This window comes from Cornus florida, unplaced genomic scaffold (genome assembly GCF_030987335.1).
Source record: "Cornus florida cultivar Cherokee Brave unplaced genomic scaffold, ASM3098733v1 CherokeeBrave_3.0.0_Hap2_Chr02, whole genome shotgun sequence".
NCBI classification, from domain to species: domain Eukaryota; kingdom Viridiplantae; phylum Streptophyta; class Magnoliopsida; order Cornales; family Cornaceae; genus Cornus; species Cornus florida.
The window spans coordinates 4,537,867-4,682,045 of NW_026775572.1; the positions used below are offsets into that span (position 1 = coordinate 4,537,867).

The 144,179-nt window shown below is 34.0% G+C and overlaps 10 protein-coding genes, 2 long non-coding RNA genes and 1 pseudogene across 16 annotated transcripts; 9 read left to right on the top strand and 4 right to left on the bottom strand.

The window, feature by feature from the left end:
• Positions 1-10,848: 10,848 nt before the first annotated feature.
• On the top strand, positions 10,849-14,024 carry LOC132293221 (BTB/POZ domain-containing protein At3g05675). Its single transcript, XM_059790599.1, has 3 exons — positions 10,849-11,012; positions 12,019-12,076; positions 12,397-14,024. The coding sequence occupies exons 2-3, from the start codon at positions 12,065-12,067 to the stop codon at positions 13,690-13,692; spliced, it is 1,308 nt and encodes a 435-aa protein (XP_059646582.1). The 5' UTR covers positions 10,849-11,012; positions 12,019-12,064; the 3' UTR covers positions 13,693-14,024.
• A 1,081-nt stretch (positions 14,025-15,105) lies between these two features.
• On the bottom strand, positions 15,106-19,605 carry LOC132293220 (BEL1-like homeodomain protein 1). 3 transcript variants are annotated; one of them, XM_059790597.1, is made up of 7 exons: positions 19,345-19,605; positions 18,806-18,865; positions 18,428-18,527; positions 17,427-18,318; positions 16,459-16,835; positions 16,277-16,337; positions 15,106-16,188 (listed from the first exon to the last, which is right to left on the bottom strand). In XM_059790597.1, the coding sequence occupies exons 4-7, from the start codon at positions 18,252-18,254 to the stop codon at positions 15,373-15,375; spliced, it is 2,082 nt and encodes a 693-aa protein (XP_059646580.1). In that variant the 5' UTR covers positions 18,255-18,318; positions 18,428-18,527; positions 18,806-18,865; positions 19,345-19,605; the 3' UTR covers positions 15,106-15,372. The 3 variants fall into 3 exon arrangements, with proteins under 3 accessions (XP_059646580.1, XP_059646581.1, XP_059646579.1); XM_059790598.1 differs by lacking the exon at positions 19,345-19,605 and adding an exon at positions 18,975-19,233; XM_059790596.1 differs by lacking the exon at positions 19,345-19,605 and having other exon boundaries at positions 18,806-18,966.
• An 18,464-nt stretch (positions 19,606-38,069) lies between these two features.
• On the top strand, positions 38,070-41,131 carry LOC132289487 (aluminum-activated malate transporter 8-like). The gene is made up of 6 exons (XM_059789988.1): positions 38,070-38,358; positions 38,512-38,652; positions 38,917-39,189; positions 39,363-39,466; positions 39,614-39,760; positions 40,616-41,131. The coding sequence occupies exons 1-6, from the start codon at positions 38,070-38,072 to the stop codon at positions 41,129-41,131; spliced, it is 1,470 nt and encodes a 489-aa protein (XP_059645971.1).
• Positions 41,132-44,080: 2,949 nt separating this feature from the next.
• LOC132293222 (digalactosyldiacylglycerol synthase 1, chloroplastic) lies at positions 44,081-51,679 on the bottom strand. The gene is made up of 7 exons (XM_059790600.1): positions 50,848-51,679; positions 49,071-49,103; positions 47,933-48,020; positions 45,971-46,455; positions 45,618-45,884; positions 45,090-45,439; positions 44,081-44,805 (listed from the first exon to the last, which is right to left on the bottom strand). Exons 1-7 carry the CDS (start codon positions 51,514-51,516, stop codon positions 44,271-44,273), a joined length of 2,427 nt encoding a protein of 808 aa, XP_059646583.1. The 5' UTR covers positions 51,517-51,679; the 3' UTR covers positions 44,081-44,270.
• Positions 51,680-57,760: 6,081 nt separating this feature from the next.
• LOC132293223 (protein LEAD-SENSITIVE 1-like) lies at positions 57,761-63,686 on the top strand. The gene is made up of 3 exons (XM_059790601.1): positions 57,761-57,979; positions 58,085-58,158; positions 62,701-63,686. Exons 1-3 carry the CDS (start codon positions 57,960-57,962, stop codon positions 63,381-63,383), a joined length of 777 nt encoding a protein of 258 aa, XP_059646584.1. The 5' UTR covers positions 57,761-57,959; the 3' UTR covers positions 63,384-63,686.
• A 5,308-nt stretch (positions 63,687-68,994) lies between these two features.
• On the top strand, positions 68,995-73,288 carry LOC132293224 (receptor protein kinase TMK1-like). 2 transcript variants are annotated; one of them, XM_059790604.1, is made up of 3 exons: positions 68,996-70,107; positions 71,005-71,700; positions 72,458-73,288. In XM_059790604.1, the coding sequence occupies exons 1-3, from the start codon at positions 69,351-69,353 to the stop codon at positions 72,964-72,966; spliced, it is 1,962 nt and encodes a 653-aa protein (XP_059646587.1). In that variant the 5' UTR covers positions 68,996-69,350; the 3' UTR covers positions 72,967-73,288. The 2 variants fall into 2 exon arrangements, with proteins under 2 accessions (XP_059646586.1, XP_059646587.1); XM_059790603.1 differs by having other exon boundaries at positions 68,995-71,700.
• An 11,629-nt stretch (positions 73,289-84,917) lies between these two features.
• Positions 84,918-87,176, top strand: LOC132285030 (uncharacterized). Its single transcript, XM_059787191.1, has 4 exons — positions 84,918-85,234; positions 85,343-85,522; positions 85,664-85,859; positions 86,720-87,176. Exons 1-4 carry the CDS (start codon positions 85,019-85,021, stop codon positions 86,866-86,868), a joined length of 741 nt encoding a protein of 246 aa, XP_059643174.1. The 5' UTR covers positions 84,918-85,018; the 3' UTR covers positions 86,869-87,176.
• A 583-nt stretch (positions 87,177-87,759) lies between these two features.
• On the top strand, positions 87,760-88,644 carry LOC132289503 (uncharacterized). The gene has a single exon (XM_059789989.1). The coding sequence runs from the start codon at positions 87,760-87,762 to the stop codon at positions 88,519-88,521; it is 762 nt and encodes a 253-aa protein (XP_059645972.1). The 3' UTR covers positions 88,522-88,644.
• A 1,594-nt stretch (positions 88,645-90,238) lies between these two features.
• On the bottom strand, positions 90,239-92,610 carry LOC132293227 (uncharacterized). Its single transcript, XR_009477801.1, has 3 exons — positions 92,408-92,610; positions 92,192-92,231; positions 90,239-91,831 (listed from the first exon to the last, which is right to left on the bottom strand). It is a non-coding gene; the product is annotated as an uncharacterized LOC132293227 (long non-coding RNA).
• A 306-nt stretch (positions 92,611-92,916) lies between these two features.
• LOC132293225 (WAT1-related protein At1g68170-like) lies at positions 92,917-98,546 on the top strand. Of its 2 annotated transcripts, none has more exons than XM_059790606.1 (6): positions 92,917-93,221; positions 93,496-93,596; positions 93,814-93,871; positions 96,994-97,152; positions 98,047-98,198; positions 98,345-98,546. In XM_059790606.1, the coding sequence occupies exons 4-6, from the start codon at positions 97,000-97,002 to the stop codon at positions 98,493-98,495; spliced, it is 456 nt and encodes a 151-aa protein (XP_059646589.1). In that variant the 5' UTR covers positions 92,917-93,221; positions 93,496-93,596; positions 93,814-93,871; positions 96,994-96,999; the 3' UTR covers positions 98,496-98,546. The 2 variants fall into 2 exon arrangements, with proteins under 2 accessions (XP_059646589.1, XP_059646588.1); XM_059790605.1 differs by having other exon boundaries at positions 93,509-93,596.
• On the bottom strand, positions 94,805-96,420 carry LOC132289519 (WAT1-related protein At1g25270-like; annotated as a pseudogene).
• A 4,204-nt stretch (positions 98,547-102,750) lies between the features above and the next one.
• Positions 102,751-104,723, top strand: LOC132293226 (uncharacterized). Its single transcript, XR_009477800.1, has 2 exons — positions 102,751-104,279; positions 104,490-104,723. It is a non-coding gene; the product is annotated as an uncharacterized LOC132293226 (long non-coding RNA).
• A 32,319-nt stretch (positions 104,724-137,042) lies between these two features.
• LOC132293228 (NDR1/HIN1-like protein 1) lies at positions 137,043-138,087 on the top strand. The gene has a single exon (XM_059790607.1). The coding sequence runs from the start codon at positions 137,176-137,178 to the stop codon at positions 137,800-137,802; it is 627 nt and encodes a 208-aa protein (XP_059646590.1). The 5' UTR covers positions 137,043-137,175; the 3' UTR covers positions 137,803-138,087.
• Positions 138,088-144,179: the final 6,092 nt, after the last annotated feature.

Sequence of the window (144,179 nt, forward strand, 5' to 3'; positions counted from 1 at the left end):
TTTCATTTAAATTTGGTAATGGATGTTTCAGTTTGTTCAAAAAATCCCAATTTGTTGATTCTGGTATTCTTATTGATGGTTTATACAAGATAAAGCTTGATGATTTATTTTCTGAAACACTTTTGACCTTGCATCATAATGTTGGAACCAAACGTTGCTCAATTAATGAAAATTCATCTTTCTTGTGGCATAAAAGATTAGGTCATATATCCAGTGAAAGGTTAAAAAGATTAGTAAAAGATGAAATTATTTGGAATCTAGATTTTACTGATTTATTGTATGTGTTGATTGTATTAAAGGTAACCAAACCAAACACAGAATGAAGAAGTATAAAGCTTCTTGAAATTATTCATACAGACATTTGTGGACCTTTTGATATTCCATCTTTTGGTGGGAAAAAATATTTTATCACCTTTATAGATGATTTTTCACTTTATGGATATATCTATTTGTTGCATGAAAAATCTCAAGGAGTGAATATTCTTAAAGTATACATAAATAAGGTTGAAAGATAACTAGATAAAAAAGTAAAAATAGTAAGGTCAATGGTGAATATTATGAAAAGTATAATGAAATGAGTCAATGCCCTGGACCGTTTGCTAAACTCCTTGAAAAGCGTGGCATTTGTGCTTAATACACTATGCCAGGCACGCCACGGCAGAATGGTGTAGCTAAAAGGTGTAATCGTACTCTTATGGAAATGGTTAGGAGTATATTAAGTAATTCCTCATTACCCAAATCATTATGGATGTATGCTCTTAGAACTGCTATGTATGTATTAAACAGGGTTCCTAGTAAGACAGTTTCAAAAACTCCATTTGAACTGTGAACAGGAAAGAAACCTAGTTTAAGGCACCTGCATATTTGGGGTTGCCCAGCGGAAGTTAGGATTTATAATCCATATGAAAAAATATTAGATTTTAGAACAGTTAGTGGGTACCTTATTGGTTACCCAGAAAAATCCAAAGGGTACAGGTTTTACTGTCCTATACGTAGTACCAAAATTGTTGAAACCAATAATGCTAGATTCATCGAGGGTGGTGAAATCAGTGGGAATGATAGAAATGAGGATGTGATCATTCAAGAAGTTAGGGAACTGTAATACCCCTAATTTTAAAAGGATAGTCCTGGTAATTATTTAATTGTTTAATTACGATTTAATTTATTTAATTGTGAATTTGGTGATTTAATTGTGAATTAGTTATGAATTATTTAATGACTTGTTTTATTTAATTGTTTTGTTTTAATTGGATTTATTTTATTCTATTTGACTTAATTATATTTTTCGTTAGTTAATTTCTGGTAATGGGTTAAATATGTTTTTGTTAAATTAGGTTTTTAGACGTCACGTATGTAGCCGACATAGTTAAACATTAATTAGGTTTTCTATGGGCCGACTAAGGATTAGTGTAGGGTTTGAATTAAATTAGGGTTTTGTGTAAACTTGTAAACCTATAAATATATGTAATGAGCGTCTGCCTAGGGTTGTAGAACCCTATTCACGGCATACTGGAAGCAAGAAACGTATAGAGAAGTCTGGTACAAAACTAAAGGATTTCCGAAAAAATTTAGGAGAAAGACGCTGAGATTTTTGAACCGAATCTCACAGGCAAGTTTTATAACTAACTCTATCTCTTTGGCCTGTGTTCTTTGCATTCCTAATACAGTCCCAGGAAGAAATCAAGATAAATTAATTTGGTTTACCCCGTAATTTGTTTCAAAATAGTGTGTCTTCCTTTATGTGTATGCTAATCGTTTTTTAAACTGTTTTGCTTAATTCTTGTTTCAATTGAATTTGATTAATGATCAATGAATTTAATTAACTCTGGAACACCCTAGGACTTAGTTTTAATTAGTCATAGACTTGGTTTGGAGGAACACAGTTGCCGGACACCACCGGAATGGGAGAAGATGACGCATAGGGGAAGAACCTACTTTATTTTAAGAAGAGCAGGCTCACCAAAGTGTAGAGCTGTAATACCCCTAATTTTAAAAAAGGATATTCCTGATATTTAATGGTATTTAATTTATTATTTAAGTGCATTTTATTTGATTATGTGCCATTATTTTTATTTTTTTATTAGGTGCTTAATTGTTTTCTTTTGTGGTGATTTAATTTATTTAAATGATATTTATTTTTAGTTATTTAATTGGAATTACTTGTTAGTGTTTTAATTATTTAAGTGGCATTAATGATTTAAGTGTAATTGGTTTAGTTATTTGATTGGAATTACTTGTTAGTGTTTTAATTATTTAATTGGTATTAATGGTTTAAGTGTAATTGGTTTAATTATTCTATGTGTGTCTTATTTTATGTGTGTCTTATTTGGTTTAATTGGGTCTACTAATTATTATTTTGTTCAATTAGATTATTTGTTAAGTATTTAATGGTGAATAGAGTAATTAGATAAATACATCTAATTAGGGTTTTAATTAAAGTATAAATTAGGGTTTTGTATTATAGCCGTCGTAGGTTTCTACGTTAATTGGATGGGCTGGTTAGGATTGTGAGTTGGACTTAAATGAACCTAGGGTTTAGGAAAACTCTATAAGTATAAGGTAGACGTCTGTGTAGGGTTTTTTTGTAAACAAAGCACACGTTTTGTGGAAGTGGAGAAGGAAAAACGCAGTTTTTCACATTCTGCCAAGGTTTGATCAAAGCTCCGATTCCGCTTCGTCCGTGATCCGATTGAGCTGAATTTTGGAGGAGAGGTTCACGACTCAGTGATGCACAATCTGAACGGTGGAGATCAGAGTTTAACCTCGGGAAAAGTGATTCGTACTCATGAACAGTAACCGGGTCGCACATATTTTTTCCATTTTGCCCAGATTTCATCAAACATCCGATACCTCTTCGTCCATGGTCCGATCGAGCTGAAATTTGGAGGAGAGGTTTACGACTCAGTGACATACAATCTGAACGGTGAAGATCAGAGTTTGACCTGGGGAACGGTGATTCGTACTCATAAACAGTAACCGGGTCGCACAGGTTTTTTTTCCATTCTGCCCAGATTTCATTAAACATCCAATCCCGCTTCGTCCGTGGTCCAATCGAGCTGAAATTTGAAGGATAGGTTCATGACTCAGTGTCGCACAATCTGAACGGTGGAGATCAGATTTTGAGTTCGGGAATAGTGTTTCGTACCCGTGAACAGTAACTGGGTTTTGGAACTCACCGGGATTTTTTTAAGAAGATGACGTTGAAACTTTGAACAAAAGTTTCTGAGGCAAGATTCTATCCTTACTCTTTCCCTTAGGCTTCATACTCTTTGCACTCTTAAATGATTCCAGGATTAATGAAGATTAAACCAAACTAAAATGATATCTGTTTTGCTATGAAACTGGTAGTTACAGTAGTGTTGTATGCTTGTTCAACCTAGACTAAGCATGTTTGTGGATGCATTGTGGTTCTGTGGTTTACGTTTTTCTTTACCACTGCTAGTATAAATTATTGGAAGGATGGGTCTAGATGATAGCTATCTTAACTTCTGTAATAGCAACTGTTGGAACTTAAATACTAGGAGGATTTGAGTTTAACACTAGATCGGTTTTGTGGAACACTATAATTTGAGCATGTCTACATACATACTGTGAATATTGTTTTGATGCTTACATTATCACAGTTAGTATCAACTGTGGAGGTTAGGATTTTATGATACATACCCTACATATCTGTATGTCATTTGTAAGGTGTTAAATGGAAGTTTTAATTAATTCTGTTTTTATATCAGACTAAAGGGAACAACTTAAATTGGGCATGTATATGTTGTTGTTATGACCCTGTTTATTAATGCTTATTTTATCACTGCTAACATTGAATATTGGATGTTGGAATTTAGTTAATATATACTTGATTTATTGGTATTATTGACTACTGGAGGATTGGAAAGTAGGCACCGGTATGGGACGGTGGTATACTAAGGATGGGTTTGGTTTTTAAAACAATACCATTACCCACCTACTTGGAATAAGGATGGGATTAACTAAAAGTTAAGTCCCGTGGATTTGTATTGTCATGGTAACTATTTGTTGAGCGGCAATACCAGGGATTTTGGATGGATTTTATATATGTACTGTTATGGTGCCTCGGTATGAGCTTGAGCCTCAGGACCGATGGCTAGGGAGCGTATATGCATCGGGATGTGTAGCTGGCTACGATGGTTGGAGGTGTACCCTGTTTAGGTATAGGTACATATGCCCACTTTGTGTGCGTTTTAGCATGTTACCTCTATTCAGGTTGAGACCGGCCTGTAGTCCAGTGAGAGTCCTTTAGTGTGACTATATATATATTTACGGACTATTAGCTATTGTTGAATTGTTTAGGATGTACATGCATATCGGGCCTCTGTTTGGATTGTAGTAGTATAGAACTTGCGCGTGGGCCTGACCCACTTCTATTTTTCAGGTACACGACAGTTTCAGGCTTAGCCGTGTTCGTGCTGAGCAGAGGTCTCTATTCACTCTTCCGACGATGTAGGGCTCTCTCTATAGTTTTATTTCTGGACGTCTATTACAGTTGTTCTATCTTCCGTTTGGATGTTTAATAGGGGTCCACTAGAGATGGATTCACAAGTTGTAAACTGATGGAGTTTTAGAGTTTGGGTTTGATGGATTTTAATAATTATAATATTTTGCGGATTCTATTTTTAGTTCTTTTCAGCTTTAATTTCATTTCTTAATTCATTTTGTATTCCGTGTTCCTTCTAGTTTTAATTTCATTTCTTAATTTATTTTGTATTCTGTGTTCATTATAAAATATTAATTGTTTGATATTCCCTCGGGTTTGTGTCTGGGCCTGATCAACCCGTGTCTCGGATCCGAGGGGTATCTCAAGAGCAGGCTCTACCTTAGGTAGAGCCGACTCTTTAGGCTCTAGAGGCTGCTCCACCATGTGTGGAGCCGGCTCCATCGACGTTTTCCAATTTTCTTGATTTTTCTGCGAACCTAGGCTACTGTGATTGAATTTTTAAGGTTCCAGGCTGATTCAAGAGCTGTTTTAGGGATATCCAGTAATGTATAAACCTTTGTTAAATGTCCAGAAGACATAGTGATACATAAAGCACCATAAGAAACTAAGCTAGGAACGGTCGGGAATACTTAAGAAAGTTTGTGTGACGATTTTGTTACAGACAATTCAAGTTGCTTATTTTTAAATTTAACAATTGAATTAGGAATTTCATATTTAAATCATATAACAGTGGTATGGGATTAAACATGTCAACTAATATAAATTCAGTTAATGCTTAAAAGAAACTAAGTTACAAAGCATTATTTGTATTAACTTATGGGATGTTGTGGAGTAATTACAAGTAAGCATGTTAATTCTGTTATTGATATTATTATGCTTATTGTGGGTTACAGAATGGTTGTAGTTATATCTCTGCGTTTTAAATTGTAGATAATCATATACTGGTAGTATTGAACAAACATGCTATTTATACATTCTTGTTATACTTATATCGGATATGTTGATATTAAAATGTTTACTGTCATTTATATTATCAACACTGGATGGATGAATTGTATGCACCGGTATGGGACGATGACATACTAGGGGGATTAGCTCAAAAATGCTAAATCCTACCTACTCTGGATTAAGGGATGGATTAACTACAAAAGTTAAGTCTTACCTGTATTTTGTGTCAGATCACTAAATAGTTGAGTGACACCTTGGTTTGGAATGAAATTTAAATATATTTTTATGGTGCCACGATATGAGTTTTAGTCTCAAAGTCGTTGGTTAGGGAGCGTATATGCATTAGGATGCATAGTTGGCTACGATGGTTAGATGTGTACCTTGCTAGGTCTAGGTAGTCATGCCCATCTCAGGTGCGTTTTGCATGGTGCCTACTAGTCAGGTTGAGACGGGCCTATAGTCCAGTGAGAGTTCTGTAGTGTGAATATATATATATATATATATATATATATATATATATATATATATATCTCCGGACTATTTAGTTACTGTTGAATTGGTTAGGATGTACATGCATATCGGGTCTCTACTTAGATTGCAGTAGTATAAAACTTGTTTGTGGGTCTGACCCACTTATCATTTTTCAGGTATCGGATGTTTCCAGTCTTAGGGTTTGTTCGGGCTGAGTAGAGACGATCTTCCATTCTACCGACGACGTAGGATTTCATTCCATATGTTAGATTTGGATTTTATCTTCAGTTATTTATTTACATTCAGTTTGGGATTGTTATTAGGGGTCCACTAGAGATGGATTCCCGAGTTGTAAAACTTTTGGAGGATTCTTTTTAAGAAGGTTTTGGATTATTGGATCTTAAGTATTTTAATTTCAAGGATTATGTTTTAGTATTCTTTTCAGCTTTTAAACTTTTATTTATTAAATTCATTTTGTATTCTGTATTCGGTTAAATATTAATTGTCTGACATCCCTCGGGTTTGGGCCTGGGCCTGATCAACCCATGTCTCGGATTCGAAGGGTATCACAAGAATAAATCCCTTTACCCACAACTTCTAAAGAAATAATTGTTTCTCCAGTTGTTGAACTGCATAACTACGAAGAACAATTAAATGATCAACAACTCCATAATGAAACTATCATCAATGAAGTTATAGAAGAATCACGAGGAATAACATTAAGACGGTCTCAAAGAGAAAAGAGACCTGTTATTCCGAATGATTATGTGATATATCTACATGAATCTGATTTTGATATAGGGATATGTAAAGATCCGGTTACATATTCACAAGCCATTATTAGTAATAATTCTAGTAATTGGATTAATGCCATGGATGAAGAGTTGTAGTTAATGGAGCAAAATAAAGTTTGGGAACTCATTGAATTGCCAGAAGGATTTAAACAAGTCGAGTGTAAATGGGTCTTTAAGACTAAACGCGACTTTAATGGTAATATTGAACGATATAAAACCAGATTTGTAGCCAAGAGCTTCATTCAGATGGGAGGTATTGATTATAAAGAAACCTTATCTCCTATATCTAAGAAGGATTCCTTTAGAATTATCATGGCGTTTGTAACTCATTATGATTTAGAGTTGCATTAAATGGATGTGAAAACAGTTTTGCTAAATGGGAGTTTAGAAAAAGAAGTCTATATGGATCAACCTGAAGGCTTCACATTAGAGGGTAAAGAACACATGGTCTGTAAACTTAAGAAGTCAATATATGGACTTAAACAAGCTTCCTGACAATGGTATATTAAGTTTAATGATACTATTATTTCTTTTCGTTTAACGAAAATATTGTTGATCGGTGTATATACCAGAAGGTCAGTGGGAGTAAGTTTATATTTCTGATTCTATATGTTGATGATATTTTGCTTGCTATTAGTGATCTTGGTTTATTGCATAAAACTAAAAATTATCTCTCTAAGAATTTTGAGTTGAAAGATATGAGTGAGGCATTCTACGTGATAGGAATAGAAATATTACGTGACAGGTCACGTGGATTGTTAGGACTGTCCCAGAAAACATATATTGAGAGAATTTTAGAGAGATTTGATATGGAATATTATTCAGCTAGTATTGTTCCAATACATAAAGGGGATAAATTTAGTTTGATGTAATGCCCAAATAATGAATTAGAATATAAAGAAATACAAAATATTCCTCATGCGTCTATTGTGGGAAGTTTGATATACGCACAAGTTTGCACTCGTCTAGATATTGATTTTGCAGTTGGAATGCTAGGCAGATGCCAAATCAATTCAAGAATGTATCACTGGAAAGCTGCAAAGAAAGTCATGAGATATTTACAAGGGACAAAGAATTATATACTCACATTTAGAAGGACTGGTGATTTAGAGGTTATTGGTTACCCAGACTCAGATTTTACTGGATGTGTGGATAGTAGAAGATCCACTTTTGGTTATTTGTTCCTTTTAGCTGGAGGGCAATATCATGGAAAAGCGCAAAACAGTCTATTATTGCTTCATCTACTATGAATGCTGAATTTATAGCATGCTTTGAGGCTACAAATCATGGTTTGTGGTTGCAGAACTTTATTTCGAGATTTGGTGTTATGGATTCAATTTCCAAACCGCTGAAAATTTATTGTGATAACACCGCAGCTGTCTTCTTTACTAAAAACGATAAGTATTCCAATGACGTTAAGCATATGGAGCTGAAATATTTTACCGTTAAAAAAGAAGTTCAGAAACAACAAGTGTCTTTTGAAAATATAAGCACACAACTTATGGCTGCAAATTCATTAACAAAAGGATTACCACCCAAGAAATTTATAAGGCGTGTTGAAAGAATGGGTCTTGAATGTAATCAAAGTTAATTATTATTTCTGTTATGGATTGCTTAACAATACTTATATATATTTGACATTTTGAGCTCATTAAAATGTGTTTATGATATTTCCTGTTAATTTATGTATGTATATGCATGTATTACTTTAAATGATGAAAATAGGAATAGTCTTAGAAAAAACATTATTGCTAGACCTTTATTGATGTTTCTCACTTATATACCTTTATTGATGCTTCTCACTTATAAACTATGTTAAATGGGTTATTAGTGTTGTGGTACATGGAAGAGACCTTGTCATTTAGTGACATACAACTGCCATGACTTACATTGGTAGTTTGTTTGCCATGGTATTTATGATGACCAACTTAATACCTTAATTTGATTTTTGGTGCACATTAATAACTATTTTACTAAACTACTACAGAAGTTATCATATGTACCAAGTGGGAGAATGATAGATTATTTATTTCATTGTAGCCCACATGATTTGGACATATGACACATTACTTGGTGGCTAAATAAAGGGAACGGATCCTCTCTAAGAATAGTTCTCTCTAGGCATTTACAGGAATTAATCCTACGACTCTTAAGGTGCCACATCAACAACTTATTTTTGACTCGTTCAAAACACTAGAAGTTACTACACTTTCTTAAAATATCTAACTATATTAAATTAGAGTTTACCCACATTAAAAAAAAAACTTTTTTTCTCTTTCTCCTCTCTTCCTTCTCTCTCCTATATATAACATATATATATATATATATATACACACACACACACATGGCTAGATATATATATATATATATATATATATATATATATATATGCAGATTATATACATATACGTCAGAGTCTCAGGAATGTTGTCTTTGGCATCAATGCGATCGGAGAAGGTGGCCATGGGTTTTGTGATCCAGCTTCCATGTCTACAAGAGGATCCGTTCTCCAATAATATATATTTAAGAGTTTGAACAGTTTTGTTGATTGCCATCACCAAGCATTGGAATTATTAATTGATTCGAAGGCTTCAAGCTTGAACAGTTTTGTTGATTGAAGGTTTGAAGCATTTGTTCGTCACTTTTCAACGGATTCTTATGAACCCAATTCGATGCGACATCTGGAACGACATGGAAAGAAAGAAATAGTAGGTTTGAGAGAGAGTTGTCAATGGTGGATCAAGAAATACTTCGTATATAATCTATATATATATATATATATATATATATATATATATATATATATATATATATATATCTACCAATCTGGATATATATAGGAGAGAGAAGGAAGAGAGGAGAAAGAGAAAAAAAGTTTTTTTTTGAATGTGGGTAAACTTGTAATTTAATATAGTTATATATTTTAAGAAAACGTAGTAACTTTTAATCTTTTGAACGAGTCAAAAATAAGTTGTTGATGTGGCGCCTTAAGAGTCGTAGGATTAATACATGTAGATGTCTTGAGAAAACTATTCTTGGAGAGGATCCATTCCCCTAAGTAAATAGATATCAATGAATATTATTTATTCTTGGTTAACTTATAATTACGTTTTTGGTAATTACTTATTGGAGAAGTGTTTTACTTTCTTATTCCTTACTTTGATAGAAAGTGGAATTAGGATACTAATAAGGAAAATTGGTCCTCTCTTTGCCTTTATAAAAGTGCATATATCTCATCAATTATGTACAATTAATGATAGAACACGTAAAAGTTTTTTTGTGTGCAAAAGGCCAAGAGAGAGAAACCAGTTTTCACTTTTGCCTGTTTATCATAGTTGCAGCTTCGTTCATGGTTAAAGGATCTAGACGTTGGATTTAATCTCAACAAGATTTGATATCATGAATCGAAGTATGTATATCTAACTATATATATTTATGCGTTATAAGAATGTGAAATTAATTGGAGTTCTAAAATCTAGGGATTTGTTATGATTATTTGTGATTAAAATCTAACACAAATTAATTAGAATTTACATGCTAAGTATCTAACCCGTTACAGTTGATATCAGAGTTAGACGCAATCCTTGATCCGATGTAATGACAAGCGTTCAGTCCGGGTATACCACCCCGGGTGGACTGGGTAACCCGACTGCAATGAGGGCATTGCAAGAGCCTAAACAAAGGGATTCATTATAAAATATTTTTCACGGAAAATATTTTTCTTTTTCAGGTAAAATATATTTTTTGTTTTTATATTTTTGATATTTGACAAAGATCTAGATCGAAATTCGGATCGAATCCATTAAATGAGTCATACTTTCTAAAAATTATTTTACATCCAAAACAAACCTAAATTAAAGTTTTTCTTATTATTGTTCACTGTGTAAAATTTTACAAAGTTTTCAATATTAACGGTATTAAAAAAAGCATCTACATAATCAACGGCATCTACACATTTTTCACATTTACAATTATTCAATTGTGTAAATTTAGGAGATATAAATATAATTTAAATTATCTTGTTATAAATTTTGTATGATATAAATATAATTTAAATTAACGGCATCTTGTTTTATATATATATTGTTATTTTTAAGAAATTGTTTCATCAAATTCAATCCTCAGTTATGCTGAACAGCTAATTCCTCTTATTCTTATTTCCACGTGTTAACTAATCTTTATAGATCGGAGAGAAAAGAAAAAAACTTCTCTTTATAGATGAAAAAAATTACTAATAATTATATGAGCACACAGGCCGTTCGGTTGATTCTTCTTCGAATCCACTGGACTAGAGAGAGAAAATCTACAGAGAGAAGAAATGGGAACGAAAGGTAATTACCGTCGTTCCTTCTTATTCATTTATTAGCTACTACCCTTTATATCTTCACATATTTGCTTAATTTGTTAGAGAACTTCCGATTAGCTGTTATATATTTGTTCTTCACAAAACTGTAATCTTTTGCTTTTCTAAAACATAAACTATTCGCTAAAGTTAGAATTATATAATATCACTTATCAAAATCACTGTTACCAGTTCGAATTCACCAACTAAATCTTCTTTTTCAAAGAAACCCAGCTCTGATCTCTTTTGTTCTTACATATAAACTGCAACACAAGACACACACAAATACGAGTGTGTGTGTATACACACACATTGGAAAAGTAGGTATCCGTTTGGTGTTGCCCCTTCAGATTTGAATCTCATTTTCCCTATCCCACCTGCTTAATCATTGCCAAATCTGCTGGAAAATGTGGACTTGTTGATGTACTCAATGTGCTTGTTAATTGTCCTGGAAGAGACCACCTGATTAGTAAAAGAAGTTAGATTACGGTTTCATCTTATTTATCAATATTATTTTATAGTTTTGCTTAGATAGAACTTAATTGTGTGATATGCTGTGGGAAATTTAAATTATACGAAGTAGGAAGTTGTTGCTCTCTTATATTAGTCATAATTGATTATTTTGCTTGGGAGTTTAAACTCTTATGCCCTTGGAACCCTTTTTATTCTTTATAATTAATTGGAACATATGGTTTCTCAATTATTTCGTTGCATATAATAAATATATACCAAGTTTATCACCAGATCTAGCACATTGTATATAAGTTTTTGACCAGGTTAGAAATATCTTTGCAGTTCTTTCGGTCTCTCATTTTATTGTTGTGCGGGCATTATTTATGAAATTTTGTTACCATATGATCAAATCAGTTCTAAATCTTTATAGATGCAGTGTCAAGCTATTCAACCAATCTAGAAACTATTTATTTATAATCTCATGTATATTAAATAGTATACTCAATACTCATTTATTTGTACAATTCTTATTCATTTTACAGGCGGCATAATGCATAAAAGAGATACTTAATAGTGTTCATTTCTTCAATGAAGTCAACTGTGAGTTTTTCCCCTTGCTTAGTATTTTCTTTGGTTTCTGACAATCAAACCATTGTCGTTGTCATTAATTTTAAAAATATAGCCACGGACGAATTTGCTTCAGCAAGAAAGACAATTCATTTGTTTCTGGCAAGTAATCCTGCATCATCTTTGATTTTGGTTTAGTGTTGCAGTTCTTTTGTTATGGGAATGGAACTGCAAAGAACTATATATAATATAAATTTATATATTATATCCCTGATCCGGCGCTCCCTTTTTCTCTGCTGAAGTGTAGAAAATGCTTAGCGGTGTATTTTCCTGTTATTTTCCCAACATTTCAGGGCAGTGGAACGGGGGCTCCGAGCAGGATTGGTGACCGATCGACCAGTGATGTTGTTGTTAGGCTACGAACACAGGATGGCCGAGATGATTGGGTATATTGTCATTCGCACATCCTTGCAGAGAAGAGCAAATACTTTGCTGATCGTTTATCTGAGAGCTGGCCCACGTGTCAGATCCTAGACTCACGCAACTGTGTTGAGGTTTACTGTCAGGAATCTGACTTTGACTACCATGTCACTGTCCTACGCTTCTTCTATGTTAGTGTGGATGCTTCAGCAACAGAAATGTGGCATGGTGTCAAAAATGCTCTTGGCATTCTTCGTGTAGCTGTCGACCTTGGTTGCCCACAAATCATCACTGCCTGTGTAGATTACTTGGAAGCCGCTCCTTGGGAAGAGGCTGAGGAGGAGGAGATTCTACGTATCATTCCAGGCATGGGCTCGCAAATGGAACCAATTATTGCCCGTCTTCAACCTGTCAATTCAACAGCTATAGTGAGGATTTTTCTCTCAGCCATCCAATTTGTTACATCATCACCCCCTCCTCTCATGAATGAACTAAAAACCTCAGCCCAAGAGCAGATTGAGTACATGCTTACAGAAGATGATGATGCCCCTTTACTTGTAGCTGATGATGAGATAAAATTGGAGGTTAGAGAATGTGTTAGGGGACTACTAGCGAGATTCAACGATCTAGTGGAATCTTTGTTATGTGATCCTGAACAATCAGTCCCTGAGGCCGAGAAATATCAGTTGTTTCAGTTTTATTTAATAGATTTGTCATGGAGTTGTCAGATAATGGCTAAGTTGGAAACAATGAGGGAAGTTGTTAACAGTTGGACTGAGGCATCAGAAAATATAGTGAAGGTGGTTGAGCAAGCTAGTCCCAAAGCTGAAATGCTGGAGATGAAATTGAAGATAATTGAGGTGACAACAAAGATTTTAGAGGCAATAGGTTATGGCAATGTCATTTTGCCAACAGCAAAACGGCTTCACATGGTTAAGGTTTGGCTTCCATTTGCTAGGGTAATGAAGCATTTGATTGATTCCATACCAACTGACGGTGAAGATGTTTTGGCACCTAAAATGGATGGTGAGCTGTGGCAATCCTTAGAGTCGGCATTTGTTTCAATAATTCTTGCATTGCCATCAGTGGACCAGGCGGATATTTTGACTGAATGGTTAGGAAGTGAACATATTCGGTACCCAGACCTTACTGAGGCATTTGAGGTATGGTGTTACAGGTCTAAGGTTGCCAAGAGAAGACTAACATCTATAGGTGCATCAATGGTATGACAACACATTATGACTCTTATTACATTATTTTTCACTTCATTTTTTTCTCCACACTGGTACAAAGTACAAATACCTCATTCTTAATCAAATATTGAGAAGTCAAAAGGGTCTTTTACTTCCTAAACTAGAGCATGGCTTAGAAGGGGAAATATTATAAGAAACGTGGGGTGTCCCATGGTTTGATCTTCTTGTTACGGTATGACACTACAGTTCTCTGGGGCCTGTAAATTATGTGAATACCTGTAAGCTTTTGACTGTTAATGTGAGATGATGCTTTGTAACTGTATAATCTTCTGGATCAGGATATGAAACATTAAATTCTTTTGACCCAACTTTGATGGTTAAGTATGCCCATAATTTTGATACGAAGGATTGGAGGTCAGAGCAATGACCTTTTTGCTTTCTGTTTTTACTCCGTTCTTTCTTTTCTTTTCCTTTGGGACAGAAAACACTTACTAGTGTACGTGTAGGCTTCCTCCCCGCGTCACCTATAAGCAACGCAAGCACAAATTTGAGGCTTTTCAAGGAGGTTGTGGGTTGGTGTAGGAAATCAGAAATGGTGCAGTGGGAACCTTTACCGACGCAGAGTTGCCATGAGATACGTGGATCCATTTTCTTCACATCCGCCTATTGCCCACTTCTAGCTAGCAGGATGTAGGATAGAGTAGGAGGGGAGACATCTGATACAAGTCCCCATCTTACTGATTGTCCTTCACATGTGTATGTATATGCCTTACATATATGACTTTCCATCTAATGACAAGTTACATTTAGATTTAGGGTTTGTCTCTTCATCCATAAAAGATGGCAATTATAGGCAGGAATTAATGCACTTCCCACTAGTTTGATTAAGGCTATAGGCAGAAGTTAGCAAATAAAATTTCATTAGTAAACAGACTTGACAACAAGGTTTGGTTTGTCAGACATGAAGTGTCGATACAAATTTGTGGACATTCATATGTATGCCCTTCTTCTTAACATTGTATATTTATATTAACTTTGAACTTTGAAATATTAAAGCTTGGTGATGGAGAGTATTTGCAGACCTCAACAAAGATCATTAGAAATTATAAACCTCTGATAAAAAAAAATCCGTCGAAGCATTGCATCAAACCTGTTAAATGCAGCAAAAATGCAACACGCAGTGATGCAGATGACGAAGGGGACCTTCTCAAAAGAGTATTATTTGTTAGTATCATACCCTGTTTGCTTATTGAGAAGACAGGTAAAAGGGAGACAATTGCAAACTCTCTTCCAACAATCTAGGTTGAAATTGCTCTTGAACAATCCCTAAATTTCTTTTTATTGCTCGTCTTCTCAGCATAAGAAGCATTACCATTCCTCACCCCTTAATATGTTTAAATGCACCTTAACCCACTGAAATGTAATTATGCTTTCCCTAGAGACAACGGGTTTACACAAATTCAGTTAAAACCAATATTCATTTCTATACCCCCACCCAAGTAACTAATGTTTCACAATCATTACAACAATCCATCTATCAGAAACAAAAATAATATACAATCCTGAAACATATGTTTTAAAATCCTAAACTGCTAATAAGAACTCAATGGTTCTAAGCAAAGTATAGACCTATACTACGTAAATCTGCTTCTTTCGTTGCAGTACAATGCAGTTTCCCTTTCTGCCTCTTTCTTCACCATTACCTGGTTTTACTCATCAGGCCACAAAGTCTGGCAACAACTGCGCTGCAAAACTTTTCCGATTCTGCATGTCATAAATGGTTGTTGAGTGAGAAGATGTTGGAGTGTTTAGGGTCCCAAACTCATTTGGTTCGCCCATTTCGAGTCTCCTTCCCAGTTGGATGTTTTGGTTAGGGAGAAAAGTTTGATGGGCTCCTGAAATAGAGAGATTTTCGCAGTGTGGGAGACCAAGGGTAAGAGAAACACCATTGCCGGAGTATGTTCCTGGGAATCGCTCAGCGTTAAATCTTCCAATTTCCCCCATAGGGTATGACTCAAATCCTCCAATGAAGTTTGTTGGGGTTCCCATTAAAGTAAAACCATCTCTGCTCTGCATCTCATTGCTAAAATTCATCGACATCTGTTCATTGTTAGCCTCACTGGCTTTGATATCCATGCCCATTGACGGAACACTGTTTGGGGACTGCAACATTTCGGCGTTCCTTGGTTTCTTGGGACTCCCTTGTGCCATGCCTTCTGTTTCTGGTGACCTGATAAGAGTGAAACCAGACTGGTTTCGAAAATTTACACCTGTGGGAGATGTTGAAACTGGAGAAGTATTCTGGTTTGTGGGATCGTTTTGTTTGGACTTGAAACTATTGTTTCGATTTTCCATCACAGCAATTTTCTCTTGCGGAGCAATGGACTTTGATGACGAATCTTCCTTATGTTCGCTTTTGCTCCTTTTTTCCTCAGATCCATTCTGTTCTTGATCCTTCATCTCCTCGGAGTACATTTCTTCAACCATTGGCTTCCAAAGCCGAACTCGAGCATTTATGAACCAATTAGACACCTGCATTATAGCAAAAGCATTTTAAACTACAGAATACCACAATTAAGGCAAGAAATTGTTGAAGAATCCAAAGAAATTTATTGGGTACCTGACTCCTGGTAAGTCCTGTTTGTTTTGCGAGCAGGTGTTTGTCCGAGTCCTTGGGATAACTGAATACAAATTGTAAGAAGTTAGGCAAAAAAGAAGACCAGAAACTATAGAATTTTGAAGTTGAAAGAGGAGAGATTTCAACTGGGTTAACTTATGAGAAGAGATTTTAGTAGTGCTTACGGATGGAGGAAGTGCTCGAAAAGCCAAGCACGAAGGACAGAAACAGCTCGCTCAGGCAATCCTCTCTGGGGTCTCCATGCATTGTGCTGGATCATTCCCAGCTGTTGTAGAGCTCTTTGCTGCCGAAGCTGATGATCGACAAACTTGAGCCTAGAACCTTCAAGCTTCCCACCTCCCAAGCAATCTTCTTCCCCTAAACTCTTGCTTGCAGCTCGAATTTGGCCTGTTATTGCGTCTTTTAGGCACCGAAACTGCTTTGAAATTGTCTGTAATGCTAGAGCCGTGTATGTTTTTGCAGAGCCAGTTCCAGCCACTTGTTCGAACCAGGAGATTACAATCTGCATCTGGTGATGGTATTGTCTGTACCTCTGCTCCACCTTCCAATCCAGAAATCCATCAAAAAGATTATAATTAGATGCCATAAGCAAATAGTATTCAGATATATATATATATAACATCTAAATCAAACTGTCCATGGAAAAGGACTACAAGTATTTAGAGATGTGAAGGTGTGTACTAAAACTGAACTTTTGATAGAGACTTTTTCAAATTGAAAAAACAAAACAAATTCAGCTTTTCTCTTCAAGAAATATAAACAAAATAATGTTTGACAGAAACTTGTTCTTTTAATTTAAACTTCAAATGAAAATTGACCTTATTAGAAAGGAAAAAAAAAAATTGTTAAAACTTTATTTTCAATCAATTACAGAAGAGGACTCAATGATTAGAACAAATTGACTAAAAGTTTTTACCCAATATCGTCTGATGGGTACTCTTCTAAAGATCTGATCTAACTTCATTGATAGAGACCCAAATCATAATCTATATTCATCTTAAAACACAAAACTTTCTTGGAAACAGAACAACTTTCACTTTCAAAATGAGAACGTCACTTTATTATGAGTTAAGAAAACAAATTGATCAAAAACTCAATTGGGTAAAAACAGTGTCGGTATAAATATTGGTACCTCATCAAGCATGTTGAGAAGTTTTGCTTTCTTCATCTGAATTTCCTGTCTCTCCGCCGTTGTAAGCTCAGACTTTGTCTCTCCACCACTCAGTCCTTCTCCTGTCACGGCCACCGACGACGCAGAAGCCAAGGATTCTCCGATTGTCTTGGCAGTCTGGCCATTAGTCCCCTTGCCGGATTCAAACTTCACACTCTTGCCGACATTAACAACTTCATCAAGAAGTTCTTGTGCGGCCTTCAAGTACTTAGAACTCAACAGTACACTCTGCATGCCACTACCACCGTTGGAAATAGCCGAAGCCGAAGAAGGCGATCCGCCGGAAACCCGCATATCATCACCTCTAGTAGGTGAAATTGCGGGGACGGTGGATTGAGATGGTACTTCACGTTCGGCCCTGTACGACCCCTGCTGCGAGGAGAGGCTCAGAGACAGTCCTTGCGGAGCGCGTGTTGCATCACGCTCCGCCGTGGGGTCAATTGCGTTGTATATGTTGTACTGGAAGCGCGGGTTGAAACCGTGGAGTGCGGAGGAGATGTTTTGGTGGTGGGAATGGACGGATGTAGGGTGATGATCCTGGGACGAGGCAGGACCAGTGGACGGAAGTGGTATGCCAATCAATTGTTGGGTGTGATGGGGCGGCGCGTGAGGTAAGTTTGTTGGGTTGAGAGAGTTCCCGGATGTGGCGGAATTTAGGAAAACGAAGTTTCCTGGTGGCGGCTGCGGTGGTTCAGTGTCAGAGTATCCAACGTAGCCAGGATTCATGAGAATCAGCGTCTGTAACCCATCACCTTGGATTTCTGAATTTCCATAAAAGTAGGTCGCCATCGATCTTTGAATGAATAAGACTCCGTATATATACAAAACAGAGTGACAGACACACCTTATATCACTGAAAAGGGACGAAGTTAGGTTTCACATCCAATTCAACAAAACTCTCTCTCTCTCTCTCTCTCTCTCTACAGGTAATATATATGTATTAGTACAATTAAAATTAGTACCTGTTTGACTGGGAGGGTATTCAACCCATTTGCTAAGACAACTGTAAAAAGTGTAGGGGTTTTTTACAGTAACAACAGTAGAGTGGTGAGACAATAAATCCTGGAAAAATGAAGGGAAAGTGATGAGGCAATATTTATGAATATGAAAAGCAAAATCCCAGTAGTAGGACACAATATTCCCATGATTCAGATCAATTCCAAGACAATAGAAGGAAAGGAAAAGGGTATAGAAGAGATGGGTATGTTGATTATATATATAGATAGAGAAAGGAAGAAGAGACAGAGACAGTGAGATGGCCCAACTGTGTGTGAGAGAGAGAGCAATTGGTTATAGTATTAGTTTATATATATATATATATATATATATATCATTGGTACCTGGTGTGATGGAAATCTGAGTGTGCACGTGGTCTATGACTCTATCATCACCATCATCATCTGCAGAGGAGAGGGAATTTTAGTTGGGATTACACAAAAGCCATATAAGAATTTCCAGACCGAGTTCATGACCATGCAGTTTTGGCTAAATAATACATGCCATACTAACCTCCCTTTCTATGTCATGATGAGGTAGCTATACAATAACACAAACACACACACATATATATAGATTTATAAGTAGTCTCTTCACTAAAAGGAAAAATCCTTTGTCTGCCTCAATTCATCTCTGCAACTCTCTCATTTGAGAGAGAGAGAGACAGAGACAGAGACAGAGACAGAGATGGGGCTAAAAGGTTTGAACAAAAAGATGCCGTCTTTATTCACTCATTTATCCATATAATTTATTTAGGAAAAAAAAAAAAAAAAAAGTAGATGAAATTGTAAAGTAGGATTCATAATATATATTTATATATGTACATGGTTCTTGGTGAACTCTTTCTTTCATTCTCATTCATGGGGGCTTTTGTGTGAAGTACCTGGGTATAGATAAAAACAGGGAAGTTCAGTGATTTGACCCTCCAGCTTTAAAAATCATATGATTTTGATGCTGGCAGGCTGCTTTGATGAGCTACAAAGAAAGAGAGAGATGTAGATGTGTTTGTGTGTGTTTCAAAGTGTGTCAGAAGATACAAACAGCTGAAAAACGAGGAAACGTCTTCTTCCACTAAGGGGGCTTAGATACACCAATTAGTTAATTAAAGAAGGAAGATGACGATGACGACGATAATGAACAAGTGTTGATTACAGGTGGGGGTCCTATTGTTCACTTGCTAAATATCTCCTCGTCTTTTTCTTTCTTTTCTTTTTAAAAATTTTATTATTATTTTATTTTTTGTGGTTGGACTTTGATGCAAGAAATTTGAAGATAAAGCAATTAAATTGGTGAGGAACACAGGGCCAACCACCGTGACGCCTGCTTTAATGCTCCATTTTTTTTTTTATTTAATGCTGCTCACACTTGGGTAACCTCTCAATTCATACCACGCAACTATAGTCAGCATTCATTTCCCAAAAAAAAAAAACTACTGTAGTCAGCAGCCCTCTTATTAAACCACATATATATATATATATATATATATATTGTAGTAATTATTATTATTTTTTAAATGACTTACAAAAATTAAAAAGGTAATTTTAATAGGTAAATAGGTTAACTAATTAGTCAAAGGGTAATAATGTCATTGAGGTGTTTTTGTTAATTTTATTAAATTTGAGGAATGTTATTGTACAAAAAGAGATCAGGTTGCATCTATTTATAATAAATTCAAACCTCAACTCAAAACATGTCACTATAAATCACCCTTATTTTTATTAGGAATTATAAGCATTGAATTTAATAACAATAAGGAGGTGAGGTGCCTAGATATAAAGCATGAAAATCATCCCCAAAAGCCAAAAATGGTACAAGAAACTCAGTAATATCAGTTCACACACATATACGTGTGTATACGCGCATATGAAATATGGTTAAAATAATACTTCGACAGGGAGAGGATATTCTCACTTGTAATATAGTTTTATTCACTTCATGTCTTATATACATTATATGTTAGGTATTATTATAACATTTACTCCGGAAATGACAGGGCAAGTTTTGCAATATAAATATTACCTAGCTCTCTTTCAATGTCACGACTTTGTTTTTGACTGGTTTTTTGGGCGTCACCAATCAACAACCAACGAGCGAGTAACTAGTGAGTGTGAATCTTGGCTCTCTTTTTGATGGCTACTTTCTTTCCAGCAAAACATTCGTCGTGTTCATTATCATGCTAACAATACACTTGTTTCCGCTATTTATTACAGTATGTACTATATATATATATATATATATATATATAGGTTGTGTAATGGTCATTGTGAGAATGATCGAGATCAACTGTCATTTTCTCAAAGCTTTTTATCAATACAACAGTACCATTTGATTTTCTGATGCAACCATGACATTAACTAGAAGATTCACACCTAAACTTTTCCTAGCATAAATTAATATAACTGCAGCCTCAGGTGTGCTTGTCCATCGCAACTACCCAATGGTCAATTTATACCACTTAGAATAACCATAACCAGTATCATTAATTTTTTGTACAACAATTTATTTTAAGCACAGATAAAACTAATGTCGTTATTGTGCCGCACACAAATATCATAATACTAACACGGCCGTGTCATAAAATATACATTTTATTTTATTTTTTTATTTTTTTATTTTTTTTGTGGTACACCTGACAAGCAAATCTGGGACACTTTTTGAATACATTATTATATAAAATATATAAAATTAACAAAAATTATTATTTTTTATTTATAAAATTAAATATATATATTTTCTTTTCCGTACACATGCCCTGTTTATGTTTAATTTCTAAAATTTGTCTTATCATCTTATTCTTACATTTGAAAAAAAAACAAAAAAAAAAAAAAAAACACTTAATTCTTACATTGTTGTACCCGTGCTCGTTAAGCAAAAAGATCAAGTGTGTGATGGAAGTGATGAAACTTCATCACATAGTTTTGACGTCATAACATTGTGAAGTGACGATATGCACTTACCTAAAAAGGACAACCTAGGTCAGTTTGTCACTCACCTGAGAGTCAAAAGTGAGGACAAATTGTTGTAACTTTTTTGTTTTTTTAAACATTTATCCTTAAGATACACAATTTGCAAATTATATTAAATTTTAGTATCACATAACACTTTTCTTTTTTCTTTTTTTTTCATGAAAATATTTTGGTGACAAGAAGATAAGGCTAGTTACCTAATACTGGTCCTATTTATGTGGGGGTAAGGATAGGAAAAGACTGGTCATAAATGTAACTTTTGAAATTATTTTGCACTACTTTCTCAAACATTTTAAACATGATATTTTATCATTATATCAAATAATGATATTTTTTAAGTAATGGACAACTCCCATTATACACTTACATATGTAATTAATCACATCTTTCAATCTTTTACCCTTTTAAAAAGGGTTAAGGCAAAAATATTAGAGTTTTATTTATTACTTCAGCTTCGTTTGTTTCAACGTATTTTTTTTAAGTAAAATATTCGTTTATTTTTTACTTTGTCAGTTTTTAGTAAAGATCTACGTTGAATATGAGTTGAATCCATCGGGCGGAGCATGTAAAATAACTTGTCCAAAATTAATAAATAAGTTATTTTTGTTAAATTTTAATATATTTTTTTTGTAAAATTTCGTAAATATTTTTTAACAATCAAATACTAAAAAATAAAAAAATATTTTTAAAAAAATATTCATTCAAACAAACGGAGCCTACATGGCTAAGATGTCTATGGTCTAAAATAGCTGTTGTACATTCATATTGTATAAAGGAAGTGTGAATTTTTTTTTATCTCGAGAATAAGTAAGATTTTTTTACCAATATATATAGTTGCAAAAACAAAAATATAACAATAGGTTACATCTACATGCAGCCAAAATTACACATGGCACATAATGCATCAAAGTACGTAAACATCCTTGTCATCTTAATTAGGTGTGCGTGGATCACTCACTTCTTTGACATTGGAGGATACATCAGTTTTCAAAATAAAAGGCAAGTAAGAATTTGGATACATCAGTTTTCAAATCGATGTAGGGTGTGCGAGTGAATTATTTTAATTATTTTTAAAAATAAAATCTGGATGCAATGTGGTAATAGGTGTTATATATTTGAGGTAAATATGTTGCATAACTTCTATCAGATAACATGTGGTGGAAATTCCTCTCATTTAATACTCACTAAGAAATGAACGGTGCACTTTAACAAAATCTAAAATGCTGATGGTGATTACAGAGGGGCAGTGGTTTGGGGAGAAGGAGGTGAGAAGGGTATTTTAGGGAATAAAATTCAATGGTCCCCAGTAAAAATCTAGATTTGGGGATTATTTCTCTCTTTTTTATGGTCATTTAAAAATAATTTTGTTTAAAATGGGTCACTAAAATATAATTTTCTTATAATAATTTATGGGCGAAATTCTAATTTTGTGTGTGGGATGGTGAATTCCACCGCATGACATTCACTCCACTCATATAAATAATATTGGATAGCTTCCAAATTCAGTTCATAAATTACTACTATTATAAATTATACTCTTACTGTACAATTCTATAAACAGCACGCCGAGACCCATATTGTCATGAAAAATGATAAAGTGTCGAGTTCTGGCACTCTCTCACAATCCATAAATGGGCCCAATATATTATCATTTGGGTAAAGTGCGAAATTTTTTTTTCTAAATTATGTTCGAATTTATAAATAAACTCCCTTGAAGTATATTTTATACATAATACTCCATGAATTAATACATTTTATTGCAAAATACTTCAACGCCTGTTAATGTTATTTCTTATTGAATTACACTTAATCTATTTATTTTATTGAATTACACTTAATCTATTTTTCTTATTGAAATAAATTAAGAATTTAAAAAATCATACTAATTAGATGACAAAGTCTCTATTAAATTTGCTTAAATTTACCTTTAATTTTTTTAATTAATTATTTAAATAAAAATCTTAAGTAGAAAATTTTAAAATAATTTAATTAATTTCTTAAATTTTCATGAATATATTAGATGAAAAATAAGGCATTTTTCATTTAAGTAATTTATCATATTTTTTCAATATATTGTATGGAAAAAAAAAAAAAGTATTTTTCTACGGTAAAAAAGTTTTAACTGGGTATAATAAATTTTATTATAAATAATAAAATTTTAATAATAAGTTAATCATTTTATAAAATGGTAGGTACAAATCTATTTTTTTTTTTACCATTTTAAAGATAAATTGATACTAATAATAAAATTAAATTGATACTAATAATAAAATTAAGGTAAATAGTATAATTAATTTTTAGACATGAGAAAATATAATAAAAATAATTTAATAAAAAATGATACATTTAATGAGGCAGAAAATAGTCTTTTGCCCTTAGACAATTTGTAGTTCAAAAAATTATTTACAAAAGAACAATAATTCAACGATTTTTTTTTGCACTTTACCCTTTTCTTTTATAAGTATTAGAAAAGGTAAAAGAATTTTGATTCACCATTTGATAGATGTATAATAAAAGTAAAATTTGATGATGTAAATCACTAAATTTCAAAAGAATTTTGTTCACATTTTTATTTTTGGCTGATGCAAAATAAATGTCCCAATTAAAAAGTCAAAGTATTATTATTATTATTATTATTATTATTTGTAACATTTCTAATTTAATCTTATTACATTAAACTTATAAAAAGTAAACCATCGCATATACGTGAATTAACTATAAATAAATTTTATAATATATTCACTACCAATATAATAAAAAATATTAAAATTCATCTTAATTTTTTTAATAAAAAATGACATTTATTTTAGAACGTCGGATTAATAATTATTGTTCTACATTGATTTAAACATCTCTATTTAAACATCTCATTGGACCAAAATTAGCAGGTTGGTATTTCCTTATTATTTCTCCGATCTTAATTTTATTGCTTTTGTTTATTTGTTTGGATTATTGCCTCACATATGATATCACGGTGAAGAGAGGGGGGAGAAGGAGAGTGTTTCTCACAGGTGGGCCCATGTCCTTAATAGCCATAACACAACAAGGGCTGTTTCTTTATATCGGTCGTGTGATTCTTTTCTTCGGTAGAAAACCCATCCACAGACGCAACAATTATTGGGCTTTTCTAACACAATGCTTATAAACCCAACCAATACCCACTAACCATTTTATTTTATTTTTCTGACAAACGACACATAATTGACCATTTCGTTTCTCTGATTTTACAATTTTTTTCGTTTTAAATAGAAAAAATTATATATAAATGGAGTCAAAGTTCCATATTTACTTAGAGGCTGAATCAAAGTTTCATATTTCTCTAAAATGGATTGCTGAGGTGGCACATGGTCTTTTACTGTTTAGAAATTGTGGTGCCTAAAATACCCTTCCGCGAAGGTATTACTTTTTCTTCGAAAGTACTACTTTTTTGAACTGAAGGTACTACTTTTTGGTGTCCAGGTACCATGTTTTTTAAACACCCGCGAAGGTACTACTTTTTCTCCGAAGGTACTACTTTTTTGAAGTGAAGGTACTACTTTTTTAAACTGAAGGTACTACTTTTTTGTTAGGGAAGGGCATTTTAGGCACCACAATTTTCTAAACAGTAAAAACCATGTGCCACCTCAGCAATCCATTTTAGAGAAATATGAAACTTTGACTCAGTCTCTAAGTAAATATGGAACTTTAACTCCATTTATATGTAATTTTCCCTTTTAAATACTTGTAAAAAAATTTCTTCTACAACAGTTATCAATTTTCCTTTGTCTCCTTTGTTATCTTATGCGATCTTTTCAAAAAATATATATATAAATAAAATAGATGATAAAATTACAAATATGTTATACTTTTTATTTTAAAAAATTATTAAGTCCAATCAATGAACAGACATACTACTCCGTCTTTTTATTCATTAATAGGATTTAATGGTCATAAAATAAATAGTAGAATTATTTATAACTTTCTTATAAATAATACATAGACATAAATATAAATCTGATATATATACATATATATATATATATATATATATATATTTTATCTTGTCAAATTAGGGAGATGGAACTCACACACAACACTCAGGTGCCCTCTCTACCAATTAAGCCACTATAAGGAAAATGCACATCCCACATTGAAGGTATAATTATAGTTATTGAATAGTGTTGTATACTTACTCATTTATACTTCAATCACTTTTCCATTCGAATCCAATGTGGGACAAATTTTCCTTTAAAACATACTCCCCCACCCGAATTAACAACGCCCTCGTTACGGTTCAGCTACCCTGCCTACCTGGTAGTTCAATCGGACGCCTTCCAGACTGGACGCTTGATGTGGCATCGAATTAAGGATTAGGTATTCCTCTGATACCAACTGTAACAGATTGATGCTTACCCATTTATTCAAAAGTTTAAGATGTTGGGTAGTGCTGCATACTCACCCATTTATACCCCATCACTTTTTTATATACCCCATCACTTTTTTATCTAGATTCGATGTGAGATAAATCTCCCCTTATAACAATTAGTCTCTAACGTAAAGAGAAGAACCCTCATAAAACTACATGTGGTGTATATCATACCTAACATCTCATAATAACTTTTGCAAGCTTTATCAGAAAAATAAGACAATTTATAATTAAAAAAAAAATCATGTAGCATATTCTTGAAACTCAAGGAGTAATTGAAATGAACTTTTTAACAAAAATATATTCCCTCTTAGAATTACAAATGGAAAATTGAATTGTGCCATATGCAATTGTGAGTGTCGCAATTACACGACAAGTAACTAGATGTTATGAGTCCTCTAGCAGGATCCACAAATTCAATGATTGATATTTTGAGGATTGCTCTTAGCATTTTTGTGAAAAAATTTAAACTATTAACTTTAAATTTTTTAAAATATTTTTCAAACATATCTCTATCCATGACCCCAATATTCCAAAGCTCAAGTTTTATACCCTCAATTTTCACCTCTTTGGAATAGAGGTTTCTAGCATTGCAATCTTGCAGTCGTATATGACTTTAACTTGTATTCTTTGAGGATGGATTGTTTTGATGAAATCTGATGGTAAAAAAACGAAAGTGAAATAAAGTGAAGTGGAAGGATGAAAAATTAATATCTTAATATGTATTTGGTTAGTAAGAAAAGTTTTCAAGCATATTGTGCCAAATACTATTTCACAGTTTGGATGGCATGGAAATTAAAAGAAAATATAGTGTTTTACCTAAATTGTCCTTATTACAATTAAATAATATAAAAAGTCTAAATAAATTTGTATTAAGTAAATATTGCCTTCTTTTTTAAAAAATAATAATAAAAGCAATATTTAAAACTAAATAAATAATTTATATGAAATTTAGAGAGAGATATAGATTATTATACAATTATTATAAAATGTTAGGCTAGGCATAAGGCACATTTTATTTAAGATAGATAAAAGGGGGCATAATTGCAAGTTCACACAACTTTCTCAAGAAAATCAAAAAAAATTCTTGTGTTTGTTTGTAGGAAAAATTTGGTTGTTATGAAAAGTTACTTTCCTAAAAAATTAATTTCCATTTCTTTTCCTTCTTGGTAGTTGCATCTAACCCAAATTAAACCTGAAGGAATTTTGAAATTTATAATTTTCAAACAAAGATGAAATTAGCTTCCCTCAAACCAACTTCAAAAAATCAATTTATAAGTAAGTAACTTGAATGGAAAATGAAAATAATCCAAAACTTTATTTCAATTGCAAGAAAGTTTAAATTGAAGGATATATTTGAACAGCTGTAATTCATATGTGTTTTTATTTAAAGAATATTAAAACTTTCCTATGACAAAATTACCCTTTAAATTCTTAACTCTTTATTTCTTTTCACTCTTGCATGTGTACATATATCATATATATCATTTTTAATTTTAACTTCCGGGGAAAAAAAAAAAAAAACAATTTATTCTTTCCTTTATGCTTTTCCATTTGTCTTTTAATGATTTATAATATATATCTATACACACACTTTAAATGTGAGTTTTATGATTGTAAGTTTTAATTAAAGTTAAATTATAGAACTGAGTTTTTAATTAAAAAAAAATTGTTGAATTTGAGTTTTTTTTTTTTGTTAATTTGTGGAAGAGAAACGGGATGATTTCGTAATTCATTCACAAATACATCATTGGAGATACATGGATTAGGATTAGGATTAGAACGATTAGGCATGGTGGATGGTCCCACTCCAAATCCAAACGCGTCCGGACCACGTGCCACCTAACGTAACGCAGTTTTCAACTCTCGCTCGACTTTTCGAATTCGAGTTTGGTCAGGACTTTTGCGTCCGGTTCGCATTTCTGGTCCCCACCTCTCAACTGTACACGCGTCAATCGTACAGCCCCACTTCTCTTTTTCAAGCCCAACGAAGATTCGCCGGCCTAGTTGGGTCCCACCCCAATAATCAAACAAAAAACCTTTCCACAAGTTGATGGGCCCCATGTGTGCACCAAGTCAAGAAAGCAACCAATGAGAATTGAGCCGTGTGAGCAACTTACTTTTCTCTCAATTAACGGATATATCTTCAAGTCAGTCGCTGTCGGTACATACGTGTCGAGCGTCCATAGAGGATTATGGATTGTCTTTTGTTCCCTGTTTCGCCCTATTAAGGTGTTGACACGTCGTCATATAAGGCCTTTTTGTAAAATGACTTTTTTACCCCTCCTTTTGTTTTTAGCTTTTCGGAATTATTAAAGCCACATATGTCCCTCTTTTGGAGCATTTGTTTTTCCTGAAAACCTAAAATGCTTTTATGAACACTTGTGAAGATCCAAATCCAATAGCAAACGAAACTCAGGATGTGATGATTTTGGTTTTTGTGAAATAAATTAGTTTTGATGGTGATGGGAGACCATTATTTGTGTTAAATCATCTAATATCATATCATTTAATAAATGAGATTAGACAATTATTTATCTATAGCAGTACAAAGCATTCTCAATTCATTGAATTCATTTGTCATAGTTCAAACATTATCAATCAATTGAATCTATTATATATAGGTTAAATGTATAAGAACCTAATTAAATACAAATGATGCAATTACGGTTTTAAAGTATAAAAGTATAAATGGTTCTAATTTTCAGCTTAGTTCAATTCACTAATCCTATTTAGATTAATTGAGTTGAAAGGAATAGGAGAAAAGCAAATGAATGGATGTTATATCTCTTGTTTTAATTAAATTTGTGAGAATGGAAAGGAAGAATTGGATGGGTAGTTTAACCCTTCAAACAAAAGATTATGTGTTCTCCAAAAGTGAGAGGTAATGAAAAGAAATGAGAAAATGTTTAATTAAACTTTCATATTACTAAAGGAGTAAAAATTAAATATGTTTGGAAGTATCAAATTTAAAATTGGAGGAAGTTTAGTTTAAAAAAGAAAATTCAATATCAAATCTAAAGCATCGATATTGCTACCAAACATAAGCTTAATAAAAAAATTCCTTGTAGTAAAACTCTAATAAATGTTACTTAAATATAAGTATTCAATTTATTAAAATACTTTTCATTCTTTTCCCTCCCTGAACATGAGGATGAAATAATTCTATTTTTTTTTTTTATTTCCCTCAATTAACTCTACACATGATAAAGGGACTACATATTTTTTCTTTCCTAACTTTTCATCTTTTCTTTTCGCTTTTAGTTATCGAAACCGGCTTAACTCGAATATTGTTTCAAGAGATCAATAGGGTTCAATTGTTTAAGTACCGTGCTATAATTCTCACAAGTTTACGATGGATCCTATGCGGATAGATGCCTCGATAGTTTAGTGGGTTAGTGCCTTCGGTAAATTTTAAAATGCCAAGTTTTGACTCTCTGCATCTATTAATCTAATTTCTAAAAAAAAACAAAACAATGGATTCTATATATTATTAAAGTAATGATACAGATTCCGAGAGTAAATACATCCGTTTAAATTTATGTGAGTAAGAGATGATGCCATCATATTTAATACTGTCGTGAATTAGAAATGTCGTCATCATGATCTCATCATATTTAATAATTTCAGTATGACGTAATCCCCACACTCATATAAAATAATCAAATACACTGAACTTTGGAACTACTTTTATATATATATATATATATATATATATATATATATATATTATCAGTTTCAAAACATAATTTCTCATGCAAATAAAATAGTGGGATGCATTTAACTTTTGACTACTTATTATTATTTATTTTATTTATATATTCAGTGTGAAAACGAAATTGCAGTTGCAATATATTGAACCGTTTGATAACATATGTTCCAACTCAATTATGTCCCTCTCATTTGGTGCAAGATGATGGGGGCCGGGTGAATGGTTTCCGGAGTGCCAGTTTAACCACTTGAAGTCCCATGCATATCTCTACATATATATATACAATACACACATATATAATACACACACTGACACACACATAATCCCGAATACATCATTAACTTGTGCTGCCAATATATACAATTAAGGACACACACTCAAGGTTGTGGAGTGGACCACGAAGACTAATTAGTACGGTGGAGCCAGGCCACCGGCCACACACAGAAAGTCATAGCTAGGTTCTGTGTATGGCCCTCCCTGTACATTTCAACAGATTTAAAAGTTGTTACAGAGGCTGCTCGACATCCCATCCTTGGCTCTTCACAGTACTGTTTATAGCCTACTATATATATACTGTATATATATCTCTTCAAGAACAAAGAATAAATATGAAATTATAGTACCTATGTTCTTACGTCATTCGTGAGTTAATTATTAGCTTATCACTCAACTATATATATATTCTTAAAAGTTGACTAATGAATTTGGAAAAATATGCATCATAATGTGTATGCACTATGCACAAACATAGCTTTATAGTATTGAAATTGATAATTTAATTGATAGATGGTTTACTATACACAAATTGTTGAGTTGAATTTGAACAGTACTACTTTTGGCCAAATCATATATAGATATCTTAAGAAATGAGTTACTTCTCAACAGGTCAAATACTTGTGCTTCGCAAGTTGCTATTAGGGAGGGAAAAGGAGAGAAAATTCAACCAAAAACAGTTTCTTTGCAATAATACAATTAGGTTGAGCTGGAAAACTTTTTCTTTTGTCTTTCTTGGAAACCAAACGTGGCATTGTGTTACTTGATTTACATACCAAACAAGAAGTGGTATATCAATTTTCTAAAGTAGCTTGACTGGTAGGTTTTGAAATCTTCTACTTCTAAAGTAGTAAACGTGGCATTTTCTGCACCCATAGCCTATCAACAATTAATTGGTTTATTTGTTAGGCATTGTAGGTGTAAGCAGGTGTCACCCGTAATAATTCTTTGCCCAGCTCTTACTTTAATAATTAACATATATATATATATAGACCATGAAACTGTGAAATGGTCTATAAAATAAAACAATGTTCAAGGGACTAGACCCGTCAATTGTAGGACACCTCGACTTAAGTAAATAACATGTATATTGTCAAAAAAAAAAAAAAAAAAACATGTATATGTGTGTGTGTGTATATATATATATATATCTACCTAACTTTCTACCATTGTTGTTGGTATCCAAACTACTTGTTGTCAGGATCTTTCTCCTGTTTTTTATTTACACTTTTGTGTTTGCCCTAAAAGTAATTTTGTAAGGCCTGCCACTATCTATCTATTTCTAAAAGGAACGGATTGTGACCCTATAGATCTTATCCTAAGACCACACTATGTAAGGAAAATTGTTATATATTGAAAAGATTGACAGCACTAACACCTTCTTTTTAAGAAAAAAGGAAAAATAATAAAAAGAAACGGATAATAACTAAAGAGGAAATTAAACACTACTCCCACAGAGGTATTGATGGAACTCTCTCAAACAAATTTAAATAATCACAATTCGATATTCAGTAAATATTTTAATTTTGTTCAATATTTTAATTACACGATAAATTATAATTGATCGAATCATATATAGTAATTCCAAATCATATAATAATTTTTCAAAGATTTGCAACGAGTATCTCGAGAGGCATATCAAAGTCAAGAGAGTTGGTTTGAATCCCAGCACAACTTTAATCTAAAGGCTTAAAAAAGGGGTTCTTAGAATAACCCTTATTCATTAGTATAGTGTACGTTGGCACTCACTTTTGATTTTTGATTTTTTCTAATTGAGATTCTTACCTATTGTTTTCTCATATTATATATAATTATGAGGATATTGATTCATGTGTAGTTTTCTTTTTGAGTGGGATGGCGTGCTAGGGTTTTGGAGGATTTATGCCTCGGAAAGTATAGACAGTTTTGAATCCTATAATATCAAATCCTACAAAAGAGGTAATATATCCTTCACTATCAAGATCATGCATGCATGTATCTTTCAGTCACTATTGTATTTGTTTTGTCACACTAATCACGTTATTCTTATTTAAATCCAACTACATAGTATGTCAGTAACAAACATTTATAAAAAATTCACAACATCAATTCACTTACAATGATAGAATATAAAATTGTAATAGAGTGCCAAATGTCATATAGATCAATATCATCTCTTACTTTGCAAAAGAAATAAAAGAGAGAAAACGTGAACACAATTTGGTGTGTATGAAGCATTTAAGTATCTGTTTTAGATATATATATATATATATATATATATATCATAGTTGAAAGAAGGCAATCTGAGTTGTAGTTGACGAGTGAGTGAACTTGGTGAGTTTAGGAAACATTGATAGATACATATATGGATGAGTGGTTACATTACCATATTCATCGATCACTGTGGAAGTGGTATCCTACATGCTTTAGATCAGAACTACTTTTCCAAGCCCATTACATCAATTGGGACTCTGCCCTTTTCTGCTGACTCTTTGAACTGTTCATATATGTCCTACATGTACTAGTAGTGTATCCTAAAACAAGACCACCTATTTTACTCATTAATTAATCACTTTCTCTAATCAAGATTAATGATGGGGTTAATCTTATGCCAATCTAGATATTTGCATAGCATGGTTGGTTAAGTTGTGGAGGATGATTGTACCCCTTTTTTTTTTGGCAGGTAGGATGATTGTACTTATGCTTTTATTTAACCAATAAATATAAGTATTGCTAGGAGGGAAAAAATACGAGCAGATTTTAGTTCTTTATTTATATATCTAGCGAGAAACTCCCACATGCATGTTGTTCATGGGTGAACTTTTCATTTACTGTATATTGTTTAAACACATTTGAGTAAATAGTGTAAAATTTGTCCAAGAATTGGAGTGTATGGGCCGGCTCCAGCCCACCACACTTTGTTTCTTTTTCTTTCTCAACATTAAAAAAAATTAAAAATTGGTTATGTTGCTAGGTACCTGTCTATTGTAATTTAAGTACAAATATATATATATATATATATATATATATATATTAGAATTTAGAAGAGTATCTCCAATGCAAAATGCTATTTTTTTCATGATACAGTTATATTTTAGGAGGAGTTACAGTATCAAAATACTATATTTTAATAATTCTACTCCAATTGATGTATTTCATCCAAAATGTTATATTTTAGCAATTGTGCTGAGACTTTGACCATTACTTTTCTTATTATTCTTACTTTTTCATGTGACTTTCCAGCCCATATTTACACAAAAATCCAAAAAAAAAAAAGCCTAAGTTTTTAACTTTATAACAACCTGCCATATGTGAGAAAAGTTTTAAGAATCTCATATTTTGATAGATTGTACAATACACTATTGAAGTGTATCATAAAATTTAATCTCTTATATCTTGAGTTTGAAAGGACATTTGAGAGAGATGCTCTAACACGTGGGAAAATAGTCATTTTAATAAAGGACTGGGTCACAGGAGTAGATTAGCCTCTTGTCGGCAGTTGAATTTTGCAATTGGGCCACAAACCTTGCAAAGGCCAATATTTCCAAAAAATCTGAAAACCCTGGGCATTTGAATTATGAATAAGTCGGTGTTGTCCTCATTTTCTCGTAGGATCAATTCCGTTATTTTATTTAGATACCAAGCTGTTTAATCTCATTCGGATGGTGATAGTCCAAGTTATTTTACTTTACCAAAACAATAGACGCAGATTTTCTCTAAAACTAAATTATATAGAATTGTTAAAATCTCAATTTTTGGGCCTATGATAAGGCCCAGACGTCCTTTACTGTATGTTTTCCAACATCCAGGCCTGGTCTCAAGTAGGCCCATCCTATTGAACCTACAAACTTCACCATCTGAAGAGATGTGTGTGTTGGTAGAGATCCAAAAGCCCAAATCATAGGTTGAGCCCAACTTCGCAACCGCATTACTGGATGTTTACCGGTTCGTATTGAAAGTCCAGAACCTGAATTTTCTGGTAGGACCCATAATGTCTGGAGCATAAGGTGTGGCAGTCACCAAGTTTATGCATTAGCCATTATGGGGCTGGTTTGTTCGGGCCAGGAATATATCTGGGTCTGGGTTGGGAATGCCTGGGCTGTTAGGCTTCTTCTATCTAGGCAGGGTTTGCCTGTTGTTGGGGGTTTGTTTTTGCCAATTTATTGGGCTTTTGTTTTGCCTATTTATTGGGCTGTATTGAAGTTTATCTTCAGTCTCTTCCTTGTAAATCACTCCGCTATTTATTTATTTATACAAATTGCTTGAATTTTTGGGAAAAAAAAGAAGTTTTATACTTGATTTGAAAATTAACCAAATTTCTTAATAGACAATATGTATATATATGTAAGTGTGTGTACACACACATATAAGAAGAACTGGGCAAATTGATGCTGCCTAATAAGTAACATTATCATATTGATATGCAATAGACGTTATAGGAAAAATGGCAATTTGTGTCCAGAAGAAAATTAGTTGGTTTATCTCATTAATCCTCATAAGAATTTCACATCATCTTACTTAAAAATTTATTTACGATGTCTCTTTGACCTATTAAAATTGTTGTGTTTGTGTTTTACAAGACCATTTGCATATGTACACGATGACTAAATGAGAGTAATCAGAGAAATCAGGATACATACCACTTACCAGAAATAATAGAAAAAAAGTAGACACTAGATTAGAGGCAACAACAAAGTTATTTGGTCAAATTTATATAAACGGGTCTGGTTCATGGATTGGCAGCTGTAATCCATTGGTTACTGCTCGAAAAAGATGAAGGGAAAGAAAAGTAATTTGGGGACATCATAAAGCTGTGAGAGTTTAGATGTAGACATGTATATAATTGGAATTTATATGTATGCACTTCCTCTTCCATGAGTTCACCTTTGGATATATAGTTGAAGCCCACTGGACTCCACCATTTGCCTTTACTTACTCACCACCAATCCCCAAGAGCACTTTTTATGTGCCCCTTGTCTCCCTTTGCTCATTCCATGAAGGACTTCCAAATATATATATGTGTGTGTGTGTGTGTGGTTGTTCACAACTTGTTGCACAACCCCATCGGAATTAGTTCATGGAAGTTATCTTTTTCCCTATTTTTGGTGGTCTAAAGTTAAAAGCTTCTCACAACTTGTTATCAACCCTACACACCACTAACTACTTCTTGATGTGTATCTTTTACCTTTTGTTTTTTTGGATTAGCGTTTGAAATTTTAGAAAAGATTCTTTTTCGTGTTAAGACTGTGTAATTATTTTTTTCTGAATTTCGTAGTGATTAGAGTCTCGTGCACCTACCACTGACCTAATCTTTAATCTCAATTGCTTAGCACAAGACTTGATTAATGTTATACTGTGATTATATAACCAAATTAATGAGAATTGAAGCAAAGATTACTGAAAATTGGTCTAAATAAGGGATTGGATGATTAAAGTTGACTGTTATAAGAGTAACTACAAATTAAATGAAATGTGCAGAGCTCTTCATTCCCAAAATTGAAAGAGCAACAATCAATAATGGAGTTCAATTTTTAGGTGGAAGTTGTGTACAATTTGTATTACAAAACATCAAAGAGTTACCAATGGAGTAGAGGAGTCATATACAGAGTACAACATTAATTGCCTATGTTTATTTAAAGTATTGATATATTTATTTATTCGAGCAAGTCATCTCATTCTTATCTTACTCTCTCATATAAATGGAATAGGCCACATAAAATTTTTATTTATTACATGCTCCCATATTCAAGCAAGTATAGAATGAAATAACGATAACAAAATATATATATGTATATGATCGTGTCAGATCCTTGGTGCATCGCATGCATAGACTATATGTAGAAAGTAAATATGATCAATGTGATCAGATGTAGTCAAGCAAATGAATGACGTGGATAAATCATACTAAAATTTAATCAAGAATATGAGCATAAGGATAATATTTAGATTTAAGAGAATATATAAAAATATATAAAAGAAAAATTATATAAAAATATATACGTACGCACCAAGAGAAAAAAAAAATGGAGAACATAGCATGGAAATCGAGTTGTTGGTAACGATATAAAATGTGCTAGAGTGTGAATCGTCTTTTCATTATTTTTTTTTTCTCTTTCCCTAGGGCAGCCTTTTATCACTATGATCCAATGCGATGTTCATTTTTACACTTGCAAAATAGTGCATTTACAAGTGGTGACTTTGTTCTTACCTGTTTTTTACTTGCGTAGTATGATGGGTATTTTTTCTTTTCTTTTTTATTTTTAGTTTTTCCTTGTTAGCTTGTTCACAAATATCTCATTAATTTAAGCCAAGTATTTAATACGCACCAACTTGATTAGTCAACAGGAGAGAATAGTTCAATTTATTGAATGATAAACTACCAAATTTGTAGTACACCTGCCGGATTAGTCAACGCGAGGAGAGAGTGTAGATCAATTTATTGAACCATAAACTACCAATTTTATAGTTCCAAATCAGTGAAATTTATCAGTTACTTCTTGTAGTTAGTAGTATGAGACTATGAGCATGGTAATAAACAAGGGATCGATCGAGTTAGCTAAGGGTTGAAAACATTCGACAAGGACTAATTTGATTAATAATAGTGCTCAAAGCTAATTAATATTTGGGTAGGAGGTTGAAACAACTCATGGCGAAATGGTTTATTGGGATTCAATTAAATTAAAATTTTATCTCTAAAATTCAATAAGAACAAAAAAGATATGTGGGCTCTATCACTGGTTGCGGTTGTTACCATCTAATTATAGGGATATAGAAAGTAAGTTTATGAGGTCTTACTTTTAAATCGTACTCCTGATTTGAATGGTGCATGTGTTGTGTGGCCGATACATGTATTCTATATATATATATATATATATATATATATATATATATATTGATTTTTATTGTTACCGTTTAAGGTTGGTAAAGTTTGACACAACTCGTCAACACGATTCGAACATAACACGAGTTTGAGTTAACTTTAAACGGGTTCGGTTGTAAACGGATTGACATGATTAACCCGTTTATTTAATCATGTCATATTTGGGTTGAGGGATTCAACCCGTGTAACCTGTTTATACCCGTTTAACTATACGTGTCATAAGCAAATTTCTATTTAACTTTCAAAATAACTATCTAAATTTGAATCTTATAATTTATTCTTTTGTAGATTAGAGATTATTTAGTAATTTGGTTATATTGAAATTTATATATTTCTAGTATTTAATATTGTTTAATCGAGTATTATTAATAATTTAAATAATAAAATATTTAATTTTATTAAAAAGGTCATTAAACGAGTTACACGTGTAACCCGTTTAATAAACAAGTCAGGTTAGTATTGAAAGTTTTGTAACACGATTGTTAAACGGATCGTGTTCGGATTGAACTGTTTAATATAATTCTCTTAAATTGACACGATACGACTATGACCCAAGAACACAAATTACCACCCATCATCTAAGAATAGGACCCACAACTCCTCCGAATGAGTAATTTGTATGGTGGTGGGACTCACAACCCATCTTCCTTGTTTGGAAATAATAATTAAGTTAAATAGAATACTCCAACCATCAATCTAAACTGATTATGATTAATGAAATTGCTAATTACTATATTAATACTAATATTAATTATAATAAATGATGTAATTGACTTTTGAGACAAGCAAAGTTAATGAAACAGAGCTCAAGTCAAAACCATCACCACAACCCCTTGGATGGACACAGGGTCCACTAATTATCAAATTATATATTACCATAATGTATGGGCTGTAGAATTTAGGTTCATGATCTCAGAGAGAACAAAAGGCAGTGGGGATTTTTTCATAGAAACGTACTGATAAAAGTAGAAAAAAGCCCTAATATCAGTGGGATACCTGTTTTTTAGTCCTTTAATATGGACTCACATCCGAGTAAAAGCCCAGTCATCAACCTTGAAACCATTTCGCTCTGTCAAACAAGCTCTTTGTCCTTACATCAAACACAGTAGACAACCGTACGTGTAATTAATCAATATATACGTATATATAATATTTATATATATTACAGTATATAATAGTACTTTTTGAGCTGCACACTTGCACCCAACTTTATTACTTATAAATTCTGCTAGGTGGGACTACCTCTCTCATTTGTCTATATTACATAGAAGATTGAAGGGCATCCCATCCTCGATCATTAAGCTAGCTAGGTTATCTATCCTAGCTCCTTCCTTTCTCTCTCACACATTTCACACATTTCATCTTCAAAACTTGATATCACTGCTCTTTGGGCATGGAGATTGAGTCATCAAATCGAACGAAAACCGGCCTCAAAGGTAGCTGCTGGTGTGGTCGGATTAAGTCCTTGCCCATAAAGTTTAAGGACAAGGTGATAGAGATCATGCAGAAAACAAAGAAGATTGGACAAGATGATCCCAGAAAAATTGTACATGCCCTAAAAGTGGGACTAGCTCTCACATTGGTGTCCATGGTCTACCACGTTAGGCCTTTATATGATGGTTTTGGGGAATTTGGAATGTGGGCCATCTTAACTGTGGTGGTTGTTTTGGAATTCACAGTTGGTAAGCCATATATATATATAGATTACTTGGTCTAAGTTGCTTATATATGTTCAGGTGCTTATAAATCATATATAAGTTGAACACTAAAATATAAGTATTACAATTTAAATTACAAGTATAAATGTAAATGCATGTATCTCCTTTTATTTTCAGGTGCGACCCTATCTAAAGGTTTAAATAGAGGTTTTGCAACATTTCTAGCTGGTGCCTTAGGGGTTGGAGCTGTGCAGTTAGCCACCCTCTTTGGAGAGAAAGGACAGCCCATTGTTCTTGCCTTTCTTGTCTTCCTCATAGGTTATAGTACTATATTTGAAGGGTTTTTTTAATTATTATTATTATTATTATCAATTTATGTCTTAATTAACAACCATATATTGCAATCCAATTAAGTTTACTAACAAATTTGAAAATAATTATTTCTTTTTTTTTTTCCCTCATAAATCAAACTGAAGATCATAAAATTAATTAAGATGCATATATAGAAGGGTTCATATATATATTTTTCAGGCAACTAACACATATAAGTTTGTTATATATATATATATATAATGTTTGCAGCTGCTGCATCTACATTTACAAGGTTTTTTCCACATATCAAGCAGAGGTATGATTACGGTGTGCTGATATTCATATTGACATTCAGTTTGGTGACGGTGTCTGGTTATCGAGTTGAGAAAATATTAGAGCTCGCCCACCACCGAGTATCAACCATAATCCTTGGAGGTGCAACCTGTATGATCATCTCAATATTTGTTTGCCCGGCATGGGCTGGTGAGGATCTTCACAAATTGATTGGTGTCAATATAGAAAGGCTTGGAAATTTCTTAGAAGGTATGCATATATTAATTGTCACTAAATTTACATCCACAAGTTTTATATATAAACAGCAAAAGAAAATGCCCACACTCTTTATCGAAAAAAGAAAGTGCCCACACTGCTTTACTTTGCTGTTTTTAACATAAACGTGAGTTTCAACACTTAATCAAAGACAATGACTTGAACAGGTTTTGGAAGTGAATATTTAAAGCTTTGTGAGGATGGAGGCAATAAGCAATTTCTTCAAGTGTATAAAAGTGTCCTAAACACAAAAACAACTGAAGAATCCTTGGTACGTGGGTAAAACGTACATCTTTCTCTCCACTACTATTTTTAACCATTTGGATGAAATGTGTGAAATCTATTTAAATTAAAAGAACATGCATGTATAAAGCAACTCATATATATATATATACACACACACAAAACTTAATTGCAGGCAAATTTTGCATGGTGGGAACCCTGTCATGGTCGTTTCAGATTACACCATCCATGGAAACAATACTTGAAGATTGGAGTCCTTGCCCGCCAATGTGCCTACAAAATTGAAGCTCTCAATGGCTTTATTATAAACTCTGATAACCAAGTAATACTACATTTCTCTTCTTGCATTTATATATATATATATATATATATATATGTAATTCTCTAAGGAAGAAAAAAAAAATTGTATTTGTTAATTAACAATATTTGATTTAATTAAAGGGATTATTACATATAAATGGTGCTAATAACATATAGTTACCATTTGATGGAGGCAATGTCTCTTAGTTTCGAAAAAATGAAGATATGGAAAAACACTGTTTACCCTCACATATGTAACCACATTTAGGCACTTGGGTATCCCTTTCTGTGCATGCAGATATTACTTTTTGTTATCATGTACCACTTTTTGTGCTGCACAAAAAAGTGGTGCATATGCACAAAAAGTGGTAACTATATAAATAAAAGTAGTACCTCTATGCCCAAAACAAAAGTGTTACCTAATGCACAAAAAGTAGTACCTATGTGAATAAAAGTAGTACCTCTATGCCCAAAATTAAAGTGGTACTTGATACACAAAAAGTGATACCTGTGTGCACAAAAAGTGATACCTATGTGCTTAAAAGTGGTACCTCTTGTGAGAGTAATCAGTGATTTTTCATATCCAAGTTAGCATTTTGGTCAACTCCGAAATTATGATGAAACTTTGATTCTATCAAATAATTAATGTGGGCCATTAACACTGTTTATATGTAAAAGTCCCTATTTAAAACTACCGAACTATTTCTTTGAATTTCATAAGAGCTTGGTTGGATTATTAAATAACCTAATTGACTTTTTCCGAGTGTTATAAATTAAATTGTTTTTTTTTTCTTTTTCTAAATGATTTACATAATCTGGCCAACATTAACCCTTTCTTGACGCATGCACCTTGCTAAAATATTACTTATTTTTGCAGGCACCATCAGAAATTCAAAGGAGAATAAAAGCACCATGCACAAAGATGAGCTCAGAATCCGGCAAGGCATTGAAACAGCTAGCATCATCCATCAGGACAATGACACAGCCATCCTCGCCAAATCTACACGTCGAGATCGCAAAAATCGCAATTGATGAATTCAATAGTGCTATGGAAGCTGCCTCACCAGAGAGCACACAACTCCTACAAGTTATACCATCCGTTACAGTTGCTTCAATACTAATCGAGATCATTAATTGTGTTGAAAAAATAGAGGAGTCCATAAATGAGCTTTCCCAACTGGCACATTTCAAGAGTAGCGTGGAATTGAGTACTGTGACACCTGAGAGACCACAGTTCCTTCATCTCGGAAGCATAAAACCGGTTCGCGATGGCGATGGCGATGGCGATGGTGATGGTGGCCATGTCGTTATTACAGTACGTGGGACATCTCCTGATTCGCCTCAAGAGGGGAATCCTCAAGCACTAAGGAAGAGCCAACCGGCGGAAGTCTAAATAAATATACACTACTTACTAACATGTATGTAACTAATACAATTAGTATATTATATACTCAACTTTTTACACTTCAGTACTGTTGAGTTAGATGACTACTGTGCGAATATGCAGAGTACAGAGACAGTTTCAATTCATAAGCTTCTTCTTGTCGTAGTAGCAGTGGTATTCTTTGCCACCAAATTATAGCTATAAATAAAATAAAATTTAACAAAGAATAATATTAATGTTATGTTCTGTTGCATAAAATTAGTGCACGATGAAAATTTAGTTTATAACTTACAACCCAGCATAACAGTATATATTGTTCTTCTTTTCTTGAGCTATATATGATCGATGATGCTTAGCTAATTCCTTTTTCTTTCTTTCTTTTTAATTTTTCTTGCATAATATTTGGGAAGTTTATGGCGCTGATATACGCATTAAAACACAATTAAACAAAAAGGGATAAATACAGAATTATGAAGTTTTGAAGGTTAATTTACAAAGTCATGAAATCAAAGTCAACATTTTTTAGTGTCATGAAATTTTCTCAAAGAAGTGGATATTAAAAAAATATTGTTCATTTGTCCAAATTACCTTTGAGCAAACGTGGTATATCTCTACACGAGTGATATTTACATGCACAATAGTGGTACCTCTATCATCAAAGGTCTAGTGATACTTCCTTACCTTCTAAAATAGGAGGTCGAGGAATTGCCTTCCAAAATAGGAGGTCGAGGGTTCAAGTTCTCGTATGAGTAAGGGGGTGTATACGTATTTCTTGCCAACGAAAAAAAAAAATAGTGGTACGTCTGTGCACAAAAATGGTACCTCTAATCATAAAAATGGTACTTAAATGCACAAAAAGAGTGCTTAAAAATAATAAGAATAGTTTGGGTAAATGAATAGTGTTTTCTATATCAACCTAATATTTCAAAAAAAAAAAAAAAAAAAAAACCTGACCACGTTGAAAAATGTTGACTTTCACTCCTTTACTTTATAAATTGACCTCCAAAACTTCATGTTTTTGTAATTACTCTAAAAAAAAGTTGAAAACTTGAAATTGATTGTTTAACTTGTAAAAGTGCAATATAAACTGAAAATATAAGGGCCTGTTTGGTATGATTTTGTTTTTGGTGTTTCTATTTTTGTAGAGTATGGTAGCCGTGAATAGTAGAAAAAACACGTTTGGTAATATTTTTTTTTATTTTGTACAATGCCAAAATATTTCGTGAATATTGGCCAAACATTAAAATACCAATTTGATGTTTTTATATGTTTATGCATTGTAACGTTTGGTACTGGAGCGATCAACAATAAAAAATTTAAAAAAAAAAAAAAAAAAAAAAAACACACAAAAATGATATTTTTAAACTAATCATTATATTTTTCAAACTTAAAACATTTTTTTACAGAATATGTTTTTATATTTTGCTTTAAAAAATCTCGCAACAAATGAAAATCACCAAATATGTTTTCGATTATTATTTAAAATATTCTACAACAAAACACTTGTTTTGTTCTGAATTAAAACAAAATGTCAAAAAACAAAACGCATAACAAGCAAGTAAACAACAAAAAGAAGAAGAATGCCACCAAGGAATAGTAACTTAACAAGGGCATTAAAAGGAATAGTATTCAACTTTGTATATATAATTCGTTTGGCAACCACATATAGTCGCTTTATGCTTGTGCTTTGATCTGAAGTAGAAGTAATGTTTTTGCTTTTAGAGTGTATTCAACACTATTTAAAAGATTATTTGGTAACGTAAATTTGTTACAAATTTTTACAAACAAAAACATGAAAGCATGTTTGGTAAAAAATGTTGAAAATTTGAATGGTTAGTTTAAAATGTTATTTTAGATTTTTATTTATTATTTATGGATAGTGTTTTGCTACCGTGCGGAAGCAAACAAAAACATTATTTGATACTTTTTATTTTTGCCTTAATTTTGAAAGCACTTCGGTACTATTTAAAAGCACAACAAATATTACGAAACATGCTTCGTACTTTTATTTTGTTACGATAAACTGGCAAAAATAAAAAACACAAAGTAAAAGCACTAACCACAGCCCTAATAAATTTTCTTAATAAATTTCTTGACTTTTTGCATCCTATTTGTAGAACGTAGGAAAAATTATTAAAAAAATGAAGTTTTGGAGGCCATTTTAACATGGAGTCAAAGTCAACCCAATTTCTTTCCTAAACAAATTGGGACATGTACCCTCTGTTGACATCGTTCTTTTGAGGTTTTTTTTTTTTTTTGCCAATAATCTATTTTATGTAATGTTTTAAGTGTTGCACCTTGATTTTCAGTTTTCACCACTGTTCTAATTAGGTATTTTTGCTTTTCAATACTATTTAAGTTATTCACCATAAGTCTTTATTTATTTATTTAAATACTTCACACAGCCTTTTTGCTTTCACATTTTTTTAAGAACACCTCACCACAAATCATTTTGCTTTTTACCACTATTTAGTACAGTCCTAGCGAATGGGTAAAATGGATAGCACCTCGCAATCTTCATGCCTAAATCAGGCCGCGTCACCACACGAGAAAAAGAGAAAAAGAGGTGGCCGACTTCGCTCTGTCTTTCAGTAGCAATTTTATTCGACTCCTTTTGCTTAAAATTTTGAATTTTTTCTTTTTTATTCAACTCCTATTTGATTCTTAATTGTAGATGCTAACTATAAATAGAGTAATCATGAAGTAGCATTGAGAGAGAAACTACAACTTACTTAGTTTGTACCTCTAAAAATAATTTTCTATTTTCAGAGAACTGAAAATAAAATAAAAAACTGTTCAAAAATTATGCATAGTTCAATTTTCTAATTCACACACACACGACACACACTCAATAATTTATACAAACAGACAATGACATCTCCATAACTTCCTTGTAAGAGGAGAATTGTCTCATTTCTAAGACAAACTGCGTTCTACATTTCTCCCATGCAATTAATATGAAACTCTGTAAAAAAAAAAAAAATTTACTGAAACTTGGCTGTCTGAATATCCTTCGTTACAGGATGGAGGAAAATAAACGAACTATAAGCTTAATAATACCAGGCTCCTACGTATTACATCTAACTATTCTATGCATAATATACATAAAACGGATTTACTGATATACAGGTTGGTCAATCTACTTTACCTACCAGCCATATATAGGATTTTCTACCTGTGGAGGCAAAAGATGGAGGTCCTTACAGTGCTGCTTGTCATAGTCCCGTGTTCCAGGTATTGCCCCTGTGCACAATCTAAGGAACTCATTGCCGGTAAGACAGTAATGGGCAAATGCCAACCCTCCATCAAGCACCTCTGTCAGGTTTGGCATTGAAACTGATTTTGTGATGACCCTTCCATCATTTTTACTTGCATGGAAATCACTTTGATCATTATTCAAGAATCTGTCAAGATCAGAGTACTCGATAAATCTCTGGGTGGCGGCCTCCCATGAAAGGTTGTATCTCTGCTCCGCAGTAAGAGGCTGAGGCTCATTAACCATTGCTTCTTTCACTTTCGAAACAAAATCTTCAGGTGTCTTGTAAGTCAAACAGTTGGGGAATGACCTGAAGAACTCATTTGATGGGTGGTCCGCACAAACAACAAATTTTCCCATCGCAAGTGCCTCAGCTGTGGCCGTGCAGAGCACATCACTAACACTGGGATTTATGAAGACCTTGTAGCTACAAGCAAAAAAGAATATGTCAAGAAGGAGAATCAAAAAACAATCAGTTTCTTCTTTACAGGGAGTCTCGAAGCAAAATGAAACTTATTCCCCAGCAAAATGTTAACTTGGAGAAAAAGCTGATCTTGAGGTTTTCATAATTGGAATCTCAGACATTTAATTGGTAATATTTCCCAAAAACAGAATCTTTAGTTTTATGGAAGAAAAAAATTTCAATACGGTTTGTAAGGGTATAACTTCCAAAGTAGACGAGTGTCAAATAGTTCCCTGAAGAATTCTTACCCATGAAGAGAGTCATCTGCATGATCTCTGCCTTTCATGAAGTTGAGATTCACATCCAACCTTTTAGCCATACTCTGAACTTCATTAGCATCTTCTCCGTTACCAAAAACATCCAAATTGAAGCCATCAAGATCGTTCTTGTGCCTAGCTAACAAATCTATTAATTCTTTGTATCCCTTGGCCCAAACCATCTTGCCTAAGAAATATGCTCCTTTTGAGAAAGATTGCTGCCCATGCTCCCTTTCTGCAGCCACTCTTTCCCCAATTTTTAGAAACTTGGGATTCACACCGTGTACATTGCAAACTATAGATTTAGGTAAATCCTGAGTCGCAGCAGAAAGGCGAAGTACCTGTGTAGAGAACATTAAATATTTGGTTGATCAGTAAAATATTAAATTTAAAGGCATTTCGAATATATGATTCATGAGACGTCTCTTGGTACAAGCATGATAACAAAGTAAAAAATAAATAAATAAACAACTAGGAACAACATTGGTCATCAAAATCTCTAACAGGTTAGGTTGATACCTTGTTGCAGTACGCTCTAGTGACCCAATTGTTAATGTGTTTCACAAGGAAAGCTTGGAGAGCCCCATTCTTCTCCCTCTTGATATATTCCAAGTAATTTGTGTGAACAATACCAACAACATGGTTGAATTTGTCAGTCCATCTCTTGCCATGATGGTACCAGTTCAGATGTTCTGGTTCTTCCAGGATAGCAATGTCAGCATCCTTAGACGGGATAAATTGAGAAGTATCTCCAGCAGGTATTATACTTCGCCTTCCTTTTGAGAACTACAAAACAATGAGAAAAACAGGTAAAAAACTGAACTATTATATGATTACAAGATAGTTTAGAATCTAAGTCATCAGAAACCAACCTTTCCCGGATAGAACGAGATTTTGAAGTCAGCCTTAAAACCAACCCTTTCCTCGAGCCAGTTACGAATATAAATCTCCTGCTCTTCTGGTGAGCTGAAAGTGAGATTGTTTGGATAAACTAGTTCTTGGTCTGATCTACAGAGCCATGGTACCAAAAGTGTGACATTTTGTTTTGCGGACTTCGCTAAATATGCAGCTCGAAAAAGTGGATTTACGGCTGTTCCTGTCATCCAAGGAAGACTAGCAGTTGTGACAATGGCTACATGCCTTTTACCATCCTTAACATCATGCTTTGCAGAATCAGTCCAAAAGCCACCCTCATAACAATGTCCTGTACTTTGTATGACACTAGCTATCCTTAAATCCAGTTCGTCACTAGCGTTATCATTCTCAAGAATGGAGACTTCTCCTGCTGGTAGGGAGCGCAATAGAACTTGGTTCTTACGTTTGCTGCACAAGCTTTCCACTATCTTGTTAGATATATCTGCGATCATTGTCAAAACACTTAGGATTTTAGAGCAAATTTGTCTAATATAATGTCAATTGAATCTACCAAAAGTGGCAAAAAGAGAGAAAGGAAAAGGAATGCTGCATCAAGCAGCGAAGAATCTCTATTGATACACTTGTTTGCAATAAATTCCTGTTAGCAAATTTGTCGAATATAATGTCAATTGAATCTACCAAAAGTGGCAAAAGAGAGAAAGGAAAAGAAAAGAAAAGGAAAAGGAAGTACTATCCCATATATAAACTTTACAGTCTACATTGGCATGCCATATATGATACAGCTCTAATATCCACAGACCAACCCAGATCTGATTAAAACCAGGCAAGACCAATATTTGACTCATGAACTAAATACCCTAATAGAGCAAGAGCGTTTAATTCAAAACTAGAGGCCAGACTACCGCTAGAGCAACTACATAATACCAGTGAAAATAGATGCATGCAAATGCATATATACATGCATTATACATATATATATACTCCCTCCGTCCCAGTTCCCAAGGTGGACAAGTATTTTGGGACGGAGGAAGTATATATATATGTATAATGCATGTATATATGCATTTGCATGCATCTATTTTCACTGGTATTATGTAGTTGCTCTAGCGGCAGTCTAGCCTCTAGTTTTGAATTAAACGCTCTTGCTCACTCTCCTACTCATGCTCTATCAGGGTGAATCACAGTTTCCAAGGTGGACAAGTATTTTGGGACGGAGGGAGTATATATTATTGCTAGTCAGAATGTCTCATGCAGTGATAAAATATCAACCAGAGCTTGAGAAGCCAATAATGTACTTAATCTACCCACCCTTGACAACGAGGACCAAACTGGGTGATTTTCTTTAAATGTTATACATATGCTACTCTTTGAGTAATAAAAGAGGTCAAATATGGCATAGTGGTCTTAGCTTTGTGAACACCCTGACAATTCTTAGGTTCAATTCATCTCCTGAAAAAATTTCAAATCAGAAGATCTATTGAACAAGTTTCAAGCCAACACATAAATAGGGCGACAAAAATCAGAGCTTCCTAGGCCATAGAAAAAACTAGTACAAGTCCAGGAGAACATGAAAATTATATGGGCCTGCCTGTGATTTATGACTGATCCAAGCTGCCAACAAGTCTGATCAGTGGATTGTTCCCGAATCTCCTCTCAATTACTAAATCAGCGATTTGAGAGCAGGAAGCAGGATCCCATATAGGCAAATCAGGACACTTAATCATGAACTTGCTAAACTCCATGATAGTCCTAGTCCTCTTTATATTCCACATTTAACCAGATACAATTACATCAATAATATAAGTGCATACTGTATACAGTAATCAGCTTCTGCATTTTGCCACTAATACCGTCACCAACCAAAAACAGCAGTATAATGAGAATGATTCACTATAGCAGAATTAAGTGAACTAAGAACTACACCAACAAATTAATAAAGTTTCAATAAATCAAATCACCTCTTCCAAGGCCAAGTTGATCCAAAAATGGCCCAGATTGCTTAACCAAATATGCCAAAAGTTCAGGTACATCCAGTGGTGGGACTTCCTATATAAGATATAAAAGGTATTAAAGAAAGAAGGAAAGAGGAACATTCAGCATGTTTGTAAGTTACAAAAAAAAACAAGTAGTCATTCATTCAGATTTATGTCCATATGAGGTTTTGACTACGCTAATTGCAAACTAGGCCTGAGGCTTAGGCTTATATTCCATCAGATGTTAGAATATTGGTAACTTACCAACAACTTCTATTCAAGGGATAAAACTTCAGACACGCATAACTAAAAAAAGGACACAAAGAAGATGCAGTGTCCACCCAGGAATATACCACCTTCACTGAGAGGGAGAGAGTTCTGATGTGTTTAAAATGATACATGTGTCTCTTTCCAATATAAGTAAAAGCCACGATTACCGGATGCTGGTGATGGTAACCACATGCCTTCCAAATATCACTTGATATGCATGTCTGAAGTTGCACCATATTGAGAGTGCAGTATTGGTTATATATAACAACTTACCCAATATAATGATACACAATTAAGAAAAAATATATATAATGATACACAAAGAAAAAAGAAAATCTTGCTGAGGCCCAGTAAAGAGAAAAAATTAGACCCCTGTTCTGATGCTGTGAAAGAGTAGCAAAAGGAAACAACTTAATATTTAGGATGATGAAGTTCTCAATATTGACAATTGAATTTGCCTTCATGAGATGCTTTTTCATTTTCCAGACAACATATTAGATAAAATTTAGAAAGGCCCCTAGCAAGGCAAGGGGATTTGAACCCACTTTTGGAAAAGAAGAAACACTGCCCCCTGCCAATTCATGTGACTGAGGTACCATGCTTTAGCCCATTTTATTTTTTACGTTTTGGAGTTCGGGGAGCAAGTTCATTCAATTTTCAATATTGACAACCAAATTTGCCTTCATGAGATGATTTTCCATTTTTCAGACACTCTTCGAAATTTGTTCTTTTCTTTCAATATAAAAAATGTCCAGCTCCCAGACATGGGGGTGAGTGTAAAACTTTGTAAATGAAACAACAACTTCAGAGTATAATATGTGAAAGAAAGGAATTACATGTGTTAAATACCAACCTTTGACTCATCCGGTTCCTTGCAAATTGATTTCTGCAACAAAAAATAAAAATAAATAAATAATAGTAACAACTACATTTTTCCACAAAAGAAAAAACTGAATACATGAACCCCACCCATATTTTGATAAGTAAATTGCAACGCATACAAAATTGAGCATCATTATCTTAACCACTAAAGGAGAAAATTGCTGCAATATTTAATAGAGATGACTAAAATGCTCAGTATCAAATCAAACACCAGTTTGAAAAATCAAAGCCAGAGATGACTAAAATGCTCAGTATCAAATCAAACACCAGTTTGAAAAATCAAAGCCACGGCTAACATCTTACTGACTAGCACGATATAATTTTCCTTATTCTTGCTATTTTATCAGAAAACTATGTCATCCTTAAACAAGGTTGTAATCTATTCCTAAAACCCCCTTCCCTAAATATTATGAAAACAGAACTTATGCCAAGATAGCAGCAGCAGTTGTAATGCTAATCACATTGAGGCATATGCATCTGATCAATAAACATGCAAGCCTTAGGACATACCTGATCTCATAAGCCCCTTGATGCACTAATTGGTCTCAACATATGATAGCTGGTAACAGTTAAAAAACTGCATCATGCCCAAAAATCCTAATTCCGATGATCTTGGCTCCCTTTATTGCGTTAATTATCATATAAGGGGATTCAGGGATTAGAATTTTGGAAAAGTAAATGGACAGACTTTCAGGTATGATTTATTTAGAGATGTAAAATGGACTGACTAAGGCTTCCCTTCTAACCTAGTTCATTTCTCTCTTCCAAACAGTCTCAATGACAAACATGTCAAGAAAATTCAGGACTCAGGAGGCAACCTGCACAAAGATCTAACAAAACCACTTAACCAGTAAGAAAGCTGCAGAATACCAAAACTAAATATTAGCTTGGAAACTCAAACAATATAACCCCCAAAAAAGAAAAATAATAAAGGTGGAAATAAGAAAATCCCATAAGAGTAAACCAAAATGCAGTAAGAAAATGAATAAGAGAGTACCAAAAGCTCCATCTACAACTCTAATAATGTCATCCCCCAAAGTTTCACATAAATGAGATGCAAGAAACTGATCAAACAAGGTGCTAAAAATAGTATCTTTTTATGTTTCCTGACAAATAATCACAGAAACTACTTCTCTGAAGACTACAAATCTAGCAACTACTTTTTTTCCTTCTACTATAAAACGCCAATTCAAATAAGTTCAAGTACCACATGCTGCTGAATCTATTTGTTTTGAGAGGGAACTTCTTTAGATTATTTTTCAAGAGGAAAAATACATTACTTTTCAAGTACATGGATACATTACTTTTCAAGTACATGGATGCGCCCCTTGGTGTTATTAGTGGATTTTTATCCACAAAAACATATATTTCTTAAAAGCACTGTTAGCCTTGATGGATGTTGTAGCATGTTGTATAATGAAACAAGTGGAAATTAATATCGGAAAAAATATTTCACACAATCACACTTACAAATTAAGCAAAACCCACAAGGTAAAGTATTTTATAAGAAATATACAAGTAAATGGAAAAACAAAGTAATTACTCTTTGAAAAAAATCCAAATTCAAGGCAATAATTGTTTAATAACCACTCTTCATCGAATTAACAAATGTTCGGAGTCTAATTCAACACAATAATTGTTTAATAATCATATGAAGCCTCTAATTCCAAATATCAAATACCAAACGATGCGCATAATAAAAGAACTTAACTCGAAAAACATATACTCGAAGAAACTGAAAAACATACCAAGCTTGACTTCACTTTCTCTACGAACTCACTGTTCTTCAAACCCACAAAAATCTCCGAAGACGAACTCTTCTGCTCCAACTCCCGCAACCTCGTCTTAAACGCCCGTATTGGCTCCCAATCCCGAACCCGACCTTCCTGGCCGCTGCTCTCTCCCTTCCACTCCCACCTAAACTCCTTAAAACTCTCCCTCCTACCTCTCCGAAATCTCTCTCTCATATCAAAGTCCACTACACTGTCCCTATCATCGACTTCGGCCACGATCGCGTTCTTTATTGCCGACAAATCGATGCGAATTCTTGACCTAGGGCTCCATCTCTCGAGGACCTTCCGGCTGAAGTCTGGCGTCGAGTAGGCGCGACGAAGTTCGGATAATTTCGGCTGCAACCGTTTCACGAAATCGATTTCTGCTGACGGCGAATACCTGATTCCCGGGACCAAGAACGTCGATTTCGTGGCCGAATTGAGGAAGTTCTCGAACTCTCGGTCGAAGGACGAAGCTAAATTCTTGAAAGAATTGGCCCTATCTTTCATCAATTGGAGATCTGCGTCCGCCGAGTCCTTCACTTCTCTCCAACCTCGCGATATGAACGAGAACGCCTTCTCGGCACTCGCTGCAGAACTCGACGGCGTCGACTGCCGAGTTTCCGGCGGCCTGAAATTGATCATTGGAGGCTGTGAATTCGAATTAGGGTTTGTTCTGTTGAGTCGTTGGTTTGGATTGAGATTGTTGAAGGAGTCTGGAACCGTCTCGAGTGCGTTGTGTGAAGAACAACAACCAGAGGCGAAGGCAATGAATAGGTGAAGTCGGCTGAGATTTTAACGGCTAGGATTTGGTATTATATATAATAAGAATATATACATATGCATATGTATAAAAAATAAAATATACTCCATATCATATTGATTTTTTCTGGAGTGGCGCGAGCCAGGTGGGCAGACACGTAGGATATATCCGTGTTGACGAGATCTGAGGATGATGACGTGTAGGGCGTACTGGTGAGGTGGTGGGGGTTGAGTCACGTGTTCTGATGAGGTGGTGAGTGTGATACGGAATATTCCGGAGCGTGGAATATCCTTGGAGGTAGTTGATTTTTTATGTGTTTACCGGATCTCAATCACATATGTTTTTATTTGCAAGAAATAATTTTCATTTGCAATAAATCATTTTATTTCCATGAGTTAAAAAATTCTTTTTGGGTAAGTATTTGCAAGAAAACTTGTTTAGTGTACTTCCCCCAAACATAGAAAGTTATTTTTAAATTATTAGTCTACTTTCCCTAAGCACATGGTCTATCCATGTGCAAATTTGTCCAACTTCGATCAATTTTTATATCACTGTTAAGGGTTAAATTATTAATATTCAACTATTTATAATTTGATTTACTCAACTTCCAAATAAAAAATTAATGATTTAAACTTAGTAAGCCCAAATTGCCAGTAACTCTCTTTTTTATTGGCTAGCAATGTGTTGGGTTCGAAAAATTCAAACCCTAACACACTCTTTTGAAAACACATCTGCTTGGAAAGTTAGATGCTCTATCAATTAGGTCACAATAATGTTTCATTTATATATTAATATTTAATTATTTGTGAACAGATACTTGTTTACTAAAAATGGTATACTCAATGATGTTTCATTTATTTATCACTACTTTATTCTTTACAAAACGTGTTTTATATTACTATTAAGGGTTAAATTATTAATATTCTAACTATTTATAACCTGATTTATTCACCTTCCAAATAAAAAATTGACGGTTTAAGCTTTCAGAAGCACATTTGAATGCATGAATTTTGTAAGAGAATAAAAAATAATAATAGTACTAATAAAGTCAGTCTCGTAAATAATCCAAACAAGAAAAATCTAAAGGTTGATAAGCCCTACAAAATTTGGCATTTATCACACTTGGTCTCCACGAACCCCCCATGCACTTACTCTCTCTAACTTATGAGTTGACGGACTGCTTAAAATGTGATCCCACCATTGTTTGTCCCTTGTAAACTTCACCGTGCATATCATTGTCTGTTTGTTTTTGGGATTCTAATGCTCCATTAGTATACACACTTTATCATTAATATATTCTTCTTTTTCTTTTCTTATTTGGAGCTTTTCACACCTCTAGTCCTCTACTTCAATTTTACAACGTTTTGGCAGACAAACTTATATTCTAATTTAGCGGTGGTGAATGCGAGACTAGTCTATTGTTGTCGCTCATTCTAGTATTATAGTATATCCAATTTTTTTGCGGACAGAAATTTTTGTTTCTAATAATTTAAAATTAAAAAATTGTAAAAAACCGGCTTGGTAGATAATTTAAAGAATTGTTTTATAAAAATTCAATTTTTTTTATAAAAAAAACTTATTTTCAAATAAATATCTCTTATAATTCTTTAAAAAGATTTACATACTTACCTACTTTGAGGCAAGGTCAGTTCTAGGGCAAGGCGACCAAAGCTGTTCGTCTCCAATTTGGAAAGGCCTCAATTTTTGGATCATAGTGCAAATATAGTAGTATAAATGTATGACATTTAGACCATAATTAAAAGACTATACATACCTATATATCATGTAAATTTATAACAATATATAACTTTCAAAATAAAAATTAAAAAAAAATTATGACAATAAACACACGTACTTATCATATCAATTTATATATGGTAGACAAAATTTATATGGTAACAACATTAAAACTCAGAAAGTGGTTTATTTTATTATTATATTATTTTTAGGCTCATGTGCATGCATGGCAGGCCCCGTTAAGACGATTCCAAACAACCAAATTATTTTCAAATTTACAAATCTTAAAATAAACTTTACCAAGACAAACAAAAAAATTAATTAAAGTATTTGATTTTATAAAAAGGTCAAGTTATTATTTTCCAAATGCTTGGATTGCAATAGCATTTGTTGAGAGAAATTTTTCAAAGTTGAAATTGATCAAATCTTACTTGAGGTCAACAATGTTATAAGAGAGATTGAATGAATTGGCTATGATATCTATTGAAACAAATATGTTGGAGAAACTTGATTTGAGTATTTTAATTGATAATTTTGCAGTTCAAAATGTAAGACGATCGAATTTACTTTGATAAGTTGAATATTTATTTTTTATTTTTTTTATGTAAACTAAATTGTATCATTTTAATGAAAATTCTGCACTCTTATATTTTTTTGCATGTGTTAAACCTTACAAGGGTACATTTGAAAGTTCGTCCATGGCCTTTCAAAATTTTAGAAATCTCAAGGCTGCCTGTTTTGAGGTTTTGATTTATGTAATAGATCCCTTCTCCTCCCTAGTGCTTGATGAAGACAAATAAAATCTACTAACGTCCGCAACATTAAATAGGATATTATAAATCATGGAAGAGTGAAGTAAGATATTGACAAGTCTCATTAGAGACAAATAAAATTTACTCAAAAAAATTATATTTTCTTAGTTGTTTAGAATTGCCTACATTTTTTCTTCTTAGACAAATTATTTTATTTTTTTATTTTTTTATTTTTTAACTGTCTTCATTTGAGGGGGAAAAAAAACCGCCATCTCTACTTGAGACGACCCACTCACCAACTTGTTTGTTTTTCAAAAATTAGATAAATTAGTCCCTCACCACTATATATGTTTGAGTTTTGCATCCTCGCATAAACTTGAAGTCAAAATTTTGATAAACGTTGCTCGAGGTTTGGCAATAAATTAGACCCTTGACCAATAAATGACCGTTGATACCGTCAAACATTTTTACGTTGAATGTCGACATTTCCCCTAATTAATAATTACAGTGGAATTACACAATTAAATATTTGCAGCATGTTTAATGGTACTTGGATCACTTCTACTAAAGGGTCAACGTGAAAAAAACGAGATTCTTTCTTCGATCGGATTACAGATGAGATCACAAGTGAGTAGGTAAGGAGTGAATCCATCTTTATTCTCAAAGTCAAGTTTCTCCATGTTAGTCAAGTTTTTTTTTTTTTTAATTATTATTTTTTATCTAAGTAAACTAGCACACACTCAATGTCGAAATTTAATTTTCTATTTGAGAAAGAGAATTTATATCATCTAAACCATCCATCAGTCTAGTCAGTCAAGCTTTGAAGCCCTGCCTTGCATTAAAAAATAATATCAACTATACTTGTGGTACTGAAAATTGTTTGCAATATCTGCGGAAAAAGAAAAAATAAAAAAAAGAAAAAGAAATAAAGAAAGAAAATTGTTTGCAATTAGGCACATGTTGAATCCTTCTCGGCCCATTATTGAAACCTTTTGGTCTAGTGGACCTCTGTTACGGAGAGAAAAGTTATTCATATTTCTAACTTAGTGTCATTACAAGTCACTAAATTCGTGTTAAGAATTTACCCATGTGACAGCCTTCATCACGGACATCCAAGGTTCGTCTTGCATCACTCCAGCCTGCTAAATTAATGTAGAGGAAATTAAATTAGCCGTTAGCTAGAGGCCCAAATCATTTGGTGGGCCCAATTACCTTAACTGTCATATGCAAAGCTCAGACTAAAAACCTTTTTGTTTGTTTTATTGCTACGAAAATTGAATTAAGCGAAAATTTATATATATGAAAAAAAAAAAAAAAAAAAAAAAAAAAAAAAGGTTAACTCATTTTAGGAAAATAAAATATTCTAGCATTCACAAATTGAAAATTTACAAGGCAATGCAATACAGAGTAAGCTAAAGTCTTTGGTGGTAACATAAAGTAAAACTGTAAAAGTGAAAGTTATGGTTCTTGTTAGCTTGTTATTTAATACTAATAATAAGTACTATGAAAAAAATAATAATAATAAAATAAAATATATGAACAATATATAAATTTTTATAATCCAAAATATACATATTTTTTGCTATTAATCCACTAAAAATAAACAAAATTTTATTCTATCATAAGTCAAAGTTTTGTTTTATATGTCACGAAGTAGCAGTTGTTTTATAATATGCTAAAAAAGTGTAGGATTTTTTTTCCTAATTGGTACTCACACACACTTGTGTCTTTTGAGATTTGAACCCCTGACCTCCTTTTGGGAGGTAAGAGGCTGATACTGCTAGGTTGACCCGTTAATAAAAAAAAGTGTAAGATTGAAAATGTATAATTTTCTTCAAAGATAACATCACATCTGGAGTTTTTGTTTTTGTTTTTTTCTTTTTTTTTCATGGCAAAAATATTAGGGTTAATTAGAAAGGGGTGCGGATGATCGAAGTCGAACTTTTAAGGATAACGATGAGCAACCAACCTTACCGCTTTGACTACAAAGGCATTTACACATCACAATTGGAGGCTGATGACTGGAACATCACTGCACGTGTCCAATGATAAATATGGGTGCTCTAAGAGATTGGGCATCATCATAGTCCAATATATATATATATATATATATAAACCTTATGTTTTAATAAGTATAAAATTCAAGAGTAAATTACACTTACCTCCTCTATGATTTGGGTAAATTACATATGAGTCAGTTGTGCATCATTTATTATTTTTAAGGTAAATTATAATGATAGCCCCTTAAGTTTGCAATAAAGACAGACATATATAATTTGTTTATTTTTTGGGCAATGACACCCCTTGAAGAATTGGCAGTCAAACATGACCTTAAATTGTTTAAAAAGTCAAAATTGCCCCTTAATATTAAAATCAATTATATTGTAAAATATCTGACATATTGAAATGTCAAAATTACCCTTTAGTACCATTACATATCAGCTTTCTATCTTTTCTCTCCTCCCAGCTTTCTCTCTCCACACTCTGCGGTCATGTATTCTCCAACGAAATCTCAGCCTTCCATCATATGTTCGACGACAATAGCTTTCCATCATCACCATCCTTCAAGAACCCCTCAAGCAACAACTCCTTGGTTGCCGCCCCACTATTTCTTCACCGACATGTTCCACTGCTGGTCTATTGGGTCCCCGATGTCGTCGACGCCATCAGCGTCCCACGAATCATTTTCAATGGCAGTTGTTGTTTCGCTCGTGTCTGTGAAGGCAAATATCGGGTTGTTAGCGGCGGCAATGAACACCTAAATTGAAGCGTGGATGCTCATAGCATATCATGAAGTCGTTGTCGTCGACCAAAACGAAAGTCGTTGCTAAGAGATCCAATGAGTTAATGAATGAGATGTAGTTGTCGACGAGCAATGAAACCTGAGTTTGGTGATATGTAACGGCCATTTATCCTACAACACCGGTGGCCGCCTAGAGTGCAACAGCCTTGGCGGTGCCACCCTCGCCCAATTTGGCCTCCACCACGGCCATACCGACCTCTTATCCTATAAAGTTGACAAACATACAAACAAATTGGAAAAGGCAAAGCGTGACTTGGCAATGTGTCGATAACTTGTAATTTCTTATCAATGATAAGGCCCACTAAAACGGTCAAAGGGCAATTTGGTCAATTTTATATGGTAGGTGGCTACATGGGGTGTTTTTGTTAACTTCTTAACCGTAAGAAGGTGTCATTATTCAAAAAAATAGACAACTTGTATATGCTTGTCCGTATGACACACCTCAGGATGTCATTATAGTTCACCCTTATATATCCCCCTAAACTCGTTGGTCGGCGGTCAAAATGTGACTTTGACTATAAAAAGTTGGTTATGACCTTATATTGTAATAATTTATTATAAAGCAAATATTTGTTAATATGAAAATTAATGTGACCCATCAATAATTTGTTTAAAATTCGGGGAGGTCAGTATAATTTATTATATTATCTTTTCAAATAAGGAAGGGATAAAATTTTTATTTTATAAAATTTGGTCAAATATTAGAGAAATTAAAGCGCAAATGATCAATTTGCGTGCAATTTGTTCAAAACTCGGGAGGTCGGTATAAACTCAATATGTACTCACACGTGGCAATGCCGTGTTTCCCCGTATGCTTGTCTTCCTTAACCACGAAGGAATGAGGAAAGTGGAGGAGAAGGGAGGGCATTATTGTCATTTGATTTAGATTGGTGCGCTCTATCGCGAATCGAAACTGAATAAAAGTGGTTCGCCGCTTTCTTCTGGTCTCAGGATCAGAATCGTTAATTGGGAAGAAAAGTTTTTTAAGTTTAGAAAGAGAGAGAAATAGAAAGAGAAAGAGAAAGAGAGAGGAATGGGGCTTCTATCCAACAGGTATGCTTTCGATTCGTTATTTTTTTGGTATTTTTCTTCAGCTGCATTTCAATTCGTTCTGTGTATAGATTTGGATGTTGATTGGGAAAATCGATGAATGAACAGAGTGGATAGAGCAAGCCTCAAACCAGGCGATCACATCTACTCCTGGAGGACTGCTTATATATATGCCCATCACGGTAATACTTTTCCTTGTATATATACACACACTAAATATTTTGTTAATTCTGTTGTTAGACTGTCTTTTTGTTGGAATTGATACAATGACAAATTTTTAGGGCTTTTCCTTGTTTATTTTTTTCCCCTGGCAAAATGTGTATTCTAATTGATATGCCTAAGTTTATATAATTGGTGGTATTGAGAAGGCGCATTTGTTATAGTTATGAGTTTTGATTTCATGCTGAAGGTGAAACCCAATCTTAATTTGGTGGTGTTTTTTGAGAACAAGTTTAAATGCTTTTGTACACTACTAACTGGATTATACCATGAGGCAAATAGGGTAATTAACTACTCATGTATTGCCTTTCTCAATGAATATCCATCATATGATATTAAGAAGTTGGGATGGAGAGATTTTATGCAGCACATACCAATGTTGGTTGTAAAGTTTATATCTTTGACTATGAACTAGAAAACCCAAAAGAGGCGGATCCTCTCCATTCTCTTCTATTTCCCGCCAGTGCATCCAATGGATAGCAGTCAATATACACTTTTTGTTGATGTCTTCGTCCAGTGTTATCCATTAGATCACCAACGAAATATAGAGGATCTTGTTCCAAATCAAGAACTTGGCATTATGTGCTTATTGCATTTAATACTCGTCATTTAAAAGTTTTTACATTTACGGCTTTACCATTGCTTTGTTGATCCTTTCTTTTAGCTTGTTCATTTGTGCGTCAAAGTCCTTATTTAGCACCTTTGTAGTGCTAGTGCCACCATTGTTCTTTCCTTAGGATCAAAGCTTTGTACAAATTTCCTGACCTAAGATATTATATTTGTGCTCTCGTTACTCTTCCAATGTTTGTATCTCTTGTTGATTGAGTCAATTCTTTCTGGTGCATTTCTTTGATTCGTTGTTCAACATACTGATTTTGGAATGCCATGCACCTGTACCAGCTTTTGTGGTTCCACCTTACTCTCTTGTTGCCTATATGGCATACTTACATAGCATATTAAATGCTCTCTGTCTTTTTAATGACCGAGAGAAAACTGTGCATTATCCTAAAGGAAGGACTTGGCAGAACATCAATAATGGTAGGATTTTAGTAATATGATTGGCAAATTTCGTATGACAAAACTCATTCAATGTAATTCAATGTTTATATCATTAGTGAGTGATTTAGAAATAGGTAGTTAGATGAAATTAGTGTGATGTCTATACTTGGTGAAAGAAAAGCTACATCAAAGGGGCGAAAAAAGGTCCAAGATCATCTACAAAGGGCAAAATCTTTCAAAGTTCAAAGATGTCTTCTTCTCAAATCAAAGCTTTTATATTGCTTTATATTATGCTTGGATTGATGTGATGTTTCAAACATGATTATCATATTGGTATCAATCTGCATAGATATATGTGTTTAAGCAATTAGCCAAATTTAATGCTTCAGAATTGGTAAATTTATTTAAAGTTTATTTTAAATTTATTTAAAGTTTATTTTAAATTTATTTAAAGTTTGTTTAACTTTATTTCTAGGTGTCTAGTGTATTTATTTATCTAGGGTCTTGTGTGTTTCAAATTGATAATCAAATATATCAAGTTTGAAAATCGATAATAGAATCAATTAAAGAAAAATTCACCAATTGGTATCAGGGTTATATCTATCTAACAATTTATATATTTATTGCGCTTTATTATTTTATTGCATGAAAAGTAGAGGTAAGACCTATTCCACCCCCCAAAATATTATGATCTAAAGATCCCGCCTATTGCGTTGTTGATTGTGACGGGCTACAGTCTCAGTCCCCCCACCCACAAAAGTTTTATTGTGAACTAAAGATCCCGCCTATCATAGTTGTCAAAGGCGCCAGAGGCGCGCGCCAGAGGCGCGCGCCTGAGGCGCAAGGCGCCTCCAGGCGCCATCACATCGCCTCTATTGACTTAAGGCGCTTGGGTTAATGAAGGCGTGCGCCTTTACTTCAAAGGCGCCAGGCGAAAGGCTCTCTAAAGGCGCGCCTGATTGGTTTTGTATTATTTTGTTTGTTTATTCTTTGTTTATTTGTTATATTGTTATTGTTTTTATTATATTATTATTTTATTAGTTAAAACATGATAGTTACAAGTTACAACATAAGAAAAAACGAAAAAGAGAACAAAAAAGTAAACAAAGAAGACAGAGGCAGTCAGCGACGAGGATGACTTGGTCTCGGAAGCCGGATCTGCGTTGGATTTGCCGGATCTGTGTCGGCGACTCTGCCGGTAAGTTCTCCAACTTCTCTTCTTCTTCTCTCCTCCTTCTCTTCTTCTTCTCTCCTCCTAGGCTCCTTCTCTTCTCGGATCTCGGAAGCCGGATCAGTTTTTTTTTTTCCTCTACTCTTCTTCTTCTTCTTTTCTTCTCTCGGCCGAGTCAAGTTTGGCAGATTTTTTTTTTTTTTTCTTCTTTTTATTTTTATTTATTTTTTTTTCCTCGAGTCTGGAGACTCTGGAGCATAGTTGTTGCATTGTTGCTATTTTTTATCTTGATCTTGTGCTATTTTATTTTAATCTTAAAATAACAGTTGCTATTTTTTTTTTTTTAGTGAACTTTTATTTTATTTATTTATTTTATTTGTTGAGTTTATCAGTGAACTTTTCCCTTGAAACTTGCAGCATCTGAAAGTCTTTGTTTTTTTTTTTTTGGGTTTCATAACATGATCAATATATTTTCTATTATTCAATAGAGGATGAATACTGAAAATTTTAAAGAGCTAAATTTTATACGATGGTGCAAATGGTGAAATTTGCATTAGTGAAGTTACTGTGATTTAAAATGTGAAGTTACTGTGATTTAAAATCTTACAAAATTTAAAGTGATACATGATTTTCGTGATATTTAAAATACATTATAAAATGCACTGAAGCATGGATTTAAAATACATTATCAAATACACTTTTTTTATTATTCACTGTTGAATTTAAGTACTTGATTTAGTTGGCTTTGACATCTTTATGTTGAATATTGAACTTAAGTAATTCATTTAGTTGACTTTTGTATCTTTATATATATACTATTGCATCTTTAATTCTTTATTAGGTGGGTATTGTTTTTTTTTTTCAACGTGCGCCTTGCTTCAGTTGGGCGCGCGCCTCGCCTTGCGCCTTGCGCCTCAGGCTCCAGGAGGCATTTGCGCTTTTGTGCGCCTTGAGCCTTTAACAACTATGCCGCCTATTGTGTTCTTGATTGGACTGGCTACAGTCTCAGTTTTTTGTTTTTTTTTTTTACCTAGTTGGTACTTACACGTACATGCCTCCACTGAGACTCGAACCCCTGGCCTCTCTTTGAGAAGTAGGGGTTTGGTACCACTAGGCCTATTGGTCACAGTCTCAATTCACACCTCTTTGGTTAATAGTTACCTAATAAAGTCACATTCAAATACCAACAGTTCCCTGGCATTGGGCAACCCGTGGTAATCCAGTATATGCTGGGATGAAGTTTCCAAATATACTCTACAAGTGATTAAATAAAACCCAACAATTTTAAGTGTTTTATATTTGTTTGACATGATGGGGGAGTTGCCAACATTTTTTTTACATGATAGACAAGTTCGCTTCCCTATCTGTTAGGAGATTACTTAATTGAACATTTGTTTGGATCCCTTTCATAAAAGGCAATGGAAGGTTTTTCATTCCAATTTGAAGTTAGCCTATGCCTGAAATAGGGACTTTGTCTTGGCAGTTAGCTTCCCCATTAAAAAGGGCAGGGATAGCTTGAAGAGTTATGAAAGAGTTTTGCTTGGCATTTTTTTTTTTTGCTGTTTTTCTTAAGCTTACCTATTCTGAAGATCAGACTTTCCATTTTCCTTCTCTTGCCACTTGCTGGAGCGGAATGGAGTTGACTGATGTACTGTAGTACTGAAAAGAAGAATCTACCCACCAATTTCCAAAGTGTTCAGTGATATATGCTACTAGGCTGACCTGGGCTATTGAAGGGTGGTATCTCTACATCAGGGCATAGATAACTGGAAAAAGTTTACCCTGCTCACAGTAAGTGTAGATAAGTGGAAAAGATACAGGTGGTTGGACTGGTAAAAGAATGTAATAATTCATTGAATTAGGAACTGGCACTTTGGGTTCCTAGCCTCAACCTTGATTGGAATTCAGGAGTTCTTTTTGTTGATTTTTTTTTTTTTTTGTGATTGGAAATATATAATTTGTGAGGTAGGGATCATCTGCAGAGAGCTTTCGTTATGCATATGGTTTGGGATTGTGAATTAGCTTTTACTTGCTTTTTTTTTTTTTTCGTAGTTGGCACTCACACACACTTGTCTCTTCTGAGACTTGAACCCCTGACCTTCCTTTGGGAAGTAAGAGGCTGATACCGCTAGGCCACTGGCCCGTTGGTTTTCGATATTGTGAATTAGCTTTTACTTGCTTTTTCTTTATCTACATTGATTATTCACTCGTATTTTTAGTTTCCTTGTTATTTTCTTTATTCCATTAGATGAAATTTGAGGCGTTGACAGTAATAATGTGACCATACTTTCTTTGTCAGTTTATGTATATAAACAACTTCATATGAAAAATGCAGGCATCTATGTTGGGGATGATAAAGTTATCCATTTTACTAGACGTGGCCAAGAAGTAGGAACAGGGACAGTGCTGGATGTCCTCTTGTTAAGCTCAGGACCAGCCCGATCTCAAGTGCCGTGCACCACTTGCAGCCCTCTAGTGGAGGGTCATGGTGTTGTCTCCTCATGCCTGAACTGCTTCCTTTCCGGTGGTGTTCTGTACCGTTTTGAGTACTCTGTCAGCCCTGCTCTCTTTCTTGCAAAAGCACGAGGCGGGACTTGTACTCTAGCAGTTTCAGACCCAGATGAGATTGTGGCCCATCGAGCAAACTATCTACTCAACAATGGCTTTGGGTGCTATAATGTATTTAAGAACAATTGCGAAGACTTTGCTATCTACTGCAAGACAGGACTACTTGTCCTGGATCAAAGAACAATGGGTCAGAGCGGACAGGCAGTATCTATAATAGGTGGCCCCCTTGCAGCTGTTTTATCTACGCCATTGCGTCTTGTCACCACCAATGTTTACGGGATGGCAGCAACAGCTGTTGGGGTCTACTGTGCTAGCCGCTATGCTGCTGATATTGGCATGAGGAGGGATGTGGAGAAGATGTCTGCTGAGGATTTGACGAGGAGGTTGGCAATGGGAACACTTCAGGTTGCTGAACCGAGTATCGGAGCTTTGCCGCCTCCCATCTGTTAGTCCTCACTGGTTTCCATCCTAATAGAATATGAAGTTTGTATGTTTCTCTTGATGTTTGGTCAATAATTGCTGGAAACCGGGCTTTTTAATGTCCAGTACGTCATCAACTTGGTGGTGGACTAGCTTCGTTTTATGCAGGTCTGCTCTTATTTTACATTAAATTCTGTTTGGGGATTGGCATGTTCTATATATTTTAGTTTGTGAATTACAATTTATTTTGAAATGATAGGCTTTTGGACACTCTGTATTCTTTGTGAATTGAAATATATTTTGAAATGTTAGGCTTTGGAGAATTTGGTTGAATTATAGTTCCCTGCATTACATGATAAGAATTCTTTGATTGATCCATAGGAATTTACAACGGAAAAACTTATTTTCGTTGTAATATCACTAAAGGAAAGATTGGTTATAAATCTAGAGAGATTGGTTATGCACGAAACGAAAACCTTTGAGAACAAAAATTGGGCCGTTGCATACTTTAGGACCCTAACTGAAATGCTACAATGACCACTTCAGATATGCTGCCATGAGATATCTGAGGTCTAATGGTGAATTGGCAGAGGTGGAGTGCAAATTAGATGCTCTTCGACAGAAATATCTGCTGACCACTTCTATTTTTTTATTCTTTTTATCCCGGTGACCACAATTGGAGAATCTAATTCTCATTATCTAGATAATGATAACAGTTGCCCATATCTCAGTATCATTTATCTGGGTATTGATTATGAGATTCTCCATATATTCTTCCTCATTTGGCCATTTTCCAATGGTTCATCAATTCAGGGTAAAAAGATGGGATGTTACCCTGGTTATTTTTCTCCCTGAAAACTGCATCCAATTCTTGATTTAAAGTGTTTTAAGTTTGAGAATTCAGCGAGCTGCAAGAAAATGACCAGTTCTTACAATTTTATTGCAACTTATGGTCTCTCTATTCATTCTGCACCCCCACAAAATGGTGATTTAGTGGTGATAGATGTAGACAAGGTTCAATCTGTTGGACAAATAAAAACCAAGCCCACAATTACTACTATTCAAACAAGATTTAGGTCTAAGTTGATGGACAGACAACACTTTGTTGAACTAATTTTGATCCCTCATGCGACTGTTATTTTTGTTTAAACATGATAAATATCAATAAATAAAACCCTAGGATGCCTTTCATTATCTGCCTGCCTGGCTGCTAGTCCACTAAAGACCAACATAGCGCATCCTTAGTGATGTAGATTGAATACAGTTTGCCCACATTTACAATTAAAGCCAATTCAACCAAATAAGGTGTTCCTTATCATCACAGCTAAACTATTATTTCTCTCTCTCTCTTCTATTTTTTATTTCATAAATGGATAATTACACTAACCTCCCTCAAGTTTTGTCAACCTACACTAACCTCTCCTCTTGTTTGTCATATTACACTCATCTCCCCTACTAAGCATATAAGATGGACTGCATTAATGGAAAGAGTAAAGTTACTAATTTACCCTTTGTCCACTCTCTCTCTTCACAATAACATCACGGGGCTCTAAACACTATCTCCTACGAACTCAGTTCAGTCTGGTGAAAGCCACAATAGCGACCGCTCTGCGACTTCATATAGATATATATATCCACATATATAATGAGATATACGTATCCCACGGGCACTATTCTCTTCAAGCTCTCTCGGTTGGGTCTCTTATACACGTGTATAGCTCTGTGTTTGTATCGTTGAAGTACAGTTCAGTCAAAGCTCACCGAAATCAATGGAGTTCCAATTCTATTGGGTGTTTACCTGAATCAATGGAAGAGGGTGCCGGCGAACACCATGTCCACGTACCCTGTAATCCTGTATACTATATATATATATAAATATATACACACACACACGCCATAACCATCCACACACCATCATCTTCAACCCAAACCGCGCCGGCAGCCAAACATGACCCAAACCACATGAATGATTTTAACTGATTCTTGATCTTTAATTTCTCGAGAAAAGAAAAAGAAAAAAAAGAAGAAGAAGAACAAACCAGAAGTTGTATCTGTTCGTAGAAAGAGAAAATAACTTTCTCAGCTGCCACGGAAATGGGTCTGCTCGTTGCATGAAGCGTTGCCGGAGAGGAGTGCACCAACTTGCCAGACTAAAATGGGTTTACCCAAAACTATCAGCTCGCCGTCACAATGGAGCTTTGCCGTTTGCCGTCGTGAGCTTCACCAATGGATTCTTCATTCCTCGCCGGTGAGTTCTCCATGTCGCCGTTTGTCCTCACCGGTAAGCTCCTTTACCGCTGTTCATCATTGCTCGCCCCTGTTCTTGTTTGCTCGCCGGCCCATCCTTGTTAAATTCAGTGCTTGCATCGCGGCCGGATCCTTACACTATGTTGCTCACTACCGTTGCCGGAATCGCGACTATTCACTATTATCCAGCATCATCTTTAGCTTCGGCCAACCTTCAAGACCCATCTCGACGAAGCTTCCCGGCACCATCACAGACCGCCCATTGCGAGTTTTACCTTCCCAACAACCATTGTTGCCCTTATCAAAAGCTAAGCGCTCTCTTTGGGTATGTATCTATATTTCTTTGTCTACAAATTTTTGGTTCCAATGTGGTTCAGTCCAAACTAGGTTTTGCTGTCACCGGAACCAAGGAAGGTCTCAAGAGACAATGATTTTGTTGTCACCGGAGTTGCAGTTTGTTCGCCGGAACTGCGTTTCACACCGAGTAGTGTTCTTGCGGATTTGTTCGCCGATTGGTTTATTTAAGCTACGCTGCTACTTGGACCATATGTCTCGGAGGCTCACCGGAATGGTGAGCCCAAACTGAAGCTCGTGGGTTTCGTTGAAGATGATGGTCACCCAAACTGAAGCTCACAAGGGTAGAATGGAAATTTGATAAATAAAAAATTGCTGACATCATCATTTTTCTTCAGAAACAGTATTTTCCGTATGCGGAGGGGAAGTCTATGTTATTTATATACAAACCTCGAAGGAGGTGAGTGTAATATGACAAACAAAAAAGGAGGTCGGTGTAGGTTGACGAAATTTCAGAAGAGGTTAGTGTAATTATCCCTTTCATAAAAGCCTTAATTTTTAATATTATTAGAGACTTATTTAAATGCTTTTTCTAACATTATAAGACTAAGGGAACTAGAGCCAGCCCCTACAATTTCTACAAATATATGGATCACTCTCCAATCTCACCTTTATTAAACATCATAACTTAAGAGTTGGGGTAATAATGAAAATTCATATTTGGCTATTATTAGGTTTGATTTCTTTTGCTGTATATTTTGGACGCGTGTATAATAAAATATTGAAAATGTTGAAAGGTTGTTAAAAGGTACCAAATCTGATCTAATAAACATAATAATACCATAATTCAAGGGCAATCTATCTATATCAAAGCATAGAAGCATATGAGTAATAAAAAGCATATCTCATGATGAAAGTTGTAATTTTAAAATTAAAATAGGAGCATTATGAAAGTAATCGTCGTCGGAGGAGGTGGGCCCTACAAACTTTTGACTCCACTGGAGTGGTAGTTTCCTCGTCCTTGTCTACATCTTGTGGCCAACCAAAACCCACCCCTGCATCGCCAACACCTCCACCATTTTTTTTGTAAAATAATTATTCAGAATATTTTTTATTCATAAAAGAAGACAGATGAGGGGACCACTAATACCATTGTCTTTGCGTGTACGTGGATAAAATGAATTCAAAATGATGTAGACTGACTAAGTGTAAGAGACACCATATAAGTTCCCAATTCCGTAATTCATTAGAAAACGAATGTTGTTGGTAGTCATTTTCTCAATGCAGTCTCAGCATTGAAATTTATGTAACCAAACATAACCCTATTAAGACATGATTATGTTTGACCAAAACAAGTCTTAAATATCAATCAAATATTTTTGAGTTCAGTCTAATACTTGCTAAATTGAGATAATGGAGACAACAACTAAATAATTTACATGCAAATTATAGCGTGTCCGACTCTAATTATCCACCGACATATTAAATTTACATAATTCTACAAATCGATTTTTTCCCCCTAAATTTTACAAGTCAATTTCAATCAACCTTCTTACTATTAATTTATGAATATCTTAAAGTGTGTGTATATATATATATATAGAAAGAGATACAGAGAAAGATTCATGCCCTAGGATATTGGTGAGGATAACATCACGGCTGGAAAGCAATAATATTCTTTTGTACGTGAATGATGTGAGAGGAACATCAAAAATAAAAAATATATATATTCGCATTGTACCTATAGTTAGTTGATTGGATAAAAGAATTGTAATACTAATAATATATTTGGGATGCTTAAAAGATCAATTGGTACATTCTTAATACATGTGCAACCTTGCATATACGTGGTTTTAGGTCACGCTATATCTTTATTCATTAATATGGTGCAATTATGGTATTGTTTGTGTTAAATTCGGGTAACATGTACTACTACTTTTGCCAACTTAAGTTTCTCATTAAATTCATCTTCTCTTTTAAATTGAAATGTCAGTCCAATTTAGAGCACTAATAAGTAAAGACACCTATATATAATAACTCCTCACATGGGAGATTCATGACCAGAGCTTAGGATTTTAAGAATCATCATCACTATTTTTATGATACAACAATTTTACTTTGACAAAAATAAAAGCTACGGGTTCAGTTTGTATGAGCGTAAATATTTTTTATATTTTTTAGTATTTGGTTGTTGTAAAATATTTTTTTTTTAAAAAAAAAATTATAATTTAACAAAAATAATGTATTTATCAATTTTCGATAAGTCATTTTATATGTTCGACCTAATAAACTCGACCGTCGACGATTTTACCTGAAAAAATATTTGTGAAGAAAATATTTTTAATTACATACTTTCATATAAGTTTTGGTTTAACCCTTCTTTAATAATTATTTCTTAATTGCATTATCTAATTTGATAAAAATATTGAAATTAACATAAAATCCAACCGGTTTAGAAATCAGAATTTCAACTACTTAAGTCACGGACTTCCATAACCAACAAGCATGGACCAGTCTATTTGATACTGTAGTTGATACCCACTCAAAAAAATGATAAATTTAAAAGGACAATATTGCCTTTGTTGTTTATTAATAAGAGAGAATATGAACAACACATGAAAAGTCCAAAATATACACACATATTTTTATACACCACAATGAAAAATGCTACAATAGTATATTTTTTTGAAAACTTACGCAGAATAGTTATAATGAATTGCTAGACCTATTCTTTTAATTCGATAATTATTTAACAAATAAAATAATAAGACCCGCCACTTAATTGTATTTGATATAAATAATCAATTAATAGTCATTGAATTAAACAATTTATTGTTCGACGTAAGTTTCTCTCTCTCTCTCTCTCTATATATATATATATATATATATATGTCACCTGAAAAAATAAAAGAGTTCACTCTTTTGTAAGAGCGTTACTCTAAATAAAAAGAGAAAAAATAATAATAAAGTTTATAGTTTTTTTTTTTTTAATTAGTTCTTCCAAAGAGAAAAAAGAATTAAAAATTAGTTTATATTATTAATTAAAAGTGTAATATACAATCACTTCTTGTTATTTATTACGGAGTATTTGGTATAGAATTCACTCCTTTTTAGAGAGAAGCGCATGAGCCTCCTAAACTGCTTATTGCCTTCCTTTCTCTTCTTTTCACTCCATAAAAAGACTCCAAAAGAGAAGTACTGAATACTGATCTGATTCCCTTCCCACACTTCTCTTCGCTCAATTTCCATCTCTTATTTCCTCCCAAGTTTTTCCTCGCCCTCGCTCTTTCTCACTCCAATCATCACACTCTCTCTCTATAGACTCACTATTCCTTGCAAGATTAACTGAGATGCGTATCTCAAACAACAGCCATCAGAGGTCACCTGTGTCTTCTCTGTAATAATTGGGTTTTAAATGGTTGTGTTGTGGATGTGGTTCATCAAACCTCTGCTGCCATGGGAATTGTCCTTGTTTTAGCATGCTTTCTGTGTCTTGTTTCAGTTGTTGTTCATTGTGTTACAGACCCTAATGACCTTGCAATTCTCAACCAGTTCAGGAAAGGGTTGGATAACCCAGAGCTCCTCGACTGGCCTCCCAATGGTGATGACCCGTGTGGTCCTCTGACTTGGAAACACATCGTCTGTTCTGGTAACAGGGTTTCTCAGATTCAAGTTCAGGGTTTGGGCTTGAAGGGTCCATTACCCACTAACCTCAATCAGCTCTCTATGCTCACAGATTTAGGCCTTCAGAAGAACCAATTCAATGGAATGTTGCCATCTTTTAGTGGGTTGTCGGAATTGAAGAAAGCTTATTTGGATTTCAACAATTTTGATTACATTCCTTCAGATTTCTTTAATGGGCTTGTCAGTTTGCAGGTTTTGGCTTTGGATTCCAATCCCAACCTTAATGCCACTGATGGTTGGTCATTGCCCACTGGGTTGCAAGATTCACCTCAATTAACCAATCTTTCTTTGATGAGCACTAATTTGGTTGGTCCATTTCCTGAATTTTTGGGTACCATGTCATCTCTGTCCGTGTTGAGACTGTCCATGAATCGGATTTCTGGGGTTCTTCCGGCGAGTTTTAAAGACTCAGTTTTGCAGATTCTTTGGTTGAATGATCAGTCTGGTGGTGGGATGACTGGTCCAATCGATGTAGTAGCATCAATGGTGTCACTCACTAGTCTGTGGCTTCATGGGAACCATTTTTCAGGTAAAATTCCTGGCAACATTGGTGATTTAACTCTTTTGAAGGATCTTAATCTTAATAGCAATGATCTTGTGGGACTAATTCCGGATAGCTTGGCAAGTATGAATTTAGACAACTTAGATTTGAACAATAATCACTTAATGGGTTCAATCCCAAAGTTTAAAGCTGTTAATGTAACTTGCACTTCAAATCCATTTTGTGAATTTCATCTGGGGGTTCCCTGCACCCCGGAAGTTACGGCACTCTTAGAATTCCTTGACTGGGTGAATTACCCGTCGAGACTTGTTTCTTCATGGTCTGGTAATGATCCATGTAAGGGGCCATGGTTTGGATTGAGTTGCAATTCCAACCAAAAGGTTTATATCATAAATTTGCCTAAGAACAATCTTACTGGTACCTTGAGTCCTTCCCTTGCAAAGCTAGATTCCCTTTCTCAAATTAGACTTGCATCTAATCATTTTACTGGTCCAATCCCAATGAACTGGACTGGCTTGAAGTTTTTGACAGTGGTGGATTTAAGTGCAAACAACCTTTCTGCTCCATTGCCAAAATTCAATAGCACTGTGAAAGTTGTCATAGATGAGAATCCTTTACTAAATTCCAATCAGTCCATAACAACCCCTGCGCCCGAAAATAGCCCATCATCTGGGGGTGGTTCGCAATCCTCACCTCACAACCCATCTGCAACCACCACACCCTCGACTTCCAATCCTGTTAGTCCTTCTGATTTCAAAAGTTCCAAAAAGACCAAATATATTGTAATTGTGGCACCTGTAGCAAGCTTTGCATTTCTGGTCCTTTTGGCTGTTCCTTTTTCTATTTATTACTGCAAGAAGAGACAAGACACCTTCCAAGCTCCAAGTTCTATTGTGATTCACCCGAGAGACCCATCTGATGCAGATAACGCAGTTAAGATTGTTGTTGCTAATAACAACGGAAGCATTTCTGTGGGCAGTGGTTCCGCGAGCAGAAACAGTAGTGCAATGGGTGGTGAGTCCCATGTCATTGAGGCTGGAAACTTGATCATATCAGTTCAAGTTCTTCGGAATGTGACCAAGAATTTTGCCCCAGAAAATGAGCTTGGCCGTGGTGGCTTTGGAGTAGTTTATAAGGGAGAATTGGATGATGGAACAAAAATAGCAGTGAAGAGAATGGAGGCTGGTGTGATTAGCAACAAAGCTTTGGATGAATTTCAGTCTGAAATTGCTGTTCTTTCAAAGGTCCGCCACCGTCATTTGGTTTCCCTTTTGGGATATTCTGTTGAAGGCAGTGAGCGAATTCTGGTCTACGAGTTTATGCCTCAAGGTGCTCTCAGCAGGCATCTTTTCCACTGGAAGAGCTTGAAAATAGAACCTCTATCTTGGAAGAGGAGGCTAAATATTGCCTTGGATGTTGCTAGAGGGATGGAGTACCTTCATAATCTGGCTCATCAGAGCTTCATACACAGAGATCTTAAATCTTCAAATATCTTACTTGGTGATGATTTTAGAGCGAAAGTTTCAGATTTCGGATTGGTTAAACTTGCTCCTGATGGGGAGAAATCTGTGGTGACCAGGCTTGCAGGGACTTTTGGATACCTAGCACCAGAATATGCTGGTAAGCATTTTGTTTTATTTTTTATTCTTTCATTTTTTTTCTCTGCATTGCATTGAAATTTGATATTGATGGTGATAATAGTTTCTGAATTCTAATAATGGACATATTCTGATCGGAACTATACTAACTTACTGGATAGAGAAGTTGATCTGTCGTAGGTGGGATATAGGGTTTTCATGAGATAAATCATAGATGTCTGGTAACTTAGAAAAACTGACCATTGCCGTTAAGACTTGTAGTATCAATTTACTACCCAAAAAGGAGAAGTTCAATTGAGTTTGTTAAAGTTAGATTCTGTTTTAGTGATAGATAAAGTGTTTCGAATTTGATTATGTGCTAGTAATAGATAAAGTGTTTTGAACCAATATCTTCATAGACATAAGAAGTTTAGAACTCGGGAATCTACGACAAGCTTTAGCATATGAGCTAAGCTTCTAAGAAAAAAAAAATATCACTTTGATAATTGTTCCAATAATTCAATTAACGGTCAATCATAACTGATATTTCTTGTAAGAAGTATGATGCAAATTTAAATATTGAGGTAGTGTTTCAATTTTGACTGCTACAATCCGAAGCCCAAACCAAGATTTGAAGTCTTTACTGTATTGCTAAGATTTATTTTTTCCTTCTTTTTTTCCCAGTGATTGTTTGTTCTTGATCATGCTCATGTATCACATATTTTTCAGCATCCATTATCCTCCTCTGACATGTATAAAATATTATACTAACTTTAACTGTGACATGCTAATTGATACAGTTACTGGCAAAATCACGACCAAAGCTGATGTCTTCAGCTTCGGTGTTGTATTAATGGAGCTATTAACTGGATTGATGGCACTCGACGAGGACAGACCCGAGGAAAGCCAATACTTAGCAGCATGGTTCTGGCACATCAAATCAAGTAAAGAGAAGCTTAAGGCTGCCATTGACCCAGCCCTGGACGTTAATGAAGAAACATTCGAGAGCATCTTCACCATAGCTGAACTTGCCGGGCATTGCACTGCAAGGGAGCCCAGCCAACGGCCTGACATGGGCCATGCTGTGAATGTACTAGCCCCTCTTGTAGAGAAATGGAAACCATTGGACGATGACCTGGAGGAATATTGTGGGATTGACTACAGCCTTCCTCTTAACCAAATGGTGAAGGGCTGGCAAGAAGCAGAAGGAAAGGACTCCAGTTATTTGGACCTAGAGGATAGCAAGGGTAGTATCCCAGCAAGACCTACTGGATTCGCGGAATCTTTTACTTCAGCAGATGGTCGCTAAAAGAGGTACTTTTGTCACTTTTATGTGACACATTTATTTAGCAGTTGTAGATAGTGTGTTGTTTTGTTTCTGTTTTTAATCATCATATCATGAGAATGGTTGTAGTTATGTTGATTATGGTGGATGAAGTTGGAGACTTTGAATGCTTACAAGAGCTATGTGTAAGCTCTAGAGCTTCTGCTATGAGATGTAGATATAGTAGAGGAGGAGAATGAGGATGATTATCAGTTGTTTCTGTTTGTATTCACAATGAGTAAATTCATTATTTATGAGTTTTTGATTAAATAAAAAATAAAAAAATTATTTGGCATTTCAACAAAAACTATGATTTTTTTTTTTTTTTTTCCCTTGGTGTTAATGTAATATTCATCATATTAAGTTGTCCATTGAAATGGTCACTTATTACCTTGTGTTGCTTTCATAGAAATTCTTGTGTATTGATGAATCAAGAGAGGTCCTAGACTTGTTTTAGAAATTCATGTGCATTGAATTACCATATTCTTTGAATGGAAAAATAAATCAATTTGGTTACTGTCTTGAATTCCTTTAACTAAGTGGGGTTAAGTTACTTTGAGTTTTCAATTTCCCTTTAATTCTTTCATTACTTTCAATCAATTATGGTTGTTAAGTCAAAAGTGGACACCTAATTGTTTCTTTTATAAAAGGCAAAGAAAAGATTACAAACTGACTGAGACCACACAACACCAAAATAACGTTAAGACTAGTCTCTCTCAATCAATTGAAACATGTAGGGTTAAGAATTCCTGATTCATTAGATTCTTTACCTTAACTATACTTTTATTTATTTTTAGAGAAACCATATATGGAACAATGAAAAGAGTGAAGATCATCAGTATCAAGTTTTAGAGGACAGCTATTGAAAAGAACAGATGTGATTACGTGATTGACATGGCACTTGTAGTGTTCGATTGTTGGGTCACAAATACTTGACAGATGTGAACCATTTCGTGGCGTGTATTGTTTCGTCATTCACTTATTGAGGACTCTCACATGACCCACACGCCACACAATTTCAGTGACATGGACATCTCACATGCAAAACCCAATCAAACCCCGATAATCAATCAACACCACTCTTTACCCATAATCCGGCCAAATTTTTTTTTTTTTTTCAAAAAACTATTCATGAATATTTTATCATGGCCTTCTAACTTTATTCAAACATGCAATGTCATCAATGAATTATCTTTTATTTATTATTATATATATATATTTTATTATTGACAAGAAACATACTTACAGATCTAATTGCACACATTTTTTTGTTAACACTCGAGTTTCACGCTCGAACTAGATGCTATCTGGTACCTCAAATAGGACCTGAATAGATTTCTTCATTTTTGTTCTTTCCTTCCCACTCCTGTTGTGCCCACTATCTGCTTCTGGGAATGTGTGTAAATACAGAGAAGCCCATTAAATGGGGGAGGCCCAAAGTCGAATACAAAAACCCAACAACGATTTTAACTTAAGCCCAGCCCAAGATATAAAAGGAGACCAACTCTTACTCTGTAGCAGCCCAAAGAGGCAAACGCAAGTGACCATTAGAAAACGGCTATTTTTAGCATTGGTTAGAAAATTTTCAAATACGTGCATTTTTGGACCATTATTTAAAGCCCTGATGTTTTAAAAAAATAAATTTGACTAAAACATTGATGCGACTATGAAAAAAATACTTTTTATTTTATTCAAGAGCACAAACTATCCTTACTACTTCAACAATCAGTGATTAAAATTGTTCGTCAAAATAATGTACGCAAAAAGTGATGCATATTTTCATAAAAGTGGTACTTATGCAAAAACATTCTTATTATTTTGGTAGCTATCATTTTTGTGAATAGAGAGTATCACTTTTTATGAATTCATGTATCATTTTTTGTGCAAGCGGTTTTGATGACGGGCGAATGATAGTTTGGGCACTTGAATAAAATAAACAATATTTTTTCCATGTACTTTAACGCCATAAAATAGTAAATAGCGGTTCAAAAGTTCATACATTTGTAATTTTTCCTTACAACAAAAGATTGAGTTCTGTAATTTCCATTGAAGGAGATTGTTCTGATTCACATAGGATTACTAGGTTCCTTTGTATATACTGTACAAGTTGTTCAAGATTGTTTACACCTTTTGCTTTTATTTTATCCTTTTCTCTTTGGTTCATTCAGAAATCGCTGGGCAATTAGTTCAGAGCTCAAAAGCAGTTACAATATTTGAATACCATTTGCTCAAAATGAATGTTCATGTCAATTATATATATATATATTATTGTTAGTGGACTCACTCGGAAGCCAACCATAAAAATAAGGATTAGAAATTTAGAACTGAATCAAAGAAACTTCATCATGGTGCATGGGTGAAGAGAGGAATGGCTTACGGAAAAGAAAAAAACACACACAAAATCTAAGATAATTATAGCCTTGAAATTTTATAATTTTAAAATTTATTTAGGCTATGTTCGGAACCAATTTTTTTTATTTAATTTCGCAGATTTCAATTTCAAAACTCCAATTATACGTATGCCGAACATAACCTTAAGTTTTGTTTGATGTCAATGGAATTGAAACTTAAGAATTAAAATTAGTGGAATCGAAGAAAAGTAACTCAGAAAATTGAACCAAATTTTTTTTCAATTTCACTAATTTTAATTCAAAGATTCTAATTCCATACTACCAAATACAACATTGTAATAATTCACACATTTTACTCAGACTTTTATACATTTTTTTTAACCATTTAGTACACACAATGTCACACACTTCCCCTCAAAAAAAAATTGTTTGCACCTAGCAAACTTTTATACGTTTCTTTTGACCGTTTTGAACAAAAACAACAGTCAGACATGGGGTGGATATTCAAATATATCACCTCAACTCTAAATGACTTAATTTATGTTCCAGATCCAGCACATTATTATCTTATTCAATTTATTACTTACAAATTTAATTATTAAAAAAAAAAAAAAAAAGAAGTCATCATTGAATTTAATAAGATTATGATGTGGTTGAAGTTAGATTATATATATATATATATATATATATATATATAAATAAATAAACATTGAACTTAGACCCCAGCGCAAGCTTACTTTGTATAATATTTGTGATTGTGGAAAAGCAAAGTGTTTAGTGTGCGGATTACACACTTGCGGGGCCCATTACATATTGTACACTTGACACTACACTTCTGGAGGCTTGAGTAGCGCCTGACAAAGCAAAATTTTTTTACCTGAATAATAATATAATATGTAAAAATGATATTATGTGATGGTGTGTAGAATAATTATTGTATGTTATTCATTTAAAGTTTATTGTGTATGTTTCTCTATGTGTATTGTATTAAATAATTAATGTAAAAGAGTCATAATTTAATTAATTAAAAAAGAGTCATTTTTTCTAAATAAATAAAAAGAGTCATTTAATTTGCATAAGAATTTAATTATTTATTTTTTAAAAAAAATTGTACTTTTTGACTTATCAATTTAATTTATTTATTTGTTACATAATAATTTAATTAATTTGCATAATAATATAAAAAATAACATTTTATTCGATTAATAAATTTAAACATCTTCATCACATAATGATTTAATTAATTTGCATAATAATACAAAAATTACATTTGATTCGATTATATCAAATTTAAGCATCTTCATCACCAAATTGATTCCACAAATGTTCCATCAGATGTCTCCTGAGATCAGCATTATCCGCTCTATTACGAATTCTTGTAAAGTGACCGGAAAAGTGCCGTCAACATTGTTGGGTTTCGAATATATTGTGAGAGGGATATTGGCTCATCCGGCGGAGGTGTTCATCGCAAAATGTGACTGTGCTTATATTCAATGATCATATTATGCAATATGATGCATGTTCTCATTATCTTGTTTAGATTTTCTTTATCCTAATAATGCACGGGTCCTTGCATTATAGCCCACTTGATCTGCAACACGCCACACACTCGTTCAATATTTTTCCTAATGGCTTCTTGTTTTTTAACAAACAATTTTTCTTTGCCAGTTGTGGGTGTGGGATGGTCTGAATCATAGTTTCCCACTTGAGATAAATACCATCAGATAGGTAATACCCCATTGTACGTCGATGCCGATTTACCTCGTAATTAATAGGAGGCATTGTGCCATTGATCAAGCTATTGAATACTGGGGAATGATCTAAAACATTCACGTCATTGTTTGAACCAGCCATACCAAAGAAAGCATGTCAAATCCACAAATCTTTCGATGCAACCGCCTCCAATATTAGGGTAGGCTTATGATTTATTACCCTGTGTGTGCTATGCCACCCTGTAAGACAGTTATTCCATTCTCGATGCATACAATCTATAGAGCCAAGCATACCTGGGAAGCCTCTTTCTTCCCCTTCTTGATATAGACGTGCAATGTCCTCTTCGTTCGGTGTGCGTTGGTATTGCCCTGTATATACTGCAATTACAGCATCACAAAAGCGCTTTAAGCTTTCAACCGCAGTGGTTTCAGAAATCTTTATGTACTCATCACAAAAATCTGCTGAAATTTCAGTGCGAGTATACGTATTGCAGCTGTCATCTTCTGTATAGGAGTGAAACCCATAGGACCGAGGGCATCAGGCTTCTGGATGAACCATTCATCATATGTTGTAACACTGTTTAAAATGCGAACAAACAACTCTCGCTGCATCCGAAATCGTTTACGAAACATCTCGACTGGAAAAGTGGAATTTTCAGCAAAATAATCTTAGAATAGCCGCTAGGTTGCCTCTTCTCAATCACGTTTAATATATTTCTCTTACGACGTCGAAGAATGCCTTTACCTTCTCAGGTGATAACAGTTAAATCACCGCATTCATTATTTTTCGACGTTCTTAAAAAAAATCCCCGTCAGAAGATGAAAATGAACTCAATAGAGAAATTGACTCGGACACTGGAATAGATTGTGATGATGAAGCCATTTTTTTTCCTATAATAAAGATAAAGACTTAAAAAAGAGAAAATGAATTCGAAGATGGAAAGAAGTGGACTTGATAATTGAAAAATTGAGAAAATGAGTGATTTATATAGTCATTGAGAATATAGTTGTTGAAAAAAAACAAACAGAATATAGCTGTTGGATATATAGTCGTTAGGAAAAAGATAAACATAATATAACTGTTAGAATAAGACAAACATAATATAGCCATTGGGAATATTGTCGTTGGGAAAAAGACAAACAGAATATAGTTGTTGAGAAAAAAACAAATAAAATATAGTCGTTGAGAAAAAATAAAGTGAATATAACTGTTTGTAATATTACATATTCTCTATAAATACTACTACACTTCTATCAAAATTTATCATCATTCATTAGTTAGTTATCTTTTTCTTTCTCAATCTTCCTTTCAATTTTTTCTGACTCAATTTTCTTCCTTGAACACTCCATAGATCAAGGACCTCTATTACGCCCATCACAAAACTCTGAACTACAACCACAATTCAATTATGACTTTTATTATTCAGGATTTTACCAATCCGAAAACCTATCTCAATCTCAATTCTCTCCTTTCCAAAACCCACCACATTCCTAATACCAATCTCATTCCCAGTACCTGATTTCTTCCCAATACCAATCTCCTTCCCAGTACCTGACTTCTTCCCAATACCAATCTCCTTCTCAATACCTACCTTCTTCCCAATACTAATCTCCTTCTCAATACCCACTTCCTTCCTAATACCCATCTCCTATCCAATTTCAACCTCTTTCCTAATATACATCTCAGTCTGAATCTTCTCAATCCAAGTCTAATTCAAGGGATAGGAAAAATTGGTCCACCCAAGAAGATGAAGCGTTATGCAATTAATTGGGGAAGATCCAATAACAGGTGCAGATCAACAAAGTGGCATATATTGGGGACGTATCCATAGTGATTGCAAATGCCAAATGGGCAACATGGCACAGTACCGACATCAGTCAGGTTTGTCGAATCGATTTACATTAATTAAGCGAGTAGTCAGCAAATTTAGTGGATACCATTAACAGATCCAAAACCAATGTCGAAATGGATATGACGTTGAAGATGTCACAAGTTTTTTACTTTGTAATAAATTTCTTACTGTCTAAATTTTCTTAAAAACAAATATTTATTTTAATTGACAATCTGTCTAAATATAGTTTTTGTTTAATTTTTATAGCATATGGCAACAAAAGTACTGTATGAATATGAAGAAGGGGAGCCATTTAAGTGGGACTGTTGGAATCTTCTTCGAAAATCTTCAAAATGGCTCCAAAATTGCGATACAATGAAGAAAAAACAAAAACCAAACACAAATAAGAGAGCTATGGATCTTGATATGAATGAGCTTCGAGATTGTTACGAAACAGTTCCATCAACACCAAGGTCAATCCCAACTAATTCATCCACTTAGTCAACTCTTGCAGTATCAATACCAGGTTCGGTAAACCTTGGCGGCGATGACTCACCGACCATTGACGAAGGTTCACGTGACACTTCCCGACTTATTGGGCGAAAAGCTGACAAGAATGGTTGTAAAAGTAAAGTTATGGTACAAAATGACTTATTTATTACATCGTTTCAAGGATTTGCCGAGCAAAATAAGTTAATGGACAACTTAGCACTCGAATCTTGTACTTTAAAAATGAAATCGAAATTCAATTTGGGCATGGAGCAAAAACGGGCACGGCAATTGGAGCTTGAGTTGCAAAAAGAAATGAAATTTTAAAGGAGCCTGAGGTGCAAAAAAAAATCAAGAAGATGAAGATTTTAGCGGGAACAAGTTCTTTGGAAAAGACAAATGATGGAAAAAAATCCAAATGATGCTGCAACACCGGCGATGAAAGCATAGATCGAGGATTGACAAAATGAAATCATGGTGCATTATGCAAAAGGGGGCAATTAATTGTAACGTTTGCTATTTTTTTTTTTCATGTGTGGAAGTATTAATGTATTTTTTTTTCCCCTGAATTGTATTTTTTATTTTATTTGTAGGAAGCTATGTAAAGCCCTTTTTTATTTTTTTTATTTATATGTAATATTATTGTGTTTTTAATATTATTTTTTTTATAAAAATCTTGTATCTAAATATATAATCAGAGCAAACAATTATAGCCGTTATTATTATAGTTGTTGAGAATAAAACCGATGGAGAAAAAAGAAAAGAAAAAATAAAAATATTTATTTTATTTTTTAAAAAATAATAATATAATAAAACGCAGAATGAAAAAATGAGTGCACAACAAGAACTTGGAGTCTCCAAAATAAGTGTAGAACCAATTGCTGATATGACTGTACACTTTACATAAAGTGTAGAATGAAAAAGTTACCTAGCGCTGGGGTTGCTCTTAATAAAATAATAACGTGGTTGAGGCTAGATCATATAATATTCAAATAAAACTATCAATAAAGTTGAATTCGATTTAATTCGTTTCTATAGCAACTTGAAACTAAACTATCTGCATAATAGAACTCAATTAGATTGATTCAGTTTAGACTGATCTTGTTTATCTACTCTAACGAGATATATATATATATATATATATATATATATATATATATATATATATATATATATATATTTGCTATTTCAGCTATTGTAGAAAAGAATGTACGTGTAATCCTGTTGCTCATTTTAGGCGATTAATGACCTTAGTTGTTTTAGTATTGAATAATGATAGAAAACCGAAACAGTAATCCCCGAAATTTTACCGAATCTAATGTGGCCAAAGACAGGTACGATTTACTATGTCTTTTAAGACAGGTAGGATTCAACATCCTCTCTCACCCCACGCGACGTAGATGGATTTCGTCTTCAACCGCACAAACTGGATCAAACTCCGAGTTTTAATCATAGCACACAATGGCAACATTTTATAGTTTGGGAACTCATGTGAATGAAATTGATAAATGCAAACAAAAGAGAAAAAGAAAAAAAAAATATGAAAAAACCGATAAGAAAAAAGAAAGAAAAGGGGTGTGCCCAACCCAGTCCCAAAGTGTGTGTTCATCAGATGATGAGTTTCAAATTTTTTTCCTTTTTTTTTTTTTTTTTTTTTTTAAATTAAAAAAGTAGGATAATATGTGAGAGAATTTTGAAAATTGTATTGGACCAGACTCTGACTGTGCTCAGTGTGGATTGCGGCCAAATCAGAACTCATGGGAACGAAATCGATAAATTCAAACAAACAAATAAATATATGTGTAATAATGGAATGCTATTAAGAATAAACCTACACAATATGAAGCCCCCTCGGTACAATATTAAAGACTGTTACCCCGGTGGTATCCAGTTCCCAAATAAATATTGATACACTCATATCTATATCTATGTGTATATATATACATATATGCTTCTATTATATATGGACAATACTTACCTACTCATCGGTGAGTAGAAAGTTCATGTTTACCATCGATGTGACGCAACAACAAAGTGACAAGTGTTCTTACAATGTAAAATAATAATAGTAATAATAATAAAAGATTTAAAAAGTCATTTGGGTTAAATCCAGTAGAATCCAAATCAAACACATATCTAATTATCTCTTTCCCATGCTACTTAATTGTCTTAATCCCTAAGCCTCAAGGAATCACAACTATAAGTATCTTGCTCAAATCAAATCCATGAAAGGAATTGGATTAAGATTTTTGATTGTGGGTGATAAGATTTCATGTTTGAACTAATATATATATATATATATATATATATATATATATATTGATTTTGTTTTTTTCAAGCATGGCTTATGTTGTTTAGCCCTTCGTTGCCTTCTTGTTGATAAAGAAAGAAAGAAATAAATAAATAAAAATTTGTGTAAAGGTAGATGCTTGCACTTGCTAATGGTGTCTTGTCCCACATGTGAAAATAAATATGAATTTATGATTGTCTGATAATTAATCAACCAAAAAGAATTCTTAAGAAAACAAATTTTATTTTTTTATCAAATCATGACTAAATACTTTCTTTTATTTATTTGAATAATGTTAATAAGCCTATTTTAATGCAAATACTCTAGCAGGGAGTGGCTAAGTTTACAATTGAACTCTTAAGTCTCACCTTCATCAAAAAGCTTAATCCAATTCCTTCTACATTATTTTTTTTTAGGTTTGATTTGGATTTTATAAGAAATAGAAATAATCAAATTAGGATTTGATTTAGATTTTATTGGACTTAACCCAAATAACTTTTTAAATATTTTATTTTTCATTTTTTATTGGAGGGACACTTGTCACTTTATTGTCCTACCACATAGATAGTAAGTATGAAGTTCCTACTCATTGGTGAGTAGGCAAGTATTGTCTCTTTGCTAATTTTATATTTTTGTTTTCCGATGAGGGAAACAATTTTAGAAGATAATGGCACCTTCATTATATTAAGATTTTCCCCAATTTTCTTTTTATTTTATGCACTTCATTTTTTATTTTCGTTTTGAAATCATGGAAAGGAGTTTGGATTTAGATTGTAGGTAAAAAATGGTGTACTGTTTTTCTGTAAATAGAATCCATGTCCTGAGATTGAGGACAACTATGATTGGCGTAGGACCCACTCAAGACTCGTGAGGTGAGAGATGACTTTGAATTTTCACTATTTAGAAATATTTAATGAACTTGACATGGTTTAACAACGTGAGATTCAGTGATAATTTGGGGATAATCATTTGATTTCCCTATCACTACTCTTTAGTATTTTATAGCACTAAATAAGTTAAGGTATGTGAGGTACACGTTTTGTTTTTGATATTTTCATTTTTGTCGAATATTATAATAGTGAAAAAAATGTATCGGATAAAAATTATTTTATTTTGTACGATGCATAAACGTTTCGTGAATAAGGATAAAAAATGTGGACATTTAAAACAAAAATTATATGAAAATTTTAAATTAATAATTATATTTTTCGACTACCACTTTTTTATCAAAAATATTTTTATACTTTAATTTTTAAAAATATTACAACAAATTAACGTTAGTAAATATACTTTCGGTTATATTTCAACCTATGATTATCATGACTCAAAATTACTGAACATAGGATAATGAATTGACACGTGTCAATAAGCAACGACATTGTCAGTTGGCATGATGCCATCATGCTTTTCCTTCGGTTTACTTTCTGTCAGAGTCTCTCGTCAATACCACTGCGTTTTTTTTTTTTTCGTTAAAGGTCAATACCACTGCGTTGAGTACAAAAAAACACACATATCCATTCGCTAAAAATTTTACACTGGCCCCACTTTATCCTGTTTGTTGAAAGCTGTCATCATGTAGCAGCGAGTAATTTCTTACCTACGCGAGAGAGTACGCGAAGTAGGCCAAAAAGGGTCACACTAAGAAAGAGGCTGAGAAACTAAACGGCCGCGTAGTGGATAGGAGCGCCGCTTCATACGGTCCTCGTTTTATAATGGCCATGGTCACGTGAGTAGACTGGTGTGGTCAAAGAAAACAATACTACTCTCCCCATAATAGATGTCTCTTACGGAAAATAAAACTTTTTAAGTAGACATTTAATTGTTACATTATTTTTAAAAAAAATTATAAAATTATCCTTTCAAGTTTAAATATATATAATCAAATTTGAATTTTTTTTAAATTTTAAAGATATTTTATAAAAAAATGTAAAATATATTGTTTAAATTTGATAAGTAGACAAATATTTTGGGACAATTCAAAAAAGAAAAATAGGTAATTATTATACTACGGAGGTAGTAATAATTAGTTTTAGATTCAAAATTATCCAAGAAAAAAATGTTACAAGATCTGCGTTTTTTAAAAATATTTACTGAAGTATGAATTTTTGTATGCTCATTAGAATTCGTCATTTTCTAACATAAACTTTCGTTTTCATATCTATTTTATTACTTAGGTTTATGGATGGCAATTTATTACTTACGTTTTCATATTTATTATTTAGGTTTAGGGATGACAATTTATGTTCGTGAGTTGTGTTCGTGTCGTATCAATGTAAGGGTATTATATTAAATAAGTAAATTCAAACCCAACTTATTTAATAATCGTGTCAAGAATGAACCTAACCCGTTTATTAAACAGGTAAACGTGTTAACTCGTTTAATGATCAGTTTATCAAAACGAGATATTTAATTTAATCAAATACTGAATAATAATAAAAAATTTGTCATAATTTACCCAAATATTCAAAAAAAAAAATCATAAGGCGTAGACAAGGTTTATGTTGAAATGACTTAACTATTCGTGGTAATTAGATTTAAACAGTAACATATTACATATGTCATATTCACGATTATAACATGTTAAGTTAAATGGGTCATAAACGGATTACATGGGTTAAATCTTTTAACCTTAACCTGACACGGTTAAGTAAACAGGTTAATCGTATCCTTTATGACTCAAACCTTTTTAAGTTGTGTTGTGTTCGTGTCGTGTTGTCATGTCGTATAGTAATTTGTCACTCCCACTTAGATTATATATATATATATATATATATATATATATATATATATATATATATAAAATTTTATTTTGGATTATTTTATTGAAAATCATTGTTATATCTTAGCTCTTAAACAAATTTATTTTTCCTTTCTCCCATGTACATTGATATATTCTGAAATTAATAATTAGTATTAAATTGTGACAATAAGCTGATAATCACATGTACTACGGAGTAGTTATTAACATCTATTTGTAAGTTTGAACATACATGTGCATCCGAGTGAAAAAAATAAAAAATATCTTCCTTCATTCTATAGTCAAAATTACAAATTAACATGCCATTATATAGTTTCATGTAATAAGTAAATATTTTAAAGACCTTCACAAATCTGTAATTAAAATTTTGTAAGTTCATAGTTTGGTAAATTGTGCACAGATAATTACAATGTAACTGCCTTTTCAACAAACAATTACTTTCTCTGTCTTATTTATAAATAGAGAAACTCGTAACGTCGTTTTTGGCAGTACAGCTCTGCTCAAAATTCCCGCTTTGGACCCTTGAAATTCCCCCCCTTTCTCTCTCTAAAACAGTAACACACTTCTCTCACACAAAAACACACACTCTCTTTCTCTCTCTAGAAATGGCGGATTTCCCCCCTAATTTGGATGACGGAGAACTATGGCTTCCCTCTGATATTTTTCCCGACGAAATCCCCTCTAGGAAAAGTCCATTCTACCATTCTGAGCTCACCCACCTTCAAAATCTCGCTCAGCACTTCGCTGCTTTGGCTTTGCTTCAACGATTCCGAAACCAAACCGTCGCTAAACAGCGGCTAAACTTGGCCCCGAACTCAGAGGTTTCTCTAAATCTCTCTATCTTCTTCTTGTTTCACATTCTTTGCTTAAGCTTTTTAACGTTCATGGCTATGTGATCGATGTGTCTTGGCATTAATCTGTGTCTACAGCGGTTCGAACCGGCGGTTCCTTATGATTCGACGGGTTACAGACGGGCCTGGCATTTCGGGTTTAATGGCAGTGCTGGTGTTGGACATGGTGTTGACGGATATGGAATTGGAAGCAGAGGCACCTGGACCGGTTGTAGACCGGCTTACCAGTACCATTTTGTGCAACCAGTTCAACCCCAGGTAAAAAAGACCGGAGACATGAACCGGTTTTTTGCCTTTTGTTTTTGTTTTTCTGGGTTGTCCTTTCAATGGTTTTGCTTTTTCAGCTTTAATTAATGATGGGTTCGAGGTTGGTGTTGATTGGTCGTCTGAGTTTTGCAGGTTGAGAGCTTTATGGAAGCTAGGGCTAGGGTTTTGCAGAAACAACAGAAGCAGTTTTTGCAGAGCCAGAACATGGTTTTACCATTTCGAGGAAGTCGGGTGGGTGGTGGATTTGTGAGAGAGTATGGAGGAACGGGTGTGTTTCTTCCTCGAATTAACAGTACCACAACCACTAATGTTGCTAGAAAGAGACAGAGTGAGTTTCAACTTTTTTTTATTTGGTTCACCCACTCTTGTTCTGTGTTTATTTCACTAGTCATCGTCTATATGCCAAACGTCTGATAATTATATTTTAAAAAAACAATTAGATAAACAAAAAAAACCCCTGATAATTATCTCTCAACACGCACAATGCTCCCAAATGCACTCTCGCACGTGCTCCCCTCTACGTGACTCAGGCTTATCCCAATATAAGACCAAAATTTTGAATTCAATCTCCCTGCTCCTTGTAATCAATATGTGTCTACTTTTGGAAATGGATGTTTTAACTTGCTTGTAGCTGTGAGTGTGAGGTGTTCCTCCTTGATAGTTGCTTAAGAAAACCATGCCTAGAGAATATATATGTGCGTGTGTGTGTGTTTCCATTGTCTTAATTATTATTAATTTAATTTTTTAATTGTGTTAATTATGAAATGTGAAATGAGGATTGCAGTATTTTCATGATTTTCAGACTTATGTACAAGGAAGACATTTCAAGGGGTCATACTATATGGTTCTTTTTTTTTTAATTTTCAGCTAAAAGTTAAATTTGGGGTCTGGCTTTTTCATTGTCTTGTTTTTGTTTGAGGTTTGATGATACATATGGTTCTGGAAACTAACATTGCAGAATGCTCTGTTTGACTACTTATAATGATTGTTTGTTGACTAGACACTAGACGGACAATAGAAAAGGATAAGAATCATCATTGGAGAGGACAATAATTTCCTCCATTCCACCCCAAATATATAGTTGTTTGATCCTCCTACCTATAGTTTGATTTTCTTTTCCCTCCTCTCAGTTGTATAATGTGATATGGAAAGAAAAGAAATCAGAGTTCATTTATCATGTTTGGGCAGGTGTGACAAATAATAGAAAGGAGTTTCAAGTCATTCCTCCGAGGAATTCCATCAAAAGGGGGGTTGATGAGGAGAGGCGAGAAGAGTGCCATTACCAGCTTCCTCCTCCTGAGATGGGTTTGGGCTTACCACAGGATTGGACCTACTGATCAGCTATCTCCTCAACTATACTGTAAAGTGGTCTTCTTGTGGCCTTTGTCTTTAAGATAGTAAGTAATAAAAATTCTAGAACAACCTAAAACTTTGTCAAACAATCATTTGGACAGTGGGGTTTTGTTTGTTTTGTTATGGAAGTCTTTTGTGTGAACGTGAACCTGTTTCTTTTGCTGATTTAGTGTAGTAATATCAGCAATACAATAACCAAAATTTTGTTGTAGACTTGTTACTTGTTCACCGTGTTTCTGTTTGTACGGGTCGTATTAAATGCTTATGTTTGGTTGGAATTTTCATGGTTTGGTGCAAGATTGAACATGGAACATTTATACTCTGCAATAAATTTGTAACTAGAATTTTGACAATTCTTATGAAATGTTTGCATGTACCTTGTAACTACAAAATACATTTGTTAATGGATTTAGGCCTAGTTTTGGTACACATTAATGAAGTTATTATATAGATGGATGTGTGGTATCAGCTCAACCCATGATCTCTGGCTAAATCGCTTAACACAGAACATAACTTTTTAAACTTTTAAGATCAAACTAGTGCAACACCAAAGAAAGGGGGTGAAACAAAATGGCTGGTAAATATGACACACACCAAAATATGACACACTCTAAAGATAGCTAAAAGTCTATCTTCATATGTAGTATATATAGCTTCTGTTGAATTGCTTGCTTTTTTTAACTTGTATGGTTATTCATTGCTTAACAGAGCCCATCAAACGTTAGAATGATAGTTGTCATCCCCAATTACATTCATTCCATCTTCCTCTATCTTTTTCTCTCTCTCTTTCTTCAACCTCTTTGTAAGAAGACATTTGCCGTCCATACCCCCATTCTCTCTCTCTTCCCCTGATCAAAGAGGGAGAGGGATGAATCATGGCTTCTACAGCTCCTCCAGAAACTGGGACAAGGACAGAACAGCCACAGCCAAACCCACAGGGGCAGCCTCAGTCGGTGCCCTACGCGTACCCTGCTCCTCCACCATATCCTGGTTATCCCTACGCTGCGCCACCTCCGGCTGCTTATTACACCACCACCCGACCCTACGCGGTGGAGCACCAATATCACGTCTTTAGCCGTGTCATGTGCATGATCATGATCACATTTCTCATAGGTATGATCTTTTTGCTCATCATTCCGTTGCTAGTATTCGGTAAATACACATCCGAATTCCAAGTCGAGACCCTATCCGTACCCTCCTTCAACGTCTCGGACACCTCATTGAAGGCGAATTGGGAAGCCAAAGTGAAGGTGAAGAACGTGAATGAGAAGTCAGATGCTTACTATTATCATGTAGAGAGCTCCATAAATTATAAAGATAGTATTTTGGCGGTGTCATTGGTGAATCCTTTTCGATTGGGGAAGAAGGACACAAGTAACATAAACGTAGAGTTAGCTTCCAAGGCAGAGCACAGCGGGATGGAAGATAAGATACTGAAAGAGATTGGGAAGGATCGGAGTGGTGGGGCGGTGACTTTCAATTTGAAGTTTGGAGTGGTGGCAGTGTTTTCGTCCGGGATATGGAAGAGGGAAGCAAGAATGTCGATTGTTTGTGATGATTTGAAGGTTAATTTTGGAGGTGGTAATGGTGCCGGAACATTGAGCAGTGGGGAGCACAAGTGTGTAACCTATATATGAATATTCATGTGTATATATTCCTCTTTCTTGTTTATTTAAGAAGATGGTCCTTTGGTGCGTGACTTGGTTTTGCATGGTCTATTCATGCTATATATAGTCCATGATTAATACACAGGTAGGAGTAGGACACAATTTTCTTTTCTTCATGCACCCATGTAAAAATATGTAATTGTAAGCTTTTTATGTCACTGATATATATTACGAAAGAAACAAAGTACATTGCGGAAAAAATTAACATTATCATCCATGCAAAACAGATTGGTGTCGCATACATATATATAACTACCTAGGATCTTGATATAAAGTAGGAAAACCATAATTACTTGATGTGAACTCGACATATATACCTCTTGTAAATTTGACAAAATCAAATCATGCGTCGTTCTAGTTCAAGTTCTAGGAGAAACAATCGGATCAAAGTTCTCGGAGACAGCTTCAGCTTCGCCGTCGTTTTGCTTGTCAGCAGAGCTGATCTCTGGCGTACTATGCATTGTCACGTTCTTTTTTATCACCTTTTCCTTATCATTACCGGCTGATTCCAACCTCTGGCGTGACAATTGTACTGATTGCTTATCCAACTTACATGTACAAATAAGCATATAATCACTCCTCACCCAACCCCCAATTATTAGCACTCTTTAAGGCCCAGTTTCGTTGGAGGGTGATTGAAGAAAAATAAAGAAAATGCAATAGAAGGAAATATCATGTTTGATATATATATATATATATATCGAGTTCCAAATCTATAAAAACTATTATTTTATTATTATTATTCTCTCTCTCATGATTATTGTCATTTTCTTTATTTTCCTTTCTTAATCAACCAAACATAATACCACTTTTCATCATATGTCATTATGCATTTACCAAACTATCCCGTATAATTAACATTTTTTTTAAAAAAAGGTAAAACAAAAAAAGGCAAAATACCTTAAATGCCCCCTATAGTAAACTAATGCATTCCATGCCCCTAAATTAACCAAGTGTAATTCCTCGTGTAGTTGCAATTCTCTGTGAGGATAAACAAGTGATTTAAATGAAGGTTCATTTGAATTTGGTTCCAAAATTAAAATTAATTGACCTTGGAAGGAGAGCATACAGAGCACATGCAAATGAAGGGGCGAGAGCATAAATGGGTTTTGATTGGAATAAAGGAAAACGAAAGTCTTTTTTATAAAAAGATAGGGTATAACAGTCATATTAGGGGTACTTTCCTGATTAATATAAAAGTATCAATCATGTGTATTATAATATGCTGAAAAGTGGTTTGAGGTGAAATGTGAGGGGCAAGTTGTTGACTTTTGAAATTACAAGAATTGACTTGCTCACTTTTATAATAAATAAACATATTAACTTTAATGACAAAATCATAAAAGAAATAGATAAAAGATAAGAAAGTTTGGACTTTTTTAATTAAGCATTATTTGATGGTCTAATTGGTAAAGCGCGTCACTGTCTAAATAAGTGTTTTTTTTTTTCCTATTATGTCAAAAAATATTAAAAAATAAAAACTAAATTGGGTAATTGACATATAAACCCATTGTGGAAGTATAAATAGCCACATATGATGAGAAAGCCCGTCTCTTGGCCGATTTTTTCAATGCTAATTGGCGATTAGCTGCATGAATCAACCGTAAGAGCTCAGTGTTGGAATCAAAACACAGAGATACGAATTTTATTTTCAATACTCGGCCGTTTGTTGAACTGCTGCAAGCTTCTTATGAAGAAAAAAAATTCACATATTTTGAGATAAGATATTTACAACAAGACGTTGAACCCACACAACTTTTACTTAGCCTATTGAATACAGTAATAATTTTCAATGGAACATGAGAAGAAGAAAAACAACACAGATAAAATCAAATATCCTGGTCTATTGATTGATGATGTTCCTGCAAATTAAGAGGAAGAACAGTGGAGAGAGGGGGGAGTGAAAAAGAGAGAAAATCGAGAAAAAAAAATGAAAAAAAAACCTAACATGACAAATTAATGCACAAAGAAGAATGTTCACATTGAAAAATGCTCTCAAATCCCTCATTCACCACGACATTATCACCTAATTGAAGCAGTGAGTATCATATCCCTTTAATTTGATCAGATGCAATTTTTAGACATTCTGTCATGACTAGTAAAATATGTAGTTTAATGAATTCTCCTCTACCATTCCACCTGATTGGAGAACTGCTGAGGAGCTTGAAAAAAGACCACTATGTTAGTGACACTATCGCAAACTCAGTGGCTCTTCTAAATCAGAATGAAGCTGAAGGTTAGAAGAGAGTAAAATTAAAAATACTGCATATTCTTACATGTATTAAAACAGTCTAAATAGAGACTTCATTCACTCAATCGCCCTATCAATATGAAAGTCTCCATTCTTCAATAAGCATCGACACTCATCCAGTTCACACACACAAACACACACACACGCACGCACGCACGCGCACGCACGCACGCACACACACGAAAAAACAAAAAAAAATGTATTGTGTTCTTGAAAAGAGTTCTAATCTCGACTCTCTACAATAGATGGTTTCTGAACTAGTACAATACTTGAAAAGTAGCTTAATTCAAATCAGGTCATGGCAAACTGTTAACAGAGAAATCACCGGCATCAATGCCATACTTTCACCCCATTGTACCTGGATTGACAGAGTTTTGAACTTGTAAATGATTACAGTTTAGAGCCGACCAGCCCATGAAGAAGTATACAAAAGCAACAACCCTAAGAACGAGGGAAAATATCAAATCCCCAAAAAGGAAAAAGAAACATAAACATGAGAGAGGGATCCTTTCTTCAGAATTTGACATCTAAACAAATTCTTTCACCACTTCCTCTTCCCAGACTACCAATAGAAAAATAACCGAACCATCTGCCAAATACATCTAGAAGTTATGTTCTCAAGTGGAACCTCCTCAAGGATAAAGCAGCATCAATCAACCATTTTTATCCCTTCAATGCAAACAAAAATACTTCTGGCTCTGAAGGAGTCAAGTCCAAGGTTCTATCTCATCTCAAATATTGGTAAGATTGAGGCAAACATCCGGACAAGTAGTTTTTGTTCTCATAATCAATGCAAAGACACAATAGCATGGGATATGCAACAATGCTTCCAACAAGTCCTTGCTGATGCCCCCGGGGCGTAGCAGTGATGGTAGGAGCTCGGCGCTTACACTCTACAGGCCAGTGTTCGAACCTCCCAAGCCTTCTATGTTCTCAACTCATCCGCTGTGTGACTATGGGGCTGTGCTACACTATCCCCAGTTTGGCCCCATGGGGAGGGGTCCCTAAGGGGCCTTGTTTCAGGGAGTTCTGAGTCATAAAAGGTAAGCATCAACATAAGAATGTTACAAAAATGGGTTTTGCAGGAATTTTTATTTTTATTTATTTATTTTTCCGAAATGGTTATTGAATTTTGTTCATAAAATATATTATAGGAAGGTTTGGAACCAAAACAAAGGAAAAAGTATATATATATACAATAAAAATTGAAGCATGTGAAGTTATGAATTAAAACAGAATAGAAGTTCTAGACGGAATAAAGATTTCTAAAAGCCTCCATTCATTATCATTGCACACATAAATCTTTGCAAATATTTATAAGTAAAAAAGTCATTTCTACAAGCCTCAATTCAAGGACTAAGTTGTTATAGAGAGATGAGAAATTGGTACCTGAAACAGAAGAGAGAACGGAGGGGCAACAAATCGGAGACTGAAGTTCCAATGGATGAAATATGGATCCACCAACGAATTTGAATGCGATTTTAAATGAAATCAAAAGCTTTAAGAGTTAGATAAAGAATTTATACATACATATATATATATATATATATATATATATATATATATATATATATATAGATTTATACAAGCAGACAGAGCTTATACCTTCAAATTTTCTTCCAGTGTTCCACAGTGGTGATACAGAGTATTTGAAGGATTGATATGTTCATCTACGGTTTCAGTGTATAGAGAGAGAGGAAGAGAGATTTCTCAGTGGGGGAAGAAAGAGAGAGGACAATAAAGGTCGTGGTCTTCTGGTTCGTCGTGGAGTTCTTCAATTCGATCGGGATTGAGATCCGTAAAACAACTTCCCCAAATTTCAACGGTAAAGTTGTTTTTGTAACTTTCTGATAAAATATTTTACTAACTAAAAAATTTACATAAATTTTAGTCAACCAAATACCAAAAAATAAAAGAATATTTTTTAAAAAATATTTTACTCGCAAACAAACAAATCCTAAGATGAATAACTGTAGAAAGAGGAGGGGAGTGAAAAAAAAGAGAAAATAGAAAAAACAAAAAACAAAAAAAAAACTAACATAACAAATATTTATTTCTGAAATTAAAAGACAAATAAAATTTAAATTTTCACATTTCATTTTAAAAATTAGAGAAAATAACATTGTACTACCGCGGGACGTTTGGTCAAATTAGAGAAATAACGTTATCTCATTTCGACATAAAACCTCGCAAAAATATACATGAGCTTAGCTCTCAGTTCTATTGACTGTGATTCACGCGCCGCTCACTCTACGCCTCATCAGTGTATTTCAGACACTCAGACCCTAACCCTAAAATCTCCATCTCCATGCCACACTCACACTAAACGGTCGAAGGAAGATCATCTCCGTCTCTAAGTCTCTGTCTCAAATCCTACGACGGAAGAAGATACGAAGAAGATATCCTTCGAACGGCCGGAGTAAGTATCATCTCACCAGACTCGCCCTCTCTTCTTCAATAATTTTCCTTCACTTAACATCTGTTCATTCCTCTTTAGTTGTTTCAGATCCATGTCAATAGAAACCCTAAATTTCCCTTTTGTCTTTTTTAATTTTTTGGTTTTGTTGTGGATAAAATCAGGCATATGCCTCTGAATCTTCAAGTTATCTATCTATTTCATTAGTAATTCAGATTTTTAATTCGTATGTCGCTTAATCTATTTTAGGTGCTTTATTTAATTATGTCAATAATAGTTTTTATTTGCAGTCTTGTTTGATCCTCAAGTTGCTCCTTTAGTTTTGTTTGGCCTACAACAGAAAAGGGTCATCAAGCAATATGCCTCCTCGGTCCTCAGGTAGTTAATTTCACTACTATTCATGTTCTTTTTTCTTTAATTGGCGTTTTAAGGTCTATAATGACATGTTTGTTTTCCCAATTTTATCTACTATTTGAAATCATTTTGAGCAAAGTTCTCTAGCTGTATGGTTATTAATATGTTATGTGTTCTTATAATTGTGAGGCTAGCATAAGTCATGAATAAAAATACTCTAAAAAAAATTCTCAAATTTTAGGTTTACTTGTTGGGAAGAGAAAAAGCTCAATGGGATGAGTAGTGTCGGAAAAAGATAGGTATGTTTTTCGGGACTGGTCTTTTGTTAATTAAGGATGCTACATTGTATTTGTGTCTTTCTCGTGTATTTGAAAATATTCTAAACATCATTTGTATGACTAATGTGCCACATTTGTGCATGCATTGACACATCCACATTTGGGCTTTCATTACTTTGTTTTTGTTTTCATACATACTCATGCCTGCACTAATTTAGAATAAGTACGATGTTTTTTTTTCTTTGTGCAACTATATAAATGTTATTACATTTTATTCTTCTTTTTTTGTGGAAATAAATAGGAAACAACAATAAATTTGGTGGTGGTTTAGATGCAGTAATTCGGAATGGGAAAAAATGAGTGCCTGCACTCTCCTCTCATTGGACGCACGCTTGATTTAACTATACATACACTAAGTTAGTAATAATTTTTTTTTTAAGTGTGGATAGTGCTCTCTTGAATACAGAGATACTTGAGAGAATGATACCCTAATACGCATGCAAACAAATATTTTAAAATTCTCTTTAACACATTTTATTTTTGTTACGCAGTTATTGTATCGATTCCGTACTTTGTTTTTCTAAGCCTGTTCTAATGGTTTGTGGATAAAATGTGATTGCTGACCAATGCATTATTTACTAGTTTTGTTGAATAACCAGCACTAAATAAACAATATGTATCTAACAGTCCACCCTCTTGCATGTTGGAGATTTAAACAACATTTTAAGGTCAAACGTATCGTTGTTAAAAACTAATTGTCCATCGCTCAGATTTCGAACAAAATTGACATAAAACAACATCCAAACCAAAACAATATATTACGCATGTATAAAAGCACACACATATATAGTCTAGACATTCATATTTGATATTCATCTCTTATGGAACGGTTTTGGGATTAATTAGCATCTATCGCGTAGCTACTAATCCTGTTATTTTTGTTGTTGTTTTCTTCTAATGATTGGATGACACGAGTTGAACATTCCTCTTCATCTCTTTGCCTTTTCCCCATAACACCGCGCACAATCCGCACACTATCAGTACAACGCCTAGTATGCTATTAATAAAAAAAATTACATGTTAAATGAATTCATGTCATCCAAACAAGACCTTAAGAACTAGGGTTGCATATGTTAAGTGAATTAATAATATATTTTTGGAATCCAAACAAAACTTTAGAGGGTGGTAAGAGGCATGCATGTACCTTCCCAAGTGTAGCTTCTAATCCAAAAGCAAAGACCTTGCCATAACACCACGTACAATCCGCACACTATCAGTACAGCTCCTACTATGCTATTAATAAAAAAATTACATGTTAAATGAATTCATGTCATCCAAACAAGACCTTAAGAACTCGGGTTGCATATGTTAAGTGAATTAATAATATATTTGTGTAATCAAAACAGAACTTTATAGGGTGGTAAGAGGCATGCACGTACCTTCCCAAGTGTACCTTCTCATCCAAAAGCAAAGAACATGCTATTGCTATAAGCACAAGAACCAAAAGACTAAAAATTGATGCAAAAAGTGGGCCCGTCATGCATACTCACCATGCAGTGAGAGTAATCGTTAGTCTCGAAGCCACAATTCCCTACAATATCATAATTTTACGAAAACATGTAAATTTAATCATCACAACAACAAACTAATTAGGATATTGAAAAGAACCGGTTTGATTGGAGAACTAATTCGGCCAATTTGATTTGAAATTCATTTTACTGAGTAACTATAATTTAATTTAGAATAATGATTTTTAAGGACTGAATTCCGTATTTATCGAATTCAATTTATGTGAGAGGTGATGACTGATGAGTCCCATTATATGATTCATCACATATAAATTGAATTAGGTAAATGTGGAATTCGGTTTCTAAATCAATACTCTTTAATATAGAATCAAAATTTTAAAATCGTTCGGATAGATTTCTCTAATCCAGGTAATGATTGTATTTTAAGCTGAGCTAAATTTACTAAATTAGAATTTTTTTAATTATTCATGTGCTATATGGATAAGATCAATATGTGCCTCTGAGACATGAGAGAAGGAATCTCCTCCTTACGATTGGTGTAATAATATGATGCAAAAGGAATCTCCATGCAGAGAGAAAAACCAATGGCCTGGATTGCCCCCATAGATCAAAGCGGCGGTGGGGTAGTGACAAGAATACCTCTACAACATCTTAGCCTTGCCAACAAATAATGTTACAAACCATAAAAATAGATATGTTAGTGGAGGGCAATATTTCTAAACAAATTTTCGCAAACATCATTACCTGGATGATCAACCACAGTGACCAAGCGAGACAACTGCACACAACCAAAAAAACACCCAACACTCGATTACCAGACACTGGGTCCCCCTGTGCTGCCACGCGTCCACCATGATTATGATGCAAAAGGTTAAGATTCATTGACCAGATGTTTATTTAAACTCCCTTGTAAAAAGTGAGCAACATGGCCCCACCTACCCCTATTACTATCCCCACTAACTTTGCTTAACCTGCCGCTGTACCCAATCCCAACTTCTCCAACCTGGACTCCACATGTAATCCAAATAAAATGGCTATCATTTAATAGTAATGTGTGTGTGTGTATATATATATATACATTATATAGGCACCTACCAAAATGATATGGCCATCACAAATATATGTATATAGAAATTAAGACACATATAAGCAAATGTGTTACTCAGTTTTTTTTTTATGGCGATATCATTTTGGTAGGTGCCTATATATATATATATATATATTACTATTAAATGATAGCAGTTTATTTGGATTACATGTGGGGTCCAGGTTGGAGAAGTTGGGATTGGGTATAACTGCACGTAAAACAAAGTTGGTGGGGATAGTAATAGGGGTAGGTCGGGCCATGCTGCTCACTTTTTACAAGGGAGTTGAAATAAACATCTGGTCAACGAATCTTGACCTTTTGCATCATAATTATGGTGGACACGTGGCAGCACAGGGCACCCAGTGTTTGGTAATCGAGTGTTGGTTGTTTTTTTGGTTGTGTGCAATTGTCTCGCTTGGTTGATCATCCAGGTAATGATGTTTGCGAAAATTTGTTTTGAAATATTCCCATATTGCCCTCTACTGACATATCTATTTTCATGGTTTGTAACATTATTTGTTGGCCAGGCTAAGATGTTGCAGAGGTATTCTTGTCATTACTCCACCGCCGCTTTGATCTCTGTGATGGGGGCAATCCAAGCCGTTGGTTTTGCCCTTTGCATGGAGAGAGATTGGAGTCGATGGAAGTTGGGTTGGAACATTAGACTAGCCACAACATTTTACTCGGTATGTTTTTCATTGCCTTTCTAATTGGTGGACATGAACATAGGGATTTCAAAAGAAATTTTAAATCAAAATTCATAATGTATTTTATTGTTAGGTTCATATTTGAATTCGTATATGATCATTAGTTGTTATTATTTTCTTTTTTAATCTACTTTTTATTGTTATAAAATAATGAAAAACATAGTGCAGTGATATTAATATACCAATCGTAAGGAGGAGTTTCCTCCTCATGCTTAGAGGCACATATTGATCTTATCCATATAGAAAATGATTCTTGCACCGAATAGTTGCAATGAATTGCTAGACCTTCTCTTTTAATTGATCAATTATGCAACAAATAAGGAAGTGGAGCCCTTCACTTAGTTGTATTTGGTAGAAATAACTAATTAAAAATTATTCGATTAGGCAATTCACTGCAAGTGTTCGGTGTGTGTATCACTACTCTATCCATATAATATATGAATAATTAAAAAAATTCTAATATAGTAAATTTAGCTCAGCTTAAAATACTATCATTACCTGGATTAGAGAAATCTATCCGAATGATTTTAAAATTTTGATTTTAAATTAAAGAGTAGTGATTTAGAAACCGAATTCCACAATTACCTAATTCAATTTATGTGTGATGAATTGTGGGTCTTGATCATATCACGTCATGATAACATCATATAGTGTGACTCATCACCTCACTCACATAAATTGAATTCGATAAATACGAAATTCAATCCTTAAAAATCATTATTCTAAATTAAATTATAGTTACTCAATAAAATGAATTTAAAATCAAATTGGCCGAATTAGTTCTCCAATCAAACTGGTTCTGTTTAATATCCTAATTAGTTTGTTTTTGTGATGATTAAATTTACATGTTTTCGTGAAATTGTGACATTGCAGGGAATTGTAGCTTCAGGACTAACGATTACTCTCACTGCATGGTGTGTACGCATGAGGGGCCCACTTTTTGCATCAATTTTTAGTCTTTTGGTTCTTGTGCTTGTAGCAATAGCATGTTCTTTGCTTTTGGATGAGAAGCTACACTTGGGAAGGTATGTGCATGCCTCTTACCACCCTCTAAAGTTCTGTTTGGATTTCACTAATTTATTATTAATTCACTTAACATATGCAACCCTAGTTCTTAAGGTCTTGTTTGGATGACATGAATTCATTTAACATGCAATTTTTTTATTAATAGCATACTAGGAGCCGTACTGATATTTTGCGGATTGTACGCGATGTTATGGGGAAAAGGCAAAGAGATGAAGAAGAATGTTCTCATGTCATCCGATCACCGATCATTAGAAGAAAGCAACAACAAAATATATTACGCATGTATAATTTTTTGATATGTGTAATTACTCCATTTTTTTTTTATAAGTAAAAATATATTAGAAAAACGTTCAAAAGGGGAATGCGTCCCTAATACACAAAAACGAAAGAGCAAAAGCCAAAAATATTTTTTGATATGTGTAATTACTCCATGCCGACTATGATTATATATATATATATATATATATATAGTCTTGATCTCTTGCTTCCTGTGGAACAAGAAAATTAATCCACACTTTCTATATGGACCGTTAGATTAAATCTAATGGTTATTTTTCAAACCCACCTATATCCTTTCCTTTTAACACAAAACCACTCTCACCTTATTTTTAGTTTCTATATTTAATTTTACCATTAGCAATAAAAGGTAATTACCAAAATAAAAATAGAAATCTTTGATAGAAAAATAATATTAGTATATAATACTAAAATTTTGTTTTTCTTTAGATGTTTCTTTGAAAGAAATATATTTGCGGCTCACTTCACCTTTATTTTTCACGTTTTTGTCAAACAAAAAAGAATTACACCAGGTCTTAGATGGTTTACTTGGGGAAGGATAAAGAGAGATCATTTGCTTTATATTTGAACACTAGTGTCGGAAAATTCAACAAGAGAATTTGTGTCAAACGTCACTCCTCAAAATATAGTTAAGCCAATTTGGGAACATCAAAATGTCTTAAAATTGAAATAGAAAGAAATTTTTTGAAAAATGGAGAATTTCTGACCAATGCGTTATTTACTAGTTTTGTTGAATAACCAGCATTAAATAAACCATGACCAGGTCTTATGGCCTTAGATTACAACTTTCTTGGCCTTTTGATTGGACCATAATCAAATTAAAAAATTAGGGAAACACTCATTTTCTACCCAAAAACTGGGATAGCAATTGAATGACAAAAATTGTTGACCATGAGAGTAACTTTCAGGCATTTCCAACATTATGATGTGAAGGAAATTTTACATGGAGACACTGAAACATTGAAGAAATTCAGGTGATCAGTTATGCAAAAAAGTTAAGAAGTTCATTATCATTTAAAACAGTTCTCTAATTTCTACTTCCCAAACTAAAGCAATGTGTTTCTGTTACCCAAAAAAAACCCAAATTTTCACTGGGAAACAAATGGATACAACAAAGGTCTTGTTACAATAAACTGATACACCAATTTCTCCATAACCCTGGAGGACCTAAAAAAGTTGTCCCACAATCATCATACACATCTCAAGTCTCACAGGTATTATGACCTGCAACAACCGCTTGTTGGTTCATCATATTGTTTTTATGTTTGTATAAACACAACAATATACACCATCATTCAATTTTTTTGCAAATATAGGTATAAGAATACCAAGAAAGAAATGGTTTAAAAATGGGGAAACAAGAAAGAAATTTTTTAAAAATGGGGAACTGAACAAACTATCTTTGGATATCTTTGGATTCTGGAAACCACCAAACTGATATTGTTGGTTGCTGAGGTTTGAGTAGAGGTCATCTCCACCCATTAGGTGAGATAGACTTCCCTTGGGAATCTTGTGTAGAACTGCACTCACTGTTTTCCTTCTCATTTTGTTCCCCCATCCTGGTTCCCACTATCCCTGCAGACCTACTTTTCGATTTGCACCTGGGTATTAACACCTCCTTCCTCTACAGAATCGTTTAGGATTTCAAAATGGTTTTTAATAGCTAGGTTTAAAATAGTGACATGGTTAATACTTTTATTCTAGTTAACATTCAGCGGTTTCACCAGTACTTGGTGATGCACTCATTGGTTTGGCATTTTCTATGAAGCAATTTGTAAGAGATGATGAAGATATTCAATGACATTAGATTTAAGAATGTTTGTTGATCAGTTTTTCTTCTGCTATTGTTATAATTGGGAATTTTACTACTTGAGTTGTAATATTTTGAAATTTAAGATATATCGAGTTTCACTCGATGCTGTTGGCCTGTTCGGACACTTTCCAAACTGAGAAGTCTGATTGACAGATTTTCATTGGATCTCTTTTATCAGTATTGAAGGGGCTTTGACTTATTTCATATCATTTAGCTTGATATGATTCAGTAATGCTAATGTAAGGAATAAGTATAACTAAATTTATGTCTAGGTAGGTACCCCTTCAGCACTAGATCTTCCGTTGTGTATTTACGTGCTCACGTGCATATGTTCTTTGTACTTTTTGTGAATTCACAGGGTTGAAAAATTTATCTTTTCAAGCAGTAATAGATGTTAGAGATTGAAAGAAGATACCAGCTAAAATATGGTACTCCACCAAACGTAAAACTTTCAAGAAAGGTAGGGATAGTGATTTTTATGTTTGGTTTGCAAGTAGAGTAAAACTTTCATAATACTGAAAATTTCCTGAACATTTTAAAGAAGAAAACGTGCATGACGTTTGAGTCCCATCTTAACATACAGAATCAAGAAATTCAGTTTCTTACCAATTTCTTATAGGTTAAAGTTTTTACCTTTTTTGTTAAATAAATGATTACCTAGTTGTGAATTTTGGATTCTAAAGGGAATGATTTTCTCAATTACTCTTTAAGTTGGTAGCTTCCGTCTAATGGACGCTTAGATGTGCAGGATACCAAGTGCTGACTGCAGATAATATTGCCCATGTTTTGCTGTACAAGGGGAATTTGCCTAATAAGTTCCTTTTTAGAGTAGATTGTGAATTTTTCATTTGTGAAATCTAAGGAAGATTTGGCAGAACTTGTTTCCATTTTTCATAGCACATAATGAAGCATGGGATATTGGGGCATTGTGTTTCACTACTGTTTTGAAATCTTCACTTTTAGATGTATTTGGAGGTTTTCAATTTTGTAAGTGAAAAACCAGCACGATGGTTGTCCTCTGCACATTATAGGTAAGAAGTTGGCATTACAGGGAAGGCCTGTAAAATAGTTGTCCAATGTACATTATAGTTAAAAAGGATCTAGCCATTTAGTTTTTAGACCTGACAGGCAAGCATAACCTCGTATATGATTATTTCAACCCAACAGACATTGATATAGGTTTGGAGTGGCTGAGCTCAGCCTTGGTAATATTTCAACCCACAGGTTGTGACTGCTCACACACGCAGGTATATGTTCACTTTTGTTGTGTTAGGCTTTCTTAAATATGATATGATTACAAGTCTGTACTCATGCCATTCCGTGGTGAAATCTTATGAATTAATACCATGAACTCTTGTGTTCAGATGCTAAGATTATACTAGCCATTTTAAAAAATAATAATAATCAAGAAGCCTAAATCTCTCATTTATGTTTTATTCTAAATGTTACTCCCTCTGTCCCAAAATACATGTCCTGCTTGGGGAATCCAACTTTTTATAGTAGTGGAGTTTTAATAGTTTTTTAATGTATTGATAAGTGTGAAGTTTCAAATATGCCTTTGTTAAAAGACAAAAATTTGCTCCGTAATTAGTGCATTTGTTTAGTTAAAATGATAGTTTGGGAATGTTATAAAAAATAGTACATCCAATTTTGGAATGGGACATGTTTTTTGGGACATCCCAAAATATAAAGATGGACAAGTATTTTGGGACGGAGGGAGTAATTGTTGTCCCAAACTAGTGGGTTTGTCATGAGCCTTAACTTTACAGTGCATCATTTGCCAAGTAGCATTTTTAAACTTTGGCACATGGAGGGGCACTTAGGGAGATGTTTATACAAAGTTCAATTGGATTTGTGTCCCTAAAGAGTTTAATAGAGTAACATGGTTCATGTGGCTAACTCTAAAAAGTTCAGACAAGTCTTTGTTGGGTTGAATTGAGTTGTTTGATGGGACAAATTATGTGGCTTTCAAATAGTTGTTTTTTTAAATGAAGGAATGGTAGTATCTTTGTCTGTTATGGCTATTGTTCGTTTCAACTCTTAGTATAAATTCTTAGATGTGGCTGTCGATGAAGGTTTTTTCACCCTCCACAAATTTAAGCATAATCTGTTGCAATTTTGCGACTTCTCTCTTTTGATTGTTCAAGTATACAAGTAGTAGTTTAATTATTACAATTATAATAGATACTTATGATTATTATTAATGGTTTTCTTTTCTTTTTAGGGGCCTAACCTCACTTGTTCTCCAGTTACAAGAGCTTGGGTTTTTTTAGTACAAAAGACTGGACTTATACATTGTTGGAAACATAGCAGAGTTATGGATTCCCACTGAAAACAGAATGGATAATGGGCATAATGAAGATACGATTGATCCGAAATGTTATCTTCAATGATCAAACCATGCCATCAGACGTTGGCGATGGTACATCTACTTAGTAAGTATATTTATTTATTTTACCTTATTTTTTCTTTATATATATTTGATTGATTTTTTTTATTTGTTTAATAGTGAAAAACTTCATTTGATGAGGCACCACGGCTCCCTCATGAAGCCGGGGGATAGAATTAATTTTCTATGTTTCGCGGTAAAAGACTTGAGAGAGAGAGAGAATTGGAAATTTCATAATACAAAAGGATCCTACCACTACTCTTCAAGTCTTTGGCTTCAGGTATGAAGCACGGACACGGACACGAGACACGGATATGATACGACACGGATATGGCGATACGGCAAATGTGAAAAAAATAGGACACGGACACGGACACGGCAATAAAATAATAATATTATTTTTTATTATCTATAAAAAACTTAACTTTTGCACACTTTCTTATATATTTATAATAAACCAAACACATTTAAATTAGTTCAAGCACATAGATTATATATTTTTTAAAAGATTCGTAGCCTAAATTACATTAACATACTATATATATATTCAACAAAACACATTATTTGTTGCCAAACAGATCCAAAAGAAGCGTGTCTTCTTTGGCCTTGGTATGTCCGCTGATAAGATGCGATCTCGATGCCTCTGCATCACGCCACTTTAATCCTTCCTCTATCTCTTCATCTCACTGATTCATGACCCTCTGCTTCCTTCTTTTGGTGGTCCCTTCTCATCCCTATTATTTCTTTACAAACTTTTCTCTTTTAATTGATATATATATAATCACACATATATGATTTCGACATATACCCACATCAACTGTTATACAGATCTTCATCGCAATATCCCTCTTCATCTCCTTCCTCTCCAGCGTGTCTTCCGGCGCGACCCTCTTCATCTTGTTCCTTTTTGGCGTGTCCTCCGGTGTGTCGTGCCGTATTCAATATATTAAAAAAATTAAAAAATACAGGACACGCTCAAAGGGGTGTCGGACACGTGTCCAGCCCTTGGACACGCTTGTCCGTGTCCGACACCAGTACGAGGAGCTTCACTGCCGTGTCGGTGCTTCACATGGCTTTAGAGATCACTTACGTAGACTTTACATGGACAACGCTGGTCTTCTCGCATCTCAAATAAATATACTTATAAGTATATTTATTTATTTTACCTTATTTATCAAAAAATATATTTATTTATTTTACCTTTTTTTTTCTTTTTTTCTTTTTCTATATATATATATATTTTGTTTAATAGTGAAAAACTGCATTTGATGAGGCACCACGGCTCCCTCATGAAGCCGGGGGATAGAATTAATTTTTTATGTTTCGCGGTAAAAGACTTGAGAGAGATTGAATTGGAAATTTCATAATACTAAAGGATCCTACCACTACTCTTCAAGTCTTCGGCGTCAGAGATCAACTACCTAGACTTTACATGGACAACGCTGGTCTTCTCGCATCTCAAAGAAAAGCAAACAAGCTCAAAAAGTTTTGAAGTATCAAAACTGTTTCATTTAGACCATGGTTGTTATGAGACAACTACCAATCAAAGGGTGAGCAATATGCCGCCTCAGTCAATATCAGGTAGTTAATTTCACTACTATTCATGCTTTTCTTCTTTCTTTATTGGCGTTTTAAGGCCTATAATGACTTGTTTGTTTTTCTGATTTTATGTACTATTTGAAATCATTTTGAGCAAAGTTCTCTATTTGTATGGTTGTTCTTTTTATTCATCTTAAGTCATGAATAAAAATACTCAAATTTTTTTTTTTCTTTTTTTCTCTCGAGTTGTAGGTTTACTTGTTGGGAAGAGAGAAAAATCTCAATGGAGTAGTAGTGTCTGAAAAAGATAGGTATGTTTTCTAGAGTATTCTTTTGTTAATTAAGAATGCTACATTATATTTGTTGTCTTTCTCATGTATTTAAAAATATTTGGAACATAATTTGTATGAGTAATGTGCCAGATTTGTGCATGCGTAGACACATGCGAATTGTGCAATTGAGCTTTCATTAATTTGTTTGTGCTTCCATACATACTCATGCCAGCACTAATTTAGAACAAGAATGATGTTTTTTTTTTTTTTTTTACCCTTTGTGCAATAGTAGATAAATGTTGTTGTATTCTATTTTATTCTACTTTTTGGTGTAAATAAATAGGAAACAAAAGAAGCATCAAAAAATTTGTAAGCCGGAATGGGAAAACCTTGCAAATGTGTGTGCACTCTCCTCTCATTGGACACACTTCGGGTTTGGTTTGGTTTGCTTTTTTGAAGGAGAGCATAACTGGTGGTTGGTTGCCTTTGCGTGAACATGATGGTAATGACTTGAAAAACTGGTCAGGTGAATTTATACCAACACTAATTCACTGGATTCTAACAGAACTCTGCGGTTAAGCATGTTTGGGCAAGAAGTCATCGTGTTGCAACCCATTTTAGAAAGGGCATTAGCACTGGCCTGATTGGTAGAGTGCCCAGCTTCCCAAACAAGTGTGCCTGTTTTCGAGATCCCCTTCCTCCCCCTAGTTTGTCAGGAAAAATAAATAAAGAACTGGGCAGTTAAAAGATTGGTGGTCTATTAGAATGTGATGGTAACAGATTTGGAGCCCCTGGCACCTCTTTCTCCCCTTGCTACTGCTCTGTTGTGATGGATAATTTGAAGTAATAGATAATTTAATGTTCTGGTGTTCGCCAAATTACGTAATTTTAGGGCAATGAAACTTTATGGATTATATACTAGATAGACCATAGATGTGATATATTCTGCCATTATCTACTTAATTTATTTTTTTGAAAACCTACCACTTTTTAATGGGTAATTCTGTAGTTTTAAGAAAGAACGACGCAATAAATGCTTGTCCATAGAATATTGAAATTTTAATTCAAGCGACAATTTGCATAAATTTTAGGTGTGTGTGTGTATATATATATATATATATATAGATAACCACATAAGAGATTGTGAGTACTGCTTGTTAAGGATTGTGTGGTCAATGGGCTTGAAGTGCATCTCAGGATTTTGAGAGTAATTGCTTGTCAAGGATTATTCAACAATTTCGCATCAACTTAAATCTCAGATTTGAACCTTGTTTTATGCTTTTCATTTTCTTTGATATAAACATCAATTTATAGTTTCCGCAATCATTGACCTGTCACCGCTGTGATGGCAAATAATTGATGATGGTCCTCAAAGTGATCTACTTTTTATTTGAAGCCGCAATCAGTTTCTTGAAAGTTTAATCATCTACTCCTCCTCTACTTACGATGGTATGATGATGAACTTCGTAAAGAGCATACTGTGAGTATAATAATTGTGTGTATTTGTTTTAACCTTTAAATAATAATAATAATTATTATTATTATTAAAAAACGCTTATATGTAATGGAGCTTAATGTTATTGTTTTATTATGGCGATTCTTTATTTTCCAATGTCCTCGTCTTCTTTTTTTCGTCGTTTTTTTGGTTGGATATTTGTGGTGTAAGAATTTGCCATCATCCAAGAGTTCTGTATCCATACTCCATCCCTCCCCACTTTTGAAATTTGTCTCTTTCACACCCCAGCCCCACCCACCAATGGGAAAAAGAAAGGAATGGAAACTTTGTGGTTTTAACTTCAAAGATGATCCTTCTTGTGGGGACTTTATGGGTACAATCTACATGAGGACATAAATAATCTCAAATATCTTAAACCAACCAAACCTTTTTTATAATAAAGAAAATAGGTAGCATTGACAAAACCAGCACATGCATATGCGAATTTTGAGGATGTTCTTAGCTTCTATGTACAGTTTCATAATATATATTGCTTCCAGTAAGATTCAATATACATCCCAAATACTGGAAAGGCAAATGAAAGAAGAAAAAGGGTTTGAATCTGAGACAAAACATAAATTGTATGATTCTTTTGTCTTAAAATAAAAAAAGTAGATATCAATAGGTTTTTAGCGTAGATGTTATAAGTTCATCTCCTATTTTGTGGAGATTTGAGTGTTCGAGTTCCCGATTTTGTGGAGATGTGAGTGTTTGAACGAGTTCCCGATTTTGTGGAGATGTGAGTGTTTGAATTCCCGTGAGGTGAGGTGAGTAAGCCGTGCTTGTTTTTTAAAACGTAAATGATATTAGTTTTTGGAAATTGGAATACATTATTCCTAAAACTAAATCATCATATTTGATTATCACCTCCAAAACTTAATCTAGGGATTTTTTAACTTAATCTAGGGATTTTTTTTTCTTTCTTTTTTTTTTTTTTCAATTTGAACACATGTAGAATACTGTTGTAATGTGGTGTATATTTGTTGAATAATCTACATTTCTCTTTGTTGCGTAATATGCAAAAAAGCCGAGTAGTAAAAAAATTGCTGTTTTTGCTTACAAATACAATTAGCACTTGAAAAATTGTAACCATGGGATGCCTGAAAAATATAGCTATACTACTATTTTCACTTCTATCAAGCGTCATAAGTTCACCTTATTCTTAAGCAATAGTTTTACTTTTTCCAATAGCAAATTTACTAATACCACCGGCCAAGTCAATGGATACCAAAAGAAGATTCATACTCTTGTGAAATTTCCTCCTAGCTTGCAGTATTAGACTGGACAGATGGTCCATAAAAGAACAGTTGTTTGGTGGTTACGTTTTTACATAGTATTTTCTTTAAAGGTACAAACCTTTAAAATTTTGACACGTGTTCATTATTGAGACTCGTAATTAAAAAATTTGATTATATTTCTTGACTAGTGTGATTAAATCATCATATATTTTAGACTTGCAAGTATCATAAATTTTAGACTTGCAAGTACAATTAGTAACCATAGGATGCGTGAAAAATATAGCTATACTACTATTATTTTCACTTCTATCAAGCGTCATAAGTTCACTTTATTCTTAAGCAATAGTTTACTTTTTCCAATACCAATTTACTAATACCACCGGCCAAGTCAATGGATACTAAATGTTAAATTAAAGGTCTCTCTCCATACCAAAAATGTCTGATCACTTGGACTTTATATTTCAATTTTTTTAGTGTGTTACTCATTTTTCTGGGTATCTTATTATAGATTCGTAGCCATAAGAACTATAAATTAATTTTTTTTTATAATAATTTTAAATAACTATATTAGTTAGATATGTCATTCTAGTTGGATGCCTAACAAATAAATTAATGATAAGACAAAAGAGTGACATCTAAAATGTGATATCATCTAAATTATAAGTTAATATGGTTGATAATTAAGCAATAGTATGATATTGGTGCATTAAGGACATCTAAAAGAAAGGGGACAAATTAAATATTCAATACACATGATTTGAATTTATGTCAAATTTGGGGTGGGGGGGTGGCCTTTAAAGGGAAATCAATTTTCCTTAAGTCAGTACCTAAAAAATTAGATACTATAAACAATTTCCAAACTTCACAATGAATTTTTGAAAAAAATTGTTTAGTAAAACCTATTTTAATTGCTAATTATATAGCTCACCTGCCTATTTGTTAAAGTGTGAATTTCAAACAATGAGCTCGTCGTATTGTTACTAGCAAAAAGAAGATTCATAAAAATGCATAAACCCCGCGTACAGTAAAGTTCTTTACAAATGATTATACTGGTGAAATTTCCTAGCAACCCCGTCTGGAGTATTAGGTGACAGATGGTCCATAAAAGAACAATTGTTTGGTTGTTACGCTTCTATTTTCTGTGGGTCACCAATTCTTTTATCATTTTAGTGCACTACTCCAATATATATATATATATATATATATATATATAGAGAGAGAGAGAGAGAGAGAGAGAGAGAGACTATTAAACACAGTTGTTAAACATAAGTAATAGTTTTCAACACTAACCTTTTCAATTATAACCGTTTGATGTGTTTTGTTTTAGGCGGTTTTTTTTTTTTTTTTTAAACTAAAACAGAAATAGTGTTTTTGTTATAGTAGTGTTTTGAAAAAAATCGAAAACACATTTGGAAATAATGTTTTACTGTGAAAATGTCGAAAACAAAAATATGCAAAATATGGTTTTGGCCATAAACCGTCGTCAAAACAAGAAAAAATAAAACTTTTTTGTGTTTTGGTTTTGGACCACTATTCACGAATTGTTTTACCACTATGTAAAATAAAATAAAGCTGTAACAAACATACTTTTGTTACCAAAATCGTAACCGCCCAAAAACAAAAACAGCATAAACAAAATGCATACCAAACAGATCTAAGTATATCGAAAGAGAGTTTTTTTTTTTTTTTTTTTTTTTACACATAAGAATAATCTTATTAATTATTAAACTGAGACAAATTTGAAATTTTGTATAAGAAAAATAAATAAATATTTTAAATTAAACAGAACTGATTAATTTATTTGAAGAGAATCACAACAGCCTAAAAATTTTAGAAAAAATCACATTTCTTTCTAAACGAGGATCACATACTTTTCCGGATCCCAATTTCTATTTTGATGACATTTGGAATGATCTCATCGTCTTTGAAAAAGCCTAGAGTTTATACTGCATGTATTAATAACATTTGGAATGATTTCATTGTCTTTGTCTAGAGTTTATCAAGGTGAATTATATTATCGTTTTGAGCTAAAATCATAAAATCATCACTATTTTTAATTTTTTATTATAAAATTTTAATATGTTTCTAAAAACTCAACAGTGTTACAGAGTTATCACGTTACCCTAATTCTGTTAGTTTGAGACGTTAAAGTAGGGCGTACTGCTCACTTGTATTGACAAATAATTTTAGTGACAAAATTATCCATGCAAAAACATGAGCCAACCATATACTGTTACATTTTTTTTATTATTTAAAAAATGTCCCTAAGCATGTTAATTAAGCTTTGTGAGACCATGGTGATGATAATGTTGACATCACAACCAGGGCGGCACCATCACCACAACCACAAGCCGTCATCGCATCACCATCCCCATCGTCGGAACCACTACCACCATTCCCACCTCACAACCACCATCGGCGCCCCCGTAACCATCTAAGACCATTAGAAACGCAGACAACACCACATCCTTCTACTCCATTGAAACCCTAATTTCCCACATTCTTCATTGGGATCAGAGAACTCATCCCATATATTGCATCCCTTCTCATGACACGATCGTTGTCACCGACGCCGACAATAGCCATCGGGGCTCTGCTTTTCTACATCAGCTGTAGCTTCTTTGCCCGTTGCCACCGTGTACCTGTTTAGTCCCTCTTTGATCCGAAATGTTTCAAGTTCTGTGATTCGGATGATAAATTTGATGATAGTGGTGGTGGTGCCACCAATTGTGGGGATGGTGGTGGTTGTGCCTGTTACAATTAAAAGAGGATAAAGCAGAAAACAATTCTGGTCTACATAAAATTCATTAAACAAATGGCCTTTATATAAACAAGTACATCAACTGATAAAAGCATGAAAATAGGCATTACACACCACTACACAACGTGCAAAAACAAACTCCTATAAACTTGGTACATAAAAACCAACTTGCTGAACACAACTCCACTATTAACAAATTCCTAAGGACTAGAATAACTTAGACCGAGTAAAAATTAAACGTGCAAACACCTCCCTTAAACTGAAAGCTTTTGGACTTCAGTTTAATTATGCTATACTTTCTTCAAGCAGGATTCTCCAAAGTGCAAATACCCAGCAACCTTCTCAGATTGTGAAAGGAAACAGATCTGAGAGCTTTAGTAAATATATCAGCCAGTTGATCTTCACTTTTGCAATACTTCAAACCAATCACTCCATCACTGCTGAGATCTCTTAAAAAATAATATTTCACATCTATATGCTTGCTTCTTCCATGTAGCACAGGATTTTTGAAGAGTTTGATAGCTGAGCTGTTGTCACAAAAAATTGTAGTAGCACTCACTTGCTTGAAATACAGCTCTTCAAGAATTTTTCTCAGCTAGATAGCTTGACAAACACAAATTGTTGCAACAACAAATTCAGCTTCAGTGGTTGACAAAATGACAATTGGTTGCTTCTTAGATGACCACGAAACAACCACTGTGCCTAACATAAAAACTTAACCTGAAGTGCTCCTCCTATCATCTTGGTCTCCTGCATAATCGCTATCAATAAACCCAATCAAATCTGACCTTTTACCCTTCTTGTAGAGCAGCCCAAAATCCTCAGTTCCTTGCAAATAACGAAAGATTTTCTTGGCAGCTAAAAGATGCAGCTCTGTTGGATTCTCCATATATCTGCTGATTAGACTCACAGAGTACATTATGTCAAGTCTTGTTATAGTTAAATACATCAAACTTCCCACCATTTGTTTATAGAGTGTGCTATCCACCTTCTTTCCTCCGTGATCTTTGGTTAGTTTCAACCCACAGTTGGAGTACTTACAGGATTACAATCCTTCATATGAAAACTATCCAAAATCTCTCTCAAATACTTCTTTTGAGAAATAAAGATTCCTGTAGCAGACTGAACCACTTCGATGCCAAGAAAATAATGCATTTTACCAAGACCAGACATTTCAAATTCATCCATCATAGACTTCTTAAACTTTTCAAACATGACACTATCATTGCCAATAAATAGAATATCATCAACATATAAGCAAATAATGAGCATTTTCCCTTTATCACCAATTTTAACAAAAAGTGTGTACTTCTATGGACATTTTTGAAAACCTTCTTTCAAAAAATAAGCCTCAATATGACTATACCAAGCCTGTGGGGCTTGTTTTAATACATAAAGAGCCTTTTTTAATCTATACACTTCATGCTCATTTCCAATATAACCAGGAGGTTGATCAACAAATACCTGTTCCTCCAAGTTTCCATGTAAGAATGCCGATTTGACATCCAATTGGAAGATAGGCTATAAATTTTGTGCTGCCAATGCGATCACCAATCTAATTGTGTCACGCGTTGCAACATGAGGAAAAATCTCTTTGTAATCCACACCAAACTCTTGTTTGTAACCCTTAGCTACCATGCGTACCTGGTACTTGTCAACTTCACCATTCTCCTTCAACTTTGTCTTATAAACCCACTTGACACCAATTATTTTTTGCCCCTTTGGAAGATCTGTTAACTTCCAAGTGTCATTTTTTTCGATGGAGGCAATTTCATCATCCATTACCTTCTGCCACTCTGTGTCTTTGACAGCTTATTTAAAAATTACAGGATCACAATCTGAAAACAGGGAAAAATGCATAAGTGGATCATCGATATCAATCATGCTGGATACCTTATAGTCTGACATCCACGCTGGTTTTTTTCTAACACGTTGAGGACGTGATCCTGTTATAACATCAAACTGTTCAACAGATTCTGCTACTGCTGGTGAAGTTTCAGAAGTTGTAGGGACGTCATTTTAAATATTCTGAGAAGCTGAATTTGCTGGAATATTTTGTTGTTGCTGTCGCTGTGTGTCCTCTTCATTTCCACCATCAAAATCTGTTGGAATTTGTTATCCACTTGTGTTGCTGCTCCATGACCATGTCTTTTCTTCATAAAAAATGACATCACGACTAATGACAATTTTCTTGGTGGCAGGATTATTCAATTTGTAAGCTTTTGAATGATCACTAACACCAAGAAAAATGCATTTTTCACCTTTGTCATCTAACTTTCTTCTCTTTTCATCTGGAACATGAGCATTTGCTATACACCCAAAAATTCTGAAGTGCTAAACACTTGGTCTTCGTCCATTCCAAGTTTCTTCAGGAGTTACGTTTTGAACAGCAAGTGTGGGATTCCTATTCAATACATGAATGCTCCAATTTACAGCTTCGGGCCAAAAACTTCTTGGGATCTTGCTTCTTGCCAAAATAGTCCGCACCATGTTCAAAATTGTACGATTCTTCCTCTTTGAAACACCATTTTGCTGTGGTGTATAAGCTGTTGTCAGTTGCTTTTGAATTCCATGAGCCTCACAGAAATTTACAAATTCTTGTGAGTTGTATTCTCCATCACGAACGCTACGAAGAATCTCTATGGGCAAGCCTGTTTTTTTTTTCGACCAGCGCCTTGAAGTTTTTGAAAGCTGAAAATGTTTCAGACTTCTCCTGTAAAAAATAAGCCAATGTTTTTCGACTATAATCATTAATGAACGTTATAAAATAACGTTTACCACCATTCGATGTCGGATTAATGGGTCCGCATATATCAGAATGTACTAACTCCAACACCTTTTTCGCTCTCCATGATTTTCCTTTCAGAAAATGATCACAATGTTATTTACCAACAACGCATTCTTCACAAATTTGAGAAGGTTGCTAAAGTTGCGGAAAACCCGTCACCATGTTCTTATGATGTAGCGTCTTTAAACCACCAAAATTCAGATATCCATAGCAGAAATGCCATAGCCATGCCTCATTTTTCAATCTCACAGAAAAACATGACTGAGTGGTGTTATCGAGATACAATGGAAACATCCGGTTTGTCGTCATGTTAACTTGAGCAATTAAGCCTAATTCTTCATCTTGAATGCGACAGACTCCATCTTTGATAGAAATCTTATATCCTTTCTCTTAGACTGACAAACATTTAGCAAGTTGGTTTTCAGATCTGGAACAAAGAGAATGTTAGAAATAATTTGATTGAAGTTTTCTTTGGTATGGATTTTTACATTTCCTTTGCCCATGACAGATACTTTAGAATCATCACCAAACTTCATAGAATCACGAAAAGATTCATCCAAATCAAATAAGGCAGACTTGTCTCCATACATATGGTTGCTGCAACCTGTCTCTAAGTACCATAAATTCTTGTGGGTTTCCTCCTTCTCATGACAAGCCATCAATAAAGACAATTCTTCTTCCTTTTCTGCAAAATTAGATTTTCCACCACTATTTCTATTTAAATTAGTTCAACATTTAAACTTGTAATGGCTATACCTATGACACCTAGAGCATTCAACTTTTGATTTGTCTAACGATTTTGGCTTTGAAAGAAGTTGCATGATTGTTGTCATGACCTCTTCCTCTTCCTTGAGAGTTAGAAAACTAATTACCTTCAGATCTCTGATGTGAGTATCTACCATCATTGTTATTTCTACCCCTTTCTCTTCCTCGACCACCTCCTTTTAATGTCAAGAAAGAATTATTAGATGAGGCTTGTAAAGCTTGCTCCTCCTTATCTTCCGATTAATTTTCTACTCATGAACTAACAAGGAACTCTGCAATTCATCAATGGATAATTCATCACTATCTTTAGATTCCTCAATCGAACAAACAACATAGTTGTATTTTGCTATCATTGAACGAAGAATCTTCTCAATGATGGTGACGTCCTCCATCTTGTTGTCGTGGATCCGCATCATGTTAACGATTGCCATCGTTCGAGAAAAATAGTCTGTGATCGACTTGCCCAATTTCATCTGAAGCGTTTCGAACTCTGTACGAAATACTTGAAGCTGCTGCCTCTTTGCTCTCGCTGATCCATGAAATTTTTTCTTCATAGAATCCCAAATCTGTTTGGAAGTTTTTTTGTTAAGAATTGTTTCCAAGGTAGAGCGATTAATTGCTTGGAAAAGGTAGTTCTTTGCCTTCATATCCTTTATCTTCAATTCTTCTAACTCTGTCTGCCGTGTCTTTGTCAACACAACACCTTCTGCTGGTTCTGCTACTCTAGAATCAACCACCTACCAGTACTCTTTGGACCGTAAGAAGTTCTCATTATCATGCTCCAATGATCATAGTGACCATCAAAGCGAGGAATGGCAGGTTAAACAAAATTTTCAGAAGCCATCGTACACCTCAAAAAAGTGGTGAAATAAAAAAACAAGTGAAATAGAAAGAAAGAAAGAAAGCTGCTGTATTTTTTTTTTTTTTTTTTTGACTCTCTACCTCATCGATTGTGGGACTGACAAATTTTGGAACTGACAAAACTCACTATCTCTCTTTTATGGCTCTGATACCACAGTTACAAATAAAAGAGGATAAAGCAGAGAACAATTATGGTCTACATAAAATTCATCAAACAAATGGCCTTTATATAGGCAAGTACATCAACTGATAAAAGCATGAAAATAGGCACTACACACCACTACACAATGTGCAAAAACAAACTCCTATGAACTTGGTGTTGGGAAACGTGCTAGTTTTAAAAACTTTTCGAGGGATTTAAATTCATAGATCTTGATTCATCACATAGAGACAAGTTTTATGAAAAAATAAATAAATAAATAAAATATGATGTATTATTCAACTAAAAGATTGAATACTTACATCAAGGTTTGAGTAAACCTCAGATCTCTCCTCTAAAGTGAATGTTCTCACTTATTGTAGATCCCTTTTGCTAGACATCTTTTTCATGGATCTCCATCTTCTTGGTAATGGTCTTGCCTTTAGGAATCACTCATAAGCCTCCTTGAATGACCTTGGAAAACTAGGCTTGTGGGAGCCTCCATTAGATGAGAACATAAACCCTAATTTTCTAGAGAGAGAAAATTTATTCCTTTTTCCTTCTCATAAAATCACACCCAAAATATACATAGACCATGTATATTTATAGGCAACATAAAGGTAAAGAAAAGGAAACAACAAATCCTTCTCCATCTCTAATTCATATGTCTCAAATCTAATATGATTCCAATATCAAGTTGGGCTATGAGTGAGAATCCATTGGGCCTATTATTTTATTGGCTACAATGAATTAATAATTGGCCCGGTCCATGGACCCAATTCAATTAATTCATAAATTAATTTCTACTCCACTAAAAGAAATTAATTGAACTCCAATTAAATAATAAATAACCTCTAAGTCAATATTGCACTTTGACCCCTCTATGCATAATTAGTTATCGGATAAATATAGCCATCAATCCGACTACTTAATTAATATATTTATTTTGGTACCTTTGATTATTTCTGGCTCGATCACAATAAAATATTTGTTTGACAAAAATAATAATTTAAATAAATAAATATATAATAAATCATTTTGTCTAAAAACACACGAAGGCCTTCGAATTTACTTTGTGATCAACCATAATCAATACAAAATAAATACAAGTAGCAATGATGCAAATATTGAAAATATAACCCTCTAACTATTAATTACATAACTACCCAAAGTGTCGGTCTAAGGATCCCGAAGAATCCGCCAAACAAATCAAAGTAATTATTAATTAATAAAAGAGTCTATACTTTTCTCATACTTAAGAGTCAAATGCCATGACGGTGATAGGGAGTAATTGCATACGACGGCTCTCGCAATATATGTCAACCTAACGCGGATCCAGTTCAAGTCTTAATTAATTATGAGTCCATCCATAATTACCGACTATGAACAATTTATAATTACTATTTATATATCATGCATTGATTGCCATCACATACATATATATAAATATTGCGTGTAATTACATGGACACTATCAATTTCATAGTGAATCGAAATATAATACATTGAATTCACCAATTGTATAAAACATAAATATTTCAGAAACGTCAGGAACATATGTCAATTAATCCAAACAGGAATTTGCTATGCTAGGGCATATAAATCCCAACAGCTCCCACTTGCCCTCATAGCTAATTCAAATTGCACCTAACTCCAATGTTATCCAGATGATGATCAAAATTATTGATCAATGACACCTTTGATAATGGATCAACAAAGTTGTGTTCCAATGCAATGTTCTAGCTACAAGTACATTTTCTTGCCGGATAATATCATGTAGAACATGATACTTCCTATCAGTGTATTTTGTTCATCTATGGAACCTTGGGTCATTGGTTTGGACTACTTCTGCACTATTGTCGCAATATAGCTCGATAGGCAGGCTAGTATGCTCCACAACCTCTAAATCAGTGAGATCAAACCAATAGGCTTATATTGCCACTTTTAAGGCTGCAATATACACCACCTGCAGGTTTGAGTCAACAGTTGAAATCTGCTTGACAATCTACCAACTGATTTCCCTTCCATTAAGTGAACATACACTAAGTCATGAACCTCATAGTATCTACTTCTGATTGAAAATCAGAACTAGCATACCTGACTAGGACCATATCATCACATCCATAAATGAATATGATATCATTGGTTCTCCTTAGGTACTTAATGATATTTTTCACAATAGACCAGTTGTCAAGTCCAGTATTGGACTGATCTCTACTGACTATCCCTACTATGTAGCGGATGTCCTGTTTGGTATAGACCATGGCATATATGAGACTCTCATATGCCGAAACATATTGTTCCAGTCTCATTTGCTCAATCTCCTCTGCTAGTCTTGAAAAACTAGTTACTAGAGAGAGCGATCCATATCAATAAAGCAAGAACTCATTCTTTGAGTTATGCATACCAAACCTGGTCAAAACTTTATCAATGTAGGATTATTAAGATAAGCCTATTTTCCTTTTAACCTGATCTTGCAAAAGCTTGATCCTAGGAATCTAGCTTACATCCTGAAAATCTTTCATTTAAAAGTAATTGAACAATTACCTCTTTATTGATGACAAAACTTCCACATCATTCTAAATGAGTAGGATGTCATCAATATATATAGAATTAGAAAAATAATGACATTCCCTTGTACACTCATGATTTATTCACTAAGAAATCTTCTGGTATCTTTTTGTAGATTAACTTGCCTTTCATAGGAATCACCCTACTAGAAAGTTCTACAAGATCCCAGAATTTATTAGAATACATAGATTCCAACTCTGATTTCATAGTAACTCACCAAAACGATCTGTATCCACATCGGTTCACGCTTCTGTGTAGCTTACTGGGTCCAACTCATGTTTAACAGGGATGTCCATAATGGTCTCACCTAAAAACATGATTCTGTCGAATTGGATAATAATCCTCCCACTACATCAATGTACCGATGCAAGAATCTGTGTAGTAGATGATGCTAACGCATCAATAGGGAATTCATTTATTATTCTCAATCTCTATAATAAGTGTGTTCACATGTGATACATCTGGTACTCATACCATATTCTCTAACATTATGCTACTAGGTATATAATTCATAATATGATCCCCCTATAGATAAACAGTGAGTGTAAACAATCAACTTTTATCATTGAGATCATAAAATAATCCATTCTAGTGACTTTTAGAGTAGCTATCAAATCTATCATGCGTACGATCTGTTTCCAACTTACTTGTCCATATCAAGCGCACATGTGCAAGACTACCCCATATGTGCATGTGATTCAAACTAAGAATTAGTCAAAACCACAGCTCAACGGTATCCTTGAGACAGACTAAGATGGAATGCAGTTCGTAATGCGCATCGATGTCATTAACGCTAAACTCTTAAATGAAAGAGATAATGTAGCATAGCTGATCATAGATCTAACCATGTTAAGTGGAATTATGTTATTCCTATTTGACACCTAAATACATTTAGCGTCAATTGCGGAAAACTGGTACATCATACCCTCATTGACCATATAGTCTTTGCACTATCCCAAGAAATACTCATATCCTCGATCAGATCGAAGTGTCTTGACAAGTTTATCTAATATGTGTTCCACATCAGTCTTAACCTTCTCAGAAAATACCAAGAGTTTAAGACTTGTGTTGCATCAGATAAACTTATCCAAAACGTGAGTAATATTGCTTGGATGTTCATAAGACCACACGTGTCAGTGTGTACCGACTCCAATTGTCCTTTATGTCTATTTCATCTGGCTGATTAAGCCCTAAGAGTTATCTATCTTTCAAAACAGGGTTCACAAGTTTGGTTTAGGCTCCCCTGCCTTACTAGGTAATTAACCTTCTTTGACCAATCTTTGAATCTTATTTTGATTGATAACAACCCAAAAATAGACATTAAAAATACAATGAGTCAGGAATAACAAATTTTCTCTTAACATTCAATCTAGAAGATGCAACATTAGTTTCTACATCCTGCAAATCTTTAAGAGTTTGTGATTATAGTATATTAACCATCTTTCAACACACCAGAAGTAATCGCATATCTATTCAATTTTATAAAACCAGTTTTACAAAATAGCAACACAGTTTTTATAAACCACAAGTGAAACAAGAATAAGATAGCGTCTAACTTCTGTGTATAAAAATAGTTCTCTAATACTAATATCCTCATACTCTCTATTTTCAGATGTAATACTCCCACTGACTTAGCTACAACCTTGGCATCAGGTCAAAAGATAAATATATACCCATATCATCAAGGCTTCTGGATTCCTGAAATCCTTACAATAAATTGCAAACATGTTTAGTGGCTCCAGAATCTATCCATCAGGAATCAATAGATATAACCACATAACATGGCTCAATAATTAAATATATATTTTCCTATGCCACGTCATTGCTTAGACAGTTTATCCTTTAGTGTCTTAGTTAACGGCAAAAGAAACAGTTTCATTCGCCCTCAACATACACTGCCTTATTCCCTTTAACCTTTTAGATACCTATGTTTTGTGCTAGCCTAGTCCTATTATCATTCTTCTTCTTTGCTTTGCCCATCCACTTGGGCCTAGAAGAAGATGGTATAGACTAGGTTAGATTGATAGGAACGCCCATACTCTTGATTATCCCTTCATCTATTACCAATTCTATAAGAATATCAGCGAGTGTGAACTCAAACTGATTCCTTATTTAGTTCACTCTAACAGAGTCGAATGAGTTTGGTAACAAGGCAATAATCGTGTCAACTTGAAACTTACCATCCAAGTCAGCCTTATTGATCTCCAGCTAATTTTTAAATAATAAACAATCATTTTCCAAAATTTGATTTCAAACTGGAGTTCATCAGGCTATCTTGATGGTATTTAAATTTGACACAGTACTTAGGCATATACTCTATCTAATCTCACCAAAATATCTCATTGACATTTAATATGATGCTTGAAGAAAATAAAATAATACAAATGTTAGCTTTGAAGTATATTCGAGCTAAACTCTAGAATATTGCACCAAGTCATATCATTTGCCTTATCTAATTTATTAAAAGCATTAATGTCAAATTTGGTATCTCAAAGTAAAAGAGATAGGTATAGGAGTAATAAACACATTTTGTACCCTTACGTTGTGAATAAAATATCTAAGTTCATTTTCCAGTCATTATAAATAAGGTCCAATATCATAAAATATGTAAGCAAGCAGATAAACTGGAGTAGACATAATTAATTTGAATATAAATGCATTCATACAACATGCAAGGTGAATTATTAATTCTGTCATGCATATTTAAAATTAAAATGAGTTTGTTAACCACATAATATAATAAATCTCAATCGAACAAGAGATCATTATCATTATTGATGAACAATCCCTTTTAATTAATGCGGGTCCCTCAACTCTGTAGCATAATAAATCAACCAATCAATATGTCAATAACTTATCCCGTTGGAGGAGTTCATTATTACTATTGTTGAGATTCATTTACTATTAGGTGAGCACTTCCATTAAAATAATAATATGTGGGTCCCTTAACCACTGCATGAAAAATCGAATAACCAATACGCCAATAACTTATTCGGTTGGCGAAGTTCATTATTGCTATTGGCGGGCAAATCCCATCATTTCCATATCTCTTAAGACAATGCCTTATCTATCATATGAAATGATTCCCGATTTAATTTAGCCTTTCTAAAATCACCTAGTATAGACCACTTCGTTGGGAAGCTAACACTATTGATTTTAGATTGAGTGTATAACGTTATTAAAACTCTAACGAAAAATTAAACATTAAATATGTTGTCATTATAATCTAGACTCTTTAAATCATGCGTAGGGCCTTATTTTTAAAGATCTAATTACAATGAACATTTAATATTTGTATTTTCATGAGACAACCATTCTTGTAATATTAAGACTCTTCAAATCATGCGTGGGGCCTTATTTTTGAAGATCTAATTACAATGGTGTTAATAACAAAGGCCATGGGGCAATGTATAAAAATCCCCGCTCCCACTCAATTTTTAATCATTCATAATTAGGGTTTTCATTTTATTCATTTACATGATATAATGCATGCAAAACGTCTTGATTTTAATCCAATTAAATTTAGAAAATATTTGGACTTTAAACGATTCACTAATATTTAATTTGAAGCACACTTTAAAAATAATTTACAAAAATAATTTTTCGTTTCCCAATAAGTGCCCTCAAATTAATTAGTAATCTAATCCAATTAATTTTCATAATTTAATTAATATAAATCAAGCCATTTAAATAAATATCATGGATCCAATGCATGAACAATTATAACAACTATTAAATTATTCCATGCATCAAATAATAGACAGAAGCAATAAAAATGGCCAATGGATTCAGCTTTTAACATTTAAAAACTATTCTTGCTGTACGGGCATCCTTCAACTGTTTGTAAACACCCATAGGAAGCTTGTACGCATCAGGAGAAGCAAAACGCCGCTTGAAACGAGCCCGGAGGACCTCACACGCGCTGGCACGCGCCTAGGGCAAGCTGCACGTGCTCCCACGCGCTCCCACGCGCCGGCACGCGCCTGGGGCGCGTGGAATGCACACTCACGCGCTTCCACGCGCCTGGGGCGCGTGGGACGCGCCTTCACGCGCGTGGAGGTCAAGCTCCCTTGGCTGGCGCGTGCAATGCACGCGCCAGCATGTGCACTCTCCTGGCGCGTGTGGAACACGCGCCAGGCTCACCATCTTGACGCCACACCTGATCCGGGCCACCTCCGACGCCCCTTCTCGCCGCTGGCGAAGCTCCGGCCACCGGAAAAACGCCGGAAAAATTCCAAAAAATCCAAAAAAATGCCAGAAAATTAAATTAAGCCTCAAAAAAATTCCAGAAAAATTCCAAAAAATTCGGAAAAATTCCAGAAAATTACTGAAGCATAATTTAACCCTTTTGGACCTTCTTGAAGCTTCATAGCATCCTTTGACGAAGATTACATGGCTTTAAAAATATTTACAATTTGAAATACAATGGAAAAAATTAAATTACATCATTGAACTTTCAAACGGCTTAATCAAAGCCTTAATTACATTCATCCAAAGATAAAATTACATTAATTTAACCTATAAGCTTCATCCATGGCCCAACCATACATCATCATTCATTCACAATTATTCATACATCATTATGTATCAATATATATCAACATATTAAATCATACATCAACATACATCAAAAAATATATATGAATATAATTTTGGATCCATGAATGATGATTTTCATAAAATCATGATCTCTAGTAATGAATCAAACCATGCTCTGATACCACTGTTGGGAAACGTGCTAGTTTTAAAAACTTTTCGAGGGATTTAAATTCATAGATCTTGATTCATCACATAGAGACAAGTTTTATGAAAAAATAAATAAATAAATAAAATATGATGTATTATTCAACTAAAAGATTGAATACTTACATCAAGGTTTGAGTAAACCTCAGATCTCTCTTCTAAAGTGAATGTTCTCACTTATTGTAGATCCCTTTTGCTAGACATCTTTTTCATGGATCTCCATCTTCTTGGTAATGGTCTTGCCTTTAGGAATCACTCATAAGCCTCCTTGAATGACCTTGGAAAACTAGGCTTGTGGGAGCCTCCATTAGATGAGAACATAAACCCTAATTTTCTAGAGAGAGAAAATTTATTCCTTTTTCCTTCTCATAAAATCACACCCAAAATATACATAGACCATGTATATTTATAGGCAACATAAAGGTAAAGAAAAGGAAACAACAAATCCTTCTCCATCTCTAATTCATATGTCTCAAATCTAATATGATTCCAATATCAAGTTGGGCTATGAGTGAGAATCCATTGGGCCTATTATTTTATTGGCTACAATGAATTAATAATTGGCCCGGTCCATGGACCCAATTCAATTAATTCATAAATTAATTTCTACTCCACTAAAAGAAATTAATTGAACTCCAATTAAATAATAAATAACCTCTAAGTCAATATTGCACTTTGACCCCTCTATGCATAATTAGTTATCGGATAAATATAGCCATCAATCCGACTACTTAATTAATATATTTATTTTGGTACCTTTGATTATTTCTGGCTCGATCACAATAAAACATTTGTTTGACAAAAATAATAATTTAAATAAATAAATATATAATAAATCATTTTGTCTAAAAACACACGAAGGCCTTCGAATTTACTTTGTGATCAATCATAATCAATACAAAATAAATACAAGTAGCAATGATGCAAATATTGAAAATATAACCCTCTAACTATTAATTACATAACTACCCATAGTGTCGGTCTAAGGATCCCGAAGAATCCGCCAAACAAATCAAAGTAATTATTAATTAATAAAAGAGTCTATACTTTTCTCATACTTAAGAGTCAAATGCCATGACGGTGATAGGGAGTAATTGCATACGACGGCTCTCGCAATATATCTCAACCTAACGCGGATCCAGTTCAAGTCTTAATTAATTATGAGTCCATCCATAATTACCGACTATGAACAATTTATAATTACTATTTATATATCATGCATTGACTGCCATCACATACATATATATAAATATTGCTTGTAATTACATGGACACTATCAATTTCATAGTGAATCGAAATATAATACATTGAATTCACCAATTATATAAAACATAAATATTTCAGAAACGTCAGGAACATATGTCAATTAATCCAAACAGGAATTTGCTATGCTAGGGCATATAAATCCCAACACTTTGTACATATAAACCAGCTTGCTGAACACAAACTCCATTATTAACAAATTCTTAAGGATTAGGACAACTTAGACAGAGTAAAAATTAAACGTGTAAACACTTAAATTATTCAATAGTGCCACCTAATTTGATGATGGTGGTTGCGGCTCCTTCAGTGGTAGTGGTGGTTATGGGGTTGGTCTTTTCTACAAAGCCAAACAAGGCTACGGGCCTGATGTTTTCCCTAAATGTGACCAATGTTATTTTTGTAATTTATAAAATATTAATTTTTACATTTTTTTAAACAAAGTGGTATATCATAAGTTTAATTTAGTCATTTAACACCAACTTAACGGATCAGTGACAAAATTGGGGTAATGTGATACGTACCTTTGTGATGGTGTTGGGGTTTTAGAAATAGGTTGGGGTTTTATGATCAAAATTTGAAGGTATCGGAAGTTTAATGATTTTAGACTTTACTTTTTAAGAATTAGATATATTATACACGAGTAAATTGTCCGTGTTTGTTATTTTAACTTTTCTTAACTTTATTCGTGGACTTTTGAAAGGTGACTTCGAGCATAAAATGTCAATAATGTCTTAATTTTTATACAAGAAAATGATCAAATTATTATTTTATAAAATTTAATCAATCTATCTATTAAAAAAACAAATGTTAAGAATATTATTGAACACACATTAAGTTTAAGAAAATATGAAAGTAGTAGTAAATGATAAACGATGTATTGTATAATTTGCCTTGACTTTGAAATTAGTGTGGCTAATTTATCCTTATTTATAATGCTTTGTTTATGTCTTTTCTGTTTCAAAATAAATGCCATTTTTGAAAAATCGTGACTCATATATGAATTACATAAATATTATATTTGTGAGTTGCAGTCTAAAAATATGACACTTATTTTGGATGAGGGAGTATGATTCTATTCCGCATTTTAGTGTACTTGGCTTGACAAAAGATATTCTAAAACCCTGCAGAATTCAGTTGTATCTGAGCATTGTGCCTCCTCTATCATTCAAGTGGGACCCTATTGCGTACAAACGTGTCAATGTTGATATCCTCTCCAATCAGCATCCTACGGTTATCAGAGCACCAAGTTTTTTATATTAAGTACATATATAAGAAGTAGCCCCCCAATGATGACAAATCAACATCCCTACAAAAAGTTGCTTTGCTTTCTATTAAAATGAAGTCCCAACCAACCAAGCTTCAAATCTTTTACTAAGATTCCTCTAACAAAAGAGAAAGCCTCACTTTCTTGACCAAAGACAGCACATCCAAGGGCTTTTAGGACTTTTCAATGTTCTTTCAATTTTTTAATACTCACAAAGAAAGTTCAATTTATCAACATTATGTAAAGGCTTAAATATTTATATTATTTGGTAATGTTAGATTTTTTGACCCGTTCTAGATGCTGGTACATCAACATTAATTTGGTAGTTAACCAAACTCTTAACTACAAATTAATACTTTATCTGCAAAATAAAAAAATGAAAAAAAACAACTAAATTGATAATACCTTAAGTCAATTTTAATATGCATTTAAAAATAAAATTTTAGATTGTATCTTGAATTTGATGTGACGATAACTAAAAAAACATATATGTCATCTATTTTAATATATATTACACTTTATTTTTTAATACATTTGTATTTCATAATTTAACTAGATTTTTTTCTTTACTATAATTTATTTTTTTCTATTAATATTTTTCTTTATATATCTATATATATTATCTTCTTCACTCTCTCAACTTCTGTACAATTTTGTTGAGTATTACTTTAAAATTGAACCATAATAAAAAAATACCAAATCAAAATATAATTATATAAAGTTTTAAGTAAATTTTTTAAATTAAGGTTCTTATTTAAGAGAAATATATTGCTCAGTCATCTTAAAAATTTGTAACTTTAATTATTTAAAGGTTTAATAGAAAAATGTTTCTCAAAAGAAGATATAGAGACAGAATTAAATTCAAATTATTGAGTTATTATAGGATTTGGATTTTATAATAATTTTGTTATTTTTTCTCTCTTTTCTATATTAAGATATTTGTTAGGTTAAAAAAAAATACTTTCAAAATACACAAACTGTTAAATAAACTAACAATAAACTCACATAGTTTGATATAAAATCACAAATCTAAATTTGTGAAGTATAGCCTTTTTTAATTTTAATGGGATAATTTATTGACAAAACTCTTATCTTACATGGTGAAAGTTGAGAAATTTTTTATCTTCATGTGAAATGGACATTTACGGGGTGATAAATTATAGTGTGGTTTAAGAAGCCTATTTTAATTTTACGAATGCTGTTAAGAATTTAGGATGTGAATTATTGATGATTAGGCTTTCAAATTTGGTTCACCAGTTCATGAAAATGTACCTACCAAAAAAAGAAAAGAAAAGAGAAGAGAAAAAATCACAGGAAAATATGTAAACAGATAAGCGTTGAAAAGTGCGCATTTAAACCTTTTAAGCTTGAATTTTTTAGGACCTTATTCTATCTTATTTTTTCGTTTTAGTCTAATTTCATATTATTTCCCTTTTCAGACACTTATCCCCAAAATAAGTCAATTCAGCTAAATTAGAGTATTAAAAGAAGCAATCTCAAGCCTAGTAGAAAAAAGGAGCAAAGTGGTGAAGAAGCCTTCTATGATCGATCGAACCAAGCTCTGATTGATCACACTGTGATCGTTCTAACCATGCCATGATGGATCGAGCATTTTGTCCTTATATTCAGGAAAATTTCCTTTTCGATCGATCCAACCTTTCCTTTGATCGATCGAACACTTTTGATCTTATCCTCACCTACCACTTTTGTCATTTTCTCAAAAATATTCCAAAAATATCTCAGCCTTGTCCTTATCCAAAAAGTGCGCCGCTATGGTTCGATCGATCCAAGCAACCCTGTGATCGATCGAACTGCCTCAAGTGCGTGAAAAACAAAATTCCAGCCAAATAAAAAGTGTGCTCATGGTGCAATCATTTGGAGATCCTAGTGCACAAGGTCTGACCATTAGATGTGACATTTGAGCTTCCTATATAAGGATTTTGGCTATTTTGAGTAAAGAGGTTGATTAGGTTTTGACAAGAGGCTAGAGATTAGAGAGAGAAATACACCATTTGAGAAAGTTCGTCCACTCATTTAAGGTTTCTACCAAGAACACAAGGGGAGGATGATGATTTCTAACATGAAGATAGCTCTTGAAGGTTGGATGACAACATCAATGATTGGCTAAACCATTCTCTTGGGGCTAGAGATAGCCCTAAACATACCTCTTAGACTTTGATATTTTGTAATTAATGGGAATTTGTGTTATGATTCTTGTCTTGATATCTTATATATATATAAATCTTGTTTATACAATGATTTGTGTGGTTTAATATTTCCAACTAATCATTTAATTCTATCAATATGTTTATGTATGCTAGAATGAATGTTCTTGTATGTATCTCTAGATTTTGTGACATTGATGCATGTCTATGTGTGTTAATATTATGAATCTAGTGATGGTCAAGGCATAGTGCTTAAATAGATTACTCTTGTGGTTTGTTTGATGATTGATACTTATTTCTTGATGGATTGTGCCACCTCCTTAGTTTAATTAGTTTAATTTTCATGTCAATAGCTTAGTTGTAGTGTAATTGTCTTATTTTCTTAGATAGGTGAACAATTTATGCTTGTTGTTTGATGTTCCATGCTTATAAATGCAATTAGTATATTTCTCTAATTTAGTGAGTGTGCATTAATTGTGGACTTATGGAATGATTAATGCATGGCTTAATTTGATATGTTGTGTTACTTACTAGATTAATTGTACTACTCATTAATGGCTTAATGGCACACACTTCCATTTACAACACACAATTCTCCTAATCCATCAAATATTGAATGTCTAGAAAGGTAATGCTTAGTGGTGAACTCTATGATCCAAGACTCCTCTCTCATATTCTCTACACCTCATATTATTTTAATTGTTTTACATTGAATTTATTTAGTTTAAATTGTAATCTAATTCAACCAACAAACCATCTTTTGATCATTCGACCTACTAATCCAACCTTGTTCCTATAAGAATACACTTCATTTCCCTTGGAATGATCCCTATTTACTCTAACTACATTAATAGTTAGTAGTGGCAGTGACATTCTAAAAATTTAAACTTTGACCATATTTTATAATTGTTGGGATTTATATGCCCTGGCATAGCAAATTCCTATCTGGATTATAGTGACATATGTTCCTGACATATCTGAAATATTTATGATTTATATAATTGGTGAATTCAATGTATTATGTTTCGATTCACTATGAAATTGATAGTGTCCATGTAATTACAAGAAATATTTATATATATGTATTTGATGGCAATCAATGCATGATATATAAATAGTAATTATAAATTGTTCATAGTCGGTAATTATCGATGGACTCATAATTAATTAAGACTTGAACTGGATCCGCGTTAGGTTGACATATATTGCGAGAGCCGTCGTATGCAATTACTCCCTATCACGGTCATGGCATTTGACTCTTAAGCATGAGAAAAGTATAGACTCTTTTATTAATTAATAATTACTTTGATTTGTTCAGCGGATTCTTCGGGATCCTTAGACCGACACTTTGGTTAGTTATGTAATTAATAGTTAGAGGGTTATATTTTCAATATTTGCATCATTGCTACTTGTATTTATTTTGTATTGATTATGGTTGATCACAAAGTAAATTCGAAGGCCTTCGTGTGTTTTTAGACAAAATGATTTATTATATATTTATTTATTTAAATTATTATTTTTGTCAAACAAATGTTTTATTGTGATCGAGCCAGAAATAATCAGAGGTACCAAAATAGATATATTAATTAAGTAGTCGGATTGATGGCTTTATTTATCCGATAACTAATTATGCATAGAGGGGTCAAAATGTAATATTGACTTAGAGGTTATTTATTATTTAATTGGAGTTCAATTAATTTCTTTTAGTGGAGTAGAAATTAATTTATGAATTAATTGAATTGGGTCCATGGACCGGGCCAATTATTAATTCATTGTAGCCAATAAAATAATAGGCCCAATGGATTCTCACTCATAGCCCAACTTGATATTGGAATCATATTAGATTTGAGACATATGAATTATAGATGGAGAATGATTTGTTATTTCTTTTTCTTTATTTTTATGTTGCCTATAAATATACATGGTCTATGTATATTTTAGGGGGTGATTTTTAATGAGAAGGAAAAAGGAATTTATTTTCTCTCTCTAGAAAATTAGGGTTTATGTTCTCATCTAATGGAGGCTCCCACAAGCCTAGTTTTCCAAGGTCATTCATGGAGGCTTATGAGTGATTTCTAAAGGCAAAACAATTACCAAGAAGATGGAGATCCAAGAAGAAGGCATCTTGCTAAGGGATCTACAATAAGTGAGAACATTCACTTTAGAGGAAAGTTTTAAAGGTTTACTCAGACCTTTGATGTAAGTATTCAATCTGTTAATTGAATGATACATCATATTTTTATTTTTGCATAAAACTTGTCTCTACGTAATGAATCAAGATCTATGAATCAAAATCCCTCGAAAAGTTTTTAAAACTAACACGTTTCCCAACAGTGGTATCAGAGCATGGTTTGATTCATTACTAGAGATCATGTTTTTATCAAAATTCATTATTCATGGATCCAATTTTGATATGCATATATATTTATTTATTGATGTATGTTGATGTATGATTTAATATGTTGATATTTATTGATATATGATGATGTATGAATAATTGTGAATGAATGATGATGTATGGTTGGGCCATGGATGAAGCTTATAGGTTAAATTATGTAATTTTATCTTTGGATGAATGTAATTAAGGCTTTGATTTAGCCGTTTGAAAGTTCAATGATGTAATTTATTTTTCCTATTGTATTTCAAGTTGTAAATATTTTTAAAGCCATGTAATATTCATCAAAGGATGCTATGAAGCTTCAAGAAGGTCCAAAAGGGTTAAATTATGCTTCAGTAATTTTCTGGAATTTTTCTGAATTTTTTGGAATTTTTCTGGAATTTTTTGAGGCTTAATTTAATTTTCTGAGAAATTTTCTGATTTTTTCGAAATTTTTCGGCGTTTTTCCGGTGGCCGGAGCATCGCCGGTGGCGAGAAGAGGCGTCGGAGGAGGCTGGGATCAGATGTGGTGCATGTGGGGTGAGCCTGGCGCGTGAGGAACACGCGCCAGGAGGTGACATATGCTGGCGCGTGCATTGCACGCGCCAGCCAAGGTGGTATGGCCTCCACGCGCGTGCAGGCGCGTGGAGGCGCGTCCCACGCGCGTGCCAGCGCGTGGGGGCGCGTGCCTTCACCTGCAGCATGCCCCAGGCGCGTGTGAGCGCGTGTGGGGCCCTCCAGGCGCGTTCCAAGCGGTGTTTTGCTTCTCCTGGTGCGTACCAGCCTTATGTGGGTGTTTGCAAGCCGATGGATGATCTTCCCGCGATAGTTAGAGTAGTTAAATGTTAAAAGCTAATTCCATTGGCCATTTTATTTGCTTTATCTGTCATTTATTTATTTATGCGATGTATGAAATGTATGGAATATATAATTGTTAATTAATTATTATTCATGCATTGGATCCATGATATTTATTTAAATGGCTTGATTTATATTAGTTAAATTATGAAAATTAATTGGATTTGATTACTAATTAATTAGAGGGCACTTATTGGGAAACGAAAAATTATTTTTGTAAATTATTTTTGAAGTGTGCCTCAAATTAAATATCAGTGAATCATTTAAAGTCCAAATATTTTCTAAATTTAATTGGATTAAAATCAAAACGTTTTGCATGCATCATATCATGTATTTGAATAAAATGAAAACCCTAATTATGAATGATTAAAAATTGAGTGGGAGCGGGAATTTTTATACATTACCCCATGGCCTTCGTTATTAATACCATTGTAATTAGATCTTCAAAAATAAGGCCCCACGCATGATTTGAAGAGTCTTAATATTACAAGAATGGTTGTCTCATGAAAACAATAATATTAAATGTTCATTGTAATTAGATCTTTAAAAATAAGGCCTTACGTATGATTTAAAGAGTCTAGATTATAATGACAAGATATTTAATATATTTTTTATTTTTCGTTAGAGTTTTAATAACGTTATACACTCAATCTAAAATCAATAGTGTTAGCTTCCCAACGAAGTGGTCTACACTAGGTGATTTTAGAAAGGCTAAATTAAATCGGGAATCATTTCATATGATAGACAATGCATTGTCTTAAGAGATATGGAAATGATGGGATTTGCCCGCCAATAGCAATAATGAACTTCGCTAACCGAATAAGTTATTGGCGTATTGGTTATTCGATTTTTCATGCAGTAGTTAAGGGACCCACATATTATTATTTTAATGAAAGTGCTCGCCTAATAGCAAATGAATCTCAATAATAGTAATAATGAACTCCTCCAACAGGATAAGTTATTGACATATTGATTGGTTGATTTATTATGCTACAGAGTTGAGGGACCCGCATTAATTAAAAGGGATTGTTTACCAATAATAATAATGATCTCTTGTTCGATTGAGATTTATTGTATTATGTGGTTAACAAGCTCATTTTAATTTTAAATATGCATGACAGTATTAATAATTCACCTTGTATATTGTATGAATGCATTTATATTCAGATTAATTATGTCTAATCCAGTTTATCTGCTTGCTTACATATTCAATGTAACTGGATCTCATTAATATTGACTGAGAAAGGAACTTAGATATTTTATTCACAATGTAAGGGTACAAATGTATTTACTACTTCTAAACCTAATCCTTTTACTTTAAGATACCCAAGAGAACATTAATGCTTTGAATAAGTGAAATAAGGCAAATGAGATGACTTGGTGCAATATTCTAGAGTTTACCTCGAATACGCTCCAAAGTTAACATTTACATTATTTTATTTTCTTCAAGCATCATGTTAAAATTTTAATAAGATGTTTTGGTGAGATTAGATAGAGAGTATGCCAAAGTACTATGTCAGACTTGAATAGCATCAAGATAGCCTAAGGAACTCTAGTATGAAATCGAATTTTGAAAAATGATTGTTTATTATTTAAAAATTAGCTGGAGATCAATAAGGCTAACTTGGGTGGTAAGTTTCAAGTTGACATGATTATTACCTTGTTACCAAACTCGTTCGACTCTGTTAGAGTGAACTAAATAAGGAATCAGTTTGAGTTCACACTCGCTGATATTCTTATAGAATTGGTAACAGATGAAGGGATAATCAAGAGTATGGGCGTTCCTATCAATCTAACCTAGTCTATACCATCTTCTTCTAGGCCCAAGTGGACGGGCAAAGCAAAGAAGAAGGATGATAATAGGACTAGACTAGCACAAAACATGGGTATTCAAAAAGGTTAAAGGGAATAAGGCAGTGTATGTTGAGGGCGAAGAAAACTGTTTCTTTTGTCGCTAACTAAAACACTAAAGGACGAACTGTTTAAGCAATGACGTGGCATAGGAAAATATATATTTAATCATTGAGCCATGTTATGTGGTTGCGTCTATTAATTCCTGATGGATAGATTCTGGAGCCACTAAACATGTTTGCAATTTATTGTAAGAATTTCAGGAATCCAGAAGCCTTGATGATTTGGATATATATTTATCTTTTGACCTGATACCAAGGTTGTAGTTAAGTCAGTGGGAGTATTACATCTGAAATTAGAGAGTATGAGGATATTAGTATTAGAGAACTATCTTTATGCACAGAAGTGGAACGCAATCTCATTCTTATTTCATTTTTGGTTTATAAAAACTGTGTTGTTATTTTGTAAAACTGGTTTTATAAAATTGAATAGATATGCGATTGCTTCTGGTGCGTTGAAAGATGGTTAATATACTATAATCACAAACTCTTAAGATTTGCAGGATGTAGAAACTAATGTTGTATCTTCTAGATTGAATGTTAAGAGAAAAATTGCTATTCCTGACTCATTGTATTTTTAATGTCTATTTTTTGGGTTGTTATCAATCAAAATAAGATTCAAAGATTGGTCAAAGAAGGTTAATTACCTAGTGAGGCAGGGGAGCCTAAACCAAACTTGTGAACCCTGTTTTGAAGGATAGATAACTCTTAGGGCTTAATCAACCAGATGAAATAGACATAAAGGACAATTGGAGTCGGTACAGACTGACACGTGTGGTCTTATGAACATCCAAACAAGATTACTCACGTTTTGGATAAATTTACCTGTTGCGACACAAGTCTTATACTTTTGGTATATTCCGAGAGGATCAAGACTGATGTAGAGCACAGATTAGGTAAACTTATCAAGACACTTCGATCTGATCGAGGATATGAGTATTTCTTGGGATAGTGCAAAGACTATATGGTCAATGAGGGTGTTGTGTACCAGTTTTCCGCAATTGACACTAAATTAATTTAGGTGTCAAATAGGAATAACATAATTCCACTTAACATGGTTAGATCTATGATCAGTTAAGCCACATTATCTCTTTTATTTAAGAGTTTAGCGTTAATGACATCGATGCGCATTATGAACTGCATTCCATCTTAGTCTGTCTCAAGGATACCGTTGAGCTGTGTTTTTGACTAAATCTTAGTTTGAATCACATGCACATATGGGGTAGTCTTGCAAATGTACGCTTGATATGGACAAGTAAGTTGGAAACAAATCATATGCATGATAGATTTGATAGCTACTCTAAAATGTCACTAGGACGGATTATTTTATGATCTCAAAGATAAAAGTTGATTGTTTTCACTCACTGTTTATCTATAAGAGAATCATATTATGAATCACATATCTAGTAGCATAATGTTAGAGAATTTGGTATGAGTACCAGATGTACCACATGTGAACACACTTATTATAGAGATTGAGAATAATATATGAATTCCCTATTGATGCGTTAGCATCATCTACTACACAGATTCTTGCATCGGTACATTGATGTAGTGGGAGGATTATCATCCAATTCGACAGAATCATGTTTTTAGGTGAGACCATTATGGACATCCCTGTTAAACATGAGTTGAACCCAGTAAGCTACACGGAAGCGTGAACCGATATGGATACAGATCGTTTTGGCGAGTTACTATGAAATCAGAGTTGGAATCTATGTATACTAATTAAATCTGGGATCTTGTAGAACTTTCTAGTAGGGTGATACCTATGGAAGGCAAGTTAATCTACAAAAGGATATCAGAAGATTTCTTAGTGAATAAATCATAAGTGTACAAGGGAATGTCATTATTTTTCTAATTCTATATATATTGATGACATCCTACTCATTTAGAATGATGTGGAAGTTTTGTCATCAATAAAGAGGTAGTTGTTCAATTACTTTTAAATGAAGGATTTTCAGGATGTAAGCTAGATTCCTAGGATCAAGCTTTTGCAAGATCAGGTTAAAAGGAAAATAGGCTTATCTTAATAATCCTACATTGATAAAGTTTTGACCAGGTTTGGTATGCATAACTCAAATAATGAGTTCTTGCTTTATTGATATGGATGGCTCTCTCTAGTAAGTAGTTTTTCAAGACTATTAAAGGAGATTGAGCAAATGAGACTGGAACAATATGCTTCGGTATATGAGAGTCTCATATATGCCATGGTCTATACCCAAACAGGACATCCGCTACATAGTAGGGATAGTCAGTAGAGATCAGTCCAATACTGGACTTGATAACTGGTCTGTTGTGAAAAATATCATTAAGTACCTAAGAAGGACCAAGGATATCATAATCATTTATGGATGTGATGATATGGCCCTAGTCAGGTATGTTAGTTCTGATTTTTAATCAAAAGTAGATACTATGAGGTTCATGACTTAGTGTATGTTCACTTAATGGAATGAAAATCAGTTGGTAGATTGTTAAGCAAATTTCAACTGCTGACTTAAACCTGCAGGTGGAATACATTGCAGCCTTAAAGGCGGCAAAATAAGCCTATTGGTTTGATCTCACTGATTTAGAGGTTGTGGAGCATACTAGCCTGCCTATCGAGCTATATTGCGACAATAGTGTAGAAGTAGTCCAAACCAATGACCCAAGGTTCCATAAATGAACAAAATACACTGATAGGAAGTATCATGTTCTACATGATATTGTCCGACAGGAAAATGTACTTGTGGCTAGAACATTGCATTGGAACACAACTTTGTTGATCCATTAACAAAGGTGTCATCGATCAATAGTTTTGATCAACACCTGGATAACATTGGAGTTAGATGCAATTTGAATTGGCTATGAGGGCAAGTGGGAGCTGTTGGGATTTATATGCCCTGGCATAGCAAATTCCTATCTGGATTATAGTGACATATGTTCCTGACATATCTGAAATATTTATGATTTATATAATTGGTGAATTCAATGTATTATGTTTCGATTCACTATGAAATTGATAGTGTCCATGTAATTACAAGAAATATTTATATATATGTATTTGATGGCAATCAATGCATGATATATAAATAGTAATTATAAATTGTTCATAGTCGGTAATTATCGATGGACTCATAATTAATTAAGACTTGAACTGGATCCGCGTTAGGTTGACATATATTGCGAGAGCCGTCGTATGCAATTACTCCCTATCACGGTCATGGCATTTGACTCTTAAGCATGAGAAAAGTATAGACTCTTTTATTAATTAATAATTACTTTGATTTGTTCGGCGGATTCTTCGGGATCCTTAGACCGACACTTTGGTTAGTTATGTAATTAATAGTTAGAGGGTTATATTTTCAATATTTGCATCATTGCTACTTGTATTTATTTTGTATTGATTATGGTTGATCACAAAGTAAATTCGAAGGCCTTCGTGTGTTTTTAGACAAAATGATTTATTATATATTTATTTATTTAAATTATTATTTTTGTCAAACAAATGTTTTATTGTGATCGAGCCAGAAATAATCAGAGGTACCAAAATAGATATATTAATTAAGTAGTCGGATTAATGGCTTTATTTATCCGATAACTAATTATGCATAGAGGGGTCAAAGTGCAATATTGACTTAGAGGTTATTTATTATTTAATTAGAGTTCAATTAATTTCTTTTAGTGGAGTAGAAATTAATTTATGAATTAATTGAATTGGGTCCCTGGACCGGGCCAATTATTAATTCATTGTAGCCAATAAAATAATAGGCCCAATGGATTCTCACTCATAGCCCAACTTGATATTGGAATCATATTAGATTTGAGACATATGAATTAGAGATGGAGAAGAATTTGTTGTTTCCTTTTCTTTATTTTTATGTTGCCTATAAATATACATGGTCTATGTATATTTTAGGGAGTGATTTTTAATGAGAAGGAAAAAGGAATTTATTTTCTCTCTGTAGAAAATTAGGGTTTATGTTCTCATCTAATGGAGGCTCCCACAAGCCTAGTTTTCCAAGGTCATTCATGGAGGCTTATGAGTGATTCCTAAAGGCAAAACAATTACCAAGAAGATGGAGATCCAAGAAGAAGGCATCTTGCTAAGGGATCTACAATAAGTGAGAACATTCACTTTAGAGGAAAGTTTTAAAGGTTTATTCAGACCTTTGATGTAAGTATTCAATCTGTTAATTGAATGATACATCATATTTTTATTTTTGCATAAAACTTGTCTCTACGTAATGAATCAAGATTTATGAATCAAAATCTCTCGAAATTTTTTTAAAATTAGCACGTTTCCCAAGAATAACACCTTTGCAACTATGTACCGGCTAACGGACATACCTTAAACCCTTCAAATTTTGGATTTAATGATAATGGAAACGACTTGATGTGCATATTTGTATTGAGAGTTGACAAAAGTAAAATTATATTTGAGATTTTTAGTACTATACTTATCATAGGTAAGATAAACTATTTTTTATACTATTAAAACCCTGGATTCAATGTAATTGTTTGTGTAAAATTTAATTAATACACATATTATACAAAGCTGGATTGACGGCGTTAAAAACTGATAGTGTGAAAAAAAAAAAAAAAAAAAAAAAAAAAACTAAACTAATTGTCAATTGCATAATAACAAAATATATTCATTGCTGGTGTTTACAAGCTAGAAATTTTAACGATTAAATCTGTACTTATGCTGGAGTTTTAAGGGTAAGAATAACATTCAAAATTTTAAAATGCAATTATAATTAGTTACAGTAAATTGATAGATCTATTTTTTTAATTGATCAATTATATAATAAATAAAGAAGTAGAGCCCTCTACTCAATTGTATTTGATATAAATAGTCAATTAAAAATTATTCGGTTAGACAATTCACTATTTGGTATGAGTTTACTCTTATAATTATTACCCAATACATTTAAAAAAAATTTAAAATCAAAACACTTTTTAAGTGATTCAATATAAATTTCAAGCGCAAATATGTTAATAGCCTAATGGATTAGTGCTGGATTAGTGTTTTCAATAGACTATGAAGTGTCAAGCTTTAACTTTCTACATTTACTAATTTAATTTCTAATCTTTCTTTCTTTATATATATATATATATATATATATATATTCTTTAAACAACACTGTCACACCTCAATTATATTTTTGTTTTTAGTGTCTAACCTTATCTAATTAATGTAAGGGGCAATTAATAATAATACACACGTAAACATTTTCCTACTTCAAATCAAAGTGACGACTATACCACAGTGACTATACATACAACCTATACAAGTCGCTTCTTACACGTCATATACACTAGAAAAAAAACACTCCACACACAGTACACTGCTGCAACACCCCTTATTTTTGGTCTATATAGCCAGATATTTACATATCATTTGTGTAGTACCTACACATAAACCACACTTCCCCTGTTTAGTTTCTCTGCCTTAAACAGATTCTCCAACCTCCTACCACCGCAACCATGTCGGTGAAAGACTGCAGCCACCACAAGGACAGGCGTAGGAAGCTCATCCGCCGCTTTTGCGCCGGCCTCCTCATCTTCAACCTCATCCTCCTCATCATGATTCTCCTAGTCTGGGCCATCCTTCAGCCCAAGAAACCCCGATTCATCCTCCAAGACGCCACCGTCTACGCCTTCAACGTCTCCGCCCCCAATTTCGTCACCTCCACCATCCAAATCACCATCTCCTCCCGAAACCCTAACGACAAGATCGGAATCTACTACGACAAGCTAGACGTCTACGCCATCTACCGCAGCCAACAAATCACCTACTACACCGGCATACCACCCACCTATCAAGGCCACAAAGACGTCAACGTTTGGTCGCCGTTTATTTCCGGTGTTAACGTGCCGGTGGCTCCGTACAACGGCATCGCTCTAAGTCAAGAACAGGCCGGTGGATCCGTGCAGTTGATCATCAAGATCGATGCACGGGTCAGATGGAAAGTTGGGACCTTCACATCAGGAAAGTACCGTCTCCACGTCAAGTGTCCGGCGTTTCTCACTTTCGGTAGCCAGACCACCGGAATTGTTGTCGGTAACGCCATTAAGTACCAGCTGGTCCAGAGGTGCGGCGTCAGTGTCTGATCCAGTTAATTAACGCCGTTAATTAACTATTGGCTTCTCTCTATGTGAGGTTGTTAATTTACGTATGTTTTGTTTTTTTAAAATATTTTCTGTTTATGTTCTGTAGTGGTATACCACGAGGGTGAAATTGTACATTTTGCTAGTGTTGAATAAATTTAAAAAGGAAATGAAAAAGGAAACAAATAGCAAAATTTACAACCTTGTTGTATGATCGATTTTTAAGTGTCGGTTATAAGAAATTTGATTTAATAAAAGTCAAGTGGCCGGTTCGTAGTTGTTGTGTCATTTTCATTCGGTTTCCATTGTAGCTTGCTTGCTGTTTACTCTTTCACGCACTCACACACATATCATATATAAACAAAATTGCAACCTTAAGGCATGGGCTTAAATTTGTTTAAACTTTTATGGTTTGCATGATTTTTTTTTTATAATTAAAAAAAAAAAATAATAATAATAATAAATGGCTGGGGGCAATAAGGTCAAATTGGTAAGGTTAACATGATGGTACTGTTTCATTGAATTGAAGGGTTAGTTATTAGTAATACAAATATTAGTTAATTTTGCGATTTTTCAGAAACCCTTTTACAAGGGAAAGGCAGGGATTGATAAAAGTATGTTATCTTTCAAAGTTATTAGTAAATTGAATATGAGTTGAGATTATTTCAGTTCATCACCACCAATAATTCACCAATATTTAATGTCAATTTTGGATGTATTCATAGCATCATCAACAACTGGTTTCTGATTTAAAAATTGAGAAATAACGTATAATATGTGGATGGAGGGTCATCAATTTGGTAGCCTACTTGGGTTGTCGTTTTGGGCGTCTTTTCAAGGTAAAAAATACATTAAACGACGTATATAACAACCCCAAAATTATATACAAATCAATAATAGTAGATGAATATGATAATAGAAGATGGAAGTGCATGTGAGTTGGAAATTGTAATTATTGAAGGGAGGTGTGGACATTGGACATTCAAAGTGTGTGTTACATCTTTCTCGCATGCCTTTGTGGTTGTCCTTTTCAACTCCCACCCTCTCAACCACTCATAATGGCGAGATACAAAAATGGTCTTTGAATTCTCTACAATTTTTTAATTAAGGGTGCGTGTGAGGGACACAGAGAGGGACTATTTATTCTCTAGTACGAAAATAAATTTAAAACATATCTATTTTTTCATATAAGTATATGTGAGACTATAAATGATTTTATTTTCCCTCTCATTAAAAAAATAAGCCAACTGGCTCTTCAACTCTGCATCGGTACACAATGTGTAATTGTGTTTTTAAACGTAATTCTGTTTAAAAAACAAGTCTTGCAAGAAGTGATTTGATTTGGTGGTGAATTTGGACATCATTGTGGGTGGATTGACAGGAGAGGAAAAGTAAAGCTAATGAAAAGCAACATGAATTTATTTGACTTGTGACCTTGAAATTGTCCACTTTGAGTGTGAATGAGAAAGTGACCGACACACCCTAAAATCTACGGGTAACGATAAACCATTTAGTTTAACATATAATCATTTTTGTGTATGCATGAAGGATTGAGTGTTCATTTGTATGTGTACCATCCATGTGACAAGACTAATCATTTTCAATCCGATTAGGTGGATTCTAATACGGAACCTCCCCCTGCCCCATTTAATATTTAATATTTATGACTAGTCCACACTCTGCAATATATATATATATATATCAAATATCGAAAAACAATGCTATGTTCAACGAAGCACATGCATCCTACATCGGTCCAAGTCTTTGTTGAAAATAATTATTGAATGGCTCATGGATGCGTTTGGTCATGTATAAAATGAATGCCACAAACGTCCATTAATAACATGTACGAGAAAAAATGGTTGACAGTATTTATTAGCAATAATTGGAGACATGGAAGAAGAAACAAGTAATGCCATATATTGTTTGGACAGGAATTAAGGTCTTGTTTAGTTTGTAATTATGAAAACAGTTTTTTGTTTTCGAAAAAACGAAAATAACGGTACAAATACTCTATTTAATTCAATTTTTTTAAAATTGTTTTCTTAAAATTCAATTGTAAAAAGGTTGATTTTCAAAGAACAGTTTTTTATAGTTCTCTAAAAACAGTTCTCAAGAGTTGCAAACCAAACATACCTTAGATTTCTCTGAAAATTTTGGTTGTCATAGTTCTATATTATTGAACAAGAGCGGGCCTGCATGTTGCTATAAGAAGCCTGGCCCAGGTTATAGCCCAATTGGACAAACAAGACTTACAATGCCATATGCTTTTCTTAGGGGAAAGTGAAACCCAATATTATCTTCTTTGGGGGAGGCTGGGCCTTTATTAGCTAGATGGGTAGAATCAAGAAGCCCAAATCATATCTTTCTGTTTTATATTAGATAAAACTAGGTGGTGTCTCGGGCTTCGCCCAACTACTCCTTAAGGACCCAATAAGTATGGCGTTTTATGTATAACGACCTTCTTTTAGCAAGTCACCTTGATATATGGTAAACATTTCCTACAAATTGGCTAGCAGTGAACCAACGTACATAAACATCGACGATATGCAAACACTATATATATATTGAAAAAAAAAAAAAACACTATATATATATATATATATATATAACCAGCATTGACAATATGCAGTGAGGGACCAGCTAAAGCTAAATAATATGGCCACCTAAAGCTTTAGCTGAATGGAGATCGTTTTCCTATGTATATATACACACACGTTCTTGTGACCAATTCAAACTCAATTACTTTTGTCATATGTAGCGCTGACATAAATATATAATATTACTTGTTATTGAAATCAAGAACTAGTGGTCATTAGAGGCATAATTAACTATATATTAACAGTCCATTTAATTAAAATATCTTATGAATATTTAAGATATCATCATTACAGAATTTGATTAAAAAGACAACAATATATATATATGGATCTATGAAAATCCTCCTAATTACTTCTTCTCTATTGGAGAGGATCCTAATCCTTTATACAATCACTGGGGTGTAGATAATAGCAGGGTGGTGCCAGCAATGTGGTAGGTTGAGCTCATCTCATTTGTTCCTGCAATTCTGAAAAGAATACGTCAATATTGGGTGAGTCATCAAATTAATTATTAAGTCTTTTCTTTTCCCGTACTGACGTTTAGGACATTGACCCAGTTCACATAATTGTCACAACATGAATCAACCTAAAAAAATAAAATAAAATAAAATAAAAAGGCCCCAAGTATTCAAACACATTATATTAAACCACCATGTTAAATATATATATACATATTAGACCACCTAAGTATATATCTTAACCGGACTTTCTTATTTGAAATTCCTGCATTGTTGGTTAATATGACTTGTTATTGCAATCACAACTTAATGTTAAAATATATTTTAATTAAGTTTTTTTTTTTTGGTAAATAAATTAAGTTACTTCTTTTGAAGACATAAGCTTCATTATTTTTAGGTACTTGGATTGTTAAATATTTTCTAAGTTATTTTAGGTTGAATTCACTACAAATTGACACGCGCTATTTAAAATCTATCTACTGCACTCTTTTGATTTAAGGAAAATTCACCATACTCTAACGACGTTTAACATCGCTATTTCTCCCTCATCTTTTCCAAAAAAGATAAGAAAAATTTACCAAAATTTAAAAATTGCACCTCTCTGATCGTCTTTGGCTCGGCATTCTTAATCAAAGCCTCTGCTTGAGCGGGGCTAACTTCGATGCCTCTGCGATTGACCACGTGTCCCAAAAACTGACCGGAACTCACACCGAACGAGCACTTGGTTGGATTGAGCCTCATCCCATATCGCTTCAGTACATCAAATACATCTTGCAGATGCTTCAGATGATCATCCTTCGTCCTACTCTTTACCACCATATCATCAATATAGGCTTCCACAATCTTTCCCATTTGATTCTTAAAAATTTTGCTAACAAGTCTTTGATAAGTTGCTCCCGCATTTTTTAGTCCGAAAGGCATAATTTTGTAGCAGTATGTTCCTCGCTCGGTTACAAAAGAAGTTTTTTCTTCATCTGCGGGGTCCATAGGGATCTGATTATAACCTGAATAAGCGTCCAGAAAGGTTAAACGCTCATACCCGGTGGTGGCATCCACCATTTGATCAATCTTAGGCAGCGGGAAGCTGTCCTTCGGACAGGCTTTGTTCAAATTGGTGAAATCAATGCATACTCGCCATCTCCCATTCTTCTTCTGCACGACAACGACGTTGGACAACCAATCAGGGTAGTGCACTTCTCTGATAAATCCCGCATTAAGCAGCCTATCGACTTCTTCCGCTATGATTTGATTGCGTTCTGGAGCAAATCTTCGCTACTTCTGTTTCACTGGTTTGAAATTGGGATTGACATTCAGGGAATGACAGGATATGGAGGGATTAATTCCAGGCATGTCTAGGTGACTCCATGCAAATACGTCGGCATTATGGGACAAGAAATCCACTAGCTCTTGCTGCTCTTCTCTGGTCAGTCTTATACCTACTCTGGTAGTTCGTTCTGGCCTGGATTGATCAATCTGCACATCCAGAAGGGGCTCTTCGGTCAAGTCAACTGACTCCTCCACCCTGTTCTGCTCAGGCGGAGGTTCCTGTAATTGCTATCAAGGGCTTGCCGATCGGACGGACGCCTTCCCTTTCCCAGCAGACTTTAGTGTGACGGAATAGCACTCTTTGGCTGCAACCTGATCCCCCCGAATGTCTATCACTTTATTTCCATCGGGTCCGAGGCACCTCATGACCTGATGCAGAGTTGAGGGTACACCTTAGACTCTGTGAATCCATCCTCTTCTCATCAGGAGATTATACGAGGGGTGAATTTCTACAACCACAAAAGTTTCCATAAGAGCTCGTTCTGCAGCTTGAACTTCTACTTCCACCATCCCGACGGGTTCCACCCTCTTGCCATCGAACCCTAACAGGGGATTTCCGGTGGGCTTGAGCCTCTCTGGTTTAATCTCGAGCCGATCAAATGTGTCCCTCGGCATGACATTCGCACTGCTCCCGGGATCGATCAGAACTCTGCGCACCAAGCAGTCCGCCACTGTTAAACTGACTACCAACGGGTCTTCATGGGGGACTTGAACACGCTGCAGGTCTGTCCTGTCGAACTTTATCTGCATCGACGTGATCTGCTGGTGTAGAGTATTCACACTGCTGACCCTTTTCTTCATCTGCGCCTGCCGTAGGCGCGCTCGGAGTAGCTCATCTGACTCTTCGCTAGACTCGGGTCGACCGTGGATAGCATTGATTATACGAACTGGTTGTGAATTGTAGGAGCTTTGTTTGTGACTCCTTTTTATTTGTTCCGCCGGTCGATTCTGCTCTATCGCCGAGCCTTGAACATAACTCGCGAACTCCCCTCTAGCTATCAACATCTCCACTTGCCTTCTCAAATTCCTGCACTCGTTAGTCTGATGACCGAAATCGGAATGGAAAGCACAATGTTTAGTCTGATCCCTCTGTTCGAGGGGTTGCCTAATTGGCAGTGGTGGATGAAACTTATCTTTGTTCTCCTGATATAGCCTCGCCAGAGTGACTTTCAGCGGAGTAATCAGCTCTTCCTCCCTGGACCTCTTTTCTGCCTTCCAGGAGGTCTGACGCTGCGGCTGAATTTGCTTCTGCCTGATCTTTGCCTTGGACTTCTCCTCGGTCGACACGAGCGACGCTGTCCGAGCATTGGCTGCCTCCTCTTCTTCTAGGCGCACAAAGCCGTCAGCTCTTTCATTAAGTTCATCCATAGTCGTCGGCGTGTTCACTACCAGACTGGTATGGAACGGAGTGCCACGTGTCATGGCCAACTTGAAGGCTTGAACCGCTGTAGAAGGGTGGCATTCGATCACCATACTCTTAGTGAGATTAAACCTGGTGAGAAAAGCCTGGAGACGTTCATCTTTGTGCTGTCTCATTGTGAATAGGCTTGAGATGTCCTTTGGCGGACGCTTGTTCCCATAGTACTGACTTATGAACTGATCGCACAGATCTCGGAAGCTACCAATGGAGCTCTTAGGCAAGTTCTTGAACCAGCTGAGCGCCGGTCCAGCTAGGCTTGTAGGGAAACATTTGCACATTAAAGCATCGTTTTCCGTATTCAGGGCCATCTTCAACTGGATATGGTACACATGATCGATCGGATCGGTTGTTCCGTCAAATAAAATAAACACTTGGCATAGCAAACTTCCTTGGATGAGGGGCATTCAGGATCTCGTCAGTGAATGGTGAATCAACCGTTCGAGCTGCGGATCGGAGCGCTTCATTCTCTCTTTGGCGGCCAGTGGTAGCTCTGTGGGCTACGGTTCTGCTCTCCGAACCGCGATGAGTGATTGTAGCCATGGAAGGCCGGTAGGACGGATCGAACGACCGTTCCTC

What these genes read in the sequence shown, in the direction of transcription:
- LOC132293223 (XM_059790601.1), top strand. Translation starts at nt 57,960, where the DNA reads ATGGGGCTTCTATCCAACAG. An exon ending in ATGGGGCTTCTATCCAACAG is followed by an intron (nt 57,980 to 58,084) that starts GTATGCTTTCGA and finishes ATGAATGAACAG; the next exon opens with AGTGGATAGAGCAAGCCTCA. An exon ending in TTATATATATGCCCATCACG is followed by an intron (nt 58,159 to 62,700) that starts GTAATACTTTTC and finishes TGAAAAATGCAG; the next exon opens with GCATCTATGTTGGGGATGAT.
- LOC132285030 (XM_059787191.1), top strand. Translation starts at nt 85,019, where the DNA reads ATGGCGGATTTCCCCCCTAATTTGGATGACGGAGAACTATGGCTTCCC. An exon ending in ACTTGGCCCCGAACTCAGAG is followed by an intron (nt 85,235 to 85,342) that starts GTTTCTCTAAAT and finishes CTGTGTCTACAG; the next exon opens with CGGTTCGAACCGGCGGTTCC. An exon ending in TGCAACCAGTTCAACCCCAG is followed by an intron (nt 85,523 to 85,663) that starts GTAAAAAAGACC and finishes TGAGTTTTGCAG; the next exon opens with GTTGAGAGCTTTATGGAAGC.
- LOC132293224 (XM_059790603.1), top strand. Translation starts at nt 69,351, where the DNA reads ATGGGAATTGTCCTTGTTTTAGCATGCTTTCTGTGTCTTGTTTCAGTT. An exon ending in CCTAGCACCAGAATATGCTG is followed by an intron (nt 71,701 to 72,457) that starts GTAAGCATTTTG and finishes TAATTGATACAG; the next exon opens with TTACTGGCAAAATCACGACC.
- LOC132293225 (XM_059790606.1), top strand. Translation starts at nt 97,000, where the DNA reads ATGTTGCAGAGGTATTCTTGTCATTACTCCACCGCCGCTTTGATCTCT. An exon ending in TAGCCACAACATTTTACTCG is followed by an intron (nt 97,153 to 98,046) that starts GTATGTTTTTCA and finishes GTGACATTGCAG; the next exon opens with GGAATTGTAGCTTCAGGACT. An exon ending in GAGAAGCTACACTTGGGAAG is followed by an intron (nt 98,199 to 98,344) that starts GTATGTGCATGC and finishes TTTTATTAATAG; the next exon opens with CATACTAGGAGCCGTACTGA.
- LOC132293228 (XM_059790607.1), top strand. Translation starts at nt 137,176, where the DNA reads ATGTCGGTGAAAGACTGCAGCCACCACAAGGACAGGCGTAGGAAGCTC.
- LOC132289487 (XM_059789988.1), top strand. Translation starts at nt 38,070, where the DNA reads ATGGAGATTGAGTCATCAAATCGAACGAAAACCGGCCTCAAAGGTAGC. An exon ending in TGTTTTGGAATTCACAGTTG is followed by an intron (nt 38,359 to 38,511) that starts GTAAGCCATATA and finishes TTTTATTTTCAG; the next exon opens with GTGCGACCCTATCTAAAGGT. An exon ending in AAACAACTGAAGAATCCTTG is followed by an intron (nt 39,467 to 39,613) that starts GTACGTGGGTAA and finishes ACTTAATTGCAG; the next exon opens with GCAAATTTTGCATGGTGGGA.
- LOC132293222 (XM_059790600.1), bottom strand. Translation starts at nt 51,516, where the DNA reads ATGATCAATTTCAGGCCGCCGGAAACTCGGCAGTCGACGCCGTCGAGT. An exon ending in AGAAAGTGAAGTCAAGCTTG is followed by an intron (nt 49,104 to 50,847) that starts GTATGTTTTTCA and finishes TTTTTGTTGCAG; the next exon opens with AAATCAATTTGCAAGGAACC. An exon ending in TCTCGTTCTATCCGGGAAAG is followed by an intron (nt 45,885 to 45,970) that starts GTTGGTTTCTGA and finishes ATTGTTTTGTAG; the next exon opens with TTCTCAAAAGGAAGGCGAAG.
- LOC132293220 (XM_059790597.1), bottom strand. Translation starts at nt 18,254, where the DNA reads ATGGCGACCTACTTTTATGGAAATTCAGAAATCCAAGGTGATGGGTTA. An exon ending in TTCTCAACATGCTTGATGAG is followed by an intron (nt 16,836 to 17,426) that starts GTACCAATATTT and finishes CTGGATTGGAAG; the next exon opens with GTGGAGCAGAGGTACAGACA. An exon ending in TTCGAGCACTTCCTCCATCC is followed by an intron (nt 16,338 to 16,458) that starts GTAAGCACTACT and finishes ATTTGTATTCAG; the next exon opens with TTATCCCAAGGACTCGGACA.
- LOC132289503 (XM_059789989.1), top strand. Translation starts at nt 87,760, where the DNA reads ATGGCTTCTACAGCTCCTCCAGAAACTGGGACAAGGACAGAACAGCCA.